Source organism: Ipomoea nil, unplaced genomic scaffold (assembly GCF_001879475.1).
Source record: "Ipomoea nil cultivar Tokyo-kokei standard unplaced genomic scaffold, Asagao_1.1 scaffold2480, whole genome shotgun sequence".
In the NCBI taxonomy this organism is placed as follows: Eukaryota; Viridiplantae; Streptophyta; class Magnoliopsida; order Solanales; family Convolvulaceae; genus Ipomoea; species Ipomoea nil.
In genome coordinates, this window is record NW_017618908.1 from 6,651,407 (window position 1) to 6,774,461 (window position 123,055).

Below are 123,055 nucleotides of genomic sequence, written 5' to 3' on the forward strand. Positions count from 1 at the left end.
AGGCGACCCGCGAGAACATCTATTGAGTTACCAAGCTAAAATGCAAGTCCTAGGAGTGCGGGATCCGGTCATGTGTCGTGCCTTCTTACCCACGCTGAAGGGGCCCGCCCAAAGGTGGCTTGTAGGTCAGTCCCCAGGGTCGATTCACAGCTTCGAGGAACTGGCAGACCGCTTCATGAGCCATTATGCCGCTAACATTAAGCCACAGAAGGATCTGACACACTTAGGCGACATCCATCAGGATGAAGGCGAGTCCTTGAAAGCCTATCTTGCTCGCTGGCAAAAGGAGATCCAGTCAATAGAAGAAGTGGAGGACCAAACAGCGCTCACCTTCTTCATTGAATCTTTGCGATCTGGACAGCTGTATCGGGACCTAAGGGACAACCGCCCGGCGACGTACGCGGAGGCTATTCAGATGGCCAACAAGAGGGCCAACACAGAGCAGGCCATGAAGCATAAACGGCTGCGCGAGGTCGGTGGGTCCGCCGGCGGAAAAAGGACGCGGGCGGAGACGAGAGAGAGGCGCTCGAATGCAGCCCGGCGACCGTATGACCGCCCCGTCGTTCACACCTATCGACCGGTTCCAAAGCGACCGGTCCACGAAGTACAGGCGGTCGCCTCGCCTCCGCCTCCGCCGATTGACGACCGTGCAGTAGACGAGGATACCGGTAAGACTTCTAAATATTGTCGCTATCACAAAACTTATACTCACAGCACGGAAGAATGCTACTATCTAAAGAAGATCATGGAGGGGATCATCCAGCAAGGGACACCGCCCCCTAACCAATGGAAGCGAAGGTCGACTAGTCGAGGAGGCGAGGGACCCGCCGCCGACGCAGAAAAAAGCCGAGGCAAGCAGCCGGCTTCCGAAGAGGACGAAACCCAATGGCGCCAGAAGCCGGTCATTAACATGATAGTCGGCGGGCCAGAAGGCGGCGATTCCGCGAACACCCAAAAAGCCTGGGCTCGGCAGCTATATGTCGGAACAGTCTATGGTCGAGAAGAGAGCTCCAAAAAGATATGCCGGGAGCCCATCGTGTTCACCGATAAGGACCTGCCAGCCGGGGAAACCCCGCATCGAGACGCGTTGGTCATCGCCATGGACATCAACGGTGTGGTCGTTCGCCGAATCCTGGTCGACACCGGGAGCAACGTCAACGTACTGTACCTGGAGACCTTTACCAAGATGGGGCTGACCCGAGAACAGCTCAGACCCGTGAACACCCCTCTCGCCGGTTTCACCGGGGACTCGGTGGAGGCGGAAGGGTCCATCACTCTTCCTGTGGAAATCGGCAGCTATCCGGACGTACAACAGTTGAGCATGAAGTTTATCGTGGTCGATCTAGCCTGCTCACACAACGCCATACTCGGCCGCCCGGGTTTAGAAGACCTCGGGGCCCTGATCTCAATCGAACATCTATGCCTGAAGTTTCGCACGCCGAACGGAATAGGAACGGTGCGTTGTGACCGCAAGGTCGCCCGCGACTGTTATCTGCAAGCATGTAGAGGAATGGGCAAGCGCGGGATGCAGGTCCATGAGATCACCGAGAGGCCCCCTAAGAAAACAGTGATACCTCGCCCAGAGCCGGCCGTCGAGCTAGAGGAAATTGAGATTGACCCAGCACAGCCGAGCAGGCGAGTGAGAATCGGAGTCAGCCTTTCGGAGAAGTTAAAGGGGGAAATCACGAAAGTGCTCCAAGAGCACCGGCTGGTTTTCGCATGGGGCCCAGAAGATATGCCTGGCGTAGATCGATCGATCATATCGCATCGACTCGCCGTAGACCCGGAGCACCGGCCGGTCGTACAAAAGAAACGATACTTGGCCAACGACCGGAGGGAGTTTGTGAAGAAAGAAGTCAGCACGCTGTTAACAGCCGGGCACGTCCGTGAGGTCAAGTACCCGGAATGGTTGGCTAACGTGGTCCTCGTGCCCAAGCCCCCGACGTGGCGAATGTGTGTAGACTACACTGATCTTAACAAAGCATGCCCAAAAGATCCGTTTCCTCTGCCCCGAATCGACCAGTTAGTCGACGAGACGGCCGGGTCGGCGCTGCTCAGTTTTATGGACGCCTTCAGAGGATACCATCAAATATTCATGCACCCGGCGGACGAGGAGAAGACCGCCTTCCTAACTCCGGACGGAGTTTATTGTTATCGAGTCATGCCATTCGGACTCAAAAATGCCGGGGCTACGTACACCCGAATGGTCGCCCGGTTGTTCCACCACCTGCTAGGAAAATCGATGGCCGCATACGTCGATGACATGCTCGTCAAGAGTCGAGAGGAGGACAAGCACGCAGAAGATTTAGCCGACTGCTTTAAAGTAATGATAAAGTACAACCTCCGATTGAACCCCAAGAAGTGTGCGTTCGCCGTCCAGGGCGGTAAGTTCTTGGGCTACATGGTCACCAAGCGAGGCATTGAGCCTAACCCAGAGAAAGTACAAGCCATCCTCGACATGCAGCCTCCTACTACTATCAAGGACCTACAACGCTTGACCGGACGACTGGCTGCTCTCAGCCGTTTTCTGAGCAAATCGGCGGATAAAACTGTGCCTTTCTTCGAAGCCATGAAGAAGAAAGAGGGATTCGCTTGGACTATCGAATGCCAACAGTCGTTCGAGGAATTAAAACAATATCTGTCGACTCCCCCAGTACTGTCTACCCCCCAGGAGGGCGAGCCCTTACTGTTGTACCTCGCCGCCTCGGCCAAAGCGGTAAGTTCGGTGTTGGTTCGAGAGGAGGACCGAGTCCAGCACCTGGTTTACTATGTAAGCCGCTCACTGAAAGCTGCTGAGACACGGTATACCGCCCTGGAAAAGATCGTGTATGCCTTGGTGGTCACCGTGCGCAAGTTGGCGCCTTACTTCCAAGCCCATACCGTCCGGGTCCTGACGGATCAGCCACTCGGGAGTGTGTTACGGAACCCCTTGTCCTCCGGCCGGCTGGTAAAGTGGGCCGTCGAGTTGACTCAATACGGGATCGAGTACCAACCCAGGCCCTCCATCAAAGGCCAAGCTTTGGCCGACTTCCTGGTCGAGTGTACCGCGAGTGAGGAGGAGAAGGAACACGCCTCGGAGAGCAATCCGGGCGAGTGGTGGGAGATGCATGCGGATGGAGCATCAAGTCGGCAGCACTGCGGAGGCGGCGTTGTGCTCATCACTCCGGAGGGATTTCGGCTGTATTACGCCCTAAGGTACCTGTTCTCTGCATCGAATAACGAGGCCGAGTACGAAGCAGTATTGAACGGCCTCCGACTCGCCAAGGATCTAGGAGTCGAACGGCTACGAGTCAAAACCGACTCTCGACTAGTAGTCGGGCAGATCTCGGGTACGTGCGAAGCTAAGAACGCGAGGATGGCGTTATACAAAGAATGTGCCACCAAGATGTTGAAGGGGTTCGAAGCTTATGAAATAGAATACATATCCCGGGCGGACAATATAGAGGCCGACATCTTGTCTAAAATCGCCCTGGAAGGGGTGCCGGACCACTTAATAAAGATTTGCCAGAAGGAGGAGCTAAGTCGGCCGAGTATCGAAGAGGCGCCGCTAGATGTCCAGCAAGTAAACATCGAAGGGTGGGATCGAGAGAAAAACCCTGAGATGTTCTGGATAGATGACATCCGGCGATTCAAGGAAACGGGCGAGTTGCCAACTGACCCAGCAGTCGCCGCGAGGGTTCGGCGGAAAGCCCCCTCCTTCCGGATCATTGACGGAGACCTATATAAACAGTCGTTCGGAGGACCCCTGTTGAAATGCCTACTTAGGCCTGAGGCCGAGAAGGTAATGGATGAAGCTCATAGAGGCATTTGCGCGGCGCACCAGGGTGCTCACACGCTCGCCCGAAAATTGGTCGTTCAAGGGTATTACTGGCCGACCATGATGCGAGACTGTGTTGAACGGATGTCCAAATGTGGCGTTTGTCAGGCATTCGCCAGGAAAGACACTCGGCCAGCCACCTTCTATACACCGGTCACCACTGCCATTCCCTTCGCCAAATGGGGAATAGACCTGTTGGGACCATTACCCGTCGCCCCGGGAGGAGTGAAGTTTTGCGTCGTGGCCATCGATTACTTCACCAAGTGGGTCGAGGCGGAACCCTTGGCTACCATCACCGAGTACCAGTGTCGACGTTTTCTGTGGAAAAAGGTGATCTGTCGCTTCGGTTTGCCCGAACACATCGTCAGCGATAACGGGCGACAGTTTGATTTCCAGGCATTCGCCGAATTCTGCCGTCGACACGGTATCAAGCATACCAAGGTGTCGGTGGCCTACCCCCAAGCAAATGGGCAAGTTGAGAATGTGAATCGAACCTTGGTCGATGGGATCCGGAAGAAACTCGAAGACGTCCGAGGAAACTGGGCGGACGAGCTTGATCGAGTCCTATGGGCCTATCGCACTACCCAGCGGCGAGCGACGGGAGAGAGTCCGTTCTCGCTCGCATACGGCTTTGAGGCCAAGGTTCCTGTCGAAGTGGTCGAACCCACCTACCGGGTTCGCACCTACTCGGACGCAACGAATGAGGAGAACCTGCAGATTGAGAAAAATTTTCTAGAAGAAAGAAGGGAAGCCGTGAGTGCGCGAATGGCTGAGTATCAGCAGGCAGTGAAAAGATACCGCGACCATAGAACTCGCCCGCGAACCTTCCAGGTTGGCGACCTAGTGCTACGGGATCGACAAGCCAGCCAGCCTACCGAAGGAGGCAAGCTCGCGGTCAAGTGGGAAGGGCCGTACCGCATCGCGGCTGTAGTTCAGGCCGGAACTTACAAATTAGAGACCATGGAAGGCAAGCTTATAGATCGTATATGGAATGCTACACATTTGAAAAGGTTTTATCAATAGCCAATGATAGGTCATGTATGAGCTCGAGGATTCCAAGAAATCTGAATAAAGTGCGTGGGTTGCAGCCAATCGTCCCAGGGACTCGGCAAGTATATATAGAAACAACGGGGCACTGACCCTAAACCGTTTCTGAGAACAGGAAAAGCCTAAAGGGTCGCCTCGACTGAGGGACTCGGCGAGAGAAAGATAGGAAACAAGGGCCCAGACCCTTAGACGTTTCCGTGAAAAAGCCAAAAGGAGTCGCCTCGACTGAGGGACTCGGCAAGTATATATAGAAACAACGGGGCACTGACCCTAAACCGTTTCTGAGAACAGGAAAAGCCTAAAGGGTCGCCTCGACTGAGGGACTTGGCGAGAGAAAGATAGGAAACAAGGGCCCAGACCCTTAGACGTTTCCGTGGAAAAGCCAAAAGGAGTCGCCTCGACTGAGGGACTCGGCAAGTATATATAGAAACAACGGGGCACTGACCCTAAACCGTTTTTGAGAACAGGAAAAGCCTAAAGGGTCGCCTCGACTGAGGGACTCGGCGAGAGAAAGATAGGAAACAAGGGCCCAGACCCTTAGACGTTTCCGTGAAAAAGCCAAAAGGAGTCGCCTCGACTGAGGGACTCGGCAAGTATATATAGAAACAACGGGGCACTGACCCTAAACCGTTTCTGAGAACAGGAAAAGCCTAAAGGGTCGCCTCGACTGAGGGACTCGGCGAGAGAAAGATAGGAAACAAGGGCCCAGACCCTTAGACGTTTCCGTGAAAAAGCCAAAAGGAGTCGCCTCGACTGAGGGACTCGGCAAGTATATATAGAAACAACGGGGCACTGACCCTAAACCGTTTCTGAGAACAGGAAAAGCCTAAAGGGTCGCCTCGACTGAGGGACTCGGCGAGAGAAAGATAGGAAACAAGGGCCCGGACCCTTAGACGTTTCCGTGGAAAAGCCAAAAGGAGTCGCCTCGACTGAGGGACTCGGCAAGTATATATAGAAACAACGGGGCACTGACCCTAAACCGTTTCTGAGAACAGGAAAAGCCTAAAGGGTCGCCTCGACTGAGGGACTCGGCGAGAGAAAGATAGGAAACAAGGGTCCAGACCCTTAGACGTTTCCGTGAAAAAGCCAAAAGGAATCGCCTCGACTGAGGGACTCGGCAAGTATATATAAAAACAACGGGGCACTGACCCTAAACCGTTTCTGAGAACAGGAAAAGCCTAAAGGGTCGCCTCGACTGAGGGACTCGGCGAGAGAAAGATAGGAAACAAGGGCCCAGACCCTTAGACGTTTCCGTGAAAAAGCCAAAAGGAGTCGCCTCGACTGAGGGACTCGGCAAGTATATATAGAAACAACGGGGCACTGACCCTAAACCGTTTCTGAGAACAGGAAAAGCCTAAAGGGTCGCCTCGACTGAGGGACTCGGCGAGAGAAAGTTAGGAAACGAGGGCTCCGACCCTTAGTCGTTTCCAAGAGAAAAAGCAGAAAGGAGTCGCCTCGACTGAGGGACTCGGCGAGAAAGAGCTGGGAGACAAGGGCCCAGACCCTTAGTCGTTTCTCGGAGGAAGCGTAAAAGAGTCGCCTCGTGACTAAACGTAAGCGTAAAAGTAAGGTTCAAAACCTTAGAAGAATGCCAATATTAAAAGAGCCCCAAAGACAAATTCCGTGAAAAGAGAAGGGAAAGCTGTTTTTTATTAAAATACGGCCGATAAGGAGGCCAGCCCTTACAAAAAGAGGGTCTATTCTAAAAAGACCCTAGGCTACAGGGGAGGGGGTGTCGACGGCGACCCCTTCAACTTGCGCCCCCGCCGATGGTCCAGCAAGGGGAACAGAGGAAGGGTCCTCCGCCTGAAGAAAGGACTCGGCGAGCTCTGGAGGCGTCGCCGCAGGAAGAGTCGCCGGGTCAGTAGGCGCAGCCGGCCCATCCGCGTCCAGCACCGGCTTGAGACCCCAGCTCTCGGGAGTGAACGCAGAGTCGCGGGCCAACAAGGTGGCGTGAATCTCCATCTGCGCCTCGCGGAAGCCGAGGCGGTAATCCCGCTCGCCCAGGTCTAGGAGGAAATCATCGCCCTCTGGGGTCGCCAGCCACTCCTTGGCCACCTCTCTCCTCCGAGCTGCCACCGCTGCCTGCACATCCGCCTCGAAGGCCGCCGACTTCTTATAATCTTCAACAGAGGTCGCGGCGATCGTGGCCACCCTGTCCCTCTCCTCCTCCCACTGACGAGTGACCCTCAGCAACTCGGCATTGTGCACCTCCACCATCTTGAGTTGCTTCGCCTGCTCTTCCCGGAGGGCTTCCTCTGTCTGGCGCAACTTGGTGGCCATAGCCCGCATATCATTTCTAAAGCCCTGGAACCGATTGCCCAGTTCCATCTGGAGGGTGAGGTCCTGCACACCAAACCATCAGTCGAACGAAAAAAAAGAGTAAACAGAGGGAAAGGCCGAATGAGTAACACTTACGCGATACGACTGCCGGAGCAAGGCCTCGATGATGAACCCGTCGCCAAGAGCATGGGTCGACTCTACATCCTTTGGCAGGAGGACATCCTTGCACCACTTGCGAATGGAGGTGTTGCCCATCCAGATTTGGGCATCCTCGTCCACCTCGTGGCACAGCCTGATCCTCTTCGGAGTCGGCCCCTCCGTGTGCTCAGCAGGCCGCTTAGAACTCGGACTCTCAGTAGAAGGAGGAGGCGGCTGCCGACTGGGCGATACCACGGGCGAAGGTGTGAGGTCAACCACGTTGTGGGAAGGTGGAGGAGTCGGTCGAACCACCGGCGATGGTTGAGAAGAGGACGCAGCGGCAGCACCAGTAGAGCGTTGCGTCAAGCGACGCCTCATCTTTTCCGCTCTATTTGCCATCTCAGGGGTCGGTGCGATTGCCTCGCCGGAGCTGGAGGAGTCGGAATCGTACGGACCTGTAAAAGAAATCCACTCACTTGTGAGTGTTCCCGTAGGAAATAAGAAGCAAGTCGAGAAAGAGATGAAAAAGACGCTACCTACGGTGGTGGCGCCCTCCGGCAGAAGGCCATGCTTGGCCATGGCCCGGACTCGGGACCAGTACTTGACGGAGTACGGCCCGAAGCCCTTCAAGAAGTCGCCGCCCTTGACAGCATCCTCCGTAAAGACGGCGCGCCGAGAGCAGGGCTTGAAGAGAGTCGCCGGCCATAGGGTCGGAAAAGTGAAGGAAGAGGAGCGAGGTCGGACGAAGAAATAAAGGGGCTTCCACTCTTTTATAGAGTCGGACAACCCCTCGAAAAGTTGTCGCCCCGGACGGGCAGCGACTTGGATGAAGCCGGGCGAGTGAGAGCCGACCTTGTTCACGGTGAAGAGGTACCGGAACAGGTCCAAATCCAGCTCGCACTGCCACCAATGGCAGAGATTGATGAAGCTGGTCAGGAGTCGGTGAGAGTTAGGCACTAACTGGCCCGGGACCAAGTTATAATGCCGAAAGAGAAGCGAAAGAAATGGGTGTGGAGGCACTCGGAAGCCGAATGCAACCGAGTGAAGGTGGATACCCACAAAACCCTCCGGCGGGTCGTGGATAGGCCGGCTCTCCGCCGCGACGACCAGGGCCGAAGGGCCAAGCAGAAAGCGAGCCATGTCCAGGTCCGCCGCTGTGGCCGACGACGGAAGGCCGGACGGTCGGACAACCGAGTCAAACTTGCCTCGCGGCCGTACCACGCCGCCCGGCAAAGCCGCCACCGTGGTCAACGGGGCTGGGCTCATCGGGGTGGCCGCCCCAGAAGAAGAAGGGTCTAAGAAGGAAGAAGAAGACACCGCCTGGAAGCCCGCCGGCATTTCCAGGTGGCGGACGACGGAAGAGGAAGAAGAGGATGACGGAGAAGTCCCCGCCGGGTTGTCAAAAGACGGCCAACGGGAGGAAGAAGAATGAGAAGAGGAAGGCATTACTTACAGATTGGAGTTGGGGCTGAGAAGACGATGAAGGAGCAGAAGCTTGGTGGGAGAATTGAAGAAGAAGAATGAAAGGAAAGGGCCTTTTAAAGAGAGAAAGAAGTCCAAAAGGCTGCCACGCGGCGCCTCCTTAGTAGAGCAATTGGAGGCGACAAGACGTCGAAGGGACGCCGCATTTAATGCCTCGATAGGCGGGGCGACGGTTCAGGCCTAGGGCTAGCCTGCAAGCGGCGCGTTTACCCTAGGCCGAGGCTGAGTGACGGTGACCCGGCCTGCCAGGGCAAAGGCCCATCAAGGCAAAAGCTATGGGGGGCCCATCAAGATCACGCTGGAAGTTTCTAGAAGTGACCCAGCTGGGCCCGGCCAAATTGAGAGGCCCGGACGAGCTTCAGGTCGCAAGGTCGGCCGACGGATTTGCCGAGTCCTTCACCCACAGGGCTTAGTCGGGCAGAGTCTACAAGTCGGTCAGGACGACCAAGAGTCGGCCAAAGGAACACGCAAAACCAAGAACCGGAAAGTAAAAACGAGATTTTATTCCATAAAGACAGGGGTACAAGGCCGAGGACTCGGCCACAAACATTACACAGAAAAGACAGGCCTAGGGCTTAACTTCCTCCTCCTCCGCGTGACGCACCGGCTGCGGACCCTCCAGGTAGTAGTGGGGGCGGAAAGGCAGGGGACTCGGCTCAGGCTCGGGCTCGGGCAGTTCATCCAGACACACGGCAGGCTTCCCATCAACGACCATCCGCAGGGGCCTCTCCAGAGCACTCGGTGACATGGCCACGCCAAAAAGTGGAGGAGCCTCCCAGTTTAGGTCCTCCTCTGGCTCCGGGTCTTCCACCATGGGCACCATCTCGTCCTCCTCCGGCTCCACGACCATCAGATCAAGCATGTCAGGAGGCACCACGATGGGATCAGAAGTGGAGTCGCCCACCAAGTGCCCTCCGCTAGCCGCCCTCTTCCGCCGGAGCTCCTCCAGCCGGCCATGCTCCTTATTACGGATGGACCAACGACGATCACCGTCCCTGAAACTCATGGCTTGAGGTTTTGAAATGTGAAATAGTGAGAAAACACAGAGCTACCAAGAGCCCTTATATAGAGCCTCGAGAGGGCGACGACCGAGGCGCAAATCACGGAGGGAATCGTAACTGACATAACTGAGCCGGATTGGATGGGCAACGCGAATCTCTGTCAGAGATTAATCCCATCCAATTAGTTCGGGAAGGGTGAGATTCGCACGCTAAACTGAAAAAGCCTGGCTCGCCCTGGGAAGCGAGATTTTACAGGTGTCAAGCGGAGGGAGGACTCGACATCGTGGCCGACCCCTCGACAATTTGGACGAGTGCGCTAAATATACCAAAAAAAGATGAAAGCTGAAGGCCGAGAATATTTTATTATAAAATAAGAAGGTGCAGGTTACAAGGAGCTTATTACAGAATAAGCAAGTGCTCCTAAAAGAACTACCCCTCTAGAGTATCCAGCCGACCCCAATCCACAAAGATCACTCACCCGGCGAGGAGGAGTCGCTTCCAAAGAACCCTCCCGATGGTCCAGGAGGGGATGGGTAAAGCGAGTCCCAGAACGCCGGCAGGAGTGGTGGCACAACCAGCTCTTCGTCGTCCGGGTACATTTCCTGATAGCGAGCAAAGTCTTCCTCGTTCATCAGCCCCGTAACCGGACCGTCCAAGTTATCCAGAGGAATAGAAAAGGTCATACGGAAGGTCAGCTGCTCTGGGACAGGCACGTCAACAACGGTCCCGCCTGGGGAAGTTACTCGAGCTGTCCCCGGAAGGGGAGAAGGGCGAGAAGTCGGAGCGACTTCACAACGAGCAGGAGTCGGCGGATGAAGAGCCATGGAGGCAGCGCCAACAGGTGATCTCTGTGGAGTCGGACGGGGAGCCTTCTTTTTAGACTCCCTCTCAGGCCGAGTCCGTTTCGAAGGCAAGGGGCGCCGGGGCGACCCAAAGTCAATCCGCTTCCCTTTCAGTGGTGAGCGACCCATGAGGAATTAGTAAGTTAAGAGAAGAACGGCCAAGGTCATTTATAGGAGCCAGGCCAGGCCGAGGAGATCAGAACGGTCCCGCGAGATCCGGGAGATAGCGAATAATCTGGGCCAATCCTGAGTCATTCAAGGCACGGATTCGGTGAGCAGGAGATGGTTACTACTTTTCCAAACCCAGGTTGGTGGACCGGGTATGGAAAAGTGAGGGACTAGTTGATGGGGTGAGAACCCCGGCCCAAGAAAAGAGGCCCAGAAAGAATGCATGGGCCGAGTCAAGGACTCGGCTTGACTCGGCCCAGGTCCAAAGAGGGAGGCCCAGCTCAGAGCCCGGAAGGACGGCCCAATGCCAAACGGGGACGAGGAGTCGGTCCAGGCCCGGCCCAGGGGAAGACTCGGTCCGGAAAGCCGTTGAGGGAGCCTTCAGAGCAGTCAAGACAAGGAGCCGTTGAGGCATTAAAAGTCGGACTCGGTCCGCCAGTTACTAGCCAGAGAGAGCCGTTGGCAGAGTCCGTAACGTCGCCCAACGGCTCGGCGCATTGAATGTAATCTTTAAGTCGGCCATCATGAGCCTTTAAGTCAGTAGAGGAGGAGCCACTATAAAGAGGGCTCCTCCACCCTTGTAAGAGGCAGATTGGAGAACCCGGAGAGGGAAATAGAAAGCACTATTGAGCATCATACTTCACTAAAGATCTAGACTTTTTGTGAAAGGTGTATCCTCCAGCTTAAGGTTGTGTTGGACCTCCTTGGGCCCGAAAATCCAAAAACCATCACTCCCCTATAACAGTAGGATCAAAAATGGAATTCACTCTTTTTTTTTTTTTGAGTCGTTCAATATTTCAATGAATAAACTATTATTTTATTCAATGTTGCAAAACACGTTAGGCGCCCCCTAGGCGGCAAGGGGGCGCCTAGCGCCGATTAATACCCAAACAGTTATACATTAAGTATATATGAATCGATGAGGCATACTAGTTTTAATGGCCATGACTTAAGAACATCTTGTGCCATTAGTCTCCTTAAATTGATACTCTATTTAAGGAATATGTTTTCAGTGAGACTTAATCTCTAACCACCATTCCTTAGAGTATATTTAGATTTTTCCATCACAATCTGGTATAATCTGTTTGTCAAAATTTTAAGTATTCCTTGCCAATGTGATTTTATTTCGGTTCATTAAAGAATAGCCATAGGATCTTTAATTTACTGAACTCTCTTAAGTTTTCAATCTTGGTTAATTAATGAATAGCTACGACATATTCAGCTACCTAAGATTATTAAGTTTTAATCACATAAAGTTTAGGCAAGAATTGATAATTGTCTAGTGATCTTATAATTTTAATTTGGTTTGGGAGTAGCCACAGCATCCTTAATCTGTTAAATTATATATTAAGCGGTTTATTTTGATCACATAAAGTTTTGGACATATCATTTGTGATTAATTCTATGTAATATGATGAAATTTAGCCCACAGGCAATTTCGGTATGTTTGTATGATTAATCAGGATGAAATACTGGACTACCGTCATAATTTAGCCCACAGGCAATTATGTATCGGAATATAGTCTAGTAGTTTTATCAGTGATGATAGAAATAAATCAATTTATTTACTTTATGGTTTTTTGTAAATAATTTCCAATTCTATCATGAAGTTTAATTTTATGATATAAACTTTAGATCATATTTCTTAATTTGCCCACAGGGATTAAGAAAAGGAACATGATTTCTTAAGTTTTATTATAATGGTTGTAGTGAATCTTATTGAATAAAACTTTAGCTTAAATGCAAGTTTTATGTCATTTGATTCTTCAACTCATTTGATAATGGTTTCATCATAAATAAAAATTTTCAGTTAGGATCTAATTGAGTAAAACTTTAGCCCACAGGCAAGTTTTATGTCACTAGATTCTTCTGGCTCTTTAGTAATTGTGAAAAATATTATCATAAGGGTTTCTTAATTGGATTTAATAGAATTAAAACTTTAGCCCATAGGCAAGTTTTATGTCAATAAATCTCTCAACCCATTAGATAATAATTTTATCACAATTCTTAGAATTTATAAATTTAGTTCAATTATAATTCTAAGTTTCATGATTTGCATTGGCAAAACATGTTTTTCAGTCACTTCCCAAAATTTAGTCACTTCTATTAATTAATCCACGAATCTTGCTCGGTTCTTCGGACTAACTGTAGTAAGTTACATGGTTTGACATACCTCTTGGATTCCAATAATGTTAAAATGTATCTTTTGAGCCAAATTCTACCTTGGTTTTGAAAAACGTATTTTGTTTTTTTTTTTAGTATGTCCAACTATGGTGGGGAAATATCTCTTCATTATTTAGTTGGACTTTAATTGGAACCAAAAATTGATTATTTAGTATGTCCAACTAATGGTGGGGAATTATGTCTTCATTTGTTAGTTGGTCAATAAATCAATTATGAGTATGTATATTATTAAGTTCATTTTATTAATTTTGCTGAAGAATGTTTTAATCAGTGGGAGTGATCATTTAGAAAAAGATCATTAAGATACTCTACTAAAGATTATGGATTTAATTATTGTATTCATACATTCTAAATTGGGTTGTATGTCAAATAATAAGTCCAAAATATTCCACAAGTATTAATCTTGTATTTGTTCATATAAATTCATAAGTTCAAATTATTGAATATTTGGTTGTGCAACATATTTATGAAAATGTTGTAACAATATTAAGGAATTTATTAGAACAAAAGCATTTAACTTGTGGTGCACTGTCATTTAATAAATCCTTCAGTGATGAATAGAGTCTTTAGTTTCTTCAAAATTAATCCTGGGCCATTTTGGTTTGTAAGGCTCAAAACAATTTTGTGAGACATATAAGTAAGACTCATTATGTTCAGTTCATTTAAAGTGGACATTGAAGTTATTTGGGAAGTTATGGTGTATGATTAAGATTCCAAATTCATGGACTTAGACCTTTGGTTTATTGTCTAAGTTATTGGAATGCTTCTGTGACTTGACTATCTTTTGGCTATTTTTGATGAGTGGGAGTGACAGACGTGTCAACTCCAAGCTCTTAGCTGTTAGAGATAGTACTTAAAGTTAACTTATAAAGAAGTCATGGAATATAGTTAGCATTATGCTAACATTAAGAGATCTCTACTTAATGAATGCTTATAAAGTTTTAGAGATCATACAGTGTACTCTTTTGTACAATTTGGATGTGTTTTCTCCTTCAGTTGTGCACATAATGTATTTTGAGAAACATCCCTTAAGGTACCGAGAATAAACATAGGGTTTGTTCATAAAGGACCTAAGTTGGAGAATTAAAATGCATGTGACCATAATGGATACTACTCTGATTAAATAGAGGACATATCACTATGATTCGTGTGTTTTGTTCTTTGGTGAAGGTTGTGCTAGTACTTGCACCAAGTGGGAGAATGTAAGATTTTTCCTAATAATATATATTATATATTATATATTAGGGCCTTAATTAAGTGGTGCAAGTTGACTAGGCTTATTAAGTGGTTTGGTTGGACTTGATAACTAGTAGTTGTTAGTCAACCAAACTCTGTGCCTAATATAATCGTGGATTGATGGGATACAGGATGATTGATGTTAGCACATTCAGTTACAGTACTCAGACTGCTCAGTAGACACCAATATACCATCTAGGGTTCAGAGTCAGGTCTGAGGCAAAACATGGCTAACGGTTAATCGGCGCCTTTTTTATTTTTTAAAAAATTTTTTATTTTATTTTATTTTTATTTTTTAATTAAAAATAAAATTAAAAATTAAAATTTTTTAAAATTTAGTAATAAAACATAAGGTTTCCATAGTTATTTCTTAGAAACTATTTACGAAAGTGGTTGTAAAAGTGTTCCAAAGATTGTTTAAACCATCTAAATACATAAAAAAAAAAAAAAACTAAAATTAAGAGCTAAAGAAGCATTTTTTTGAGAAATTAGTGGACCAAACCGCCTTCGGCGTTTGCGATGGATAGATCTCGAAAAAATACGCGATTTGAAAAAAAATTGTCCAAAACAGACAACCGAGTCAAAAGTTATGACTTCCCGAAGTTTTCACAATTTTAAAACGCCAAATAATAATAATAATAATAAAGCGCCGGTTCCGTCCTTCTTCGCGGCGGCGGCCGGACACCTAGCGCCTAGGCGCGATTTTTGCAACCCTAATTTTATTTATAAAAATACCATTACATTTTCTCTTTATAATTGTCCACATTTTATTATTCAGTATTATAAAATTTCTTTGAAATTATTAGGGTTTTGGGTTTCAATTCATTGCTATTGATAGCCCCAAAAATTTCAAAATCAAACACTTAAAAGATAAATTGATTGCCATTTTTAAAATTCAAAAGCCATAAATATAATCAGTCACTCCAAAAATCATTTCCCTTAATTACTTGTATGGTGTGAGATGCCTCCAATGAACTTTCCACCACTAAAAAAAATAAAATAAATAAATAATGATTGAAGGCCCCTACGTCCATGTGCTCTGGAATCTATACCAAAAGTTCGAAAGCGACTAACTTAGAAAACCTTTTAGTAATGGAGAAAAAAATGCTCCACTAATCCACTTAAGTATTTTCACTACGTAATCACTTCATAGTAAAGATTAAACCATGTTAATTAATGTTTATGCCAACCAATATGGTTAGTGTGGTGGTTCAACACCTCGTCCCTTAAGTATGAGGTTGGAGGTTGATTTTGACTTGAAATTTTACGTAATATAATGTATGTGCGTTAGTGTTATTATTGGACTAAAATGACTCAACTGGCCTAAAAATTAGTATCTTTCGGACTCATCTACCTTTACTTTCGTGTTAGATACTCACATTTACTCAAACACTACTCGTATTTCAAAAAAGTAATGATGTTAATTACACTTGCAGTTTTTTTTTTTTATGTAAACCACAATGTGGTCCGGGTCTTTCTCTGTCCGTTTAACGGTCCAAGTCCACTCGATTCGCTCCGAGAGGCACAGAAGCTGGCCCAGAGGGAATCGTCACTTGTGGGAATTGAACCCGGGTTATCCCGTAATTACACTTGCAGTTTAAATTAATCTCTTAATACTCACTTTTCGATTTCAATACTATTAATTGATTATTAAGTGATGAATTTGTTTTTAACGTGTGATAGGGTCGACTAAATTTACGAATAGCTCATAAATATAATTTTTTTTATCAAATACATGAAGAGAAAACAATATTTTTCTTTCAAGAAATCAAATAAATATAAATTAAAGAAAAAATGAGACAACTTTTGTTCATAAATTATGTGAAAATAGCACTTTTTGTTCCTCAATTATATCGTCATCACTTTTCATCTCTCAATTGTATAGTGACTTTTCTCACTCCTCAATTATTTATGAAGTAGATGTTTTTAACACAAACCTATACTAATAAAATTCAAGGACAAAAAAAAGTCACTTTGTAACTAATTAAGGAATCATGAAAATTGACAACATGTCTAATTGAAGGATGACGCAATTAAAAATATTATTTTCTTATAATTTAGGGACAAAATTTTCATTTTTGGAATATAATTAATTACAATATCTTTGAACAAATACTTTGACAAATTAAAGATCAGAGTTCTTTGGAAGTTCACAAATGGACATATATTATATCAAAGGTCAAAATGTCACACTGACCCTCCCTCACCCCACCAAAAAAAAAAAAAAAAAAAAAAAAAAAAAAAAAAAAAAGAACTGAAGTGTTATTATCATAGTGTGAATGAGACATTTTGATCCATGGCCGGCAAGTAAATTGTCAAAGGTCATTGAAAAGAATTGCATGATGAGAAGAGAAAATATGTATATGTATATAAAATATATCACATGCTAGCTTGTTTAACAACATCATATGATGTTACACTTTTGGTTTTGACCACACTCTCAATTGCCCCAATTTTTACCACCTTTTATGGCTTTACTTTAGGCCAAATGATTTGTTACTACTTGCTACCATCGACGAGGAGATCGAACATGCAATATCAGACAAAAGTTTCAAAGTTGTCATAAGTTTGTTAGTTGGTCAATGGTCAATGGACCACTGCATAATTAAATATATTTTCCACTGCAATAATCGCCGACAGTCATTTTCTTGGTGAGATTTGTTTAGATACAAGAGAAGAAGGAGAATAGTGGTTAAACAAATATTGGAAAAATAGCATAAGAATGACATTTTAAGTAGATATTTTGTGGTACAATTATTAGGTGGATCTATTTTTGATTTGGGTCAGGTCAAAGTGGATTTGGGTTCTTCGTAGTGAGATGAAAAGATTGATATATTGTACGCTCAAAATGAATAATGGGTGAATGATAAATTGATTATCAAAGTAGACCCATTTGAGTTGGAAAATGAAGAGGAAAGGCTTTAAAGTAGCTTTTGTCCCACATCGGTTTAGGAAGTGAGTTTGCACCACTATTTATACAAGAGCCTTTCTAAAATTTATTGAATTTCATAGCATAAGGACTCTTTCTCGTGGTTGTTCTTCCATTGCTCTAGTTTGTCGGGTTCCATTGTTTGAATAGTTTGAGTGCTCAAACTTGGAATTGTAGTACTCTTTTATCCTGGGAAAGAGTGTTTCGCTCGACTCGTACTTTGATCCTTCTCAGTTGTCGGTTCAAGTGGGATTATGTTTCAGACAATAAATCCCTTGTTGTCAGCATCATTCCATATGTGCTCGCACTAGTTTACCTTACTGGTTTAGTAAGCAGTACCTTACTGGTTTAGTAAGCAGTATTTGAGAGAAGAGACCAATTCCAAAGTTCAAACCTCGATAGCGGCAGTTCAAACCTCGATAGCGGCAGTATGAGGATTATGCTCAAAGTGAGCAGATTCTTTGTCCGCACCAGCATTTGGCCATGTTTGCTGAGTCATTGTGTCACTGTGATTTACATCCTCCCAAATGTCTTTAGGGTTAGGGATTCAACCTTTGAGAGAAGAAGAATTTGTCTCCATGTGAATAAGTTAATAGATATATAGAAGAATAAGATCAATCTTTGATCATTTGTAAATATTTGAAAGGGAGAGTACGTTACGTTCTAATTACAATAGTTTCCTTTCAACTAATTAGTTTATCTTCACCTATTAAAATAAAAATTACGATGGAAGTAGTAAATAAAAACATAATGATAATAGTATTTCCCATTTTTAATTTCTTTTTGTTATGTAATATAATTAGTTGTATATAATGTGTGATGATACGTCATCTCCATAATTTACAATTTTACATAGGTGCAAATATTTGATTAAGTGCGAATATGCGATTTAATATGAGTTGTTGATCAAATCTAGATCAACGACTTAAATCAATGAAAATTTAAAAAAAAAAAATGCGTCTCCTCAATTAAAGAAGTAAACTTCTAAAAATTGTGCACCTTAATAAGGAAAACAACGCATCTTAAGAAGGAAAATAAAGATCTTAAGAAGGAAAATAATGCACATTAGGAAAGAAAATCACACACCTAATGCTTTAAATAGACGCACCTTAAGAAGGAAAACAACGCACCTTAAGCACATAGACCACACACCTTAAGAAGGAAAACCACACACCTTTAGAAGGAAAACCACGCACCTAAAACTTTAGACCGACGCACTTTAAAAAGGAAAATCATGCACCTTAAATTTGACCTAGATGCAAAAAAAATCAAATTACCACCGCATTTTTTTTAATCTGTGTTCAATATGGACTATTGATTTTTATTAGATCAATGGTTGAGATTAAACCACATCTCCACACCGGAAGCCTATCACTGCATTTGAATTTAATTCTCTCTCTCTCTCTATATATATATATATATATATATATATATATATATATATATATAATATATATATATATATATATATATATATATATATATATATATATATGATTATTAATTAAATTCGTTTTTTAAGGTATGTCAAAACAACCAATAAATATAAAGAATTGTATCACCATGTCAAAAGTTGAACATTAAGAAGTAAATTATTCAAGAGAGGACCACATAGAATATTATGTTTAAAGTTTCAATTTGACTTCCAGATATACTTATTTGGTATACTATGCATGTAAAAAAGTTACACTTTTTGTCCCTAAGTTATAGAATAATTATAAAATTTATCTCTAATTGTTGGTCGTTTTCACTTTAAGCTACTATTGGTGTTATACTTTTCATCTTTTACTAACAAAATATTAGAGACAAAATTTACAACATTAGTATAGGTTATGAACGAAAAGTGCAAATCCAATGATATATAGTTTAGGAACAAAAAGTGAATATATACGACCAATAATTAAGGACAATTCTTACCGTTACCATATAACTTAGAGACAAAAAGTATACTTTCCCATGTAAAAATGTTGATTTGTGTTCGATAGATTGACAAATACTCCATCATAAGCTCTATCAAGTTAGATTGTGATTTGACTTATTAACTATTATGTAGTGTCAATCTGTTACCATTCTAAATGGGTGGTAATAGAATTGAACCAAAAAAAAAAAAAAAAAAAAAAAAAAAAAAAAGGAAAATGGCACTTCTTCCCCCTAAGTTATATACTTATAGCACTTTCTCCTCCTGAATTATTCAAGTGGCTGTTTTTCCCCCTGAAATGTTAAATGGACATATTTAGCCTTAAAATAAATATTTCATTTATTTTCCTTCTCCAACAAATTATGACAATAATTTGGTTCAAACCAAACAAACACTATAGCAACCAAACCGAAATATTCCAATTGCAATTTAGAATCGAAACTCGATATTTAGAGTTTATTAAAATCGTGAACCGGAACGGACGATTCATGTTCTGAACTGAAAAAATAAAATACATTTATTGTTGAATTTAGACTATTTAAAATAAAAAATAAAATTTTAAAATAAAGACGGTTCAAAATCGCGAACCAGATCCAGAACGGCCGATTCACGGTTCAAGATCCAATTTTTTTAATTCATAATTTTAATAAATTGAAATCCAAATATTAGGTTCTAGATCTGAATCATAATCGCAAACTTTTTATTCAATTGCTATAGTGTCCGGTTCAGTTTGATCTGCACCGTGGTCATCCCTACGTATACGCGATAATTTATTGGAGAAGTAAAATAAATAAAATGTTCACTTTAAGGGTAGAAATGTCAATTTAATATATCAGGGGAAAAAATCACCACTTTTAGAATAATTGAGGGAGCTAATGTGCTTACCTAAATAATTAAGGGGGAAAAATGACTATAAGTATATAACTCAGGGGGAAAAAGTGTCATTTCATGAGCATTTAAGAAGAAGAAGTTAGTTTCATTGCTACTGCTATACATAAATAAATAATTAATATAATGTTAATTATCTATAATTAAATATTCATCACTAAAATCGAAAACTCATGTTTTTGAAACATATATATATGGTCAAAAATAGTTTTATTCAAATTCATATTTTTAAACCTAAAATTATACTATGAAATTGTAAGCAAAATTTTTGCTAGTCATATTACACACATGTTTGTTAATCTATTATCACAAAATTAAACAAAACCCCTTTACTTATTTATTCATCGTTAAAATGAAAATGACAATTACTTATAACTTAGCGTGCATAAACAAGAAGACAATAAATTTAGGTATTAGTCTTTAATGCTTAAATTGTTTTATCTTTGTTAAATCACGGTGACTCACAGCATTTTATGATGGTCGATACATAAGCATACAAATGCAATACACATAATTTTATAAATTAAGTCTCGTATAATACCGAGTAATAAATAATAAATATATGATTGACAAATTTTATAACCTCCCGTGATACATGTTCCATAAGTAGTGATATTATTCTTCCAAAAGGTTGAACCCCAACCCTTAGGGTTCCCACACCCCGATCCGACAGACCATTTGGGAGAATGTAAATCATGGTAACTCAACTGAACATGAACCACCGAGATTAGACATTTACTCACTGGACACAAGGAACCCCCCTCACTTTGAGAGGTTGCTCCCATACTAATCCAAACCATGAAGCCTACAACTCTAGGAGTAGGAGAGCCCCAGGATGTCATCCATTAACAACTCAAGAACCCATTCGCCACTCAATTCTGTTCCCTGAATAGACGTGGTCAATATGATATTATTTTGATAGTCTCAGTGTATATAATTTTCTTTTTCTGGCCACAGGTTTTCTTAATCAATCAACTGCCAATTACATACGGAGACTAAACATGTTCATGACGAGTAGGATCTTAAAAGTGGCAAAGTACTCCGATCTCTTATGGGTTTGGACATTTAAAGTTGTCGTATTCTCAAGGCTCAAGTCCGAGATCTCTGTTTAAGTTGAAAGAGATCCATACACATGGGTATATAATTAATATAATATAATATATGATTAATATATATAATATAATGAAGAGATTTTTAATCCATCCTAAAAACCTAATACAAACAAACGTTGTCTGGGGGGTGGCACAAAATAAACAGAAAGTTAAGGTTGGTTACGGAGAAGGAAATGTGTAATACATACACATCGATCAAATAGATGCAATTAATTAAGATGAATAAAGAAGAAATTAAAGATGGAACATGCATGCATATGGTCACTACTAATCAATATATATAATTATAAAGTTATGTAAACAATGATGAAAAGTAAAGTTTAGAAGAATCACTCCAACAAACTATCAATCATCCCATAACTTCCGCCCACTGCCAACTCTCCAATGGATAATGCTTAATTGCACCAAATTTGTTTAACATATGATATATTTTTATTTGATTAATTTACTATGAGAATTAATTTATTTACAAATAGTTAACTAAATTAAATAGCGGCATGAAGTGTGTTTTCAATATTGGGATAGGAATCTAAAAGATATTTTAGAATTAAATATAATGAGATAGTGGACTAGTTAGAGGTTGTTGAGCGATCGGCTCGACCAATCGACTTGGCTAGCTTAGGAAGAGTTTGGTAGGGGTGCTCAATCAATTGTTGAGGGGTTGATAGACCATAGTTTAGTGGCAATCAATTGGATGGGGCATGAACGTAACAGTTATAAATGATCTGAGAAGCAAAATTGATCTAGACAAAGTCAACGACGTGAGTATTATACGATGTTACGAAGTGGGACAATTTGTTAATGAGGTGATTCCTATTATGTATGATTTGGTTTGAATTAGTTAGTTCAAATTGAATAGTTAAGGGGGAAAATCTTATTAAGAATAACTAGCTTAGTGAAATATTATTGCCAATTTCAAACAAACAAAAAATGTTTTAAAGAAAAAAAAACTTGTAATTGTAAGAAAGTAATCAAAATGTACAATTGATTACATTTAATGGGGCTATTTAATTCTGTTAACAATTCAAAATAGAAAATGAAAAAGAAGAAAAGTACAATTAAAAAGATTTATAAGTGTATAAGAAAGTAATACAATGTATAAGTTAACACAGCGAATTATGTTAACATATTTTCTGTTCTGGTTAAAATTTTATGACTTTTATATAATTTTATTTATTTATGTTACGATTTTTACATAATTTTTAATTTTTTAAAAAAAACTCCGAATGTATTTATACAAATTATTAGTAATCAGTAATATACAAATTCAAATTTTATTGGAGATAATTTTAGGAGAAAAAATAACATTATTTTAATAACAAATAACATTTTCTTTTTCTCCCAAAATGTTAAATCTCCAGCCCAAAGGACCCTCACACTCCGGCCCGACAAAATATTTAGGAGGATGTAAATCACTCTGACTCAATGACGCAGCATATATGGTCAAATACCAGTGTGCACAAGAAATTCACTTTAAGGCATAATCACTACAGGCAATTTATATCGTGCACCACGGCACACATAGCAATGTGCGCCCAGGCACAAAACGCGAGCGTTTCTTGCTGACGTCACTCCGTCCGTCTGAACAGACCAAATCCCATTATGTGTATTCAGTTAAAAGTTTATGTGTATTGTGTTATGAGTTTATGTGTATTCACTTAAGAGTTTATGTGTATTATGTTAACCAAACCTCATTATGTGTATTCAGTTAAAAGTTTATTATATTATGTTATGAGTTTATATGTATTCAATTAAGAGTTTATGTGTATTATGTTAACCAAACCCCATTATGTGTATTCAGTTAAAAGTTTGAGTATATTATGTATTATGTTAGATTATGTGTATTTTGTTATGAGTTTATGTGTACTCTATTATGAGTTTATGTGCATTTAAAACAAATGATTTTTTTTTAACAATTTAACAAAACGACGCTGTTTTGAGAGGCACGGGACGCACAATGCTACGCACGGGACGCACAATGCTATATGTATCATGGTGCACGATATAACGATTGATCACTACATTATCACCATCAAAATTCGAGCATTGGTCTCTCTCAAATACTGTTCTGCTGAACCATTAAACTAAGCTTAAGCTTGTGCGGACATAAATAGCATTTTCTATATATGAATACCGGCAACAAACATCATTTAACATTGTCCCACCAACTCTTTTGTACCTAGCAACCTCTATATATATATACATGATACTTACAATCAGATATTTAGAGAGAGATGGAGATAATGCAAAAGCTCCATTCTTTTAATCTCCATTTTCTCTTGCTATGTTTCTTACATTTCTCATTGCTAGCCCTCTCATGGCCTTCATATGAAGCCAATAACTATGAAGGCTCTTCTGAGCTTGTTAATCTTGAATACCATATGGGTCCGGTTCTTGCTTCTCCGATCAATCTCTATATAATCTGGTACGGTTCTTGGAATCCCGGCCACCAAGCCACCGTCAGAGACTTTCTCCGTTCACTCTCTCCCTCTTCAAACACCCATCACCCTTCTGTCGCTGATTGGTGGCGCACCGTCCGCCTTTACACTGACCAAACCGGAGGGAATGTCACCGCCGACATCGCCGTCGCCGGCGAGTATTTCGATTTCCGATACTCCCACGGCAAGTTTCTCAGCCGCTTGTCGATGCAGCACGTGATAAAGAACGCCGTCGCGACCGCCGGCGCGCCGCTGGATCACCGGAGCGGGCTGTACTTGGTGCTGACGTCACACGACGTTGAAGTCCAAGATTTTTGCCGGGCGGTTTGCGGGTTCCACTACTTCACGTTCACCTCCGTCGCCGGCGCCACCGTGCCGTACGCGTGGGTGGGGTACAGCGGCAGCCAGTGTGCCGGCATGTGCGCCTACCCTTTCGCTTGGCCGGAGTATTCCGGGCGGCCGCCCAACGGCGGGAGCGACCTCATGAGAGCGCCGAACGGGGACGCGGCGACGGACGGGATGATCAGCGTGTTGGCTCACGAGCTCGCCGAGATTTCGAGTAATCCGCTGGTGAATGCTTGGTACGCCGGAGATGACCCGTCGGCGCCGACGGAAATAGCTGACTTGTGCTTGGGTGTGTACGGAAGCGGCGCCGGGGGCGGCTATGTCGGAGAGGTGTATAAAGATTCTCAGGGGAATGGCTTTAACTTGCATGGAGTGAATGGAAGAAGGTTTCTTGTTCAATGGGTTTGGAACCCTATCAAGAAAAGATGTTTTGGCCCCAATGCCATGGACTAGAATATTAGTGATTTTCACCCGAACGGGTTTAATTCAATGATTCAGTAAGTAGTACTACGTCTAAAATGGACAGATCTTTTGTGCGAACCGACATTTAACCATGTCTACTGAGCCATTGATCCTCCCAAATGTTCTGTCGAGCTGAAGTGTGAAGGATCCTTAGGGCTGGAGAATCAACCTTTGGGGAGAAGAATATTGTAATTTATTCCTTCAGTAATGTAAATATTTTCCATTTTAATTTCAATCATATCTCTCTATATGGTGAACTCTTTCTTCAAAATAAAAATAATACTTTACATGACTTGTCAAAAAAAAACCTATTACAACCTCCATCCAAAGCATCACATTTCTCACAAAGCTACTTGGAACTCAAGATGCCATCACCATAGCAAAGACTTGCCAAAATCCAAGGGCAATTTCGACTGTACAGCATAATGCATTAATCAACCAGCTCGTAATGTTTCCGTTTACTAGGAATTCAGCGGAGCAAGTATAGAAGCATTCAACGAAGCCATGAACGATCGCTTACTGTGTATACTACAATTCTTCGGAGCAGTGAAGACAGTGATGATTTATAATCCGGGCTACAAGGCTGTTAGGCTCTGGAACAGTGGCTGAGGTTATGCTATTCCATAAGTGAAATGTGAGAGACTCATCAAGGATCTTTTTAAAGAGAGCATCTTGTTCAGATCTTTCACTTTCTGTAACTGGTGCAGTTAAGTATCTGGCAGAAAACGAAGATAGTGGGTAGGAGTAGACAACATTAGTTATGTTTCTTTTTACGCGTGCATAAAAACAGCAGTCACCAAAGCAGATTACTAATGAATTGATATCACAAGACCTCACTGGCATTCACAATGTGCTCATAGCCAACTAAAACATCATTTTTCAGTACAATCACAACAGTTTCAGAAAACTTTATGAAGCTTAAAAGAGTTGTGCAAGTTGAGGGTCATGCATAATAGGGTTTAATCTTAATCATGTATGAAAGAATTAAGAATTACTTAGTACTATTTAATGTCTTCCATTATGTTTCGTTGCATTTGTATAATTTGGATTGCCATAAAAATGCATGAAGGGAATCTGGAAGCAATGTTGCAAAAATCCCGCCTAGGCACTGATTAATCGGCGCCTATGCGCTAGGGCTAGCCAGCCGCCTAGCATATCACCATAATTGGTGGTCTAGGCGGCTGGCCGGCTAGGCAGCCGACTAGGCCGCCTAAGCGTCACCTAGGCACCGACTAGGTCACCTAGTCAGTCGGTTAGCTATTGTTCCTTTCTTTTTTAAATGGGCGTCGTTTTGAGTAAAATAACTCTAAATTGTTCAAACTCTAGATGTTTTTTAGGTTAATATTTAATATTTTAGTATTCACTATTAAAGTATTAAATACTCCGTAGTTTATAATTATTAAGTCTTAAAAATTAAAAAAAAAAAAAAAAAATTAAACAAATTTTTAAAAATTAAAAATAAAATAAAAAGTATATGGGCGCCTAGGCGCCCGAGGACCACCTAGCGATTTTTTTAACCATGTCTGGAAGTAATATCAATTTATAGTGACAGCAATACTATTAAAGCAGCTATGAAGAGTGAGGGGAAGAGAAGAAGAAGATTGAAGTCATACCTTAGAATATTGCCATGACTTATTGGGAAGAAAAGAGAGGATGGTTGCAATCTAAGCTCCATATTTTTGTTGGAGACATTATCATTACTTGAAAAGTTACCAGCAACTCTAATCAAAAGCTCGGCTCCATTCCACCTCAATTGTGAGTCATCATATGATGAATAGAACTCATTCAAACACTCCATTATAAAGGGACTGAAAAGATGTACAACAAAATAAATGAAAACCTGGATAAGAAGTACGGAGTAATATAAAAGGTACTGCATTTAAAATTTGCTCCTAATTTTTAATAAATCAGGTAATGGCAGTAAGCTCCAGAAAACGAGAAACTCCAAGTCTCCAACTTCTCATTACAAAGAAAGAAGAGTATCTTAATGCTAACCGATAAAATTTGTAACCATGGCAAAAAAATAACTGAGTAGTTTTCTCAAACAAGTACCTATGCTTTCTGAATGCCATCACAGCGCCACTCAAAGTGTTTCCATCCATCCCTTCATCCATGCCAACAGTATTATTAAGTGAAGAAAGTTGGTTCAACACTATGATGTCAGAGTCAAGATAGACTCCACCATACCTGTAGTGGTAAAGGAGCAAAAGAAATGCAAGACTGTTAAAGCCATGAAATGGATCTATTTTCAAAATTTTCAACTGATTATTATTCAGTTGACATAATCTGGAACAAAAATGAACAACAATGACATTTGCAGAAATAATCATTGTATGGGTTACTTTAACAATAAATTGATATTACATATTTACATGTAAAATAAGCAAAAGAAACAACAAATTAACAACTCCACCAGAAAAAAATAAAAATAAATAAATAAAAAGTGTGGTTCCTTCCTCTCTTTTTTTCCCTTGTTTAGCATGATCTTTCACCACTTCAAAAGTATTATTGAAAATGTTCAATGAAACATCTATCAAGTATTTTTCACAGTTTGCAGTTAGCTACACTTCTTATAACTTAGCCTTTTACCAATGAGAAACTGGATCCTTCAAGTTTTAATTTCTACATATCCAGAGCACAATTAATTCTAAAGCATTGCAGGATTTGTATGTTTTGAATTTTTATAAATAAGCCAGTGGAGACTTTGGATTTATGACTCACTTCTAGCACAAGAATCCAATAGTTAACCATCACAAAAATAATTAAACTGGACCACAATGGAACAAATGCACATATGGAACTGCAAAAGTTTAGCAATACTTTTGACAAGCCACAAGATGCAATTCTGGAAAAGCTTTCATGGTTGTACTTTTAATCCCTCCAATAAGTGATAATATTGTTTTACATCAACGGTGACCTTAGTTTTCTCCTTGATTCAGAACATAATCACTCTTTGGTTCTAACTTAAAATTATTATACCCATATGTATTTTGATAAGCTCCCAACACATTGCTAACAATTTACTTGGAAAAAACTTTCCTGCCTGACCCTACTGGATACATACTTTTCCTTTTCAAATTTGAGTCTTCATGGCTCTTTGATACTTAATCCTCATTTAAAACAAATGTGAGAGCATCAAAACAGAAACTAACTGTTTAGATGACTAAAATAAATGCCATGTAACTGCATATTAAGCCAAAATTGATACTGTAGAAGATAAAGATTCTTTACTTGTAGAGAGCAGCAAGCCTGATGAGCTCACTATAATGAGTAGGATAATATTTTGTCTTCTTCCACTCATGCCAGACTGAGGCAAACATATGTGTTGGTGTATCTTTCAGTAACTCATCAAGATTGGGCATAACGACAGCTACTTTAAACCTGTGAAGCAATCAATGAAAGCTGTTATCCAAAAAATTATGCCAATAGCACAACAAATACTGTAAAGCATGAAAAATTAAGTGTGTAATAAACTGAAAAACAAAATTTTGATATCTTCCCAGAAAGCAACAGATACTTTAATTAAAAATAAAATAAAATAAAACAACCAAATTGATAATGGAAGTCAGTTTCTATACCCAGGTGGATGGCGCAAATCAGTTTATATACATTGATGTTAGTAAATGGAAGTAGCACGACATACCCATCTTTCACAAAACCACTGAAGAAATTGAGCTCAATTGTCTCTGAGAACACCACCACACAAGCATCTGGATGATGGTAAAGAAGGCTCTCCAGTCCCCTCTGATGACGAACACTAAACATCCATGGCGGTGAATTCCACACCATAAAAACCCTCATATTGCATTTTCCTTTCCTGAAAAACAAATCCATAAAATTCATAAAGGACAGGTTTGGTTGTAAACCTGGAAAATAACCCCATCTCTTCCCATCAGCATATACTGGTTTATTCACCTCTCTTCTCAGCACACTATTTTTCTCCATAATTTTCACATCACTTCCCCCATTCACCTCTGTCTCCTCTGTGTTCTTATTTGCTAAAACCCCAACATTATCACCCCCAACTCTTTCAATATGTAATTGATTATTAGCATTGTCTTTTAAACTTCTCCTCTCAGCTCTAATGATTTCACTTCTCCCTTGGTTGACTTCATTATCCCTTCCCTTAATAGCAACATCACCTTTCATTTTCACTGATTCTGAGTCAGATTGAAAGGTTTTCATCCTCACATCATTCTTTTCTATAGTTTCCATGTTATGAGTACCCAGAACATTATTTTCTGCTGATGTGGATTTCTCTGAATCTGTGATCGATAGTGGCTTTTTCACCAAGAATGGAACTTTTTTAAATTCATTCATCAATCCTTTGAGCACAACCCTATCCCCTCGACTCAATCCAGTCAGACCAACCCCATCAGGATCCTGCAACATTGGATTATTATTCGGGTTCAAACTTTCCAAATTCGATCGAAACATGCGATCTTTCCTCAAGAAATCACTCTTCTTATCGAACCAGTCTCCCCAACCCTCCCTCAGTGGTGAGCCCTTCAACAACAATGCATCTTCAATGCTCCTTACTTCACTCAATTTCTTCCTCATCTTCTCATCTACTGGCAAATCGTCCGATCCAATCGCCTCCTTAGACTCATCAGTCACATACCCAAACCCTAACTTTAAGCTCGATTCAAAGTTCACGTAATCTTCCCATTCCTCAATCGACCGCTTGTTAAAGGCCCTCCTAACGACGCCGATTTTATGGTCGTAAAAGTATGTCTTCGACGAGGCTCTCGAGTTCTGATTATTCTCTTCCCCGTCTTCCTCTTCGGGCTCGGAATTTTCGTCGTCGTTGGAGTTGAGCTGGATGGCGTCATCAAACTCGTCGATGCGGTCATCAGAGGAGGAGGAGTGGAAATCGGGGTCAGCGAGGTCGTCGATAAGGGGGTTGTTGAGCGAAACGGCGTCGTACTGACTGGTGTAGGAATGCGGCTGGTGGGAGTGGAAGAAGTTGAGTCGGGTGTAGAGGAGGGAGACGGAGAGGAGGAGGAGAATGGCAGCAGCAAAGGCACAGAGTTGAGCTCCGTATCGCGGACGCCGCCGCGAGCGCAGGTTGCGGAACATGTGACGACGGCGGCGGCGGCGGCGGGGTGCCCAGGAGAATGGACTGCCGGAACTTTGAAAATGGAATTTTGCTCAGATCAGATCGTATCGATGGAGGGAAACCCGGCTTGCGCTTTATCCTTTTTTTTTTTAACTAGTAAATTATTAGTAATGCACAGATAAATTTTTTTTTTATTATATATATTGATAATAAAATTAAAAATTAAATTATAAATAATTTTAATATTTAGAAGTATATTGATTATATATATATAAGATTAGTGTAAAATTTCATTCAATTAATTAATTAAATAATATATAACTTAATTGTCTGTAATTATATTGAAAAAATTAATATTGTAATATTATTTAGGAAATTATATTATTACTAATATTAATATATATATATATATATATATATATATATATATATGAGATTACCTTCTCATATGAGATTATGAGAATTAATTAGTCATTGCCCGTGGTTGTTTCTTCTTTAAGTTTTTAATATTATTAAATATTATTTCAACTACTCTTGGTCAGATTAGTATAATTACAAGTTACAAATTTTATTTCGACTACTTTGATCATATTATTATAATTACAAGTTACAAATCTTATTTTGACTCTAATCTTATTTTGACTCTTCTACTTATTTAGTCATATTATTACAATTACAAATTACAAATCTTATTTCAACTCCTCTAGTCATATTATTACAATTACATATTACCAATCTTATGTTAACTCCTCTCGTCATATTATTACAATTACAAGTTACAAATTTTATTTCAACTCATATAACGTCTTCTTGTCATATTATTACAATTACATGTTACCAATCTTATTTCAACTCAACGTCTTCTTGTCATATTATTACAATTACATGTTACCATTTCAACTCCTGATCATCATTCTTCGAAAAGGTTGAACCCCAACCCTAAGGGCCCCCCACACCCCGGCCCAACAAAGCATTTGGGAGGATGTAAATCAGGTGACTCAACTGAGCATGAACCACAGAAGCTAGACCGGTGCTCACTGCGCACAAGGAACCCTCCTCACTTTGAGAGGTTGCTCCCACACGGCAACTAGTGAGACTCGATCCCTGGTCATTCTTCCAAAGTCACATCTATGACCAGTTGAGCTGAACTCCTGATCATCATATTATTACAGTTACAGGTTACAAATTTTATTTCAACTCCTTTATTAACACATTATGATTTTTTATTTTTTGAATGTTTTAAAGAAATTAACACATTTATGTAAAGAACAAAGAAGAAAATTCACTTTGTAGCTACATCCATGTTCCAGTTAACCAAATTTAAATATTCATGCAAAGGATGCAATCGAGAATGAGACACCTCATTGTGCCTATGAAGCATAAATGCAAAATAGAAATTGATTACTATAAACAGAAAATTGAGTAACATCACAAATTGTTGACCAGAATGTTCGACGACTGATCATTCTTGCAGCAAGTATACTACGCAAGATGATATTTCATCACAAAAATAAAAGATATTCCAATTTACATCGTTTCAAAGAGTCAAAGGGAACTGTAGTAGTATATAATGCTGATTGTGATAAGGGGGTAGCAGCAAAAAGAAGCAAAAAAATTAGGACTGACGGATGACAAAATAGTTTCCTCCGGCATGGCATTTCAATCTGCAGACCACCCTTATAGCCACAAAACCCATTTAACTTTCACTTTGACTACAACTATCATATTTTTAGTTTTAACTTCACGGTTGTGTTACCTTCTCGCTTTTTAACTTGCGACTTCTACGATGGTTCCTTACCTCATTTTCGGCACCTAGAAGCTTATCAGCACATGTAGCATTACCAACATTCCCAGCTCCAGTAGGATGGTTCCTTACCTCATTTTCGGCACTTAGAAGCTTATCAGCACATGTAGCATTACCAACATTCCCAGCTCCAGTAGGATGGTTCCTTACCTCATTTTGGCACCTAGAAGCTTATCAGCACATGTAGCATTACCAACATTGGCAACTTCAGTAGGATGGTTCCTTACCTCATTTTCGGCAAATGTAGCATTACCAACATTGGCAGCTTCAGATGTAGCACTGTCTCGAGTTCCAGAATCCAAGACACCTGTGATACATGATGGTGCTTCCTCAGGAGAAATTTCTGAATCAGCTTCCAGGGGTACACTTTGAGGTAGTTTCCCTATATCTTTAACATCAACATCTTTAATCAACAAGGCACACATTTCCCGCCTTTTGTTTCCACAAACAAGGCTCTGTTTCAAGTTAGGATCAGTGTGCTCTTGAACAGTTGAAGATATCACATTGGTTGATCCATTATCTTGAGATGATATATTACCATCCAGACCCCTACTTGATGAGTCTTGAGGATCTGAACTGTTCTTGAGCACAGAGGTAAACCTTTGTTTTTTGTTATCACCGTGCTCGTGGCAACTTGAGGGCCCAATGTCTTGATTGGCATTATGTTGACATGCTTTAACGAATTTTGCATTATCATTAAAGGCCTCATGTAAGGCATGTACATTTGAACTCTCGTGATCAACATCACTCTTCCCAAAAACTGGTCTCACCAGCTTTCTACGCTTCCCAAGCTTACATGCAGGTTCCTTAACTACTATTTCAGTTTCAGAAGGCATCTTCTCCTCAGATATCAATTCTTTTGTGGGGTTTCCGTGCTCTGGGGGTGTACCTAGTAATTCCTTAACCACAGAGCTTTCAGAAGACATCATCTCTACAGAAATCAAATGATATTTTGTGTCACAATCAGGCAAACTTTTCTTTATCTCACTCCGACGCTTAAAATCCACAGCTCGTGTCTCTTTTTGTGCATGCTGAACATTTTGTTCAATAGATTGTTGCAAATTCCTCTTCTTCTTCGGTGAAGAAATCATTGAAGAATTGTGATCCATCTCAACAACTGAAGCATGCTTTCCGTGGACAGTAATTTCACCATTGTCATGACTTTTTACCAATGGTTTGCATTTAATTTGCTTCTTGGAAAGAGAAACCTGGTTTTGATGCACGCCCGTGACTTCATCTTTTAGTGTGCACTTCTTTGAAGATAACCGACTAAAGACACTTCTTCGCTTGAACTCTTTATAATCAGAATGTGACAGCTCAGACAACCTGTTGCACATAGTTTCATCATTCACACCAAATGTTTCATAAATATCAAAGTTATTGTTGTGGTCAGTTATTGGAACTCCACCATGATGATAAAGTATTTCATCACTTTCTCGCATTGCAACACGCTCTTTGATACCCAGTGATTGACAACCTGAATCAATTGCTAGAGGGGAAAATCTAGTATATTCCCCATGAAGACTAGCTTCACCTGGCCCTGTAGCAACTGGAAAAGCCATATATGGCCTTGAAGATGGTGGAGCTCTATAAACCATGGAAGAAGTAGTATTAAGTCCTACATTCTCAGAAAACTCAGCATTTAAATCAGATTCACCAATCCCAGATTGTAAATATGACCCTTTTTTTTGCCTGTGATCAGCAGCAAAATCTGGAAGCCCGGTTGAAGATCCTAATTTTTCGTGGTATGGCATTGATATATCTTTGAGAAATACATCAAGATTTTGTTCCCCAACACTGTGACAGTCATTCTGTACTAAACTAGATTCATGATCAACTTGAGAAGATGACGAGCATCCACAATGAGAGGTAGCAAACTCGTTATCACATGGCAGAGCTCTTGTGATTGTTGCATCTTGAAAATTTGAGAAAGTGTTGTCAAATTTTGCTGCATCTGTTATTCGAGGGAGAGCAGTCTCATAAAATGACATACTGCAGCTTGCTGGAGACATTTGCTTCATCTCAGTATGTCGATTGCCCCCTATCAAGTGAGTAGGTCTATGAAAATTCTCCAAAAGAGATGCAGCATTTTCAGGATTGTTCTTCCTGTACCAGTCAGCATTAACCCATTGTTTGTCTACATTTAGACGAAAAGAGGATTGTTCATTTGAAGCAGAAGGTCCAAGATCATACTCAATAGTATTTTCATCCACTCTTCTATCCCTAGCAAGAGAATGAAAATACTCATTTCTGCTACAATGAAAGCCTGGACCCCCAAAAGTACTATGTTCGCTTTTATTCCAACCCACTGGTGATCTGGCATCACCATATAATTTGTCTGTGTCATGGGATGGATGTACAAAGTGAGTAGAAGGAATGGTGGAAACATCAACACAGTCCTTAAGATGCTTATTTTCAGTGTTATCATGAATTAATCTATGCTGAAAATTAGCATTTCTCAAAAAGTTTTCACTGTTAAAGTTACCAGAGACAGCGGGTGTATAATCTGGGTTATGGAGCTCTTCTGCACCATCATTCAGCAGAGACCTAGCATAATGTGTTGCAAGTGCAGATGGGCAATCATTTGAAAGTTTCCCATAACTTTCAGTCAATCTGATCATCCCAGAACCACATTCTCCGTTGGATTGATTTACTATCCTCTCCCTATTTGTAAACAAGCAACCACCATTTTTTCTAATGAAATGAACAGGATCAGCCATATCATTAGAAGACATAACAGAAGGACGATTTTTACAGTCATTTTTAACTGTATCATCCATTGAGAATTGGTTGCCTTCAGCTAATCTCATTCCCATAGTCAAAGGATGATCATTATTAAGGCTATTACCTGCAATATCATTCATCAATATCCTCTCATCATCATCCATTCTTCTCCTACCTGGTGAATCACTGTAGTTATTGTTCAAGTATCCCCCATCTGAAAAACTAACTCTATATTCATCCTCAATCCTATTCCGTTCAGAACAAGCATCAACATTTAGTTCATTCTCTCTATCCCAATAAATATTTGGATATGCTATTACTGCAGAAGGCTCAATGCAATTTTCATTAGGAAAACCATTACTTGCTGTAGGGATCTCATCATCAACCATATAACTATTTTCACCAACTCTTCTGTTGATATCTCTAGAAAACTGTCTAGGGGGTAACTTATTTCTTAACTTCCTTGTCCTGAACAACATCAGAAGACTGCGGACCTGCAGAAGCAGTAAGAGAGTTATAGAACAAAAGGGAAATAAATCACTAGCATTATAGTCCTTAAAAGGTCAATGTAAGAATTATCAAACCTGATCTTGAGATAGACCAAAGTTAAACTTCTTTGCGGAAAAGTAATTCTCTCTAATTGCACCACGAAATTCAGGTTCAGAAAGTGGACTGCAGTCCCAAATTGGGGTAAAACGAACCTGGATAACAGAACACAGGCATAAAGAAACTACAAATATCCTACCATTATTCTAGAAGGAAAAAACAAGGCTAAATTTCCAGATTCCATTAGGTGTTAGAATAAAATAAAATGATAAAAGAAACACTTTAAACAAGCTATACCTGTGCAGGATAACAGTCCCCTGATGAACTAAATGCATGGGGCGCAATGTTTACTGCACCATCGGAGCTAGCACGATAGACTCCAAAAAGTTCTCTCCTCTCAAATTCAAATAGGAACAAGACCATTCCACATTTAACCTGCTTCACAAAGTTAGCCTTGGACAATGGAAGGCCCATGATTTTCTTTTTAAAGCATTCTCTTTTTGTTGCAATGTTAGACATAAAAATTGCACCAAACTCTGGTACTTCTCCATGAAAACCATTCTCTTCCTCTTCAAACTCCATTCAAAATATGCTAGATCTGCCAAGTTAATCAAATACAGGCAATAAAAAACAACTTTCTATGCACACAAAAGGCAACATCAATTATCCCTTGTCCATAATAGTTCTTTCAGCAAAATTTAAAAAATTGAGGTGACTACAAGAGTATTTCTATACCAGTCCATACTCTCCAAATAAAAAAGAAAAAAAAAAAAACAAAACAAAACAAAAACAGAAATTATAGAGAACATTATAATGGAACAAAACTAATCCGTTATCATTCTTGACATATAAACGAGATAATGAAAGAAATCCAAGTTGAGTTGTATAAATTAGAACATAAACAACACATTAGAACCCCCTTATCCATCAAAACAATAGTACGCTGCATAACTTAAAATTGCAAAGTTGCATTCAGAAATCAAATAGACTAACACGCAGTACAAGGAACCATTATGTATAAGTTGTAATCAACTAATCAATAAGAACTGAAAAAGGGGGATTATTGTTTAGCTTTATTTTGCATACATTGCTTCAATACTCTCAATTAAATATGTAAAGAGCAATAACGTGCATAAACATAGACAGATACCAGTCAAAAGCAAGTCAGAAGAATTATATGAATAATGGAACAGAGAATCCGGACAATTCACAACAGTAACTAAAAATTCCATTTTACAGAAACTATACAGAAAGATGAAAACGAAGAAAAAAAATCAGCCAAACGAAAAAACAAGCATTCTTAAATAAACAAAAGATCACTGAAAACAATCATTCTTAATCAAAAAATAGGCACAACGCTAATAAAATCTGCACCTCTAAATCGCAACTGTGCCAATGCGCTTTCCGAAACCGATCGCTGCAAAACAGGACTAAGAACAGATCGCTTAGCACTGAAAGTATGATTAGTTCGATTCTATATAAATAATAAATCCTTAGATACCAAAAGCATACATCAAAAAAATAAAAGTGTTAAAATAAAAATTTCCAGAATCCGATTTCGTTCTTCATCAGCACACATAAACCAAAGGATTTCAAGAGAGAATTTGTAAGAAAGAAGGCAGTTGTATACAGATTTTTTTTTAGAGAGAGAAACGGATAATTACCGCCTGATGAGTAAGTAAGACGGCGATTGAGAGAACGCAGTAGAAGAAAGAGTTTATATCAAATATCGGATTGTAAAAAACCTAAGGAAACTAGGATTGTTCAATCAGTGAAAATATCTTTGCCATTTTAATTTTAATTTTGTTAAATATTTTAATATATTTTAATATTTTACTTTCTTTAGGAGTTTCTCCGTAATATTTTTATCTTATTCGTAACATTCGTTTTTGTTGCGGTGCCGGAAAGCGGTTTGGGTTGTTTTGGAAGATACGCGTGGCAGGGGCGATTGGATGAATCATCGAATAAAAAAAAACGTGACTATAGAAAAAGACAGTAAAAGGCATTGGGAAATTCCATATATATGTATATGAGTTTTAAAAAATATTTTTTACTATATTCTTTTCTGTTTTTTATTATATCACGGAATTGGAAAAAAAAAAAAAAAAAAAAAAAAGATAACATGTAGCACATATATTATATCCTATGTTGTTTTTGGTTAAAAAAAAATGTGGTTATTGAAAAAGACAATTGAAGGCATTGAAATTTATTATTATTATTATTATTATTATTATTATTATTATTATTATTATTATTATTATTATTATTATTATTATTATTATTATTATTATTATTATTATTATTATTACACACACAAAAATATAATCATGTGTGAGTAAAATAATTTTTTTTTGGTATTGTAATAAAAATTTATTCTTGAGAACTCGAAAATGTTATTAATACCAAAAAAGAGTTTGTGGGGAATGTTATTCCCTTGCAAATAAAATAACTCATTTTCAATAATAATCTACATCTACATCTACATCTACAATCTACATCTACAATCTATAGAATACAGTATACAATTCTAATAAGAGCCAATAATGTTAGGTCCTTAACTGGAACAAAAAAAATGTCGATCCTATTGTTTCTTAAAATGAATGGTTCATATTATACTATTGTTTCTTAAAATGAATGGTTCATATTATTTTTATTTTAGTATTTTTTATTGATTTTCCTTATTTACCCTCTATTATATTATTTTCTTCCCTTAAATAACTTAAATTCCGTTAGCATAAACTTTAGTAACGGAATATTTCGTTAAGTATTTATTATTTTAACGTACACATTAATTTCTATAAGAAAAGTCTTAGTTTCGAACCACATCCTAATTAGAGTTGGCATAATTGTTAAACATATACTACGAATATGTTAAAATATATTTAAAATATATATAATATAAAATTTAACATAAACTTTGTTGAAATAATTAGTCTAACTAAATACATAACATTCAAAGTTAAGCATCAAAGATTATAAATCAAGAACTTTAAAAATCATTTGATCAGAAAAAAAACTTAATATTCTTTTGATTATTTAGATCAGAAAAAAAAAAACTTAATATTTTAATTATACTTTTGCATTAATATTTTTTGTATGTATTTTTTTTTTAAATCAATGATTGCATTATTGTTGATGAAAAGTATATACGCCACTTTATTACTCTTATTAAACTATTAGTTATCACACGCGCTTTGCGCGATTAGACCAATGCCCAATGTATACTTTTAAGTTAATGTTTCTTAATTGATTAAAGTATTCATATAATAATGAGAGAGAGAAATGCTAAATTAATAAAAGATAAAGAAATAGTACGGTGCTTATATTTTAATAAAAGATAAAGAAATTGTAAATAGCTAAATTATAACTAACATAGGTAAAAACAAATAAACCAATAATTAAAGCTGACTATCTATTATGATCAACCACCAGAAGAAAACAATTGGATAAAAAGTACTAATTTGAGTAGAGTAAATTAATTTTTCTTAGTGCGCGTTTGTTGAGGCTCGGAATTGTCTTCATCTTTTACATCTTTAATGAAGTTGAGTTTCTTTTTTTCTGGTTGTGTCTTTATTGTATCTTATTTATTGGTGGTAGTGAATGAGAATGATTCATCCAATGATGTTATGGTATATGATACCATGTTTTTGCTTTGTTGGGTATATGATTGATTCTTCATCTTGTAACTGGTTATTGATATGTTTAATTCTTAGCTATTGACCCCGCAAAATGCATATGTAGTTAGTCATAGGTTAATTTAATGTAAAACATGAGTATTTGTGGTTGGCAGAGGAGCAGTACATATTGTTCCAATTACATAACTTGTTTGCTGGTTAAGAGTAATAGTTGTTCCACATTTCCCAAACACGAATGCAACAAGGCATCCATTTCCATCAATAATTTCCACGTCCAGTTTACACCTATTATATTTTTTTAGTTGTTACTATGCATGCAGTGAATATTTGTATTCTAAATCTAAATTCCTATTAAGACTCACTATTCTAAATATAATTTAGAATTGCATAAAGATGTGTATTCTAAAACCCTATTAAGATTTGAATATTCTAATTAGAAGTTATTGAATTCTATAACGATTTGTATTGTATTCTATTTTTGAAGTCGTATTCTATAATCCGATTAAGATTTCAATATTCTAATTATAAGTTAGAATTCTATAAAGATTTGTATGCTAAAATCCAATTAAGACTTCAATATTCTAATTATAAGTTAAGAATTCTATAATGATTTGTATGCTAAAAATCCTATTAAGACTTCAATATTCTAATTTTAAGTTAAAATTTTATAAACATTTGTATTCTGAAAACCTATTAAGACTTCAATATTCTAATTATAAGTTAGAATTCTATAAAGACTTGTATTATATTCTAAAAACTTATTAAAACTTCAATATTTTCTAATGCAATTATAATTATAATAGAAAATGCAAACTGAAGGTCAATTTACAAATAGAGTTACTATTTTTTTTTTTTTTTTATAAAAAATAGAGTTACTACCTCTTTATATAGTAGGAGCTGAAATATGTTTAAAATTCAAATTTCTTGGAGCTTACATTCACAAAGCTAAAGTGTAAAGAGTTGTAAAAGATTGGCAAGGGGGAACAAACCCTGACTTAGAAATGGTATAAATTACAACAGTTGCAGCAACACTATAGCCGACTTGATGTCTTGGCTACTGCGTACCGCTCTTCTTAGTTGAACTTGTTTCAAGCTTCCTAAAAAAATCAAGAATAAAATTAGAAGGGATATAATAAGGGAGCCTTTTGTCAACAGAACATAGCATCATATAATGTGGTGTAGAAAACTGAAGACTCAAACATCTAAACACACCTTTAGAAGATCAATGACCTTTTTGCATAAATACTTTTGCTGAATGGTTGCACCCCGTTGCTGTAATTTATCAGGGTCGACACACAGAGCGACTTTCCTGTAAACTTTCTTTACAGCTTAACCTGTCAACAACTTAATCTAGGCTTCCTAGAAATCAAGCACAAGAAATCGGTCAACGACTTAATCCATTCTTCCTAGGAAGCAAGCACAAGGAATTATAGACGAAGCCCAAGTCACCTTTCTACAACAACATCAAATATAGACAACTATATAGCTAGCTAACTTGAGTGCAAGATCCACTTGCAAAGACAACAGAAATACTACTGTTCTTACATCCACTCTGTTGCCTCCTTGTTTCTGTTGTGCACCCCCCCTCTAGGAAAGCAATATAATTAACAATATTAATAAAGATGCATCCACAGAAGATAAGGTTCAAGGCACAACATTACTTGTGGAATGAACTGGAAAAGATTATAGCCATGTGGTTTCTAAAAGCAGCTTTCACAAGATAAGATTTCAACATCTTCATCTGAGAGTTAAGTGCAAGAAAATATGAAGTGATAATGTCACAAAATTGTATAAGGGAAACAATGAAAGAATATTGCTCACTAAATGTATCAGTCACCAAACAACCACCAAAACATCATATTCATTATACTAATTACATTTTTTGCAAAGACAACATCTAATAGTATCCAAAGTGCATTAAGTTACATTGTCTGTTTGTTCTTCACTATCAAAAACTCATCCCCTCTGGCCTTTTCATTAAATAACATAGGATGAGGATAGATTAGGAATTTAATTGGATAATTGGACATTGTACAACAAGAAGAGCACAAAAGTACAATCTTTTATAACATACTATTGTACTACTTTCTCAACCTACTGAAACACAAAAAACCAATAATGCCTCAATTGAGGCTCAAAGTCATAATTTTCCAAATGAAAGACCAACCCGGGTACCATTAGACCACATAATTCTGGTATTTAAAAATAGATATAATTTCATTAGTTATATTATCTTTATTTTCTACAATTCAAATATTCATTACCTTCAAATTTATCAATTTATTATATTCACTGCATTGTCCATTGTCTTCTTTTTACATTATCTTGTAATTAAATATCAAAGTTATAATACAAAATACATTATATATATTTATTTACCAAGTATTTTATACAAATATAATAAATATTAATATTTTGTTCAATACTTTCACATGATAACCTACGACACATATCTCACAATGCATGAAACATGTAGGGAAAAACTACCACTACCAAATATCGATTAGAAAATTCAATAAATATTATCTTGCATTTATATATTTTGAATTACCGATTTAAATAAAGAAATTCAATATTTATTTACATATGCATGAACATCTCCGATATGCATGTCCATCTTGCAAGGTGGACACGGTTCCATAGCATAATTTGCCCACTTTATTGCTCTTAAACTAAATAAAGTAGTAGCTACAACAAAAAATAATACATATGCATTTAATTAATTTAGAATTAGATGTCTATAATGCATTTATTTAAAAAAAATTATTCATTATAAAAAATGTAAAAATAGATATAATTTCATTAGTTATATTATATTTATTTTATACAATTCAAAGATTCATTACCTTCAAATTTATTAATTTATTATATTCACTGCATTGTCCATTGTCTTCTTTTTACATTATCTTGTAATTAAATATCAAAGTTATAATACAAAATACATTATATATATTTATTTACCAAGTATTTTATACAAATATAATAAATATTAATATTTTGTTAAATACTTTCACATGATAACCTACGACACACATCTCACAATGTATGAAACATGTAGGGGAAAACTACCACCACCAAATATCAATTAGAAAATTCAATAAATATTATCTTGCATTTATATATTTTGAATTACCGATTTAAATAAACAAATTCAATATTTATTTACATATGCATGAACATCTCCGATATAATATTGCGTTGATATACTTTGAAATACTTATTTAAAAATAATCATTGGGCATTATCCCATTCGCGCAAAGCGCGTAAAAAAACTAGTGTTATTTATACAAATAAAAGATCAAAACAAACAATATAATAGGTACTAAAGGTAAAGTTCTTGTGTATACAAAATATCTCATTTCAAAAGTTTCAAAAATTTTGTAAAACATTTTAGGATCAGTTCTATAGTTAAAAAAAAAAAAAAATTAATAATAATAATAATAATACAAATCAGAAGTGAACCCCCCCCCCCCCCCCCCCATTTAAAATTAAGTCTAGAAATAGTCATTTTTCATGGCAAAAATAACTATTTTTTTCCAACATATAGAACATGGATAAAAAAAAGTTTGGAACATTTATGTGACCCACATATATTGAGAGCAAAATATCATGAAATTAAAGACTTGTGAACCTTGCAATTTAAGGGACTCGAGTTTGGAATAAAATTGATGATCCTTCCCTTAAGGTTAAGAGAACCATCCGTAAGGATACTTTGGGTGTCATGAGAATTAGAACATACGATAGTTCTTATGAATAGTTTTTTTTTTTTTTTTTTTTTTTTTTTTTTTTTTTTTTCATTATTCATTGACCTTGTTGAATTGGCAAACAGCGGTTAGCAAATAGCAAATTGTGTTAGCGAGTTTGACTAGTAAATTATGTTAACGGTTTATAAAAAGATGTTTGATAAAATGAGCTATTTAGATTAGCGGTTAACATGTAAAATGACCTAAAGGGTATACATATATATAATATTTAATATATATATATATATATATATATATATATATATATATATATATATATATATATATATATATATATATATATATAAAGGGCAGCCGTTATGCGACTCCCCTTTTGTAATTTTGTTTCCGATGTGGGATAAGTGGGGGATACAGCCTTGAGATCAGTTTTTTCTAACTACTATGCTCATCCGCTGCTTGCCTAGGGGATGGGCAACCTCTACAAGTTTTTTTTTTTTTAAACTATGTTAAGGGTGTTTTGGGAAAAACTCTTTTTTCCCCAAAACGACATTTGCAAACGCTGCTATATGCAGCGTTTGCAAACTTGGCGGTTTGGAGCAATCCGCTGCTCCAAACCACCATTTAAACAAACAACTTTTTCGCCGTTTTGACTTTGGTTACACATCTTCTTGATCCAAAATAAATAAATAAAAAGTAATAATGTAAAATTGTACACTTCAAAAAAAAATCTTATTTTTATTCAAAATATATCAAATATTATTTATGTTTAATATTTGAAATCAAACTTTGCCATTAAAATCAAATTCTATAAGTTAAAATGAAATAATCTGTCCAATATTAATTTCACTTATAAAAAGATATTCCACATATCACCAATTTACCACCCATGAAAAGTTGGCGCACCCTATGGTCTAGTATAATTTGTTATATTTTGGATTTTCTATGAAAAGTTGGCATACCCTAATACCCTTTGGTCTTTTTCCTTTTTCCTTTTTTCTTTTGAGAGGACCCTTTGGTCTTTTATGATGTGTTATTTTGGATTTTAGTTGTACCAAACTCAGTTCATATGGTTAACTCAGGTTAAGTATCTAACACCCTTTGGTCTTTTATAACATTTTCTTCTATAAATGGTCACAAGGATGACCCAACCAGTTTAGAATGTAAATGAGCCAAACTACTCATAAATTATTCAAACTTAATTCGACAGATGTTAAAAACTAATTCAGTTAATATCCACTCAGACTTGAGGTTCGCAAGCTTAATTTTATTTATATTTTACACCTAATATAAATTATAATATTACAAATTTAAAAAATAAAATATTAACATATTTATGTTTATATGCAATATAAAATAACTATATTCAAATTTCAAAATATAATACGGAGTAGTAAGTATATTTTTTATTAAACTTAGGTGATCACAGCTTTGCCAAACTAACCCAAGTCGCACAATCAACCCACTAATCAGATCATATGCACACATCTTTAGACCTTTTCCCCATACATCTAGTGAACTTCAAACCCCGCCGCCTTCCGCTCGAGCCAAGCTCAAATAATTAGTATTTGATCGAACTCGAGCTTCAAACTTTGACTATTCAAGTCTCATTTACACCCATACCACAATCTAGACCATGAATTAAACCAGTATAAAACACAAATGTGATTCACCATTGAGATACATTTTGTCTTGAACTTGAAGAACCTACCTTGCTATTGGCCAAAAACTACAATTATGCTCAAAAGTTCAAGAGGATAGAAACTCTAAAATCCATCAATGTGAAATGTCTATCGTCTTCTCTTATTACTGGGACCATGAAATCCACACTTCAATGGCGCTATATTGCAGCGTATTGAAATGCCAATTTCCCTTACTCCATTGCACCTAAAACAATATGTTTGAGGCAATAAGTGAATCAATTAACCACTGATATAGATATCATCTTAGTCTATTGTTTACAGTTCTTAGTCACTAGAAGTACTTCAGAAGGATATAGAGAGCAAACCTGCAAAGGGATGGCGGCATTCAGCCGTTACTGACTGGAACTGGTTGCAGAAGCTGGATGGTGATTTATGACCAATGGGGGGCGCAGGGCACGGTGGTTAGCTGCTTTCTCCTTTCGTGCCTTGTACATCTCTTCTGTTTCAACAACTACCAACCGTTTCACCTATACGGAAAAGAATAACCACAAAACAATTAAAAATTAGAGAAGCCAGATTAGAAAAAGAGAAATAGGAATAGTCCTCAATAGTTATGCTAATGAATTCACAAACCTGCTGGAGCATTCCCCTGACAGTAGGGGTGTTCCACCGCATCACTGTTCGGTTGCATTTCTGAAGACGCAATGCTTCTAAGGTTCGCCTATGGAGCCTCCTAGTGCCCGGAATACCTCTTACAAGCGTAATGTACAGATTTGGGCTCCATGCAATTGGAGCACAGGCTTTGAAAGCATTGAAAGCACTCATATCCTTCTTTACTGCTACCTGGAGTACAATTGATACCTTTTGTCAAAGCTTTACTTCAAAACCTGGATGAAAAGCCACCGATGTGAGAATCAGGCAAGGGGGCTATGATTAAAACTCACAAAAACCTGTATATACACATGAAAGAAGCAAAAGAGATATATAGACAAGCATTGCGAGATAAAAATCATCACCATCTACATTATGAATTTGTAATCCCTTTTTCTATTTCCTCTTTTCTTTAGGTGATTACAGTATAATAGAATATTCTCCCCTCCCCTCCAACCCCTTCACTTTCTTGCAACATTTTGAAAATTAATAATTTCCATGCAACATGCTGAAGCATTAAAAAGGTTGTCACTAGTTTCTGTGCACAGATAAAACTTTAGAAAGACAAAAGGATCAGCATTTGTGCATGCATACAATGATACAAACTTACAGAGGAAAAAAAAATGAGTGCATCATACATAAGAATGAAAAAGTAACAAATAAAATCGGATAGGCAACAAGTGACTACCAGTTTGATGATAGGTAAATAGTACTTGCACTAGTAAACAACCATAAATTTGAAATATTTTGAGCAAAGCAGAACTTATGTCAAAGTTATAAAATCCAGCATTACATTCCCATTCACCTCTCGAGATTATGTCCCTGACAAAATAACAATCCCATTTCCTAACAAAGTACTACAAATTGTCTTCTGAAAGTAACTTGTGGAAAACATTTTCCTTCCACTAACTTCAATTAGTGCCTTAGAGAACTTAAAAACCAGAGAATTCATGATAATTTATATTAACACTGCAATAATCCGACAACCAAAAAAAGTAGACCAAACAGAAAGAGAGGGGGGTCAACTGATTTCTGATAAATTACATATAACAGTAACATGTACCAATACTGGAATAGGGAAACGGTGAAATTCGATTGCGAAAGAATGACAGCTAAAAGTACAAAATTTAAGTAAAATTAAGAACATAAACAATAATATGTTGAAATTTGAGCTTTAGGGGTTGATTTGCAAACTTACAGAAGCTAGCGTTCACTGACCGGAGTGTCGCCGAGGGCGGCGCAGAGGCGGTGAGAGACGATGGAGAAGTGGAGAACGGAATAAGGGATTAGGGATTAGGTCTATGGTATTTTGTGTTTTGTATTGGGCTATTTGATTGGGTCAAAACATAAAATTATTTCTTTTGGCCTTTTGGTAGAAGAAGGTAAATTATGTTGTGGACTTGGGTCAAAACAGTATTGTTTTGCTTTTCTTGTCGTTTGTTTTTAAAATTTGTTTTTTTTTTTTTTTTTTTTTTTTTTATATTCATAATTTTTGAATTATATATTTATAATTTTTAAAACTGATTTCATTCACAATTTTAGATCTTAATATACAAAATTACATAACTCAATATTCACAATTGCAGATTTCTATATTCACAATTACAGAACTCTATATTCACATTTTAGAACTGAATATTCATAATTTTAAATTTCAATATACAAAATTACAAAACTCAATATTCACAATTTTTGAACTCTATATTCACAATTACATAATTCTATATTCACAAGTACAAAACTGAATATTCACTCGCTTAACTGTTTCAATAATTTAAAAAAGAAAAATCATTGGTTGCGGAAACGGTATCACTAACCACATCGTTATTTTCACACGCGCAAACTACATCATTTTGGACCAGAATCTACCTTGCAAGATGGACCCGAATCCATATCATACCTATGCCTTAAGGAATATAGTCACTCACACCAATCAAATTGACTTAATTGCCTTCTATTTAGCCCTCCTAACTATTATACTTTTTGCTTACATGATGTTTTGGAATTCATATTTATATTGAAAATATTTAATTTTACGCTTCATAACTCTATTTGTCATACAGAACTTAAAAAAAAAAAAATTATGACAAAAAAAATCTGTAGTTATTATCTGAGGGTGCAAATCAGATAAATCTCCATAATTTTTATGTAACAAAAATCATGCTTTACCTATTTGATCACCCATTTAAAATAATTACGTTTTTTGAGTTAATTGTAAACTTAGTCCTGTAATTATCATTCATTATCGATTTTAGTCGTTGACTTTATAAAATCAATAAATTATTAGCAAGAGGCACGTTTATCCAATATAAACTCTAGTATTAGGAGGTCAAGAATTTCATTTTTGATTTGGATATGAAACAGTCTTAAATTTTCAAGCCAGTTATCTACCTAAAAACAGATGTTTACAATTTAGCGTGTATCCAATTGTAAAACTCTGGATACATCCCAAAGAAATTAGCTCCACGCCTGCGCCTGCGCGTTTCCATGTTGGTATCAATTTGTCCGTTAATATAGTTACCCAATACTCTGGGCTGAAATTTGAAGCAAGGGAGAGTTTGTCGTCTACATATGTAAAGATATTTTTCAGTTTCCATTATCATCAATCTTATCCCACAAATTAAACATGGCACCACCTCTCAGAACTCAGAAGAACACACAGAAACTTAGGGTCTCGTTTCCATGGCTACTCCCGGCTCTCTCTCCCTCTTACGGTAATTAATGCCTCATCCATCTTTATTCTTTCTTATCCCCTAATTTTACTTATACTTGTAGTAGTAAACGATTCAAATTTTGGATTTTCTTCAGTGGTCCGCTTATCAAATGCCCAGTAAATTATATACTATTTGAGCCAAGAATCTACGGGAGTGGGGTGAGATGGAGGGTGAGAAGCTCCAGTGATGAGTCTAATGAGAACTGGAAAAAGGACAGTTCTTTTGTTGATAAACGAGGAAGAGTTAGACATTTTGATCGCAAAAAGGTTTCGAGGAAAAAGAGTAAGATGATATCTAATGGTTTACAATTCAGATTTTTTTTGTTAGACCATGAGGTGTCTAAGCATGTCCTAAATGTAGGCAGTAATTATGCTGTCCATGGTCCAAAACGGCAGACACTATAGTGTATCTAAACTGACATTGTCTCACGTATTGAAACTGCAGTGTATACAAAATGAAACTGAATAACAATTTCACATATTTGAGTGTATACTTTCCAACAAAATTGTAGTTATATCAAAATGATACTACATACTCAGACTAATCTCCATTTACACTGGGCCGACCCATTTACGGGGTAAAGTGCTGACCAGATGGTTTTTCCATACGAGAGGGGAATTGAACTTCCGACCTCTCGGGATGAGAGTGCACGGCCACTCGCGCCAACCAAGCTGGTTTACAATTCAGATTTATTATGATCTCTCTTACCTAATGGAGTAATGATCAATGGAAATGCAGATGGTTCTTTGAGGGGTAAAGGGTGGAAATATGGGTCTGGATTTGTTGATGGTATTTTCCCAGTGCTGAGCCCCATTGCTCAGCAAATTCTCAACTTTATGCTGCAGAAGGAAACTGACAGGGAACAAATTTGGAATTCTTTGGATAGTCTTCCCCCCACTAATCACTGTTGGGATGATATAGTTAATGTAGCAGTTCAGCTTCGAATCGATAAAAAATGGGATCCAATTATACTGGTAATCACATTTCTTAATATCTTGATATTCAATTCATGGAAATCAACATTCAAACAAGCCTTGTTTATGTTTTTTCTGACTGTATTGTCCAATCACAGCCCGATTAACTGTATTTAAAAGGTTGTGATTTGCTGCATTTTGCTTATAGATCAGATGGGTGTTTCCAGATTTGTGAATGGGTACTGAATAGGAGTTCCTTCAAGCCCGATGTGATTTGTTTCAATCTGCTGATAGATGCTTATGGGCAAAAGTCACTTTCTAGAAGGGCAGAATCTATGTACATGGAGCTTCTAGAATCTCGATGCATGCCAACTGAGGATACATACGCCCTTCTCGTAAAAGCTTATTGCAAATGTAAGCAGCTCGCGAAGGCTGAAGCTGTGTTTTCCGAGATGCGAAAGAATCGCCTTCCCCCGAGTATGTTCGTTGTCTTTCTGTTTCCATTTGTGCATATTAGACAGTTATTAGGAAGTGTATCCTCATAATTTTCAAATTTTTTTAAGGAATTCTTCTAAGGTGGCTCAGCGGATTTTGATCTTTTAGGTTGTTGCAGGTACGGTTGTATATAATGCGTATATTGATGGGCTGATGAAGGCAAGAGAACCCGAAAAGGCTGTCGAGATCTTCCAGAGGATGAAGAGGGAGAATTGTCGGCCCTCGACTGACACTTACACCATGTTGATCAATTTATATGGAAAGGTATATGTAAGAGAATTTTGTTTTCTGCTTGGGGATTTGGTAACCCGTTAGGATTAGTACAACCCGGATGAAACTGTCAGTCGTTTGTCCAGTAGATTGAATCCAACCAATTAGCTAGTCTAACTCATAGCCTTATAAACCCATATGTTTTCTCTTTTGGAATGATGCACAGGAGAATAAATCGTACATGGCCATGAAAGTGTTTGATGAAATGAGGCGTCAGAAATGTAAACCGAATATCTGCACCTACACAGCTCTAGTGAATGCTTTTGCCCGGGATGGCCTATGCGAAAAGGCCGAAGAAATCTTTGAACAGATGCAGGAAAAGGGGCTCGAGCCCGACGTCTATGCCTATAATGCCCTAATGGAAGGTTACAGGTCTTCACCCCACAAACCATCTTAACCTGTTCCCTTCTTGATATAAAAATGCCTTAAAAGCTAAGCTTTTAGTTGTGATTTCGAAGAAGACGTATTTGCTTAGAGTAATATAATGCCTTCGCTTTACAGTCGTGCAGGTTATCCTTACGGTGCTGCTGAAATTTTTTCTCTGATGCAACACATGGGTTGCGAACCAGACATTGCCTCGTATAATATCATGGTAGATGCTTATGGGAGAGCCGGTCTTTATGAGGGTAAGTAACTTAGTAAAACCTAAAATCTTAGCTACTGCCAAAGGCTTTGTGGTCGAGCAGCATAGCTGTGGCCCCTCAAATAGGTTCGAAGCCCAGTGTGGGGGCTTTGACTCTTTGTGCTGCTTCAGTATGTTGAGAAAGTATGTATGAACAGATACTACATTGTAATTATTGATTCAGATGCGCACGCTATATTTGATGAGATGAAGCGGCTAAGAATAGCTCCGACGATGAAATCCTACATGCTACTCCTATCAGCCTACTCGAGAGCCGGGAATGTTTCACAATGCGAGGATATTGTGAAGCAAATGCACATCTCGGGGATCAAACCAGACACATATGTTTTCAACACCATGCTAAACCTGTACGGGCGTCTAGGCCAGTTCGCGAAAATGGAACAAGTCTTGGCCGCGTTGGAAAGTGGACCATACGTACCCGATATCAGCACGTACAACATCCTGATCAACTCATATGCTCGGGCAGGGTTCATCGAGGACATGGAAGAGCTTTTCAGGTCACTTCCGGGTAAGAACTTGAAGCCCGATGTTGTGACGTGGACTTCTCGGCTAGGAGCTTATTCCAGGAAGAAACTGTACGACAGATGCCTCGAGATTTTCGAGGAAATGATCGATGATGGATGTTACCCGGATGACAAAACCGTTAAGGTGTTGCTGTCTTCTTGTTCGAGTGAAGAACAGATTGATCAAGTTACCACTGTTATGAGAACAATGCACAAACATCCTGCTGCCATGGAGCTGGTTTGAATAAGTGGCAGCTTCTTCCTGGACAAATGCAACTCAAACATACAGTCATTATATGAAAATTGTAGTGTTTCTAAAGAAAAAAACCAAAAATTAGGTGATTGAAAAGGATGTTATGCAATTTGACTGATTATTGATACTTTGTTAGGTGTCTGAAAAAGAATTGTGGGATCCTAGTTTATTAGGGAGTTAATGGATTTTGATTTATAACACCAACAATTGAGTCTACCTAATATACATTTTTTAATATTCACCAACTAATATTCTCCAAAGCCAGAAAGCTACAAGTTATACATAAGAGCAAATTATTCTATAGATCCAGGTCCACCTTGCAAGATGGACCTGGGTTCGAAATATACAGTTTACTACCGGCCTCTGGTCCTGGGCGTCTGTTCTCTGGGCTCATCAGTGTTTCTTGGACACCATCCATCATAGGGGTTTCGCAGACCACATTCGGTGTCATTCCGTCGCATTTCCAGTTCTTGGTGTTTTGCTCAAGAATATTTTAATCTTTCGGCAACTGTTGACATGTTTCCTCCGGTGCCATTTGAGAGAGCATTGCGGTGACAATGTCTCAATTTAATCTAGCTAGTTAATATTTGTATATTGACAATTAAATTAAATATATTATAAAACGAAAATAATTATTCTCAATATTCGTAATACAATTAAAAATATTCAAAATAATTTATTTAAATAATTAATCAAGCAATTCGCAACGAATTATTTTATTAAAGTGAAATGACGTTGGCAGGAAAATTATTCTTTTTCCTTACCAAAAATCTTATGCTTTTCTACTACATATTTTATTCATTCTAGGGATGTCAATGTGCCCCGTCCCCGTAGGGAATGTGGACGGGGAATTTTTGAAATTCCCTGGCGGGGGCCGGGATGGGGCCCGTCCCCAAATATATATATATATATATATATATATATATATATATATATATATATATTAGTTTAGGAGTGGGAATTAGATTATTAACAGTATATATTAGAGGTTTGGAGCATTCAATATATTCCATTGGAGATTATTAACTATACTGTGTATATATTGATGATTATTAACTATACTGTGTATATACTTATACAATGTACATATTGGATTAGTTGGAATATATCGAATGTTGATTACTTTGGATTGTGAATATTGAATGAATGTGTATATATTGGATTAATGGGAATATATTGAATGTTGATTAATTTGCACGGTGAATATTTATATTGAATGTCAGAATATGTATAATATGTATAATATTATAAACTCTCATAAATCAATGCCACAAATTTTTATTTATTTTTTTTAAAATTGTATCAGTTTGACACTTTGACTATGGGTTGATCAGGGATGGGGGTTCCCCGTCCCCGCCAAATTCCCCGTGGGGACGGGGACGGGGAATTTTTTCTATTCTTCGCCAGGTACGGGGACGGAATCGGGGTAGCAGGGACGGGGATGGGGAGTATACACCCCGCCCCCGCCCTCGCGCTGCCCCGTTGCCATCCCTAATTCATTCCAGTCGTTATATCATAGATGCACCGCGGTAAAAAACGGCACTGTTTCTTTAAGTAAAGAAACGGTCCATCGTTATAGTTAACGGAGTCCGCTTGTTTGGTGTATTAAACACCAACTGACACTACTGTATATCTAAACCGACACTGCAGTTATATCAAAATGATACTGTAGTTATAGTGAAATGAAACTGCAGTGTATATAAAACGAAACTGAATAACATTCACATATTTGAGTGTATATTGTACAATGAAGCTGTAATTATATCAAAATGGTCATGTAGTTGTGTTTTAATGAAACTATAGTGTATATAAAATAAAATTAAATAACATTTTAACATATTTGAGTCTATAAATATCGAATGAAACTATAGTTATATCGAAATGAAACTGTACTTGTGTTGAACTGAAACTACAGTATGTACAAAATGACACTGAAGAACAGGGTTACTTTTTGCAAAAGGGTGCGAAACAGCGGAAAACAAACACTGTTTATTTTCATTTAAAAAAAAAGACGCGCGGTGCATGATATAATTTGCCAATTCATTCATACCAAATATCTATATCTATATTAATAAAAAAAAATCAAATCAAATTAGTTGCCTAAAAAGAGGGGATTTTTATCTCAAAAATAGGAAGCAGGGGACTACAAAATCTACCGTGAGACCCTTCGCACCGAGTCACCACTGAAGAGACAAAAGGGCAACTAAGCAAGTGCAGATTGACGGCATATTCAAACATCACTCCAAACTCACCAACTTCCTGTTGATTGCTGAAAGTGAAAGGAGGGTTTGTTGGCACATCGATCCGCGAGTGGGTGAGCGGTGAGCCACCACCTTTTGTTTTTTTCTTTATATATTTTAGTTTTCCCACTTTTTTATATGATGAATTTACATTTATAATTGTCTCAATCTCTACCAGTTTTTCCCACATTCAAGACTTAACAAAGGGCGGCGTGCTTCTTTCTGTGTGTATTCGAAGCGGCGGTGTGAGTAGAGATGGCTATGCGGGTTTGGGCTTCAAGGGCTGCTTCTTACCTTAGGATCTCGGCTTTCCCCAGAGGCTTTGCTACTGGTAAAGACTCTCTTTCTCTCTGTGTTTTAGGCGGCGGGGATCAGACTTTACTTGGCTGAATCTTAGTGATGGGAATTGCTTGATCTGTTGTTTTCTTGAATAAAGATCTGATTTTTGAATATGGGTTGTGCTGATTGCTATGTCGTAGATCACTTGATAGATTAGTGGTCCATGAGGAAATGAAATCTTTCTTTGATGTGTATATTGGATTTCTCATTATGGTATGATATATTGTCTGTTAAATGTGTTGATGAAATGTGGATCATTACCCTTCCATACCTGGGATAGACTTGAATCTTTTTCTTTTTTTCTCCTGATACATATTGGTTTTTGTCTTTTAGTGTGTTGATAAAATGTGGATCATTACCCTTCCTAGGTTATTGTTTTGTGAGGGTTCCTTAATTACTAAACATGCTCTAAAGTTTCTTGAACTTTCATTGCCGATTTTCTTTGGCCAGACCACTTTTAGTTCCTACTTTTATACATGGTTGCCATTTCAAATGCCTTTGATTGTTTTATGAGTTTAGCATAAGTAGATAAGCAGAAAATGTACTTATCCAAACTGAACCTTATTGTCTTGTGAATGTTTTGAGTTTAGCATAAGTACATGTTAGTGAGTAGAAAAGCAGAAAATGTGCTTATCCAAACTGAACCTTATTATTGTCTTGTGAATGATATTTCCTATGCTAAATTTTATCAAGGAGATGTGTACATATATGGATTCTTAAAATTTTAAATGATGTATACATAAATGATGACCCAAAAGATGAAGAAATTAAATAGTCAAGAGTGTGGGGAAAGCCCTTTTGTAATATATCATTTTGTGAATATATTCATGATTGGTTTCCTTTTACTGTTTGTTGCAGTTGCCAAGGATTTGAAGTATGCAGACACCCATGAATGGGTTAAAGTTGATGGTAGTTCTGCCACTGTTGGCATCACCTATCATGCTCAGGATCATCTAGGCGATGTGGTCTTTGTTGAGTTACCGGAAGTTGGGGTTGATGTAAAACAGGGCGACAGTTTTGGCGCTGTTGAAAGTGTTAAGGCCTCCAGTGATGTCAATTCTCCTATTTCTGGCAAGGTGGTTGCAGTTAATGAGAAACTCAATGACTCCCCAGGCCTGGTATGTTTCCTAAGTTTGTAGTGTTTAAGATTCTTAAACAAAAAAGAATTTCGTCATTGTGTTTTACCCTTTTGCTAGAACTGAATAGTTTTGCTTTCAAATTGTTGCTAATTTTTTTTGTGATATTCACAAGCGAACATTTTGGACAATCATCAAAATGGCTATAGTATTATTGTGACAATAAATAGGATATATTTATTAGGAGAAACAACATATTTGGTCCCTAATTTCTCCCGGTATAGATTCGGTCCCTCAATTATTGTCTTGGTTATCTCTGAAGTGGCGGTTTTGGTCTTTTTTTCATTAATCTTTTTTTCATGAAAATTTGATTTCTTCTTCTTTTTCAATCGTTATATCGTGGACCACCACCGTGGTCCGTGGACCCTGGTCCAATGCCTAGAATTCATGTTCATAATGCACAGAATTCATGTTCATAATACACATACACATAAACACGATATAATGAATATGAATTCTGTGCATTATGAACCTGAATTTTGTGTATTATGTTACGTGTTTATGTGTACTCAGCTATATAATTCTGTGTATTATGAACATGGATTCTGTACTTTATGAAGTCAAATTCTGTATATTGGACCAGGTCCACGATATAAATTGCCCTTCTTCTTCTCCTCCTTGTATGAGTAGTCAGTTGGTAAGTGTGTAAATTGGATTTCAGGTTAACGGGAGCCCGTATGAAGATGGGTGGATCATGAAGGTGGAGGTAAGCGATGCGAAGGAACTGAGTTCCTTGATGGATGCGGAGCAGTATTCGAAGTTTTGTGAAGAAGAAGATGCAAAGCATTGAGGGAGGGTTGCTTCACAGTACAAAGCTGATGACAAGAAAAAGTTGTTAAAACTTTCTAAACTTGTGGATTCTTAAGGTTCCTATCAATGGCTGCTCAATCACCATAGGTCTTTTTAGGTTTATTGGTTTTGGTTTCTGAGTTGTCATTGGTATGGTGTTGCACAAGTGCACAACACATTGCAATCAAAATGTGCAGTACTTTGATGGTTTGATTTTTAAGTTGATAATAATCTTTCTTGAAGGGAATTTAGAACATTATTTATCTGTGTGTCACAAAGTTTCAAATTACATATGATATTACCCATAAGAAAGAAAAGACTGTTTCCAAGAGAACTTGACAACCCACATGCCACATGCCCTTTTAATATATATTTCAATTGGTTTGGTGTTCCCATTCATACTCTAAAAACCAAAGGGGTTATATTTGATTACAGATTTAAAATTATTTTAAGTTATTTTTTCCATATTGGTCTAATACAAGTGCCGCATCAAAGTTGTGTGTCAAAGTCAAAGTAAATAAATATACAGAAACTCACTCTTAACTGAATATACAGAAACTCAGTCTTAACTGAATACACAGAAACAGAAAAAACTACTGAATACACATAATGGAGTTTTGGTTGTTTGGATGGACGGAATGACGTTAGCAATTGAAATGGGCGCGTTTTGTGCCTAGGTGCACATTGCTATGTGTGCCATAGTGCACGATATAAATTGCCCCTTCAACCTGCCCCTGTGCATGAGCACGTGTCGTGCCGAACTTTTGACATGTGTTCTCCTTGTTCTTCTATAAATATCAGTGTTGCAAAAATCGCGCCTAGGCACTGTCCCGCCGCGGCGAGGAAGGCCGGAATCGGCTTAGCCGACTGAACCGGCCATTTATTATTATTATTATTTTAGTTGTAAAGTGTTAAAAGTTCGGCAACTGACTCGGTGCAGAAGGCGGTTTGGCCCTCTAATTTCTCCAATTTCTCCAAAAAATGGATGATTTTAACAATATTTTGAACGATTTTACAACCACCTACGTAAATAATTTGTAAGAAAAAACTAGAGGAACTTTATATTTTATTAGTGAATTTTATAATTTTTAGTTTAATTAAAAAAAAAAAAATAACCTAGGTGCCGGACGCTCCCTCCGCGCCTAGTATTTTGCAACATTGATAAATATGGGAATGGACTCCTGGCTCATTCTACATAATAATTACTATATGTTCAGTACAGTTTGACCCACTGTAAACCAGTAAAATTGTGTCGAGTAGTTGCTTAAATTGATATCTATGAACTCAAAATCCCTAAGCCAAAATGTGTTGAATTTGGTGGTTGCATTTCCATGGTCATAGCGATTGGAAAGTTCTCTCGCTCACTCTCCCTGTGTAGTGTCTCGTTTTCATGGCTACCGCGAGCTCTCTCTCCCTCTTACGGTAATGCCTCGCACATCTCTATTCTTTCTTCTCCTCTAATTTTACTTTGTGAATTTTACTTTACGATTCAATTTTTGGATTTTCTTCAGTGGTCCGCTGACAGTACGAGCTTTAGGTTTCGTTAGAGCGTCTAATACTCGTCTTCCCCAGTCTCTTCCGCTCTTCCATCGCGCTATTCACTACCGCAGGTTTATTCTCTTTGTTTGTTTGTAGTCCAAAGTAATTGTTCAATATGCTTTAAGCCTTGCTTTTTATTCTCCACTTTGTATTCATCTGCTGTCTTACTCGTCATTCTTGATTTCCATTCTTTAAATTTAGAATTCCATTTTGAACCAATTTCTTATCTTTTCACCATCATCATAGCAAATCATTCACATTACAATGAAATTGCATACTTATAAAAGCTTAGAAAGTTAAAATTATTTGTTTGAGATTAGACACGGCTTTACTGCATTAAAATTGCAGCATTATAAGTATGCAATTTCATTGTAATGTGAATGATCTGTTATGATGATGGTGAGTTGATACAAGATAAGGGCAACTTCTAATTCAACCAACCATTTCTTTAAGGGAAACATCTATTGGTTAGCTTCTAAATTGGTATGCTTTATGGCAGTGATTGTTGGTGGTGAAAAAGCAAAATGTCTATGAAATGGTAATAGCTGAGATGAGGATGTTATGATGGAGATGTGAACATACAAGAAAGTGCTAATAGAAATGACTTTTTCTCAGTGTTACAATAGTGGTTATCATTGTGGACAAATTAAGGTAAAACCTATAAAGATGGTTTATACATGATTAATGTAGACTGGTGGGTGCACCAGTTATAAAGAAATAGAATAGGTGATAGGTGCGGATGGGGAAGTTCATAACCTCTTTAGGTTGAAGTTATTAAGAGACAAATGTTAGGTCCCAATGTCCCATGACCATAGTAGATTTAACTCAGCTAAAGCTCAAGGGGGTTGGGTAAAACATCGAATTTTTAGTTACCACAATGTAAATGGCAAATCTCTAGTTTTAGCTCAAATTAGCTTAAGGTGTATAATATTACATGGTATCTGGTATAATATAAGATTGGGTTAAGGTCACTCAACTGGGCTATAATATACATGGGTCAAACCACACGAAAAGATTGAATCTAATCAATTAGCTATAGCTAGTCCAGCTTACGAAAGCTTGGATGCCACCAATACCACGGCTAGACAACCGGGTGAACACAAAGTGGAACAAATAGACTCTGATACCATGTTATAATCTAAGATTGGGTCAAGGTCACTCAATTGGGCTATAATACATATGGGCCAAACCACACTAAAAGATTAAATTTAATCAACTAGCTAGTCTACCCTATGAAAGCTTGGACGCAACCAATACCACAGGTAGACAACCGGGTGAACACAAATGGACCAAAGATACCATGTTATAATCTAAGTAAAAGAATTTAATTAGCTAGTTTAACCCACAACCTTATAAATCCATACTTCTAACTTATATTTTCGATGTGGAACTCTTAACAGTATCAATCCGTCTCTAAGCAATAGGCTAATCTACATGTTGTTCTTATATCGGCCAAAATGATAAAGTGGTAAAATATTGCTTGCTAGTATCCACATCCTTATAGGAGTTAAAGTTGTTAGATTTACTGTTTTAATGGTAAATTTCTCTAAATTTGACTTATATGTTTTGATTCTTCTAAGGTTAACTTTTGAAAATGTATACTCCGTATTTGATTTAAGCACTACACATCATATATTATTTATCAAGCATTATATCTTCAAATATTTGATTCTTTGTTGGCAAACAATAGAAGTTGAATTGCTTCTTCAACAATCTTACTGTCATGTTACTAGTGGGGTAGATCTTGCTATATTATTCTGCTAACTGGAATGTCATTAGTGGCCCAAAATGAAAAGAAGTTTGCAGTTTAAAGTTTCAGCATTTTACTATTTTTAGCATCTATTCTACATTCTGGTTAAAAAACATTGAGCTATGTAAGGTAGCGGTGGCCCTGCTACCATGCTAAACCTCTCCATTCCCTTCCATCTGTCTCTCTACCCCCATTTCCCCTAGAGTTTCTTGTTAAGTTTTATTGGCTCTTATTTTATTCTGTATATTCTTTTGGAAGGTTCAGCAAGATATTCTTTACCTTTGCATATTCAGGTCTTATGTAAGTGCTGCAACTGATGAAGAGGCTTCTGCCAGGCTTGCTGCAGCCACTGCTGATACTGGAGCCCCAACAATGTAGTGTTTGCTTATATATGCTGTTTAACTTTTGTTCTTGTTTCAGACCTTATTATACTTTGTGACTAAATAAAAATGGTTAGGCCCTAATTGTTAATGTTGGAAAACATTAAAGAGATCTTTGACATTGGAAATTTGCAAAATCACTATAGCAGTAAGTGGAATTCTAGCAGCATGCAATATTTAATGTTGGATTCTTTCCCTCCCTTTTTGAATTCTTTTACCCTTCTGCTGTACACTTAATATTAGAAGCAATGGAAAGATTGTATCCGTTGTCTTGATTGATCTTGATTCAAAAATTCATGAAATCTGACTTAAATTCAGATTGGTATGAATTTCTGTAGTTTACGCCTATAGAGCTTTATTCAAAAGGTCACCGGCTCATTGCTGTGAGGTGATGGTGTTGCATAGTTGCATCTATACTATCACTTTATTCTAACTTGTATTTTATTTTGTTATTTTTTTTTTTTTTTAGATTTGATAAAATAATTGCTAAGGAGATACCTTCAACCATAGTATATGAGGATGATGAGGTTCTTGCTTTTCGGGATATCAATCCACAAGCTCCTGTTCATGTTCTAATTATTCCAAAATTAAGGGATGGATTAACACAACTCAGCAAGGTCAGTTTTTTTTTTCCTCTTCTCTCTCTCTCTTCCCATCTAATTTGCTGAGAATAAAGGTTCTTCTGAGGTGCTTCCATGCTGATAGTAACAATGCTGGTTACTAAAAATAGTAAGTGATGGGGTACATTCTGAATTCTATAATTTGACAGTGTACTCCATCCTTATTATTTTTAGTATCAGGCATGGTAACTATTGTAGAAATTTCCTATAGTTATATATTTCATGAGAAAGAGAGTGATAGAATCTAATGCGAGAAAAACCCTGGATAGAAAATTTCCTAGTATTCAAGATTTTTTTCCCACCAATGAAAATATGTTACACATTGTCCGCCACTTGTAATTGTACTTTGTTGCTGACTTGCTGTCAATAATACTGGACTTCAAGATTTTGTCTTCACTCTTTTGTTGAACTTCATCCTTTTCAACTTCTTCAGTTCTTCCTATCCTCCTCCTTAGTCACTTTTATGTTAAGAGTCCAGGTTGTAAAAATAAGAGAGAAACATATGGATAAGGCCATGGTTGGACTTGCTAATTGATTGGATTCATATTTTTAGTGTGGTTTGGGGTCCATTTGTATTACAGCCCAATTGAGTTGACTTCGGCCCAATCTTAGATTATAACATTTTTACAATTGGTATTTATGAGTGCTAATACTCTTAAAACCTCCAACCTTTTAGGTTATTAAAGTTTAGAACAATTTTGGGGACTTGGGGCAAACATGATGAAATCTTGATATTATGCAGTAGAGTCAGATGTGGTGCAGTGAAGCTTGCAGCCATCTCTGATCTTATTACATGTTCGTCTTTTGCTATTATTGATGAGATTTCAGCAATCATTATTGTGTGAACCATATTTTGTATAGTGTAAAATAATGTACATTCAGTACAAAAATAATGTACTTTTAGTATATTAAAAATGTACATTATATTCAGGGGATGTACATTATTTGTGTACTGAGTGTACATTATATTATATAATGTACATTCAGTACACATAAAATGTACTTTTTGTTATGGTCTGGACCATGGTCCACACAATAATTTGCTAGATTTCAGTAGATTGAAATGATCTGGCAACAGTTTATTGTGATCAAGTCCATTCTCATTCATTACTGGTGTTGAATTTGGAAGATGGAATGGCTTGGCGGGTGGAGAATAACACCACCCGCCAGTTAGGCGGAAGCAATAATGAAGAATCAGGAAATGAGAGAATGTATATAAAACTGAAAGGTTACTAATATATTCTCTGTTAGTAATACAGAAACACAATACATATATATATATACAAATACATAACTGTAAATACCTATTAATAAACAGATACAACCCTATAGATAAACCTAACTATTTAGTTTTCAACAACTGGCTGCATTTCTATCTCATATATATGTAGGCTGAAGAAAGACACACAGAGATCTTGGGACGTCTTCTCTATGCTGCCAAAATTGTAGCAGAGAAAGAAGGAATTGTGGATGGCTTTCGAGTTGTTATTAACAATGGCCTTCAAGCGTGTAAGTCTATTCTTTTCCTATGTCATTTGAACTTTGAAGGGGGAAGCAAATTAAAATAAGAATCAATTCTCTAACCTTAACAACGAACTATTGCACTCACACATGTATGCCCATATGCATTTGGCACCCCATTCTTTAACAGTACACAGATAGGAAAGGAACTATTTCCGTGCACTCCTATGACGCAAATGGTTTCAAAAGGAAAATACTTGGTGTGCTCCCATTTTAAACTCCCAACTTGTACTCCCTCTCACATGTTCTTGATGTAGACATTTTTCTGTGGACCCACATGATGAAAATAACCAATCCTGGATTGCCACCTCAGGGAGTATAAATAAGGGAGTAGAATTTTGGGAGTTCTTTCAAAATGAGCTTTGTTCATTTGCTTCTTACAGGTCAATCTGTTTACCATCTTCACTTGCACGTACTCGGTGGGAGACAGATGAAATGGCCTCCGGGCTGATCCAGGATATATATCATCAAACTTGCACACACTCGGGTCAATCAAGTTTAGAACTTGTAAGTGTTTGAATCTGACACTAAATATACACATGTTAAACACAAAAAAAAAAAAAAAAGAGTGAACTCATATAATGATTGCTATTTTTATATATATAGAAATAATGATTGCTATTCTAGAGGGCTGATTTTCACCAAGAGCATTGGTGTATATTTGTGCCATACACAGAAGTAAACAGTTGGTATACAGTACCGGCTAGGATCAACACAGCGCTACGTGGACTATGGTTGTCAAATAAAAATATAGTAAAATTAATTAATGTTGTTATAATAAAACTAGTGTCTGTGAAAAACAAAACTAAAAAATGGAACTTATTTAATAATGTATATTGTTAAATGAAATTGTAGTATAATTAAAATGATAGTTGAGTAGTTTTCAAAAAAAAAATGATAGTTTAGTACTTTTAATTATAATTAATTAAATATAACATTTATATAATACATTATATTTATTAAATAAATATAAATATTATATAATGTGGAAATGGTATTTGTGATATAAAAGTTATTCCCAAGGGCATGGGAATAGCTAATATTAAGCCCCCCTAGGAATGACTATTCCCCTTGCAAGGTAATAGCTCATTCCTAGGCATGTTATTCCCATGACAAAATGATCCAACCAAACGATGAAATAGGTCTATTCCAAGGAATGTTATTCAATTCTTGACCTATTCCATGAACCAAACATGTCATTAGTATAATGAAACTACTGTGTATGCATAATGAAATATACAATTACATATATTGATAAATGAACTTGAAGTGTAATTAAAATAATAGTTCATCCTCATTATAATTAAATTAGCGTGTGGAAAATGTAACTAAAAAATAAAGCTTATGCAATAATGTATACTGCTTGTCAAATGAAATTGTAGGAGGTTCTATCATGGCTCATGGATCGTGGACATCGGAGTGTACGTCTCTACACGGATTGCCTAACTCTAAAGAATTACTTGTCGTCCAATAGTGGACCAGTTCGTTCTTATGTTGGCTATGCCATAGATAGTTGCAAGTCTATTATTACTTCGTTTGATTACTGCTTTATTAGCTTCGTACCTAGATCAGATAATTTAGTAGCTCATACTTTAGCATCTTCAGCTTTTGATTACGCTACTGTTATGTATTGGGATGATATCCCACCTGACACTATTTCAGCATATCTCTAATATAAACCGTTTTGGTTGTTTTAAAAAAAAAAAATGATATATTGATATTGCTATAATGAAAGTATATGAAACTAGTGTGTATGGAAAATAAAATTAAAAAACAGGGTATTATTGTAAAATGAAATTAAAGTGAAATTAAAATAGAATGATAGTAGAAGGGCAAATTATTGTATGGACCATGGTCTACACAATGTTATGTGGACTATAATAAAAAATACATTTTTAATATACTAAATATGCATTATTTTTGTAATGTACATTATATAATGTACACTCAGAACAAAAATAATGTATATCCCATATATACAATATACATTATTTTTGTATTGAATGTACATTATTTTATAATAGACAAAATATGGTCCACACAATAATGATTGACTTGATGGTCCATAGTAAAATTTGCTAAAAGTAAATGAATGTGCATATTAGATGCCATGCCCATGGTGTTTATTAATAATTAATTATTTAGTTGAAAGTTTGAAACTTATACTTGCTGCATGTATTTCAAAAACAATACGAGCTAGCAACAAATAATGTGGACAAATTAAAGTCGGATCTTTAGTGTATAATTTATATTATTGATAAGATGAGATGTCCTAGTCTCTAGTCAGGCTGCCGTCCCATGGCATGACATGCATATATGAAATTTTGATGAAAATATAAAAATATTATATTTGTTCTAATATATATATATATATATATATATATATATATATATATATATATATATATATATATATATATATATATTATTACCAGTATTACATTTGATAGTATAAGTATTATTACATTTGCAACCTACTTTGTATAGAAAGATCAAAATGTCATTGTATTTAACGATATTTTAATGATTTTGTTGAAGAGGACAAAAAATGGTCATACCACAATAATATTAGAACCAAATAAGGATGTTCTAATAATAAAAAAAAAGACTAAAAGTAGACGGTCACATATAAATCTAGAACAAAAAAAAAATGGAATTAACACCTTTTTAATAGGAAAAAAGTGTCAAACTGGTCAATAAATCCCTCAAATAGTGTAATATGATCTCCTAACTGAATAGAAAACCTTGCAAGTCTGCAACGAGATATCTTAAATGGAAAAATATTGTAATTAGGTCTTAATTTTAATTATTTAACAAGTTACCGTTGATGTTGTACTCACTAAGCTAATACATAACGTTTTAGTGCTCATGTAAATCCTAAGTGTATGTAATTTTATTTTATTTTTATTTGTTTTCATTATTTTGATTAAAAAAAAAAACTACAATACTCGTATAGTCATTCGGCTTTGAGGAACTATTTCCATTAATGTACAACCAAGTGGCTGTCCAATTCCCCTCTTAGTGACCAAGGCCGCTTAGCCCCACATTCATTTGCAAGATTTAGACCTCTTTGGGTCTAAATCTGGATAGTCATGGCTATGTTAGGGAATTAAAAAAAAATTGTATAATAGAACCTTGTTATTTTGATATAATTTGTAAATATAGAATCATTTGAATCTTTAAAATATAGATTAATATAAATTTTTTTTAATTATATTCAAATATAGTTTTCATTAAATTTAATATATATTAATTAATTGTGTTAGGGCTCACGCTTCTAGGTTAGAAGACCGGTGTGCTGATTGAATAACTATTTGACTAACAATCAAATCAATTAAAAATTTCATTTTTGGGTAAAAAAAGTTTAATTATTTTAATTAAAATAACATAACCTAAAATCCAAAAATGGCTAAGAGTTAAATTAAAATAAAAATGTAAGTTAATGAAAATTAACATTAAGTTCAATAAAATTATAAAAATCAAATACACTATGAATTACTACTCATCACTATCATAATCAACATCGTGATCATGGCAACAAGTGAAAGTTAAAAACTTCTGCATACGGCGAGAGCATTCAGGGCATCTTTCATTTTCAGGAATTTTGCTCAAGGTAATTGGATATTCAAGGGTACAACAAGAATGCTTATCCTTGGAAAGCATCTCATGGTGGTCTTTGAACGCCTGGCCAAAACTTTTGGTGGCAGCTATGTTTTCCTTCCAAATCTCGTAGTCATTCATGGCTTGCAACATTTTACTTCCATGTCCACATACAACCACTTCTGATCCTTTGCTTAACAAGGCCCATCCTTCAGTTGTTGCATTCATGCTTTCATAGGACAATAATTTTTTGAGTCCTTGCAAAATTTCATCATTGTTGTTTTCTTTAACAAGGTGATTAGTCATCTCTAAATATTGAATTCTTGACAAAAACATACTTCGAAGACGAGTCCAAAACCACCATACTCCATAAGAATCACGCAATGGGCAATGACTCATTCTTTCTTTATTAATGATTCCTCTTATCATTTTGTTTTTCCCAATGTAGGCCAACTCAAAGTTCATTTGGGTTTTGGAGGCAACTTCACCTGACTTATTAAGGAATTCTCGAATCCATTTAATGTTGTTTCCTCCATATAAGAAAATATATATTCCCTCACCAATCTGAAAAGAAAAACATATTAGCTAGCTAATTGATAAATAAATAATTACATATATATGAAAATACAAAGTTACTTGAATGTGGGCTTACCCAATCATTTATTGGTGTGCCAATTGTATAATAGAGGCGGCCAGATCGTGGTGCCAGAAGATGAAGAGTCCAAGCAGTTTCTTGTTTCCACAAACGTTTCTCCTTTTCGCTGTCATACGGAGTAGATTGTACTGTCTGATGATAAATGAAAATAAGGTAATTAATTAATGTTAGAAAAAGAAGAATATATGATAATACGGTGTAAATGAATCAAAAAGTAGAAGGTCGCAGTAGTGTACCACTTCTTGAATTATGCCTTCAACATCCTTTTTCCAAGCATTTATCTGTGAATCGATGTTACGTACCAAATCCCTTGTCATTGAGTCAATTTTAGGTCCCACATGCCGAGATTCTGAACTTGCTTCAATGCCGTAAATCCCTTGCTTCAACTCGTTTTGTATGATAAGACTTATGTTATGTGGAACGACATTTACCCCTATTGTATCTTGTTCAATATAATCGGGGGCCCAAGTGAGTATCATGTGGATGACATTTGAGTGAGCAATTCTTCCTCGTTGGTCAAGTGAAACAATTATGGGTTCCTCTCCCCATCGCATTTTAAACAACTCTTCTTTAACAAATCTTGTGAATTCTGGCCTCATCATTTCTTGTGGATCATTCAACCAAAATAACTCTTCTTGTTGCTCATACTCAGGGCTCCATGATGCATCATCCTGTGTGATTGGGATCCAAATAATATATGGTCTTGAGTTGCGGTGAAACCAAGTTAAAAAATGAATCCATTCTTTAGGGACGCCGACACCTGATGTTATTAGCAGCATCACTAATGCGTTTTTCCAATGCCTTAATGCCTAACATATAAACAGAAATATTAACATGTATATAAGAATGGAATGCAAGCCTAAGCTAATAATTCCTAACCCAATCAATTATCTTCCCTTAGCCAAAAACTCCACCCAATTGTGTATACACACCGTACCATAATAGCAATAATTAGGACATGATTGCCCGCATGGCAGTTCAGTTAGTCACCGGAGTTAAGTTTGAGAATAATGACGTGTGATCGAGTATGACAATGTGGAATAACCTATATGATTGTACTACAATTTTAAAATTTACATTACACATATTAGTTAGATGAAATAGTTCTAGTAAATCCAAATATTTTTTTTGAGAATTCTAGTAAATCCAAATATAATATAATTAATTAAACAAATCTAGTTCAATAATTTTTTAATAAAAAAAAAAAAAAAAAAAAAAAAAAAAAAAAAAAAAAAAAACAGCAGTACTGCCGTTGTAATAGTATGGAATTATATTGATCGAAATATATGGCTGTTTAGTTTCAAAACCTTACCGTATGATGCCAACGATCATGAAATATTCTCTCATGATAATTTTTGACATTAAACATTAATTTGAAAACTTCTAACTTATTAGAAGAGCCGTTATATAATGCATTTCGCAATGCTTCATAAGATTCCTCCTCCTTTTTCTTTGCTGCATATATTATATGAAAAAACAATGTATTAAGATGTGTGTGCATAATCTTCAATAAATAAATCAAGTGCGTAAATATTTGGTAACGTAGCTTTACATATAAAATCAACTAACCTAGTTCTGCAGAGAAAGTAGCCATTAAGCTGGTTATTTCCCTATGTTCATTTTGAACCCTGTAACAACAACAATAATAATAAGCTAGTAAATTATGTAATTTTGGGTGATTTTTTTTGTGAGATGGGTCGAGATAAATAAAATATAATACTTATGTTGTGATCGAAAATGTAATACTAATTAGAAATTAAAAAAATGTATAGATCAGTAATATTTATGGATTGAACAATTACTCATAAAAAAAAATTAATTATAATATTAATCATAAATAAATTAATTGATTGTAACTAATGAAAGAAAATGTAATACTTATGAAAAATTATACTCGTCTTACGGAATCACATATGAGAGTTCATGAGGCTGTCTAGTCTCATAGAGATTTGCAATGTATTTTTTTCCATGCAATGTCATGAGGCACTGTACTATCAGAAGGTATGTACTAGGTAAACTTTACCTTGTGACCCTAGTAAATTTTATCTTGTGACCCTAGTCGCATCGGTAAAGGACTATATAGAGAGATAAACTAGTACAGATTTTCCATAACTAACAGACTAAAACCAAGAATACATACTAATAGTACACTATATTGATATTAACTAATAATGAATATATCAAAACTTTAAATCTTACTTGAAGCGAGGGTCACAAGGATAGGCGGCACAGTTAACAACATTTCTGCCTATCCAATAGGCAACCATTGGCAAGGCCGAAATTACAGATTGCGGAGGGGAGTAAGATAGCCATTGTTTCAGCTCAACCACACATTTTGTCAGTTCTATGGCTGAACTAATTATGCAGCAATCCTCAATTTCTCTTTGGTTGTTATTGTCGGAGGATAATTGTGTTGGAATTGGACAATGACTACTTTGTTTCAGATGTGCCAATTTTGAGGCTAATCCTTTGCCTTTTTGCAGTAGCGGTGAAAAAAGGATGAATTCTCCATGGATTATGGAGAAAGCTGCAATCATAAGGACTAACTTATCCTCCCATGAATATGGAGACAAAATGCTGAGTACATGAATTGTGATGGAGTGTCGATTTGCAATTACTATACATTTTGAAAATTAAATGACCAAATATATAATATAGCCATCCTATCAGTCATTGCAAACATTACTATACATTTTGATCATCTATCATATATATATAGCCCCAATTGATCCCAAGAATCTAATCACACCTCGAATGAAAGTTGTTTGATATGAAGTGGAAGTTGCTTGTAACTATCGAGCTCTTCTAGTTGATTCAACTCCTCCACCCTGGCTTTTTGAGCAGTACCCTGCAGATCAATCCCCATAGTACATAAATTTTTCATTTAAAAATAAAAACCAAAGCCTTCTTCAAACAATTATATTATTATACGACATGCATATATGGATTAGTTGTATAGTACCACAATCTAATAACTACTTTTGTTCGTAGACCGGTAAAGTCAAACATAAAATATAGTTTTAAGATATCATGAAGTGATAAGTAGAATGACAAACCATCTCAAGGCTAAGAGCCTTTTCTGCCATGTTCAAAATGGCATTGCTATTAAATTCTCTGCCATCATAGTTGTGAGTGGACAAAACCTGTTCTCTGATTATACTCTCATCAACAGGTTGGCTGCTTAGTGATGTGAGCATCATTGTCGGTTGTGAAATTCTTCTCTGGGATACAAGTACACTTGTTTGTGCTGCCATATTGCATGGAGAATATGTATAATTAGCTACTTGAGGGTGGTTTGTGACAATTTATAACTAAGATTGATACATATCATCACTCACCAAAACATCACTTATATATAATAGCATTTGGAGTAGAAATGGAGGAGAAGAATCCAAATGCCTATCAGATAATCAAAAAGCTAAAAAAGCAAAATTATTCTTATCCCTCAGTGCACTCCAATCCTCCAAGAATGCATGCCCAGATCGATGCTCACTGCTAGTAAAGTGTAAAGCTAATAAGGGAGGGTGGAGCTTAGTTTGTTCCATGCATCTTTTTCCTCAGCTCCTTTACATTTGTCTTTTTTTTTTTTTTTTTTTTTTTTTTTTTTTTTTTTTTTTTTTTTTTTTTTGTAACCAAGGTAACTTGTAGATACTATTTGAGGGTGAGTGTATTATACACTCAATTTTAGAGCATGCAAGACGGCAACACCGCGCCAATTTTTAGATCGAGGACCTAATTAATATTTATTTTTGACCTAGTTAATTAATTTAAATCGGAAGTGAATTGAAGTAGGAACTATGATTTTTTTGCATTCACCTGGTGTTACACCCTTCATACTTATTTGAAGTAAAAATCGTATATTTTATGGTATTGGTTTTAAATATTGCGCTTATACTTTTGGTAGGGCCTCGTTTATTTATAAGAATGTGGCCACAAAAAATCAAAAAATCGGCCCTAAGTGTATATTGAGTAATGCTTTGTAATCGTAATTGACAATGTATTACAAGGATTCAAGGAGGTAAACCAATCTAAGTTGTCCAAAGCTGACTGACTCAAACCAATTAAGAATATCAATGGACGGCTCCTGTTGGAGTTGAACTTATAACCTTTAGTTACTAAGTCAATAGTTTTACCAAGTGTGGCTGCCCCACATTTGTCTGTCTTTGTTGCTTCTGTCCAATACACGGCAAAACATAGAGTTGTGAACATAATTATGAACATATAGTTCTATAATTATGAATATAGAGATTCGATAATTGTGAATATGAAGTTAAAAAATTATGAATATATAGCTTTATAATTATGAATATATTTTTCTGAAACGAAATATAGAACAATAATTATGAATATATTTTTCTGAAACGAAATATAGAACAATAATTATGAATATATAACTTTATAATTATGAACATATAGTTCAGTAATTATAAATATAGAATCGTGTCTGGCATAACGATTGCCAGTACACCTAGTGAGAGACACGCAACTTCAGTTCGGACCATTCTTCTTCTTTTAGACTTTAAAGATTCTAATATCATATTTAAGCCTGTCTGAAGTGCATGTGCAATTTCGTATATACTGACAAGTGCCTAATCTGCGGAAAATTTCTCTAAATTTGACTTATGTTTTGATTCTTCTATGGTTAACTTTTGAAAATGTATATTCTATATAAGCACTACAAATCATATATTATTTATCAAGCATTATATCTTCAAATATTGATTCTTTAATTTGTTGGCAAACAATAGAAGTTGATGAATTGCTTCTTCAACAATCTTACTGTCATGTTACTAGTGGGGTAGATCTTGCTATATTATTCTGCTAACTGGAATGTCATTAGTGACCCAAAATGAAGACAAGTTTGCAGTTTAAAGAACATTGAGCTATTTAAAGTAGCGCGGTGGACCTGCTACCATGCTAAACCTGTCCATTCCCTTCCATCTGTCTCTATAACCCCATTTCCCCTACAGCATGTTTGGTTCACGGAATGAATTTTGAGGTAATAGGAATGCTATTCCATAATGAATGGAATAGACAAGGAATAGAATAGGAATTGTATTCTATTGTTTGGTTCAAGGAATAGACTTTAGGAATTATGTATTACAGTGTTTGGTTGATTTAAGGAATAGAAATGAAATATGTTTTAAAAGACATAAATACCCTTATAAAAATATGTGATGGTGGCGATGGTGGTGGTGGCGGCGGTGGTGGTGGTGGCGATGGTGGTAATGGTGGTGGCGGTGGTGGTGATGGTGGTGGCGGCGGCGGTGGTGCTGGGGTGGTAGTGGTGGTTGTGGCGGTGGCAGTGGTGGGGGTGGCGGTGGTGGTGGCGACGGTGACGGTTGTGGCAGTGGTGGTGGTAGTGGCAACGGTGGTGGTGGCAGTGGTGGCAGTGGTGGCGGTGGTGGTGGCGGTGGTGGTGATGGTGGCGGCGGCGGTGGTGGTGGTGCTGGGGTGGTAGTGGTGGCGGTGGCAGTGGTGGGGGTGGTGGTGGAGACGGTAACGGTTGTGTGAGTGGTGTTGGGGGCGGCGACAGTTGTGGCGGGGGTGGTGGTGGCGGTGGTGCTGCTGGGTGGCAGTTCTGGTGGTGGTGGTGGTGGCGGCGGCAGCGATGGTGGCGGTGGTGGTGATAGTGTTGGTGGCGATGGCAGTGGTGGGGGTGGCGATGGTGGTGGCGACGATGACGGTTGTGGCAGTGGTGGTGGGGCGGCGACAGTTGTGGTGGCGGCGGCGGCGGTGGCGATGGTGGTGGTGGGGGCGGCGGTGGTGGGGGCGGCGACGGTTGTGGCAGTGGTGGTGGTGGCGACGGCGACGATGGTGGTGGTGGCGGTGGCGACGGCGGTGGTGGCAGTGGTGATGGTGGTGGCGACGACGGTGGTGAAATAGGATAAATTTATATATAGGAACAAAAATTAGGTTAAAGAAAGGGGTAAAAAAGGAAATAGATTCTAAAGTCTATTTCTGAGCGTTCAGTAATAGGCTAATACCAAGGGGGCCCTTAGTAATAGCTATTACCTTATTTGAGGTAATAGGCTATTACCGGGAATATTATTCCTGGTAATAGAAATGGTTACCAAACAACGGAATAGGCCTATTACTGGGAATGCTATGCCATTCCCGGCCTATTCCCTTCCATCTGTCTCTCTACCCCATTTCCCCTATAGCGCGTTTGGTTCACGGAATGAATTTTGAGGGAATAGGGATGCTATTCCACATGGAATGGAATAGGTAAGTAATAGAATATGAATTGTATTATGTTGTTTGGTTGGCTGAAGGAATAGACTTTAGTAATTGTATTCTAGTGTTTGGTTGGTTAAAGGAATAGAAATGGAATAGGTTTTAAAGACATAAATACCCTTATACAAAATAATAATAATAATAAAAAATATGATTATGATATACTGAATGTTATATATATATATATATATATATATATATATATATATATATATATATATATGTTTATTTATTAATTTATTTATTTATATTTATATTTATATTTATATACATGTATATGCATGTGTGTGTGAGAGAGAGAATAACAATAACAATAACAATAACAATAACAATAACAATAACAATAACAATAATAATAATAATAATAATAATAATAATAATAATAATAATAATAATAATAATAATAATAATAATAATAATAATAATAATTATTATTATTATTATTATTATTATTATTATTATTATACAAAAACATATTTATTTTTATATTTATTTTCTCACTTATCCCACATCGGTTGGAGAAGTAAGGAATGGAGCCTTGAGGCTCCTATAAAAGGAGCCTCAAGGCTCCATAATTTCAATTGCAATGCTCATCCGCTAGGCAAGCTTGCAATGCCCATCCGCTAGGCATGCAGATGAGCAGACTACTTAATTTATGAGATAAGGCTCCATAATTAAGGAGTCTTATACAGTTAATTTATTTTTATTTACACACACACACACACACACACACACACACACACACACACACACACACATATATATATATATATATATATATATATATATATATAGATGGATAAAAATTATAATTAATTAAATATATACATTTATATAATACATTATATTTATTAAATAAATATAAATATTATATAATGTCCAAAGGGTATTTTTGGTATCTGTGATATAAAAGCTATTCCCAAGGGCATGGGAATAGCTAATACCAAGGCCCCCCCTAGGAATGGCTATTCCCCTTGCGAAGGTAATAGCTCATTCCTAGGCATGCTATTCCCATGACAAAATGATCCAACCAAACGATGGAATAGGTCTATTCCAAGGAATGTTATTCCATTCCTGACCTATTCCATGAACCAAACATGCCACTAGAGTTTCTTGTTAAGGTTTTTAACTAATGTGGAAAGATAAATTTTGGTGTTGGGCACTCCCTGCAAATAAAAGATTTTGTCAATTTTTTTTTTTTTAAGCCAACAGTGAGATGCAATTGCGTTTCACCGACCAATCAACGGGCGCATGTGTTATATGTGGCCACTGGAGTGTTTCAGACCTCTTTGTTTTATTTTTTATTTTTTATTTTTCTTCATTACAATGAACTGGTCGTTACAAGTAAAATATAATGCAACGGTCAGTTCTTGTTGTTTATTTTTTTAATTTAATTTAATATACATTATTATTAAATTTATTATTTTTATTTATTAAATTCATAATTATCAATTAAATTAAAATTTCATAATTATCAATCCTATTTGATCAATTTTATAATTACAATTATAATTTTTAGAATGATGATAAATAAATAATTAATTAAAATATAGGATAGTAAAATAGTGGGTCTAAAAAAAATTGAGAAAAAATCTCAAATTATTGTGAAGAAAGATTTTTGTGATTGAGTGAGATAGTAAATGATGAGGTTGATGTTAGAGCTCACAAAAAATTGAGAAAAAAAAAATCTCAACTATTGAGGAAGTCCTTAATAATCAATGCTGCTTAGCCGCATTCATTTGCAAGATTTAGACCTCTTTGAGGTTCAAATCTTAATAGTCGTGGCTATGCGTGTTGGGAATTTAAAAATTTGTATAATATAACTTTGTTATTATGATATATATAATATATAATATGTGAATATAGAATTATTTGAATCTTTAAAATATAGATTAATATAAATAATTTTAATTTGTTAATTATTCAAATATAATTTTCATTAAATTTAATATATATTACTCCGTACTACTTAATTAATTGTGCTAGGGCTCATGTCTCTAGGTTAGAAAATCGGTGTCAGGCCGATTGAATAACTGTTTGACTAACAATCAAATATCAATAAAAAAAAATTATTTTTGGGTAAAAAAAAGTCATAGCATAAAATCCAAAAATGGCTAAAAGTTAAATAAAAATAAAAATGTAAGTTAATGAAAATTAACATTGAGTTCAATAAAATTATAAAAATCAAATACACAATGAAGAGACTCATAGTTATCATCATACAACATCATGATCATGACAACAAGTAAAAGTTAAAAACTTCTGCATACGGCGAGAGCATTCGGGACATCTTTCATTTTCAGGAATTTTGCTCAAGGTAATTGGATATTCAAGGGTACAACAAGAATGCTTATCCTTGGAAAGCATCTCATGGTGGTCTTTGAATGCCTGGCCAAAACTTTTGGTGGCATCTATGTTTTCCTTCCAAATCTCGTAGTCATTCATGGCTTGCAACATTTTACTTCCATGTCCACATACAACCACTTCTGATCCTTTGCTTAACAAGGCCCATCCTTCAGTTGTTGCATTCATGCTTTCATAGGACAATAATTTTTTGAGTCCTTGCAAAATTTCATCATTGTTGTTTTCTTTAACAAGGTGATTAGTCATCTCTAAATATTGAATTCTTGACAAAAACATACTTCGAAGACGAGTCCAAAACCACCATACTCCATAAGAATCACGCAATGGGCAATGACTCATTCTTTCTTTATTAATGATTCCTCTTATCATTTTGTTTTTCCCAATGTAGGCCAACTCAAAGTTCATTTGGATTTTGGAGGCAACTTCACGTGACTTACTAAGAAATTCTCGAATCCATTTAATGTTGTTTCCTCCATATAAGAAAATATATTTTTCCTCACGAATCTGAAAATTAAAGAAAAACATATTAGCTAATTGATAAATAAATAATTATATATATATATATATATATATATATATATATATATATATATATATATATATATATATATATATGAAAATACAAAGTTACTTGAATGTGGGGTTACCCAATCATTTTTTGGTTTGCCAATTCTAGAATAGTAGTCAGGTGCCAGTAGATGAAGAGTCCAAGCAGTTTGTTGTTGCCACAAAAGTTTCTCCTTTTCGCGGTCATACGGAGTAGATTGTGCTGTCTGATGATAAATGAAAATAAGGTAATTAATTAATGTTATAAAATGCTTATAATACGGTATAAATTAAATGAATCAAAAAGTAGAAGGTCGTAGTAGTGTACCACTTCTTCAATTATGCCTTCAACATTCTTTTTCCAAGCATTTATCTGTGAATCAATGTTATGTACCAAATCCCTTGTAATTGAGTCAATTTTAGGTCCCACATGCCGGGATTCCGAACTTGCTTCAATGCCGTAAATTCCTTGCTTCAACTCGTTTTGTATGATAAGACTTATGTTATCTGGTACGACATTTATCCCTATTATATCTTTTTCAATATAATATGCGTCCCAGGTGAGCATCATGTGGATGACATTTGAGTGGACAATCCTTCCACGTTGGTCAAGTGAAACAATTATGGGTTCCTCTCCCCATCTCATTTTAAACAACTCTTCCTTAACAAATTTTGTGAATTGTGGCCTCATCATTTTTTGTGGATCATTCAACCAAGGGAAGTCTATCTTGTTTCTTAATTGATGGCATTGTTGCTCATACTCAGTGCTCCATGATGCATCATCCTGTGTGATTGGGATCCAAATAATATATGCTCTTGAGCTGTAGTGAAAGCAATTTAAAAAATGAATCCATTCTTTAGGGACGCCAACACCTGATGTTATTAGCAGCATCACTAATGCGTGTTTCCAATTCCTTAATGACTGTTTCCAATGCCTTATTGCCTAACATATAAACAGAAATATTAACATGTATATAAGAATGGAATGCAAGCCTAATAATTCTTAACCCAATTGTGTATACACACCGTACCAACTACCATAATAGCAATAATTAGGATATGATTGCCCGCATGGCAGTTCAGTTAATCACAGGAGTGAAGTTTGAGAATAATGACTAGGGATCGAGTCTCACTGACAATAATGTGGAAATAACCTCTTAAAGTGAGAGGGACTCCTATATGATTGTATTACAATTTTAAAATTTACATTACATATATTAGTTAGATGAAATAGCTCTTGTAAATCCAAATATTTTTTTTGAGAATTCTAGTAAATCCAAATATAATATAATTAATTAAACAAATCTAGTTCAATAATATTTTAATAAAAAAAAAAAAACAGCAGTACTGCCGTAGTAATAGTATGGAATTATATTGAGAGAAATATATGGTTGTTTAGATTCAAAACCTTACCCTAAAACTCCGATTAAGAAATATTGTCTCATCATCATCATTTTTGACATTAAACATTAATTTGAAAACTTCTAACTTATTAGAAGAGCCGTGATATAATGCATTTCGCAATGCTTCATAAGATTCCTCCTCCTTTTTCTTTGCTGCATATATTCATATGAAAAAACAATGTATTAATATGTGTGTATATAATCTTCAATAAATAAATCAAATGCGTAAGTATTTGGCAACCGCGTTATATATAAAATCAACTAACCTAGTTCTGCAGAGAAAATAGCCATAAAGGTGGTTATTTCCCTATGTTCATTTTGAACCCTGTAACAACAACAACAATAATAATAATAAGCTAGTACATTATGTAATTTTGGGTGATTTTTTGTGAGATGGGTCGAGATAGAAAATATAATACTTATGCTGTGAAAATTTAATACTAATTAGAAATTAAAAATATGTATAGATCAGTAATATTTATGGATTGAACAGTTACTTATAAGAAAAATTAATTATAATATTAATCATAAATAAATTAATTGATTGTAACTAGACCTGGCAATTCGTGTATACGGGTTCGTTAACGGGTCGACACGATAACGACACGTTAAGATTAACGGGTTTAAATTTTTAACACGAACACGAACACGATTTGTCAACGGGTTAAACGGGTTGACACGATAGACACGTTTTGTTAATAGGTTTCGGGTCGTGTCAACACGATATGACACGAAACTCGTTTAAACCCGCTAAAACTATTAATATATTTTAAAAAAAAAAAAACTAAAATTTAAATTTAAGTTATATAAAAAAAGAAATAAAACCTACCATTCAATCCATCAAACAAACTAAACAAAATATTCAATTTATATAACATTCATAAAATGATAAAATAACATACAAAAATCATAATTAAAGAAGTCCATGCTAGTTTTTAGAATAAAATTGAACACAATAAAAATTCAAATTTCATATTGTTGAACATCAATAATTGGTATATGATCTTGGCCTAATGTAGTAAATTCATCATTAGTCATGTTCATGATATCTTTTGTAATCTCATTCATAAAAATGGTTCTTAGCGGGTTATAAACAGGTTTGTGTAAACGGGTTGACACGATAATATTAACGGGTTAAACGGGTTCTTAATAGGTTTAACGGGTTGACCCGTTAAGACACGAAACATAACGGGTTCTTAACGGGTTAACCTGTTAACGACCCGGGACACGTTAATGCTAAACACTAACCCGTTATTTTCGTGTCCGGTTTCGTATCGTGTTAACGGGTCGTGTCCATAATTGCCAGGTCTAATTGTAACTAATGAAAGAAAATGTAATACTTGTGAAAAATTAGACTCGTCTTACGGAATCACATATGAGAGTTCATGATCATAGAGATTTGCCATGTAATTTTTTCCATGCAATGTCACGAGGCATTGTACTATCAGAAGGTATGTACTACGTAAACCTTACCTTTTGACCCTAGTAAATCTTATTTTGTGACCCTAGTCGCATCGGTAAAGGACTATATAGAGAGATAAACTAGTACAGATTTTTCGTAACTAACCGACACAAACCAAGAATAGGTACTAATAGTACACTATATTGATATTAACTGAACTAATAATGAATATATCAAAACATTAAATCTTACTTGAAGCGAGTGCCACAGGGATAGGCGGCACAGTTAACAATATTTCTGCCTATCCAATAGGCAACCATTGGCAAGGCCGAAATTACAGATTGCGGAGGGGAGTAAGATAGGCATTGTTTGAGCTGAAGCACACATTTGGTCAGTTCTATGGCTGAACTAATTATGCAGCAATCCTCAATTGGACAATGACTACTTTGTTTAAGATGTGCCAACTTCCAGGCTAATCCTTTGCCTTTTTGCAGTAGTCGTGAAAAAAGGATGAATTCTCCATGGATTATGGAGAAAGCTGCAATCATAAGGACTAACTTATCCTCCCATGAATATGGAGACAAAATGCTCAGTACATGAATTGTGGTGGAGTGTCGATTTGCAATTGCACCGGAAGCTATCTGAAAATATAATATAGCCATCCTATCAGTCATTGCAAACATTTTACTATACATTTTGATCATCTATCATATATATATATAGCTCCAATCGATCCCAAGAATCTAATCACACCTCGAATGAAAGTTGTTTGATATGAAGTGGAAGTTGCTTGTAACTATCGAGCTCTTCTAGTTCATCATTCAACTCCTCCACCATGGCTTTTTGAGCAGTACCCTGCAGATCCCCATACATGCATGCATGCATTAGTTGTATAGTAACACAATCTAACTATTTTTGGTCGTAGGTAAAGTCAAACATAAAGTAGTTTTAAGATATCATGAAGTAATAAGTAGAATGACAAACCATCTCAAGGCTGAGAGTCTTTTCTGCCATGTTTAAAATGGCGTTGGTGTTAAATTCTCTACCATCATAGTTGTGAGTCCACAAAACCTGTTCCCTGATTACACTCTCATCAACAGGTTGGCTGCTTAGTGATGTGAGCATCATTGTCGGTTGTGAAATTCTTCTCTGGGATACAAGTACACTTGTTTGGGCTGCCATATTGAATGGAGAATATGTATAAGCTACTTGAGGGTGGTTTCTGACAATTTATAACTAAGATTGATACATATATCATCAGTCACCAAAACATCACTTATATATAATAGCATTTGGAGTAGAAATGGAGGAGAAGAATCAAAATGCCTATCAGATAATCAAAAAGCTAAAAAAGCAAAATTATTCTTATCCTTCAGTGCACTCCAATCCTCCAAGAATGCATGCCCAGATCGATGCTCACTGCTAGTAAAGCTAAGCTTAGCTTGTTATTCCATTCATCTTTTTCCTCAGCTCCTTTACATTTGTCTGTCCTTTTTTTTGAGTAACTAGAGAAACTTGTAGATATTATCTGAGTGTACAGTGCGTGTATATTGAATAATGCTTTGTAATCTTAAACCACAAAATTTTTCATAATTGAGTGACTCAAATCAATTAAAAAAGGTGAATAGACAACTCCCAATAAAATTAAACTTATAACCATTAGTTACCAAGTCAATAGTTGCATCAACTGTGGCTGCCCCACATTTGTTCCGTCTTTGTTGCTTCTGTCCAGTACACATAGTGAGACACGCAACTTCAATTCAGACCATTCTTCTTCTTTTAGACTCTACGCATTCTAATATCATCTTTAAGCCTGTCTGAAGTGCTTGTGCAATTTCGTATATATTGACAAATGCCTAATCTGTAGAAAAGATTTCCCACCAAATTAAGTTTTATATATTTTTATTTCTTTCTGATCTCATAATTAAAAAAATAGTGTTAATTATATTTTTGGTCCTAAATTTATAAGTGGCAATTCACTTTTAGTCTTTTTTTTTTAAACATTCACTTTTAATCCTAGTATTATTATGGCATCACTATTTTTAAAAATTATTATGGCATCACCATTTTTAGTCCTTCATCAACAAAACAATTTAAATGTCGTCAATTACAAGAGCATTTCAGTCTTCAATTTTGATTTTTTTTTTCAAAAAATAAACATAAAAAATATAACGGGTCAACCTACTTTGTATAAAAACAATCGAAATGTTCTTGTATTTAATGACACTTTGATACTCTGTTCTAACAAAATACTTTTTGGCAGAAGTGTCAAATATGTCATCTATTAGTTAAATTTGTTCGATTAACTTTTTTTGCAAGTTGATAACATGTTGCCTATTTAATTATTAAAAAATATACAATATATATATATATATATATATATATATATATATATATATATATATATATACATATATAACATGTTGCTAACTGATCTGGAAAATGTCGCCGGAAAAAGCCTCACGCGTGGAGCCGCGTGGCATCGGAGGTCAGCCTGTGAGGTCAATCTGTTTACCATCTCCACTTGCACGTACTCAGTGGGAGACAGATGAAATGGCCTCCAGGCTGATCGAGGTTATATATGATCAAACTTTGGCATCGGGCCGGGAAAAATGTTAGTAGTTTGATTAATTTGCTTTTCATTTATTCAGTATTTCTTAGTCCATCTACGAACTAGATAAAATATATCAATGGATTATTCAACTTTACAATAACCTACTTCGAAATCAAAATGTGGATATAAATAAATGTCTAAATCTTATTATGCAAATATCAATTATATATGGAGACTTTAGACACAATGTTATGTGGACCATAACAAAAACTACATTTTTAATATACTAAATCTATATTTTTTTTTACTGAATGTACATTATACAATATAATGTACACTCAGTACGAAAATAATGTACATCCTCTGAATACAATATACATTATTCTTGTACTGAATGTATATTATTTCACAGTATACAAAATATGTTCCACACAATAATGATTGCATATTCACTAGTCATGTTGTCGTCCCATGGCATGGCATGCATATATCAACTTTGACGAAAAAAGTAATATGTATACATTAAATATAAAAATATTATATTTGTTTTAAATAATATTATATTTTTTTATAAGTAATCAACATTTTATTTTTAGATGATTTCGTATTATATTTTTTAGAGTTAATTATCAAAATGGTCCCTTAACTATAGTGAAATTACTAATTTGGTCCTTGACTATTTTTTTTAACCAATTAAGTCCCTTAACTTAAAAAATTTTAACCAATTTGGTTCTCCGTTAGTTTGACCGTTAGTCAACGGTTAACTTAGGACCAAATTGGTAATTTCTCTATAGTCAAGGGACTATTTTGGTAATTAACTTTAGGGTGGGCAATTCGGTTTAGTTTTCTCGAATCGAACCGAACCAAAGTAATATACCGAACAACCGAACGATATTGAATTCTTGTATACCGAACGGTTCGATAAAAAATCCGATCCAATCTGAATTGTTCGATAAAAAATTGAACTGAACCGAATACAATTTGATTTTTTTAAAAATATAATAATAATAATAATAATAATAATAAATAAATAAATAAATAAATAAAAAGTAAATCCAAGTCCCTTACTGCTTGCTCTGTCGTTCAGCTCATATTTTCACGGGTATCTCTCGTAAATATTTTATTTGATTTCTTTATGGTTTGTTATCAAAAGTTATATATTATGTGTTATGATGTTTACATAGTCCATATCTAAAGTCTAATATAAGAATTCAATATCGTTCGGTTGTTTGGTATATTACTTCGGTTCGGTTCGGTACGGTTCGATTCGAGAAAACTAAACCGAATTGTTCACCCCTAAATTAATTACCAAAATGGTCCCTTGACTATAGCAAAATTACCAATTTGGTCCCAAGTTAACCGTTGACTAACGGTCAAACTAACAGAGGACCAAATTGGTTAAATTTTTTAAAGTTGAGGGACTTAATTGGTTAAAAAAATAGTCAAGGACCAAATTGGTAATTTCACTATAGTCAAGGGACCATTTTGGTAATTAACTCTATTTTTTATTACAAAGAAAGGGGGACACCCACATATACTATTTACGCCTTCACCAAGGCTCAAATCTAAGACATCTCACATAAAGAGCCAACCAGATGCCAGTGGACTACAATCAACTTGGTTCGTATTATATTTGATAGTATAAGTATTACATTTGCATATTAAAAAAATAAACATAAAAAATATAATAGGTCAACCTACTTTGTATAAAAAGATCAAAATGTCCTTGGCATTTTACCGATTTTGTTGAGAGGACAAAAAATGGTCATATTACAATAATACTAGGACTAATTAAGGGTGTTCTAATAAAAAAAAAAAAAAAAAACTAAAAGTGGACTGTCAGATATAAATCTAGAACAAAAAATAAAATTAACTCTTTTTTTTTTTATAAGAAAAAAAATATCAAGTTGGTCAATAAATTCCTCAAATAGTGCCATTTGGTCTCCAACTGAATAGAAAATCCTCAACCAGATATCTTAAATGACAAAATATTGAAATTAGGTCTTAATTTTAATTATTCAACAAGTTACTATTGATGTAGTACTCACTATGCTAATACATAACGTTTTAGTGCTCATGTGGATCCTAAGTGTATGTAATGTTATTTCATTTTCATTTGTTTTTAATAGAGAAAATTTCAATTTTGGTCACTCGACTATAGGGGCTTTGTTAATTTTAGCACCTAACTTTTAAAATTATCAATTTAGTACCTTGAGTATGTAATTTTTGTCAATTTTGGTCACTCAGGCCAAATTGCCGGCCAAATTTGGCTGAAAAATTTTAATCCAACATTTAGTCTAAAATTTTAGGGGCAAAATAGTCTTTTTTATCCTTTCTCCTAATTCCCACCTGCGGGCAAATTGTCGCGCAGCGCCGACGAGGTCGTACGAGTGGGCCTTGTTGGGCGGGTGGAAGCCGAGGATGGTGGTTTCCGATGTGGTTAACAGGACGCGGCTCCCTGGGTTGTTCTCAGCTATGTCTTTGGCGACCTAGAGGTCGGTGATGCCGCCTTAGCAGTCGAGAAAGTAGAGCATTACACGATTGACGTCACTTTTCAGGCCAAGTTCGGCAGCCAAGTAGAGATCGCCGCCGGGCAGCCAAATTTCGCTCTAGGAAATGTAGACGCTCTTCTTCGTCTTGTTGCAGCAGGAGGGAATTAAGAGAAAGGATAGAAAAGACCATTTTGACCCTAAAATTTTAGACTAAATGTTAGATTACGTTTTTTCGGCCAAATTTGGCCAGCAATTTGACCAGAATGACCAAAATTGACAAAAATTACATACTCAAAGTACTAAATTGACAATTTTAAAAAGAGCAAATACCAATTTTGGTCCTACGAGTATTAGTAAAATGACAGTTTTATTCCACATGTTTAATTCCTACCAATTTACATCCACGACTATTGTTTTAGTACTAATTTTCATCCACAGCTAATTTTTTAGTGTCAAAATTCATCACACCGGTCACTCATCCGTTTCAGATATGCCGAAATATGAAATTATTAAGGATATTTTTGTCTTTTTCAAATTAAGATCTCAATTTGAGCATGAATAAAGGAATTTAAGCTGTAAGATCGATCTCAATTCACAGTTCTCCTCCTCAAATTAAGGTAGGATGAAGAGGAGAACTGCGAATTGAGATTGATCTTAGGACTTAAATCTCATTATTCATGCTCAAATTGGGATGTTATGTTGAAAAAGGATGAAAATACCCTTAAAATTTTTAAATTTTGGCATGTCTTAAACGAATGAGTGACCAACGTGATGAATTTTGACACTAAAATAATAGCCGGGGACAAAAATTGGTACTAAAACAATAGTCATGGATAAAAATTGGTAGGAATTAAACATGTGGACCAAAACTGTCATTTTACTAATACTCGTGGGATCAAAATTGGTATTTGCTCTTTTAAAAATTAGTTGCTGAAATTAACAAAGACCCTATAGTCGTGTAACCAAAATTGAAATTTTCTCTTTTTAATATTTTGATTAAAAAAAGAACTACAATACTCATAGTCTCATATAGTCATTTGGCTTTAAGGAACTATTTCCATTAATGTACAACCAAGTGGTTGTCCAATTCCCCTCGATCTTCAATGATTTTTAAAATCGTAAAAATCTCATTCTAAGGTATTTAAGGTTTTTAGCTAATGTGGAAAGATAAATTTTGGTGTTGAGCACTCCTTGCAAATATAAGATTTTGTCAATATTTTTTTTTTTAAGCCAGCAATGAAATGCAATTGCATTTCACTGACCAACCAATGGGCACTTGCGTTACACGCGGGCACTGGGACGTTTCAGACCTCTTTGTTTTATTATTTTTTTTTTATTTTTTTCATTTTAATGAACTGGTCGTTACAAGCAAAATGCAACTGTAAGTTCTTTTGTTTATTTTTTAATTTAATTTAACATACATTATTATTAAATTTATTATTTTTATTTATTAAATTCATAATTATCAATTAAATTAAATTTTCATAATTATCAATAATATTATTAATAAATTTATAATTATCAATCCTATTTGATCAATTTTATAATTACAATTACAATTATAATTTTTAGAATGGTGATAAATAAATAATTAATTAAAATATAAGATAGTAAAATAGTGAATTCATAAAAAAAATTGAGAAAAAATCTCAAACTAATGTGGAGAAAGGTTTTTGTGATTTAGTGAGATAGTAGATGATGAGGTTGATGTTGGGGTTCACAAAAAAATTGAGAAAAAAAATCGCAACTATTGATGATGCCCTTAGTGATCAAGGCTGCTTAGCCGCATTCATTTGCAAGATTTAGACCTCAAAATCAAATCTTAATAGTCATGGCTATGCGTGTTGGGAATTAAAAAAATTGTATAATATAACTTTGTTATTATTATTATTATTATTATTATTATTATTATTATTATGACCAGGACTATGTGGTCTAATGGTATCCGGGTTGGACTTTCATTTGGAAGATTGTGAGTTCGAGCCTCAGTGGAGGCGTTATTGGCTCTTTGTGTTTCAGTAGGTTGAGAAGGTATATGAACAGATACTACAATGTAATAGAGCTAGTAGCATTCAAAAAAAAAACTTTGTTATTATGATATATATAATTTGTGAATATAGAATTATTTGAATCTTTAAAATATAGATTAATATAAATAATTTTAATTTGTAAATTATTCAAATAAAATTTTCATTAAATTTAATATATATTACTCCCTACTACTTAATTAATTGTGCTAGGGACCAGTGTCAGGCCGATTGAATAACTGTTTGACTAACAATCAAATATCAATAAAAAAAATTATTTTTGGGTAAAAAAAGTTTAATTATTTTAATTAAAATAATAACGTAGCATAAAATCAAAAAATGGCTAAAAGTTAAATTAAAATAAAAATGTAAGTTAATGAAAATTAACATTGAGTTCAATAAAATTATAAAAATCAAATACACAATGAAGAGACTCATAGCTATCATCATACAATATCATGATCATGACAACAAGTGAAAGTTAAAAACTTCTGCATACCGCGAGAGCATTCAGGACATCTTTCATTTTCAGAAATTTTGCTCAAGGTAATTGGATATTCAAGGGTACAACAAGAATGCTTATCCTTGGAAAGCATCTCATGGTGGTCTTTGAATGCCTGGCCAAAACTTTTAGTGGTCTTTGAATGCCTGGCCAAAACTTTTGGTGGCATCTATGTTTTCCTTCCAAATCTCGTAGTCATTCATGGCTTGCAACATTTTCCTTCCATGTCCACATACAACCACTTCTGATCCTTTGCATAACAAGGCCCATCCTTCCATTGTTGCATTCTTGCTTTCATAAGACAATAATCTTTTGAGTCCTTGCAAAATTTCATCATTGTTGTTTTCTTTGACAAGGTGATTAGTCATTTCTAAATATTGAATTCTTGACAAAAACATACTTCGAAGACGGGCCCAAAACCACCATACTCCAAAAGAATCATCCAATGCGCAATGACTCATTCTTTCTTTATTAATGATTGCGCTTATCATTTTGTTTTTTCCAATGTAGGCCAGCTCAAAGTTCATTTGGGTTTTGGAGGCAACTTCACGTACCTTGAAAATGAATTCTCGAATCCATTTAATTATGTTTCCTCCATATAAGAAAATATATTTTTCCTCATGAATCTGAAAAGAAAAACATATTAGCTAATTGATAAATAAATAATTAAATATATATATATATATGAAAATACAAAGTTACTTGGATGTGGGGTTACCCAATCATTTATTGGTGTGCCAATTTTATAATAGAGGCGGCCAGATTGTGGTGCCAGAAGATGAAGAGTCCAAGCAGTTTGTTGTTGCCACAGAAGTTTTTCCTTTTCGCTGTCATACGGAGTAGATTGTGCTATCTGATGATGAATGAAAAATAAGGTAATTAATTAATGTTATAAAATGCTTATATTGCTAGCTGCAATCTTGAAAGAAAAAGAACAATGATAATACGGTATAAATTAAATGAATCAAAAAGTAGAAGGTCGTAGTAGTGTACCACTTCTTCAATTATGCCTTCAACATCCTTTTTCCAAGCATTTATCTGTGAGTCGATGTTACGTACCAAATCCCTTGTCATTGAGTCAATTTTAGGTCCCACATGCCGGGATTCCGAACTTGCTTCAACGCCGTAAATCCCTTGCTTCAACTCGTTTTGTATGATAAGACTTATGTTATGTGGAACGACATTTATTCCTATTGTATCTTGTTGAATATAATCGGGGGCCCAGGTGAGCATCATGTGGATGACATTTGAGTGAGCAATTCTTCCACGTCGGTCAAGTGAAACAATTATGGGTTTCTCTCCCCATCTCATTTTAAACAACTCTTCCTTAACAAATCTTGTGCATTCTGGCCTCATCATTTTTTGTGGATCATTCAACCAAAAGAAGTTTATCTTGTTTCTTAATTGATCACATTGTTGCTCATACTCAGTGCTCCATGATGCATCATCCTGTGTGATTGGGATCCAAATAATATTTGCTCTTGAGTTGAGGTAAAACCAATTTAAAAAATGAATCCATTCTTTAGGGACGCCAACACCTGATGTTATTAGTAGCATCACTAATCTCTTTTCCCAAGCCCTTAATGCCTAACATATAAACAGAAATATTAACATGTATATAAGAATGTAATGCAAGCTAGCCTAATAATTCTTAACCCAATCAATTATATATCTTCCCTTAGCCAAAAACTCCACCCAATTGTGTATACACCGTACCATAATAGCAATAATTAGGACTTGATTGCCCGCATGACAGTTCAGTTAATCACAGGAGTGAAGTTTGAGAATAATGACTAGGGATCGAGTCTCACTAATGACAATAATATGGAATTAACCTCTTAAAGTGAGAGGGACTCCTATATGATTGTACTACAATTTTAAAATTTACATTACATATATTAGGAATAATTTTTGAATAAAAAAAAAAAAAAAAAAAAAAAAAAAAAAAAACAGCAGTACTGCCGTAGTATTAGTATGAAATTATATTGATCGAAATATATGGCTGTTTAGATTCAAAACCTTACCTTTCGACGCCAACGACGAAGAAATATTCTCTCATTATCATCTTTGATATTAAACATTAATTTGAAAACTTGTAAGTTATTAGAAGAGCCGTGATATAATGCATTTCGCAATGCTCCATAAGATTCCTCCTCCTTTTTCTTTGCTGCATATATTCATATGAAAAAACAATGTATTAATATGTGTGTGTATATAATCTTCAATAAATAAATCAAATGCGTAAATATTTGGCAACGACTTTATATATAAAATGAACTAACCTAGTTCTGCAGAGAAAATAGCCATTAAGGTGGTTATTTCCCTATGTTCATTTTGAACCCTGTAACAACAACAACAACAACAACAACAACAACAACAACAATAATAATAATAATAATAATAATAATAATAATAAGCTAGTAAATTATGTAATTTTGGGTGATTTTTTGTGAGATGGGTCGAGATAAAAAAAAAATAATACTTATGTTGTGAAAAATTAATATTAATTAGAAATTAAAAGAATGTATAGATCAGTAATATTTATGGATTGAAAAGTTACTTATAAGAAAAATTAATTATAATATTAATCATAAATAAATTAATTGATTGTAACTAATGAAAGAAAATGTAATACTTATGAAAAATTAGACTCGTCTTACGAAATCACATATGACAGTTCATGAGACCGTCTAGTCTCATAGAGATTTGCCATGTAATTTTTTCCATGCAATGTCATGAGGCACTTATGTACTAGGTAAACTTCACTTTGTGACCTTAATAAATCGAGCAAATACCAATTTTAGTTTCACGCGTATTAGCAAAATGACAATTTTAGTCCACATGTTTAATTCCTATCAATTTTCATCCACGACTATTGTTTTAGTACCAGTTTTCATCCACGACTATTGTTTTAGTGTCAAAATTCATCACGTCGGTCACTCATTCGTTTAAGACATGTCAAAATCTAAAATTTTTAAGAGTATTTTCATCATATCCAGCAAGGTCCAAGTGTTAAGCCCTCCCGGGGCCTGGTCGTCACGCCTAGGGAAGTCGCCGTGGGTGATCTTCAGCACCGCAACCGGCTCGGGGAAGTCTCCCCGAGCAGTCGTCGGAGCGCTACGCCCCGACCTATCTCCTTCTTCACGCGATCGCCTTGCTGAGAATCTCCGAGACCCGGCCCCAGCGTCAATCTCTGCCCCCGTTGCGTCCACCTCCGGGCGGAAGTTGGTTTTTCTGAACAGCGAATCCGTCCGGCGACAAATGAGCAACCTCAGCCGGGCCGACGCGAAGGAAATCAACGCCCTCACGGGCGGGAAGGTCGTCATCAACGTCGACCGGGCGCTTGGTAACATCGCCGATCGGACCACGGGGAGGTGGCTCGGGCTTCACTTTGACTCTCTGAGGGCCCCGTTGACCTTCCCGTTCAGCCCGTTCCTGCTTATGTTCCTCAAGCACTACGGGGTTCTCCCCGGGCAGATCACCCCAAACGCCCATCGCATCATTGCGTGCTTCCCGCAGGTCTGCGCTCGGCACGGTCTCGACTGCACGATGGAGCTGTTCGACTACATCTATTCGGTACGGCCGCTGGCTCCTCGGTATGGGTCCGGGTTCCTCCAAACTCAATCGCACGGGCACCGGTGCAAGATACTCGGCCTACCGGACAACAACCGCGGGTGGAAGAAAATGTTGTTCTCCGTCAAGTACGTCTGGGACCTGCCGGTCCCGCGGGAATGGCCTAGCCATTACCTGGAACAGGTTACCCCGGACGAGACCCCCGAGCTTGCCGATGCTGCCGTAAAAATCTCGTCCGAGTTCTACGATTACCACACCTACAAGACTCCCGAGGCGTTTAATGCGGCCCGCCTCGAGCCCCCCCGGTACGATCTTCCGGGAAAGTACGAGCCTAGGCGGATTCAGATCACCATTGCCCGGCCGCCTCCTCCTCCTTCGGCCATGCCTGGAGGTTTCGCATTTATTTGCGCACGTTTCTTTTGCCCGGTCTCAATCGGCCGATCATCTAACCTTCTGCCTTTCTTTTCCAGATATGGGTTTCGACAAGGCTTTCATCGCCGCTCCAGCACCTGCGACCGGGCCCCGGCCTAAAATTGCGCTTGGGGGCAAAAAGAATGTTGCGGTCGGTCCCTCTTCGGCAGATTCGGCGGTCCCCACCGGTCTTCCCCTCGGCGTCACCTCGACCCATCCTGTCGACTCCGAGCCGGACTTGCAAGTCATCCGGACCAGCACCCGGAAGGGGAAGGAGAGGGAGATGGACGACGATGCGGAGGACGTTCATCTTCTGAAGCGTAGCAGGCGGGCCAGCCCTTCCGCCGAGACCCCGGTCATTAATGTCCTGCTGAGCGGGGAGCATCCCGCGGCCAAGCTTAACCGACTGATCGACATTATCCCGGCCGGGGATGACGGGAAGGGGCAGACGTTAAATGAGATCGGGGAGCAGGGAGCGGCCGACGTCGTGCAGGTATGAGCCTCAATTCCCCCTTCATTTTCTCCCGCCGGCCGTTCACCAGAGCTTACGATCCTTTCCATTGCAGATGACTCGCACCCTGGTGACTCTGTTCCGTCGGGCAAAAGCGACGGAAGATGCCGAGGCCATCCAGAAGGCCGCCGAACGCCACGAGAAGGAGGCCAAGGAGGCGCGCCGAAAATTACGATCTGCCAACGATTGGCTGGCCAAGGCGGAGAACCGGGCGACGGAAGCCCAGAAACTGCTGGACAACCCGGAGGGGCTTGCTGCACGGGTATGTCGCGACCGGGCCGAAGGCGAGGCTTTATTCCGCCACTTTCTGAAGAACCCGGTCGGCGAAGAGCTGGCTTGGACCCTGGCCAAGTGGGCCTTCAGCTCTGGCCAACGCCGGGCCCAAAAGGAGGACCGGGACGCTCTGGCCCAATCGCTCGAGGATGACGACCTGGCCCTGGTCTTAGGAGTTCTGCCCGCCGAGGTGCCCGATCCCGGCCCCGAGCCGTTTGACAGTCCCCCGATCGCCGGTCAGCCTCCTTCCAACGAGCCGTACTCACAGGCTCCTCCTGAAGCCTAGACTTCTAGAGCGGGAGCCCGGCCCCGCATTTGTGCCGGGCCAACTGACTTTTGACGGCGGTTTGCCTTCCAGGGAGCCCGACCCCTTTGTGTCGGGCCAACAACAACTTTTTTAAACTGCTTTTTTGGCTAAGCGCCTGTTGTCTCTAGTATTTCATTTATCCCTAGTGCTTACCACCAACTTAACGAGGCCGGGACGGATCCGGTCTCGCTGTTAAGCGTCGATGGCCACTTTCGAGTGTACCACCAACTCGACGAGACCGGGACGGATCCGGGCTCGCGGCCAAGCGTCGATGGCCACTTTCAAGTGTACCACCAACTCGACGAGACCGGGACGGATCCGGTCTCGCTGTCAAACGTCGACGGCCACTTTTGAGTGAGCCGCCAACTCCACGAGACCGGAACGGATCCGGGCTCGCGGCCAAGCGTCGATGGCCACTTTCAAGTGTACCACCAACTCGACGAGACCGGGACGGATCCGGTCTCGCTGTCAAACGTCGACGGCCACTTTTGAGTGAGCCGCCAACTCCACGAGACCGGAACGGATCCGGGCTCGCGGCCAAGCGTCGATGGCCACTTTCAAGTGTACCACCAACTCGACGAGACCGGGACGGATCCGGTCTCGCTGTCAAACGTCGACGGCCACTTTTGAGTGAGCCGCCAACTCCATGAGACCGGAACGGATCCGGGCTCGCGGCCAAGCGTCGATGGCCACTTTCAAGTGTACCACCAACTCGACGAGACCGGGCCGAATCCGGGCTCGCGGCCAAGCGTCGATGGCCACTTTCAAGTGTACCACCAACTCGACAAGACCGGGACGGATCGGACCCGGGCTTTGCCTACCCTCGTAGGGCTTGATGGCCTAACGACCTTGCCGGGACGGACCCGGGCTTCGCCTACCCTCGTAGGGCTTGATGGCCTAACGACCTTGCCGGGACGGACCCGGTCTTCGCCTACCCTCGTAGGGCTTGATGGCCTAACGACCTTGCCGGGACGGACCCGGGCTTCGCCTACCCTCGTAGGGCTTGATGGCCTAACGACCTTGCCGGGACGGACCCGGGCTTCGCCTACCCTCGTAGGGCTTGATGGCCTAACGACCTTGCCGGGGCGGACCCGGGCTTCGCCCACCCTCGTAGGGCTTGATGGCCTAACGACCTTGCCGGGACGGACCCGGGCTTCGCCTACCCTCGTAGGGCTTGATGGCCTAACGACCTTGCTGGGACGGACCCGGGCTTCGCCTACCCTCGTAGGGCTTGATGGCCTAACGACCTTGCCGGGACGGACCCGGGCTTCGCCAACCCTCGTAGGGCTTGATGGCCTAACGACCTTGCCGGGACGGACCCGGGCTTCGCCCACCCTCGTAGGGCTTGATGGCCTAACGACCTTGCCGGGACGGACCCGGGCTTTATGGACACTTTTGTTGGGCGTCAGTCGACACGTAGTTCTCAAAATATAAGTAAAACACTTCATTTCATGGAAAAGGTATCCTTCCGGTACAACGTTATCCGGCTAGGACGAGATTACATGATCTAAGGGAAAACATTACATGGCTTAGGGGAAACATGGGAGGGTCGGGAATTTGGCTAATGATGAAAGAGCGTGAGGTTCTCTGAATTCCACACTCTGTCCACGGATTTCCCGGTCGTCGTCTGCAGCTTGTAGGTTCCCGGGCGAATGACCGCCGACACCACGTAAGGGCCTTCCCAGCTTTGGGACAGCTTCCCCCCCTCCATCGGGCGACTGGCTTCTCGCTTCCTTAGGACGAAATCGCCCACTTGGAAGTATCTCGGACGGACTCGGGCATCGTGGTACGCCTTTGCTTTCTTTTGGTATTCGATTATCCTTTTTGCGACCTGTTCCCGCCTCTCGTCGACGGTGTCTAGCTCCACTGCCATCATCTCATCATTGTTATCCGGGTCGAACTCTTTCTCTCGGGCGGTCGGTATCCAGGCTTCGACCGGTAACCTGGCCTCCGCGCCGTAGACCAGGGCGAAGGGGGTCTCTTTCGTTGCTTCACGGGGGGTCGTCCTGTAAGCCCAGAGTATGTATGGCAGCTCGTCCGCCCAACTTCGACCCGCTGAGTACAGCTTCTTCTTAAGGCCTTCTAGGATAGTCCGGTTAGCGTTCTCGACTTGACCGTTACCTTGAGGGTAGGCGACGGATGACTTTACTGCCTTTGTTCCAACCGTCGCGAGGAAGTTTGTGAAGTAACTTCCCTCGAACTGCTTTCCGTTGTCTGTGACCAGCTGCACGGGAACCCCGAAACGGGAGATCACATTGCGCCATAGGAACCTGGCGCACTGCTGCGATGTGATGGTCGCCAGGGGTTCTGCCTCGACCCATTTCGAGAAGTAGTCAATCGCTACAATGATGAACCTTTTCCTACCGGCCACCCGGGTGAACGGGCCGACTATGTCGACGCCCCACCTGGCGAACGGGATGGCCGTGCTGACGGGTTGGTAAAAGGTGGCCGGGCGACCTGGAACTTTGGCGAAGACTTGGCACGCCTCGCACTCCCGGGCCACCCTCTTGCAATCGAGTTGTATTGATGGCCAGTAGTACCCTATGATCATAATCCTTCTTGCCAAAGCCTTGCCGCCCTGGTGCGCCGAGCAAATCCCCGAGTGGAGCTCGGTCATTACTAGATCGGCCTCGAATCCATTGAGGCACCTCATCAGCGGGCCGCCGTATGATCGCCGGTACAGACGGCCGTCCACCACCTGGAAGCGGGGCGCTCTCAGCTTAACCTTTCTGGCTCTTTCTGTGTCGTCGGGGAGTCGGCTGTCGGTTAAGTATCACATTAGGTCTGTGATCCAATCTTCGTCCGTCGGGGCTATCGGGGCGACTTCCAGGGCGTCAATGGCGGCATGGGTCATTTCTTCAATACGGGCTATTCTGGAAATGTGCTCGAGGGCTTCTTGAGCGAGCTTGGATAGGACGTCTGCGTCCACATTATCCGCCCGGGGGACGTGCTCGACCGTGTGGCCTTCGAACTCTGCAAGGATCGCCAACGCCTGGTTCCTATACTGCACCAGCCGGTCTCCGTTTGCTTCGAAGTTTCCTAAAACTTGCCCGACCACCAAAGCGGAGTCCGTTCTAGCCCGGACGTACTGTGCCCCGAGCTTCTTGACGTATCGGAGGCCGGCGATGAATGCTTCGTATTCAGCCTCGTTGTTGGTGGGGGAGAAAGAAAAGATCAGGGCGTGGTACAACTTGAACCCCTCTGGGCTAGTGATGACTACACCTCCGCCCGCTCCTCTTTTGTTACTCGAGCCGTCGGTTGCCAGTTCCCACCACGCGTCGTCCGGGCCCGGCTGTATCATCGTGCTAGCTTCCCTGGCCGTACATTCCACTACGAAGTCTGCTAGCGCCTGGCCTTTGATCGCCGGTCGGGGTTTGTATTCTAGGGCGAACTGCGTTAGCATTAGGGCCCACTTGACTAGTCGGCCGGATGAGCTGGAGCTCCGGAGGACAGACCCGATGGGTTGGTCGGTGAGTACTCGGACTGTTCGGCCTTGAAAGTACGGGGTGAGCTTTTTGGCAGCCATGTACAGTGCAAACACGACCTTTTCCAACCTGGAGTACCTCGTTTCCGCCCCGTTCAGGGCGTGGCTGACATAATACACTGGTCTCTGGATGTTGTTTTCGTCAGTTCGGCAAAGGACCGCGCTGACCGCTCTGTCGGACGCCCCCAAGTAGACGTCCAAGTCTTCACCGGGCTCTGGTTTCGACAGCACGACAGGGGACATGAGATACTCCTTCAGCTGCTCGAACGCGTTCTGGCATTCTTGATCCCACTTGAAGGCGCTTATCTTCCTCAACGTTTTGAAGAAGGGCAACGCCCGCTCAGCGAGTTTAGAGAGGAAACGGCTGAGCGCGGCCAGTCTCCCGGTCAGCTGCTGTACCTCCCGGACTGTAGCGGGGGGTTGCATGTCCAATATCGCCTTGACCTTGGCCGGATTCGGTTCGATGCCCCTTTTTGTCATCATGAAGCCTAAGAACTTCCAGGTCTGAACCGCGAACGTGCATTTGGCCGGGTTGAGCCTCATCCGATGGTGACGCAGGATTTCAAAATAAGACCGGAGGTCGCCGGCGTGGTCTTCCCGGCCGAGACTCTTGACGAGCATGTCATCTATGTAGGCCTCCATGGTCTTGCCGAGCAGGTCTTCGAACAGCATGTTGATCATCCTCTGGTAGGTAGCCCCGGCATTGCGCAGGCCGAAGGGCATCACCTTGTAGCAATACAGGCCGTCCGGTGTGACGAAGGATGTTTTCGCCTCGTCTTCTTCCGCCATCATGATCTGGTGGTAACCTTTAAAGGCGTCCAAGAAACTCATAAGTTCAGATCCCGCGGTCTCGTCGACCATCTGGTGGATGCTTGGCAGGGGGTAAGGGTCAAGCGGGCACGCCCGGTTGAGGTCTGTGTAGTCGATGCACATGCGCCACGCCGGCGGTTTAGGAACTAGAACCACGTTGGCTACCCAGTCCGGGTAGGAGACTCCCCTGATATGCCCGATTGAATTCAGCGTTTTGACCTCCTGCCGGACGAAATCTCTTCTGTCGATGGATAGATGTCGCTGCTTCTGTTTGACCGGCCGTACGGCGGGGTCCACAGTCAAGCGGTGGCATATTGTGGACCGGGATATTCCGGGCATGTCTTGTGGTCCCCAGGCAAAGACGTCCGCGTACTCCCTCAGGACCTCTATGATTGAGCTTCTCAGGTCTGCCGGTAGGGCTGCGCCTATACGGACGGTCCTCTCGGGAAACTGGTCTAACAACTGGATTTCTTCAACTTCCTCCGCTGGCTCGGGCTGCTCCCTAGCCGGGGGCCTGTTCTCGCGTGCTATGGCATTAACTCTGGATTAACCACCTTCACTCCTTTGGACCGCCCTAACGTAGCACTTCCGGGCTGACCGGATGTCACCTCTCAGCACGCCGACCCCGGCCGGCGTTTGGAACTTCATACACAGGTGTGGCATTGAGATGATCGCTCCGATTTGCGCAATTCCCGGTCGGCCCAAGATCACGTTGTGGACGCATGTGAGGTTTACCACGATGAATTCCATGTCTGCTTTTGACACCCTGGGGTAGGTTCCTACCTCGACAGGCAATCGGATCATACCTTCCGGTTCGATAGTGGCCCCCGTGAAGCCAGATAACTGGGTGCGGACCGGGGTCAGCTTCTTCTCGTCAAGCTTCAACTTCTTGAAAACGTCTAAGTACAGGACGTTCACGCTACTGCCGGTGTCTACCATCACTCTTTGAACATCCACGCCGCTTATGTCGAGCGTGACAATCAGGGCTTCGGTCCCATGGTCAGTATTCCGGGGTAGGTAATCGTCCGTGAAGGCGATGGGTTCGGCTTTTGATCGCTTATCCGGTCGAGCTTCGTCCACTAGTCCGACGTGTAGGCTTTGGCTCCACCTATGCCGCTCCTCTGTACTGTCCCCGCCCTCAGGGCCGCCGAAAATCACGTGTATCACCTGCTTGGAGCCACTGGGGCGGGATTCTCCTTCGGGGTCCTGGTCCTTGTCCTTCTTGTCCCGGCCGGATCGTTTGAAGAACTTCTTCCATCTCTTCCCCTTGTCCTTCTTCTAGGTAAACTGGGTCAGCTCACCCTCCTTCAGGAGGTCTTCGATCACCTCCTTCAGGACCCGACACTCGTCCGTGGTGTGCCCCCGGTTACGGTGGTATGCGCAAAACTTAGAGGTGTCCCGGCCGTCACGCCCGGGCTCGGGTAGCTGGATCAGATTGCAACCTTGGGCATAATCGAGGACCTCCGTTACCGGGCGGGTGAGCCTGGACAGATCCCGGGGGGCTTGTTGACGGTCTCCGCGCTTCTGGTCGGGGCGAGTGTCTCGCCCGGTGGATCCCGTCTCTTGGCGTCGCTTCGCGGAATTTGCCTCCATTGCGTTCGCGTAGTCGGTGACTCTGCGAATGGCTTCGTCGTACGATTGTGGCGGGTGGACTATGAAGTCCTGATACAGGGTCCCCGCTCGGAGGGAGTAGTGTAGGACGTTGATGGCTGTCCTGTCGTCCATTGGCTCGACTTCGCCGATGGCATTCTTCCATTTGACCAGGAAATCGGTTAACGATTCTCCTTCTAGCTGCTTGGCGGCTTCAAGGTGCGTGAAGTGCTTCCGAACGGTCCGGGACGTTGCGAAGCGTCGGATGAATTTGGTCGATAAGTCGGCAAAGCATGTTATGGAGCCTGGTTCAAGGGACTTGAACCAGTCGGCCGCTCTTCCCGAGAGCGTTGAAAAGAACGCACGGCAGATGACAGCGTCGGACACGCCCAGCATTATCATGTTTCCGTAGAAGGAGTTGACGTGCTCTTCTGGGTCTGTTTTCCCGAATAATCCTTCGCCCCCGGGACCCGGAGGTCGATCGGGTACTGCTGTTGCATGATCTCACTGGAGAACGGCGTTCGCAATAGCGCGGTGTCGAGACTCGGGATTTGTGCCGTTTGTTCCTGCTTCCAGCGGTTGAACTCCTGTCGGACCTGCTCCATGACCTCACGCGGGACGCCGGCCGTCGGATTCAGTTGGGTGTCGCGACGGTGGTGACTCCGGGAAGAGCTTACTTCGTCCGAGTCCGCGCCGCGGCTGGATGCCGACCTGTCGAGGGACGCCCTTCTTCCGCCCGGTCGATTCCGCCTGGGGGAACCCGTCGGCTGCAGCCTGTCGAAGGCACTCATACGGGGAGCATGTTCTGCTGAACGGTCGATTGAACCGAGGCGTGAACGGGCCGGGCGACGGGGCTGCGGTGCCTCGGGAGGGGCGTCTGGCGGTCCCCGCGACGATTGTGCCCCGTCGTGCTCACTCACCCCCGGGCCGAAGGTAGGGGGAACGATCCGGTAGTTGTGGACTGGGCTGTACATTTGCGGAGGGTATACCCCGGGCATCTGCGGCTGTGGATACGCCTGGGGGTAAAAACGCGGTGCGTTGGCCCACCAGTGGTACGCCGGGTCCATAATCTCCGGGAAGACTCCCGGGGCTTGGTACGTAGCTTTCATCGGGATATCCCTGTAAGCGGCTTCCGCTGGTCCCATGCTGACCGGCTCCGGAGGCTGGAATGCTCCTTCTGGCGGCTGGTTCAGGTCCATCCGGGCATTCAGATGGGCCCGTAGGTCAGGCTGGGTGTCGTCGGCGTCTCCGCCGGCGTTGAGGAAATCCATGAAGGGATACATGCGAGGAGGATCGGTAGTAACGCACGGATTTTGTACCGGTCCCCACGGACGGCGCCAAAATGATGTGGATAAAATAACTGTGTATTGATACGTATAGGTTACAATAGAGTTACAGACAGACCGATCGTATGCGATGACCGGGATCCTCTCTAATCTAGTGAGTAGCCTAATCCAAAAAGTCCCTCTCTCTAGCATTTAATGCAGTATTTATAAGGGTCCTAGGGAGCTGCGCCCGGTCCTCCGGCATGTCGGCCACGTGGCGCGCATGCACCGGGTGGAGGGGAGGCAGGCATGCGACCGTACACGTGGTGCGAGGCTTCTGCTGCTGTCAGGCTCATATCCAGGGCGGCTATACATCCCGGTTACCGGTCGAGAGCTCAGGGGCCTTCCGGAGGCGCCCCTGTTAGGGGACCGGTCGGGCAAACGGGCTAGTGCCCGTTTGCGTGCACGACCGGGCAGGACGGCCGGGTCAGAAGGGCGACCCGTATGGCCGGTGTATATTCCCCATCAGAACACATGCTTTAATTTGGTATTAGAACTATGTCAAAGGTCATGAGTTTGAATCTGGGTGTAATCGGCACGATGTATTCCTTCTTTTTCCATCCCCTTAAGAACTCTTCATCATTCCATGTCTCGGGATATGATGGATATGATCGAGGTAGGGTTGCCGGTTCTTTGTGCATAATGATGTTCACGCAGTTTCAATGCTTCTTTCATTTCCAAGAGACCATTAATGTGCAATCCAACTATCAGCTTAAGATTTTAGTTGAGATGAAGCACAAGATCCAACTATCAGTTTAAGTTTTTAGTTGAGATGGAGGACATGATCCAACTATCAGCTTAAGCTTTTAGTTGAGATGAAACACATGCTTCAATTTACTTTGTATAAAAACGATCGAAATGCCCTTGTATTTAATGATATTTCCATGATTTTTTTGACGGAGGACCAAAAATCTTCATACCACAATAATACTAGGACCAAATGAGGATGTTCTGATAACAAAAAACTAAAAATGGACTATCACCTATAAATTTAGGACATAAAATGAAATTAAACTCATTAAAAATAATAATAATGGCATAGTATATTGTTGGGAAAATGCAAGTTGTTGGTTTTAGTGACTCGTGTATGGTAGTCACTTGGAAGGCCAACTAACATAACCGATTGATTCCAAGATAGATAAATAATGAAGAGAAAAAAAAAATAAGAAAGACACAGTAATTTTAACGTGGAAATGGAAAAGTAAAAAATAGGAGCCTTTTTAGGCGGTGCCAAGCCAGATATTCAGTATCTTTAATTTTGTTGGTAGAATAGTATAAAAATGAACAAAGGAGATTAACTTTTCGCAACCATTCTAAAAAGAAGGGTGGTGTATTCTGAAAAAAAAAACTCGCTAAATAAGAACCTGCGACCATTGCTAACTAAATCGATCGCAATCTAAAAAAAAACGCGAGTAGTTTTCGCCACCATTGTTGAAACTGAATATTAAAATAATAATATACTTTCCGCGGTTGTTCCTCTTGGAACCGTCACGGAAAGTTAATTAAAAACCTAGGGATCCCGATCATCTACATTGCTCTCTTTCTTCACGCGCTCTTCGTCTCTCCAAAGCTTTGCTTAGTTCTGGACGACAACATCGAACTTGTTGAACTTCGTTTGCCCTCCGGCGATGACCTCCCTCCTCACAACCACACCACAAAAGGGCTCCCCAAGCACCTCCTCCGCTCTCTCTTCCAAGCCTTCGAGGCCACCGCTTAGTCACTTTTCAACTTCTTCAGTTCTTCCTATCCTCCTCAGCCACTTTTATGTTAAAGAGTCCACATTGTAAAAATAAGAGAGAAACATATGGATAAGGCTATGGATTGGACTAGCTAATTGATTGTATTCATTTTTTTTAGTGTGGTTTAGAGTCCATTTGTATTACAGCTCAATTGAGTTGACTTTGACCCAATCTTAGATTCTAACATTTTACAATTGTATTTATAAGTGCTAATACTCTTAAAATCTCCAACCTTTTAGGTGATTAAAGTTTAGAGGTCAATCTGTTCACAAAATGAGCTTTGTTCATCTGCTTGTTACAGGTCAATCTGTTTATTACCATCTTCACTTGCATGTACTCAGTGGGAGATAGATGAAATGGCCTCCGGGCTGATCCAGGATATATATCATCAAACTTCAATTTGGCATCGCCAAAAATGTTAGTACTTTCATTAATTTGCTTTTCATTTATTCAGTATTTCTTAGTCAGTTAATCCATCTACGAACTAGATAAAATATATCAATGGATTATTCAACTTTACAATAAACTACATCAAAATCAAAATGTCGATATAAATAAATGTCTAAATCTTATGCAAATATCAATTATATATGGAGATGTTAAGACCTTAAATCAAATTTTACATTTTTATACATAGTAAGTTTTTTTTTTTTTTTTTTTGGGTGAGGAAAGACCCGTACTCTACGGGAGAAGAAACACTAGAGACTACCACACTCTTGTAGAGCTTGCACCGTAGGCGTCAGCTTCCAGCAGATGATTAAGACTAGGCGGTGGGAGTTCAAGCCACGTTGTCCCCCAACTCGCAGCCTGGCCCAGATTCGCCAGGTGATCCGCGCACTTATGGCCTTCGCGCAACGTGTGCCTAAATATCACTTTTTCCATATTCGAAGCCAAATGTTTGCAATCTTTATAAATGGAAGAGGAGCATTCTTCAACGATCTTGTCCCCGTCCATGGCGGCCACCACAGCTTCAGAATCCAATTCAAGAATGGCCCTTCTAAAACCCCTGTCCTTTGCCAGCCGTAGACCCTCCCTTAGGCTCCACAGCTCCGCGGCAAAGCTATTATACATAGTAAGTTTAATATATAATATATTTATAATATTATGTACAATTTTTATCAAAATATATTTAGATATCCTTTAAAATACCCCTGTAAAAAAAAGCCTTAAGAATTATTTTCGCAATTAATGAGCCTTGAGTCAAGTTTGAAACTTGTAAGTGTTTGAATTTGACTTGAACTTATTGCACCTTATTTAAGGTAAATTATATTGTGGACCTTGGTTCGCGTTGCAGGTAAGTCACTGATACAAGTTTATTTTAATATATTATAAATTTATTTTTAGATAATATATTAAAATTGGACTCCAGTTACACTAAATAAATATACACATGTTAAACAAAAAAAAAAGAAAAAAAAAAGGAGTGAACTCTTATAATGATTGCTATTCTAGAGGGCTGATTTTCACCAAGAGCATTAGTGTACAATCGTTACTAATTTGACTTCATAATTTATATAATTCAGCACATATAAACATGATATAATAAACATGAATTCTGTACATTAAGAATATGAATTCTGTACATTAAGAATATGAATTCTGTATATTATGTGTCTTCATTATATTGTGTTTATTTATATGTATAGTATGAACATAAATTATGTACATTATGAACATGAATTCTGTACATTATAAAGTCAAATTATGTGTATTGGACCAGAGTCCACAATACACAGAAGTAAACAGTTGGTATACAATACGGGCTATGATTGACACAATGCTATGTGAACCATGATCGTCAAATAAAAATATAGTAAAATTAATTAGTGTTGTTCTAATAAAACTAGTGTGTGCGAAAAACAAAATTAAAAAATAGAACTCATTTAATAATGTATATTGTTAAATGAACCTATAGTATAATTGAAATAAAAAATGAAATTAACACTTTTTTTAATAAGAAAATGTTAGGAACCTTGTATTAGGATTTTGATGATACCAATGTAATGTAGAAAAGTAGACCCCTAACTTTTAGCTTTTCTATTCGCTGCTTTCGTCCTAGACGAGAGTTGCCATAACTCCTCTGTAATTCGTGTTAAGCTAGACAAACACACGAAAATGAGTTATGATTAGATGTTAGGGTCTCCAAGACGAAAGAAGACACAAGGCATGATGAACAACAACGAAAGTTAAAGCAGGAGTTGTCAACTATCACGAAAGGACAGTTCTGTTAAAGACGAATCTCACCAAGCATTACTTCTCTTCGACAACGAGAAGAATGTTCTACCTGTCTGATTTGACAACATCCTAGGACTATAAGGACCTCATCTTATGGGACACACTTATCAAGAAACATTAAATGAAGATGTACCATCTCCTAGAGCTAAATGACAAAACCCTAATGCTTTCCATACCTTCAACGGCTACATGGTACAACCTCATTAATGGTGCATTTAATGCATGAAGCTCCCCGGTCCTTGTCCAATGGTTAAAAGGTTCGAAAATTTCATCTCCCTCCAACGGATGAATTTTCATCACCTATATAAACCCACCTTCATCAATTAAGAAGGTGCTGGTTCATTCTCACTCGACTTACTTACTTGCAAAAGCTCTTGAATGCTCTTAACTTCCCAAAAGCTTTTGTGAACCAGTATTGAGGTGTTAAGTTACTTGAAGAAGGTCTTTGATCATTTTCTTACACCTCAAAAGAAGTCTTGCAATCTGTTCGAAGCAATCATCTCTCAGCCAAGACTTCATCGTTGGAGAAATCAAGAAATCATTTTCTACCAACCTCAACTCAGAAGAAGAAGTTGATAGAGGCGGAGTAAACTTGAGAAGTTGAAAAACCTACGAAGGCTGTCCGGCTTAGTGATCAAGGAAGTCTTTGTGTAATTGTACTAAGAAGTGATAGTGCAATCCTTCCATAAGTTGTGGAAGAAGAGTGTGGAGTAGGCAACGTTGGCCGAACCACTATAAAATCTCGTGTTCCTTCTATCTCTTTACTTACGCTTTTTACTTCTGCACTCATATCATCTTTTATCACCCTTACCAAAAGCTTTCCTAATTTCACAAACTCGTGCAAAGTATTTAAAACGAATATAACTTTTCCGCTGCGCCAAAACACCGAAAGGTGACGTTTAGGGCTTTTCACGAAAAGAGTCTATTCACCCCCCCCCCCCCCCTATAGACTCTAGTCACTCTCTATCGGGACCAACAAGTGGTATCAGAGCCAATACCTTGTTCGGTAAAGGCTTTGCATTTACTGCCTGGTAGATCCCCTATCAAAATCTCTTGAAAATCTTGCATATTTTCTTTGCACTCTTTTTTTTATCTAAAAATGGAAAAGGAACATACAAATCGCTCTAAGCAACTTGCCTTTAGTCTTGCTAAATTCGATGACTGGAAGTTAAGAATGCAGGCTCTCCAATGCTCTATTCATGATGAAATGTGGGACGTCATAACAACCGGACCAATTACGGTCATGATGGCGAATGCACAAGCAGCCGCACAGGGAGCAGGAGCTGCACAGATGATACCAAAGCCGAAAGACCAGTATACCACGGACGAAAGAACAAGGGCAAATCTGGATAATGTAGCAAGGAATATTCTCTACAACTCTCTGGATGATTCCTTGTTTCCCAGAGTCCGAAAGTGCCAGAATGCCATGGAAGTGTGGAATGTCCTAATGAGTTTGGGAGAAGGAGACGAGCAAGAAAAAGGACAACAAACTGACAATGGCCATGAAGAAATTTGAAGATTTCAAAATGCTGCCAAATGAAACAATCATGGAGATGGAACTCAGATTCACCAGACTTATGGGCGATCTGTCAGATCTCGGGAAAGAGCTAACTGAAAAGGAAATGAATATGAAGATTCTTCGTGGATTACCAAAATCATGGGAAATGAAGGTTATTGCGATGAGGGATAGTCGAGACATGAAAACAACAAGCACAGCCAAAATTTTCAGTGATTTCAAAGCATATGAGTTCGAACATGAACCGAAAGATGCCGAAGAATCAGAAACGAGAAACATTGCTCTCGTGGCAAATCAATCAGCATCAACATCCAACAGGTCGAAATCTAACTCTTGTGTTTTTTTATCTGATGAACAATATGCACTATTTGTCAAGAAAATGAAGAGGTTCATGAGAAAGAACAACTTTCAAGATCCACAACGATCGGGCCACCGAAAGAAGCCGGAAAATTCCTCTCAAACCTCAAAAACCGAAAACATGGACTCACAACTATTGTGCTATAACTGCCGAAAGCCAGGACACTTCAAGGCGAACTGTCCTCATCCAATTGTGAGCAAGCATCAAGATAACAACACTACCACAAGTCCCTCAAAAGAGACTGGAGAAAGATATAAAAGAAACAACAAGCCCGAATCATCAAACTCCAGAAATGAAGGAAGAAGGAAGGCAATGGTAGTGAACGAAACTTCTGACACAGTTGCAACCGAAAGTAGCTCCTCAAGTTCAAGCTCAGAAGACGAAAACACTGATGAGGAGAAAGGACTGCTCTGCCTATTTAGTCAAGAATCAGACGAACTGTGCCTCATGGCAGGCGAAGATGAGGTAAACTCTCATTCATCTTCTTGTTATTCAGCTGAGTCAAGTTCTGTGGGAAGTCAAACCTCCAATGAATCTGTTACCGAAATGATGAGGAGGTTCAAGGTGATAAATAGCACTTACTCCAAACTCAAAGAGGAGAACTCTCGGCTCATGATTAGCTATAATGAACTAAAGCAAGTTCGTATTGAGAACAATATGCTAGTCATTGCTAAGGAGCAACTTGAGAAAAATGTTCTCGCTCTAAAGGAGCAATGCACAGCAAAAGAGAAGAGAGAGCAAGAACTGCTTGAAGTCTTGGATAAATTCAATAATTCATCCAATCTAATGGATAGAATGGTGAATGAATCCAGACTGCCCGGGGAAAGAACCGGAATTGGTTTTAACCCCAGCTCCTCTTCACAAGTTGAATTGAACAAATCCACGAATGCATATTCACACGAAAGCTTCGAGGCTGCATTTGTTCAAGGACCCACCCAGGTGTCTGAGCCTATGATGGTAATTAACAATGTCGAAACACCACAAACAACAAGCCAACCGAAAGGAACGGCTGTACAACGTGTTGTGGAATCTGGAAAAGAGAAAACTGTTAAAGGCAACCCTAGACAAGTTTATGTCAGAAGGAATGGACCAAATGGCAATAGACAAGATCTAAACCATAAAAGAGGTCAGCCTAACAGGAATACTCGATCCAAGAAAAAGACGAATGTTAACCAGAGGCAATACCGTCCGAAAGTCACACGAAAGAATCCCATTCAAGGAAAGTCAAAGAACGAACAAATCAGACAACCCGAAAGATCCTTCAAAAGATCTGGGTATGGCAATGGATGGACTGGGCCATCAGAAGAAGATTGGTTTGATTACCCAGAGCCTCTCCCTAGAGCAGTATTTGAAAAGGTTCATCTGCGTAAACAAACTAATCATCTCAAGCATTATGAGAATCCTCCTCAGGAATATCTTCGCAAAAGATATAATGCTAAAGTCTTTGCCAGCATTCATTATGATTATCGTACATCTAATGGATACAAAGGACCAAGGATGAGTTGTGGATACTCTAGGTTGATGTGGGTTCCAAAATTGACTGCTAACCCTCAAGGACCCGAAACTAAATGGGTACCTAAAAGCACATAATCTTTGATGCAGGAAAAACAGGTCATATGGTATGTTGATAGTGGATGCTCAAGACATATGACTGGTGATAAAACAATGTTGAGCAACTTTATAGAAGTGGATGGACCTAAAGTTATTTTCGGAGGAGAAAACAGTGGCAAGACTCGTGGAAAAGGGGACATCATCAAAAAGGGAATAACAATACAAGATGTCTCTTATGTTGAAGGACTGAAGTTCAATCTCTTAAGCACAAGTCAATTCTGTGACAAAGGATACCATGTAAATTTCTCCAAAGACGAATGCAAAATCGTGAACACGAAGGATGGCAAGACAGCCTTGACGGGTCAACGAAAGAAGAATATGTATGTAATATCCTTAAATTCTTCTAATGCTAATGTTTGTCTTGTGGCCAAAAGCAATGCAGATCTCAATCAAGAATGGCACAACAAACTAAGTCATCCGAACCTGAAGACTATAAACAAGCTCGCTAAAAGAAATCTCGTGAGAGGTCTACCCGAAGTATCGTACACGAAAGATAAAATCTGTGAAGCATGTCAAAAAGGAAAGCAACTCAAGTCATCATTTAAGTCAAAAGATGTGGATGTAAACTCTCGATCTCTAAGTCTTTTACATATGGATCTCTTTGGACCAGTAGATCCAGCAAGTTTAAGTGGAAGAAAGTATACTCTTGTTATAGTAGACGACTACACAAGATATACATGGGTGCTTTTCTTGAAGAAGAAAAACGAAACAGAAACAGCTCTTCCAAATCTTTTGAGACAACTTCAAACAGAAAAGGAGACCAAAATAATTCGAATAAGATCTGATCAGGGAACGGAATTTGTCAATAAGGTTATAAAGGAATTCTGTGCGCAAAATGGTATCTTCCATCAACTTTCGGCAGCACGAACTCCTTAACAAAACGGAGTGGCCGAAAGGAGAAACATAACCTTGAAAGAAGCTGCACGAACGATGATCTCGCACTCAGTTCTACCAAAGAGATTTTGGGCCGAAGCCATAAACACGGCATGCTATACACAAAATAGATCCTTGATCAACAAATCTCACAACAAGACACCATATGAGCTATGGAAAGGTAAAACTCCTAGTATCGGTTATTTTCATGTTTTTGGTTGCAGGTGCTTCATACACAACAATGGAAAAAATCATCTAAGAGCTTTTGACGAAAGAGCTGATGAAGGACTATTCATGGGATATTCCTCAGTAAGCAAAGCATTCAGAGTTCTAAACAAACGAACAATGGTAATTGAGGAATCCATTCATGTCAAATTTGATGAACAATCTGAGAAGAATCCATCTGGATGTAAACCATCAATCAATTCAAGTAAAGCCCTCAGCAACCTGTTGATGAAGACATCTCAGACGAAGAAGATATACTTTCGTCTTACACGAAATATCAGCTAAAGAATTCAGAACCCGAACCTGCGTCTCAAGAGAAGGTTGCATCTCAACAGATTGATCCTACAAATACCACAACATCTGAACCAATGATATACATTGATCTACCATATATTCCTGAAATGGATGCTTAAAATCAACAAGATGCATTTGAACCAGACCTTCGATGGTTAAAAGATCATCCATCAAATCAGGTTATTGGTAATGTCCAAGAAGGTGTGAGAACAAGAGCCTCTTTGCAAGAAAGTATGATGGCATGCTTCTTGTCACAAATGGAACCAAAAACCATAGAAGAAGCTCTAAGTGACCCTGACTGGGTAATAGCCATGCAAGAAGAGCTTCATCAGTTTGAACGAAATGAGGTTTGGGAACTCGTACCGAGACCATCTCTTCAGAACGTCATTGGAACTAAATGGGTATTTAGAAACAAGATGAGTGAAGACGGGCTCATTGTTAGGAACAAAGCTCGTCTTGTTGCTAAGGGGTATTGCCAAGAAGAAGGAATTGATTTTGATGAAACCTTCGCCCCTGTAGCTAGACTGGAGGCTATACGCATATTCCTAGCTTTTGCAGCCTATAAGAATTTCAAAGTTTATCAAATGGATGTCAAGAGTGCTTTTTTAAATGGACTTCTTGAAGAAGAAGTGTATGTTGAACAACCACCTGGTTTTGCAATTGATAATGAGCTTGAAAAAGTCTATCATCTCAAAAAGGCTCTTTATGGCTTAAAGCAAGCCCCACGAGCCTGGTATGACACTCTTTCATACTTTCTTATCAACTGTGGCTTCACGAAAGGAGTGGTTGATAAAACACTCTTTCGTATAAAAGATAATGATCATATTCTACTAGTCCAAATCTACGTTGATGACATTATTTTCGGGAGCACGAATCCAAATTTGTGTGAAAAGTTCTCCAATCTTATGAAGGGTAAATTTGAGATGAGTATGATGGGAGAACTAAACTATTTTCTGGGATTGCAAGTCAAACAATGCCCAGATGGAATATTCATTAATCAAGCCAAATATACCAAGGATCTAATCCGGAAATTTGGCATTGATGGAAAAAGTTCGGTCAAAATTCCTATGAGCACATCCCTTAGAATGGATGTTGATAATGAAGGAAAAGATGTTGATCAGAAAAACTTTCGAGGCATTATTGGTTCTCTATTATACCTAACAGCAAGCAGACCTGACATTTCGTTTGCTGTTGGTGTATGTGCTCGATTTCAAGCCAAGCCGAAAGAAAGTCACCTAAGTGCAACTAAGAAGATATTAAGATATCTTAAGGGAACGCAAAGTGTCGGACTCTGGTATCCGAAAGAAGGATCATTTGATCTTATTGGATACTCAGATGCAGACTTCGCAAGATGTCGTATTGATCGAAAGAGTACCTCAGGAACCTGCCAGTTCCTAGGAGGAAGAATTGTGTCTTGGTTTAGCAAGAAGCAACACTCTATTGCTACAAGTACGGCTGAAGCCGAATACATAGCAGCCGGAAGCTGTTGTGCTCAAATCCTATGGATGAGACATCAATTGAGGGATTATGGCATAAATGCACGAGAAGTGAGCATTAAATGTGACAACACGAGTGCAATCGCCATTACACATAATCCTGTCTTACACTCTCGGACTAAGCATATTGACATCAAATATCACTTCATTCGTGATCATGTCGAGAAGAAAGACATATCTCTTGAGTATGTTAATACTGATGATCAACTTGCAGATATACTCACAAAACCCTTGAGTGAAGCAAGATTCTCCTCTCTAAGGCATGAACTCGGAATGATTGAAATGACATAAAGCCAAGAGAATCAAATCTGCAAAGATTCTTGCTCTCGATATTCAAAAAGATCTGATCCATCTTCACACGCAAGGATCTTTATAAATGAGGTACACAACGTGATTAAGATTTCATATCTAACAAAATTTCTAGTGTTTGTTTTTGCTTGTGCAGATATGAGTACAGGAAGCGAAAGAACAATCACTGAGGCACAAGGAGGGAAAAGCGAAATTCTCAATGAACCACTTGTAACCGAGCAAGAGTTCAATCAATTTCTTGAATATTCACAACACATACAGAGTCTCCTTCGTGACACAACCGAAAATGAGTCAAGAGAGTCATTTCACTCTGTTGGCAACCCTATAGGGTATGTCAAGGAAGACAGTGTGTTGGAACAAAGTGGCAGTATTAACTCCTCACCCTCAAGCACTCCAACTAAGACAGCATCTCCTCTCAAGTCCACCGCAAGCAGCAAGAAAAAGAAGGCCTAAATAACCTTGTTAGGCCACGTCACAGGAAATCTCATCACTCAAATTTAATCTGGTAAAAAAGGGGCCATAATTTATTATGAGCTATCTGACTATTAAGTTCATTGAAGTTGGAGCAATGCTTAATAAAGAGTCGCTTTAACAGTCAAAGTCTTGCCTGGAATTGATAACTCCTTGATTATATTTATGAGCATTAATTGCTACGTTGAAAAATATGTGTAACAGACACATGAACTTTATGGATCTCCTGCTATAAAAGGAGGTGAATTCTTCACATCATCTCCATCTCTCTTCCTCACCATGGCTCCAAAGAAACCTTTCACTAGAGGTGACTCTCACAAACTCAGAGAGATTGCTAGACATATCCGGGAGGAACAAGGTGATCTTTATCCTGGTAACAGTCTCCAAGCACCAATGGAAATTCTCTCTGATTCCGACTCATCTCTTCAATATGATGAGATGGCTGGTTTTATTGTTGAAAGTGAAGAAAGGATTTCAAAAGATCCTATTCAAGTCATCCCTGAGGATCCTAGCAAGTTCCGTGATCGAGACTATATGGAGTTTCTGAAACAAGAGCGTGAGAAAGAGGCATATGACAAGGAGGAAGAACCTGAGTCCTCATCTGGATCCAACTACCCACGTACCGGAAAATGGTACAAGCAGATGTGGGGAAATCTGAAAAAGGCGAAAGATGAGTCGTCTGGAGTCAAGAAGAACGAGAGAAAGAAGAACTGATCCCTTGGACTCTGTATCTCATCTTATGTATTATCTTCTCTCGGCTTTATGAATAATAAAACTTTGTTGGCTCTGTTTTTCTTTAAAGATATTAAACGAGACTTTACTTGTCTCAGTTGTCCTATGCTTAAAATCTCGAATCAAGGGCAGCCTTCTTAGAAATGAATATATTCCTAAGGCGTGCCTTGGTCAAGTCATTCGGACACATCTTTTGAGAGATCCAAATCTCTATTTAATGGACCTTCTCACGTAACAATGGAATCACTCTACACATTCTTCAAGCTCATGGATAAAGGGAAGGAAATAGCCCTCACATCCGAGAGCTTATCTGTGCCTAAAAAAATGTCTCACCCTGATCTCGGAAACTCAGTTGAGAAAGGTTCACCCTCTGGGAAGGAACCAGACATCTCAGAGTTCTACTCTCTTGTTCAACTCACACCACTTTTAAAGCACGAAGAAAGGTATCGTGCACTGTACGCTTTTGCTAAAGCCAAAGTCTTGGCTGAACTGGATGACATGGAGAGACGAGGTCTCTCTAGAGAAACATTCGGAGCAGATCACGAGACACTCATCGCTGAAGTGTTTGCTCATGAGATCCGAAAGAAGGAGTACTTTGAGTATGCACGAAAGAAGAAGGGTAGCAATGAGTAAAAGGCAATCTTGCCTCCTAATGCACGAGAGATCGTAATCGTTGATGTCACGTTTTGTTCTGTGTAATAATTCTCTCGGGAAGAGCATCTTTGTGGTTGTAAAAAGAATTTGTTTGACTTTATTTGTCTCACAAATCTTATGATATGAAAATCTTATCTATCTTCGGGTTTGGAATCGTGCTTAAAATGCTTCATTTTTCAGCTTTTAATCCCAACTGCTTAGATGGATCTTAATGGGATCATGTGGCCGAGAAAAATGGTCCACTATCCCACTCTGTCTGACACAGGACGTGACGTGCATTTAATGCACCCATAAGCACTCAAGTGCTTTTCTCTCTCCTCATTAAATGGTGGAATGATCGTTTTTGATCTGCACACGATCTTATCACTCCCCCACGATGATCAGTTACCATATTGGAGAAGAGGAACCGGTAGTATCTTTGAAATTCAAATAATCCATCTCTAAATGGGTTACCCATAACCGGTTACCCGGAGTCCTATAAAACCCTACTTAAACCTTTCTCTCATTTTACCTTACCTTTTTCACCTTTTTCTCTCATCCTCCATACTTCTTTATCTCTCAAATCCTTAACAATGGCGGAACATTCACAAGCTTCACCCACTGATAAAGGACAAGAAACACCATCCATCCTGGAGATCCCAAGCTTTCCAACTGAAAACTTGAGGTTCATCGATTCCAGAGTACCGTTTATCGTCGGAGGTAGCATGTGGGATGCGCATGGCTTTCTTGAATACATATTGGATAGAAGATTTGGCGAAAACATCATTCGACTCCTTACAGAAACAGGGTTGTATAATTTCATCACACATCTTTACACTATATGGCACCCTATTGACGTAACTCAGTTCTATATGAATGCTTCCATATCTTCTGATTATCTGACCATTACTTCCAGAGTCAATAATCATCATGTGGTCCTTACCTCGGAAGACATTCGATCTACATACGGGTTTCCACAGAGAGATGAAACCTACAAGTCTGATTTTATTTATTATCATCTCGATCCAGAGGATTTATATGATTCTATCAAGAACAATCAAGCCCCCTCCAAGACAGAAATCACATGGCCGTTAAAGAAGAAGTGGTTCCGGCTAGACTATGAGTTCACCGTTGATATCTTCAACAAAATTGTTTATCACAAGACCTCGGGCACTGATGATGTGACGAAGGAGAAATTAAAAATGCTGCATGCATTTCTGAATGAGCTCAAAGTTGACTAGTCCAAGATCATCTTCAACAATCTCGCCAACACCATCACCTATCACAGGAAGAGTCCAGGAGACATTGCAAAGAAGTTAGGGTATGGTTTTGTGATAAGTCATCTTCTTATCACTAAAGGAGTCTTAATGCGCCCTGGAATTCGGCCAGGACCGAAAGCATGTCATATGAAGCAGAAACCATCAGGGTATGACAAGCAGAAGGCATTGGAGTTAGGGATTCCTATTGAGCAGGTTAAAACCAAGAGAAAGTCGAGAACTCCTAGGGTTTCAGAGGATGATCAACCCAAGACGAAACGACAAAAGCAAGAAAGACACTCCTCTCGGAGTCAGGCAAAGAAGGCAGAAGCTACTCCACCTGTTCCAATTCATCCAAAATCTCCTCAAGAGAAGAAAGATCCTACTCCACCGCCAGAAACAATCGTTGTAAAGGATTCATCCGAAGAAGACAATCTGGTTCTCTCTAGAATCATCAAAAAGGGTCACTTTCGGTCTCCTGTCAACCCTAAACCTTCCCCGGAGAAACTTTCTACACCGAAAGTAGCAGACATGAAAGAAGCACCTCCACAGGGGGAAGAAGTTCTAAACGAAGCTCTTTTTGAGGGGGAAGCTCAACCGAAAGTTGTTCTTCCTGAAACTCTTTATGCTGATCAAAATCCAGAAACCGATCTCGTTTCGTCTCAAGTCCTACATCCACAAGAACCTATTTTGGCAGAGCAACTTCTTCGTGAGTTGACACAAGAACCTGCTGATGTAGAAATGGAGGCCAGATGCTTAAATCTTCCACAAGAACCTGGTTCGCCAGAAAAGACGAAAGAAGCGTCTACTATATTTGTTGATGAGATTTCTCTACCACAAGAACCTACCAATGCAGAGCAGGTTAATCTGACACAAGAACCTGTGTTGGTAGAAGAGACAGCTGTTGTACCAGTCGCAACTCCCGTTATCCCGAATCTTTCTGTTCCAGCTCCCAAAACACCAACACCAGATCAAATTCTCCGAGCATCGATTGAAAGCGATTATCAACGAGTTCTGCAGTGGCAAAAGTGGTGCACTGCTCCTCTAAGGACTTTTGTTGAAACCTTTGAGGCTATGCAAGACGAAGAAGACTTTGCTCTGAAATGGGTTGGCACAGATGATGTTTACAAAGCTCTGCGTCTTGAAGAAATCAATCGAGTATTCTCATACAAGATGACAAATCGCACTCTCGGGAGAGACAAAGCTCCAATCTGCATTGAACTTAACAAGCCACCATTGGATCCAGCCGTGGAAGAAGAAATGAAGCAACTTCGATATGCCATGCTGCTATCAAAGATCAAGACGACGTTAGAAAAGGAACATCAAAATGATCCTAACTGCAATGTTAGTGGCACGAAAGATGAGCTTGGACGAGAAATTGAAGAAGACGAAAGTGATGAGAATGAAGAAGAAGATGAAGATGATAATGATGATGATGTTGACGATGCCGATGACGAGCATGATGACAATGATGATCAGCTGGGCAATGCAAATGTTCAGGAAACCGATCCCGAAGACAGTGATCCAATTTTGATCGGTCCTGATTATGATACTTTTCCACAAAGATCTCCCTTAAGGAAACTACCTTCTGACAGTGATGACCCGAATGAAGCTTCAAATGAACATCCCGAAGATTTGTCTCGTGCTATAGTTCCACATGTCCAACCCATGGACGAGACTCCGATCAAGCAAGAGAACGAAATTGTGCGTGAGGGCAAACTGGAAGCCTCACCAATTCTTCTCAGCTCGGCAAGTGGTGGAAAAAGGGAAGCACCACATCAAGATGAACAAATGGACACAACACCAACAAACATTGAAGAAGAGTCTACTGCAGAGTCTCCACGAACTATCATGAACCTCATGAGAGAAACTGTCCATTCAGCCGAAACCATTCATTTGCAATATCTTGCTTTACGGCAAAAGGACACGAAAGTTTTGGATGATTTATGCAAAAAGGTAGATCTTTTGATGGCTGCCCAATCTCAACCTCAACCTCCACCTCAGGAACAGCCTCAACCGTCTCAACAAGCTCAATCTGATCACAAGTTTCTTGAGCGAATAGCTAAGAGACTTCATGAACTGGACACCACTATGAACAAAGTTGCACGACAACAACACGAGCTCAAACACTCTCATTTTGGCCTTAAAGAGCGTGTCGACCTAGCATGCACCAAGATTGATACTTATCAAGACAATGCATACCAACTGGGAGAATATGCTCTTCAAATTCTCGGGTATGCCCAAGATATCTTGGTTGCAATCAATAAGGCTTCCTCTGTTCATCCTACCACCCGTGCTGATGATGCCAAAAAGGGGGAAAAGAGAAATGACGACAAGGATAAAGATGATGATCATCCAAGAGATCCGAGAGATAACACGAAAGATCAGTCTCCAGAAGCAAGACACTCGCCTTCTCAGACACCAAGAGACTCTAGCCGAACAAACACAAACCCATCCCATCCTCCTTCAAGGTCTCGTGGTTACCATTCCTCGAAGTCAAGATACCGTGGTCGATACCAATCCAAATCAATTAAGCCTCGCCAATCTTTCGGTTCTGAAGCCAAGTACATCTTCACGGGTTTGTCCAAGAGAGAACAGACGAATCTAAGGCAGAGACTCATGAAGAACAACAAAGTAACTATGGATGGCATAGGAAACTTTGTGGACTTTTTTCCATACGAAGAAGGCAGTGGTAAACGTTTTGAGGGTTGCAATGTTCCTATCTGGCTTAAAACAAGGGATAACCATACAAGGCAAGATCACATTAGCACCCAAAACGAAAGGATCAAAAGAGAAAACAGAGAGCTGTGGAAGAAACATGATGAAGAAATTAAAAGAAGAGAGGATGAAGCAATGGAAAGAGAAAGGATCAGGAATCTCATTGAAGATCTTTCTAGTGTAACCAAAGACTCTCCACAGAATGTTATTCACAATGCAGCTTTCAAAGTACACAAAGAGTCAGGAAAGAGATATCAAGAAGGCATGAATTCATTCGAGCTAATTTCGTGGTGGAAGGCTGGAATAGTTGAAGGAAGAAACATTCGTGAAGCCTATAACAATTACACAAGCCTGAACATCAAAGGAGAACATGAAGAGCTTGTCAGGACAAATCCAATTAAAGTTTTCAAGAAAAAGATCAATGAGGGAATAGATCTTAAAAGGATGCTCAAGCAACAAAAACAAAAGGACGACAAAGAACTTAAGGAAGCTGCTCAACAGAAGTCAAAGCTCTTAGAAATGTAAGATATCCTTTATTCTGTTGTTTTCATCATAAAGTTTTTGTAATCTTCTATCTTATATGTGAAACTCTCATTGTTACACATCTCGTGTCACTTGTCTGAGTTATTTGTCTTTGTCTTATTTGTTAAATGCTTTTATCCTAGAAAGGACTTGTACACTCTCAAGTAAGGCTGCTTTTATAATAGAAATAATCTTTATGGAATCCTTTTCAGTCTTACAAGAAGTGTATAGGTTTTGGCATCATCAAAAAGGGGGAAATTGTTAGGAACCTTGTATTAGGATTTTGATGATACCAATGTAATGTAGAAAAGTAGACCCCTAACTTTTAGCTTTTCTATTCGCTGCTTTCGTCCTAGACGAGAGTTGCCATAACTCCTCTGTAATTCGTGTTAAGCTAGACAAACACACGAAAATGAGTTATGATTAGATGTTAGGGTCTCCAAGACGAAAGAAGACACAAGGCATGATGAACAACAACGAAAGTTAAAGCAGGAGTTGTCAACTATCATGAAAGGACAGTTCTGTTAAAGACGAATCACACCAAGCATTACTTCTCTTCGACAATGAGAAGAATGTTCTACCTGTCTGATTTGACAACATCCTAGGACTATAAGGACCTCATCTTATGGGACACACTTATCAAGAAGCATTAAATGAAGATGTACTATCTCCTGGAGCTAAGGGACAAAACCCTAATGCTTTCCATACCTTCAACGGCTACATGGTACAACCTCATTAATGGAGCATTTAATGCATGAAGCTCCCCGGTCCTTGTCCAATGGTTAAAAGGTTCGAAAATTTCATCTCCCTCCAACGGATGAATTTTCATCACCTATATAAACCCACCTTCATCAACTAAGAAGGTGCTGGTTCATTCTCACTCGACTTACTTACTTGCAAAAGCTCTTGAACGCTCTTAACTTCCCAAAAGCTTTTGTGAACCAGTATTGAGGTGTTAAGTTACTTGAAGAAGGTCTTTGATCATTTTCTTACACCTCAAAAGAAGTCTTGCAATCTGTTCGAAGCAATCATCTCTTAGCCAAGACTTCATCGTTGGAGAAATCAAGAAATCATTTTCTACCAACCTCAACTCAGAAGAAGAAGTTGATAGAGGCGGAGTAAACTTGAGAAGTTGAAAAACCTACGAAGGCTATCCGGCTTAGTGATCAAGGAAGTCTTTGTGTAATTGTACTAAGAAGTGATAATGCAATCCTTCCAAAAGTTCTGGAAGAAGAGTGGAGTAGGCAACGTTGGCCGAACCACTGTAAAATCTCGTGTTCCTTCTATCTCTTTACTTACGCATTTTACTTCTCCACTCATATCATCTTTTATCACCCTTACTGAAAGCTTTCCTAATTTCACAAACTCGTGCAAAGTATTTAAAACGAATCTAACTTTTCCGCTGCGCCAAAACACCGAAAGGTGACGTTTAGGGCTTTTCACGAAAAGAGTCTATTCACCCCCCCCCCCCCCCCCCCCCCCCCTCTAGACTCTCGTTACTCTCTATCGGGACCAACAGAAAAAAAGTGTCAAAGATCAATAATTCCCTTTAATAGTGTAATTTGGTTTGCTAACTAAATAGAAAACCGTGGACTGAAATATCTTAATTAAATGGCAAAATATTGTAATTAGGTCTTAATTTTTAATTATTCAACAAGTTACTGTTGATGTACGTAGTAGTCACTAAGCTAATACATAACGTAACCTTATATATATATATAGAATCCAAAAATGGCTAAAAGTTAAATTAAAATAAAAATGTAAGTTGATGAAAATTAACATTGAGTTCAATAAATTTATAAAAATCAAATACACCATGAAGTACTACTCATCGCTATCATAATCAACATCGGGATCATGGCAACAAGTGAAAGTTAAAAACTTTTGCATACGGCGAGAGCATTCAGGACATCTTTCATTTTCAGGAATTTTGCTCAAGCTAATTGGATATTCAAGGGTACAACAAGAATGCTTATCCTTGGAAAGAATCTCATGGTGGTCTTTGAATGCCTGGCCAAAACTTTTGGTGGCATCTATGTTTTCCTTCCAAATCTCGTAGTCATTTATGGCTTGCAACATTTTACTTCCATGTCCACATACAACCACTTCTGATCCTTTGCTTAATAACACCCATCCTTCAATTGTTGCATTCTTGTTTTCATTGGACAATAATTTTTTGAGTCCTTGCAAAATTTCATCATTGTTGTATTCTTTGACAAGGTGATTAGTCATCTCTAAATATTGAATTCTTGACAAAAACATACTTCGAAGACGGGCCCAAAACCACCATACTCCAAAAGAATCATCCAATGCGCAATAACTCATTCTTTCTTTATTAATGATTCCTCTTATCATTTTGTTTTTCCCAATGTAGGCCAACTCAAAGTTCATTTGGGTTTTGGAGGCAACTTCACGTACCTTGAAAATGAATTCTCGAATCCATTTAATGTTGTTTCCTCCATATAAGAAAATATATTTTTCCTCATGAATCTGAAAATTAAAGAAAAACATATTAACTAATTGTTAAATAAATAATTATATATGAAAATACAAAGTTACTTGAATGTGGGGTTACCCAATCATTTATTTGTGGTGCCAGAAGATGAAGAGTCCAAGCAGTTTGTTGTTGCCACAAAAGTTTCTCCTTTTCGCTGTCATACGGTGTAGATTGTGATGTCTGATGATAAATGGAAATAAGGTAATTAATTAATGTTATAAAGTGCTTATATTGCTAGCTGCAATCTTGAAAGAAAAAGAACAATATATGATAATACGGTATAAATGAATCAAAAAGTAGAACGTAGTAGTGTACCACTTCTTCAATTATGCCTTTAACTTCCATTTTCCAAGCATTTATCTGTGAATCGATGTTACGTACCAAATCGCTTGTGATTGAGTCTATTTTAGGTCCCACATGCCAGGATTCCGAGCTTGCTTCAATACCGTAAATCCCTTGCTTCAACTCGTTTTGTATGATAAGACTTATGTTATGTGGAACGACCTTTACCTGTATTGTATTTTGTTCAATATTATCGGAGGTCCAGGTGAGCATCATGTGGATGACATTTGAGTGAGCAATTCTTCCTCGTTGATCAAGTGAAACAATTATGAGTTCCTCTCCACATCTCATTTTAAACAACTCTTCCTTAACAAATCTTGTGAATTGTGGCCTCATCATTTCTTGTGGATCATTCAACCAATGGAACCACATCTTGTTTCTTAATTTATGACATTGTTGCTAATACTCAGTGCTCCATGATGCATCATCCTGTGTGATTGGGATCCAAATAATTAATGGTCTTGACTTGATGTCAAACCAATTTAAAAAATGAATCCATTCTTTAGGGACGCCAACACCTGATGTTATTAGCAGCATCACTAATTTGTTTTCCCAAGCCCTTAATGCCTAACATATAAACAGAAATATTAACATGTATATAAGAATGGAATGCAAGCCTAATAATTCCTAACCCAATCAATTATCTTCCCTTAGTCAAAGACTTGACCCAGTTGTGTATGCAATCTTTAATAACTAAATATGTAAAGTTGGTAAATTCTATAAAAATCAACTAAAAAGTTAAATTTTAAATCTCAACCATAAATATTATACATCAAGTAGTAAAAAGTGAACCATTTGAACCAAATAAAATAAAAAAAATAGTAATAAAACTCTAAAATCGAAACACTAATTGCAATGTGGTTTTGCATTTTCGCAAGTGCAAACTTTTAATACGGAGTACTAAATATGCAAAATGTTAACACTAAATGTGCAAACCTAGAAAAGTTTAAAAATTGCAGAATTTTTTTTTTTTTTTTTAAATAAAGAGCTAATTCATTAATCATGAGTTGAAAAATGGCAGATTTTAGTGTTCATGTTTGCATAGTAAAGTTGGTGATAATTACAAAATTACCCCTAATATTTTTTTTTAAATATGATCTGGTACGCCCAATTTTTACAGATGTAAGATTGTGATTAGTTCTTAATTTTCTCCTAAAAACTTGTTCTCTCTCTCTCTCTCTCTCACACACACACACACACACACACACACACACACACACACACACACACACACACACACACACACACATATATATATATATATATATATATATATATATATATATATATATAGGGAAGGGATTAGGTGCGGGAAGGGCTTACCGTGCGGTTAATTGTGCGAGTGGACGCACATTAAGCATTAAACTGACGCACTTTAACTACACAACACGCATATTAAACACACAAACAAAACACCTTATATAAGAACACAAACACACGCACATTAAGTACAAAACTCACGCACACAAAATTCAGTACACACTCACGCACATTAAGCCCCAGACTCACGCACATTAATCACCCGCACAACCGCACGATAGACACTTACTCACACTGGAACTTAATTATATATATATATATATATATATATATATATATATATATATATATATATATATGATTGTACTACGTTTTAAATTTTACATTACATATATTAGTTAGATGAAATAGTTCCACTAAATCCAAATATAATATAATTAATTAAACAAATCTAGTTCAATAATTTTTTCTTTCTAAAGAAAAAACAGCAGTACTGCCGTAGTAATAGTATGGAATTATATTGATCGAAATATATGGCTGTTTAGATTCAAAACCTTACCGAGTCACAAAATATTATCTTATCATTATCTTTGACATTAAACATTAATTTAAAAACTTCTAAATTATTAGAAGAGCCGTGAAATAATGCATTTCGCAATGCTTCATAAGATTCCTCCTCCTTTTTCTTTGCTGCATATATTCATATGAAAGAACAATGTATTAATATGTGTGTGTATAATCTTCAATAAATAAATCAAATGCCTAAATATTTGGCAACGGCTTTATATATAAAATCAACTAACCTAGTTCTGCAGTGAAAGTAGCCATTAAGGTGGTTATTTTCCTATGTTCATTTTGAATCCTGTAACAACAACAACAACAACAATAATAATAAGCTAGTAAATTATGTAATTTTGGGTGATTTTTTGTGAGATGGGTCGTGATAGAAAATATAATACTTATGCTTTGAAAATGTAATACTAATTAGAAATTTAAAAAATGTATAGATCAGTAATATTTATGGATTGAACAGTTACTTATAAAAAAATTAATTATAATATTAATCATAAATAAATTAATTGATTGTAACTAATGAAAGAAAATGTAATATTTATGAAAAATTAGACTCGTCTTACGGAATCACATATGCGAGTTCATGATCATAGAGATTTGCCATGCAATTTTTTCCATGCAATGTCATGAGGCACTGTACTATCAGAAGGTATGTACTAGGTAAATCTTACCTTGTGACCTTAGTAAATCTTATCTTGTGACCCTAGTCGCATCGGTAAAGGACTATATAGAGAGATAAACTAGTACAGATTTTCCGTAATTAACCGACTGAAACCAAGAGTACGTACTAATAGTACACTATATTGATATTAACTAATAATGAATATATCAAAAAATTAAATCTTACTTGAAGCGAGGGTCACAGGGATAGGCGGCACAGTTAATAACATTTCTGCCTATCCAATAGGCAACCATTGGCAAGGCCGAAATTACAGATTGCGGAGGGGAGTAAGATAGCCATTGTTTGAGCTCAACCACACATTTGGTCAGTTCTATGGCTGAACTTATGCTATCCTCAAATTCTCTTTGGTTGTTATTGTGGGAGGATAATGGTGTTGTAATTGGACAATGACTACTTTGTTTCAGATGTGTCAACTTCCAGGTTAATCCTTTGCCTTTTCGCAGTAGTCGTGAAATAAGGATGAATTCTCCATGGATTATGGAGAAAGCTGCAATCATAAGGACTAACTTATCCTCCCATGAATATGGAGACAAAATGCTCAGTACATGAATTGTGGTGGAGTGTCGATTTGCAATTGCACCGGAAGCTATCTGGAAACTAAATGACCAAAAATATAATAGAGCCATCCTATCAGTCATTGCAAACATTACTATACATTTTAATCATGTATCATAGAGTGAATTCCATTTTTGGTCCTACTGTTATAGGGGCGTTTTCAATTTTAATTCACCTTAATTTTTTTTGCCACTTTATAACCACTATTATTGAATGTGTTCCACTTTTAGTCCCACCGTTAGTATTTCCATCAAGAGGCCGTGTAATCTAGGGGTATTTTGACATTTCTTCTTATCCAAGACTATGTTTGACTAAAGAAATGAGAACATTAAACCTAAAACCTTAGAAACCTCGCCGGCCCATGTTGGAACGAACGAAACGATGTAGCTTTGGCTTCACATTCTCGTTGTTCGAAGAGCTATCTTCGAATATCGGAGGAGCAGGACGAAGCGCCTGGATTAAAAGAGAAGAGACAAACATAAAAAGACCAAAATACCCTTTGATTATACGGCCTCTTGACGAAAATATTAACGGTGGACTAAAAGTGGAACACATTCAATAACAATCGTTATAAAGTGGCAAAAAAAATTAAAGTGGACTGAAATTGAAAATGCCCCTATAACAATATGACCAAAAATGGAATTCACTCTCTATCATATATATATAGCTCCAATCGATCCCAAGAATCTAATCACACCTCGAATGAAAGTTGTTTGATATGAAGTGGAAGTTGCTTGTAATTATCGAGCTCTTCTAGTTCATTCAACTCCTCCACCATGGCTTTTTGAGCAGTACCCTGCAGATCAGATCCCCATAGTACATAAATTTTTCATTTAAAAATAAAAACCAAAGCCTTCTTCAAACAATTACTCCCTCCGTCCCGAATTGGATGTCTCATTTACTTTTTGCACGCTTTTTAATGAATTAAAGTAAATGTTATGCACTTTCCAATTATGCCCCTCACTTTTTCACTTTTGGAAATAAAAACAATAAAGAAAGCAAAAGCTAGAAGGGTAATTTGAAAAAAGTAGAATGATGGTGATGTTCAATTTTGGAAAGTGGACAACATTTTGGGACAGACTAAAAAGGAAAGTAAGACACATAAAATGGGACAGAGGGAGTATATTATTATACGACATACATATATGGATTAGTTGTAAAGTACCACAATAGCCTGGTAAAGTCAAACATAAAATAGTTTTAAGATATCAGGAAGTGATAAGTAGAATGACAAACCATCTCAAGGCTGAGAGCCTTTTCTGCCATGTTCAAAATAGCGTTGGTGTTAAATTCTTTGCCATCATAGTTGTGAGTGGACAAAACCTGTTCCCTGATTATACTCTCATCAACAGGTTGGCTGCTTAGTGATGTGAGCATCATTGTCGGTTGTGAAATTCTTCTCTGGGATACAAGTACACTTGTTTGGGCTGCCATATTGAATGGAGAATATGTATAATTAGCTACTTGAGGGTGGTTTCTGACAATTTATAACTAAGATTGATACATATCATCATCAGTCACCAAAACATCACTTATATATAATAGCATTTGGAGTAGAGATGGAGGAGAAGAATCAAAATGCCTATCAGATAATCAAAAAGCTAAAGAAAGCAAAATTATTCTTATCCCTCAATGCACTCCAATCCTCCAAGAATGCATGCCCAGATCGATGCTCACTGCTAGTAAAGCTAAGCTTAGCTTGTTATTCCATTCATCTTTTTCCTCAGCTCCTTTACATTTGTTTGTCCTTTTTTTTAGTAACTAGAGAAACTTGTAGATATTATCTGAGGGTACAGTGCGTGTATATTGAATAATGCTTTGTAATCTTAGACAACAAACAACCACAAGGAGGTAAATCAGTCTAAATTTTCCATAATTGAGTGACTCAAATCAATTAAAAAGGCGAATAGACAGCTCCCGATAAAATTAAACTTATAACCATTAGTTACCAAGTCAATAGTTACATCAACTGTGGCTGCCCCACATTTGTTCCGTCTTTGTTGCTTCTGTCCAGTACACATAGTGAGACACGCAACTTCAATTCAGACCATTCTTTCTTCTTTTAGACTCTACGCATTCTAATATCATCTTTACGCCTGTGAAGTGCATGTGCAATTTCGTATATATTGACAAATGCCTAATCTGTAGAAAAGATTTCCCACCAAATTAAGTTTTATATATTTTTATTTTTTTCTGATCTCATAATTACAAAAATAGTGTTAATTACATTTTTTTGTCCTAGATTTATAGGTGACAGTCCACTTTTAGTCATTTTTTTGAAAAAAATATCCACTTTTAATCTTAGTATTATTATGGCATTACCATTTTTAGTCCTTCATCAACAAAACAATTTAAATTTCGTCAAATACAAGAGCATTTTAGTGTTCAATTTTGATTTTTTTTTTCAAAAAATAAACATAAAAATATAACGGGTGAATCTGCTTTGTATAAAAACGATAGAAATGTCTTTGTATTTAATGACATTTCAATGATTTTTTTGACGGAGGACCAAAAATCTTCATGCCACAATAATACTAGGACCAAATAGGGATGTTCTGATAAAAAAGAACTAAAAATAAACTATCACCTATAAATTTAGGACAAAAATGAAATTAAACTCATTAAAAATAATAATAATGGCATATTATATTGTTGGGAAAATGCAAGTTGTTGGTTTTAGTTACAGGTCAATCTGTTTATTACCATCTTCACTTGCATGTACTCAGTGGGAGATAGATGAAATGGCCTCCGGGCTGATCCAGGATATATATCATCAAACTTCAATTTGGCATCGCCAAAAATGTTAGTACTTTCATTAATTTGCTTTTCATTTATTCAGTATTTCTTAGTTAGTCCATCTACGAACTAGATAAAATATATCAATGGATTATTCAACTTTACAATAAACTACATCAAAATCAAAATGTCGATATAAATAAATGTCTAAATCTTATGCAAATATCAATTATATATGGAGATGTTAAGACCTTAAATCAAATTTTACATTTTTATACATAGAACCAGGGCTCAATCTCAGAATATGAATGCTGGTCAGGAGCAGATTCAACCTCAAAAATATGCTAAGAGAGGCAAAAAGGCCTCTCCCAAAAAGAAAAGATGAAAGTTTTATGTTGGAATGTGAGGGGAGTTGCCTCCCAAGGCTCCCTTCACAGAATAAGGAACTTGGTGAGAACTTTTAAACCAGGGATAGTCTGCTTAATAGAGCCTTTTAAAGAGTTATCTGAGATTGGCCACTGGGCAGTTATGCTTGGTTTTGAAAACAGATTTTGTGGGTCTGATAAGACTTGGGTATTCTGGGACAGAGGAGTGACATTGATCTCTGTAGAAATAGGAGACCAGCTGATAAATTTGGAAGCCACAGTGCCTGAAATTGGAAACTTTAACATATCATTCATATATGCAAAATGTGATAGAAGTATCAGGTTGAATTTGTGGGAACAGATAGAGAGCATGGCAGAGGGTCCTATGAAGGATCAGAAATGGAGTCTCATAGGGGACTTTAATTGTATCTTGAAAAGTGAAGAAAAGAGAGGGGGCCAGCCTTATAGTATGTGGAAGAGTAGAGATTTTCAGAATTGTGTTGATTCTACAAGGCTGAGGGAAGTGGTGTTCTATGGTAATCCATTTACATGGTGGAATGGTAGGAGGGGTGAACAAGCAGTGTGGGAAAGATTGGATAAGGGATTTGTGAATGAGAATTGGGAAGGAAGCTTGAAAACACACATACATCATTATGCAAAGTTAACTTCAGATCACTCCCCTTTAATAATGAGTGTAGAGCCCCAAGTCAGGATGAGTAGAAGGCCTTTTTCCTTTTTGAACTCTTGGGGAGAGCATGAACAGTTCCTAGGGATAGTGAGGGAAGCATGGCAGGAGAGAGTCAATGGAAATGAAATGTATACATTTATTACT

The 123,055-nt window shown here is 38.3% G+C and overlaps 9 protein-coding genes and 2 long non-coding RNA genes across 19 annotated transcripts; 4 read left to right on the forward strand and 7 right to left on the reverse strand.

Annotated features, from left to right (window-relative positions):
* Positions 1–23,214: 23,214 nt before the first annotated feature.
* On the forward strand, positions 23,215–24,533 carry LOC109153072 (protein EXORDIUM-like 7). The gene is made up of 2 exons (XM_019300825.1): positions 23,215–24,287; positions 24,499–24,533. The coding sequence occupies exon 1, from the start codon at positions 23,280–23,282 to the stop codon at positions 24,279–24,281; it is 1,002 nt and encodes a 333-aa protein (XP_019156370.1). The 5' UTR covers positions 23,215–23,279; the 3' UTR covers positions 24,282–24,287; positions 24,499–24,533.
* LOC109153071 (uncharacterized protein At4g19900) lies at positions 24,531–29,490 on the reverse strand. The gene is made up of 5 exons (XM_019300824.1): positions 27,934–29,490; positions 27,522–27,671; positions 26,343–26,477; positions 25,904–26,098; positions 24,531–25,005 (listed from the first exon to the last, which is right to left on the reverse strand). The coding sequence occupies exons 1-5, from the start codon at positions 29,367–29,369 to the stop codon at positions 24,819–24,821; spliced, it is 2,103 nt and encodes a 700-aa protein (XP_019156369.1). The 5' UTR covers positions 29,370–29,490; the 3' UTR covers positions 24,531–24,818.
* A 1,238-nt stretch (positions 29,491–30,728) lies between these two features.
* On the reverse strand, positions 30,729–36,175 carry LOC109153070. 5 transcript variants are annotated; one of them, XM_019300822.1, is made up of 6 exons: positions 36,088–36,175; positions 35,798–35,853; positions 34,721–35,021; positions 34,462–34,578; positions 31,317–34,371; positions 30,729–31,161 (listed from the first exon to the last, which is right to left on the reverse strand). In XM_019300822.1, the coding sequence occupies exons 3-6, from the start codon at positions 35,003–35,005 to the stop codon at positions 31,091–31,093; spliced, it is 3,528 nt and encodes a 1,175-aa protein (XP_019156367.1). In that variant the 5' UTR covers positions 35,006–35,021; positions 35,798–35,853; positions 36,088–36,175; the 3' UTR covers positions 30,729–31,090. The 5 variants fall into 5 exon arrangements, 3 of the variants coding, with proteins under 3 accessions (XP_019156367.1, XP_019156368.1, XP_019156366.1); XM_019300823.1 differs by having other exon boundaries at positions 35,798–35,840; positions 36,088–36,163; XR_002049460.1 differs by having other exon boundaries at positions 31,113–31,161; positions 31,240–31,336; positions 31,397–34,371; positions 35,798–36,172.
* A 2,750-nt stretch (positions 36,176–38,925) lies between these two features.
* LOC109152881 lies at positions 38,926–39,379 on the reverse strand. Its single transcript, XR_002049431.1, has 2 exons — positions 39,271–39,379; positions 38,926–39,155 (listed from the first exon to the last, which is right to left on the reverse strand). It is a non-coding gene; the product is annotated as an uncharacterized LOC109152881 (long non-coding RNA).
* A 3,933-nt stretch (positions 39,380–43,312) lies between these two features.
* LOC109152648 lies at positions 43,313–45,359 on the reverse strand. The gene is made up of 4 exons (XR_002049404.1): positions 45,252–45,359; positions 44,036–44,289; positions 43,768–43,929; positions 43,313–43,646 (listed from the first exon to the last, which is right to left on the reverse strand). It is a non-coding gene; the product is annotated as an uncharacterized LOC109152648 (long non-coding RNA).
* A 1,187-nt stretch (positions 45,360–46,546) lies between these two features.
* Positions 46,547–50,086, forward strand: LOC109152652 (pentatricopeptide repeat-containing protein At2g35130). Its single transcript, XM_019300295.1, has 8 exons — positions 46,547–46,767; positions 46,862–47,049; positions 47,506–47,741; positions 47,909–48,158; positions 48,295–48,440; positions 48,613–48,818; positions 48,948–49,072; positions 49,253–50,086. Exons 1-8 carry the CDS (start codon positions 46,736–46,738, stop codon positions 49,834–49,836), a joined length of 1,767 nt encoding a protein of 588 aa, XP_019155840.1. The 5' UTR covers positions 46,547–46,735; the 3' UTR covers positions 49,837–50,086.
* Positions 50,087–52,064: 1,978 nt separating this feature from the next.
* On the forward strand, positions 52,065–54,616 carry LOC109152634 (glycine cleavage system H protein 2, mitochondrial). Of its 3 annotated transcripts, XM_019300274.1 has the most exons (5): positions 52,065–52,166; positions 52,264–52,416; positions 53,283–53,542; positions 54,222–54,353; positions 54,392–54,616. In XM_019300274.1, the coding sequence occupies exons 2-4, from the start codon at positions 52,341–52,343 to the stop codon at positions 54,348–54,350; spliced, it is 465 nt and encodes a 154-aa protein (XP_019155819.1). In that variant the 5' UTR covers positions 52,065–52,166; positions 52,264–52,340; the 3' UTR covers positions 54,351–54,353; positions 54,392–54,616. The 3 variants fall into 3 exon arrangements, with proteins under 3 accessions (XP_019155819.1, XP_019155817.1, XP_019155818.1); XM_019300272.1 differs by having other exon boundaries at positions 52,066–52,166; positions 54,222–54,612; XM_019300273.1 differs by having other exon boundaries at positions 52,081–52,160; positions 52,262–52,416; positions 54,222–54,612.
* Positions 54,617–55,609: 993 nt separating this feature from the next.
* On the forward strand, positions 55,610–79,080 carry LOC109153219 (14 kDa zinc-binding protein). Of its 3 annotated transcripts, none has more exons than XR_002049472.1 (7): positions 55,610–55,771; positions 55,861–55,959; positions 57,932–58,012; positions 58,488–58,635; positions 60,030–60,147; positions 60,543–60,666; positions 61,542–61,821. XR_002049472.1 is itself a non-coding variant. In XM_019301058.1 (7 exons), exons 1-6 carry the CDS (start codon positions 55,740–55,742, stop codon positions 60,608–60,610), a joined length of 546 nt encoding a protein of 181 aa, XP_019156603.1. In that variant the 5' UTR covers positions 55,610–55,739; the 3' UTR covers positions 60,611–60,624; positions 78,942–79,080. The 3 variants fall into 3 exon arrangements, 2 of the variants coding, with proteins under 2 accessions (XP_019156603.1, XP_019156601.1); XM_019301058.1 differs by lacking the exon at positions 61,542–61,821 and adding an exon at positions 78,942–79,080 and having other exon boundaries at positions 60,543–60,624; XM_019301056.1 differs by lacking the exon at positions 61,542–61,821 and adding an exon at positions 78,942–79,077 and having other exon boundaries at positions 60,543–60,627.
* Positions 67,061–67,823, reverse strand: LOC109153220. The gene is made up of 2 exons (XM_019301059.1): positions 67,471–67,823; positions 67,061–67,262 (listed from the first exon to the last, which is right to left on the reverse strand). The coding sequence occupies exons 1-2, from the start codon at positions 67,666–67,668 to the stop codon at positions 67,158–67,160; spliced, it is 303 nt and encodes a 100-aa protein (XP_019156604.1). The 5' UTR covers positions 67,669–67,823; the 3' UTR covers positions 67,061–67,157.
* On the reverse strand, positions 72,834–121,132 carry LOC109153217. Its single transcript, XM_019301054.1, has 8 exons — positions 120,359–121,132; positions 77,120–77,221; positions 76,619–77,007; positions 75,231–75,289; positions 74,975–75,117; positions 73,890–74,504; positions 73,663–73,788; positions 72,834–73,519 (listed from the first exon to the last, which is right to left on the reverse strand). The coding sequence occupies exons 1-8, from the start codon at positions 120,554–120,556 to the stop codon at positions 72,869–72,871; spliced, it is 2,283 nt and encodes a 760-aa protein (XP_019156599.1). The 5' UTR covers positions 120,557–121,132; the 3' UTR covers positions 72,834–72,868.
* On the reverse strand, positions 114,967–116,455 carry LOC109153218 (protein SIEVE ELEMENT OCCLUSION B-like). The gene is made up of 3 exons (XM_019301055.1): positions 116,026–116,455; positions 115,789–115,890; positions 114,967–115,703 (listed from the first exon to the last, which is right to left on the reverse strand). Exons 1-3 carry the CDS (start codon positions 116,422–116,424, stop codon positions 115,038–115,040), a joined length of 1,167 nt encoding a protein of 388 aa, XP_019156600.1. The 5' UTR covers positions 116,425–116,455; the 3' UTR covers positions 114,967–115,037.
* Positions 121,133–123,055: the final 1,923 nt, after the last annotated feature.

Coding starts and splice junctions, on each gene's coding strand:
- LOC109153072 (XM_019300825.1), top strand. CDS start 23,280: ATGGAGATAATGCAAAAGCTCCATTCTTTTAATCTCCATTTTCTCTTG.
- LOC109153071 (XM_019300824.1), bottom strand. CDS start 29,369: ATGTTCCGCAACCTGCGCTCGCGGCGGCGTCCGCGATACGGAGCTCAA. Junction 26,099..26,342: donor ATGGCATTCAGAAAGCATAG/GTACTTGTTTGA, acceptor ACATCTTTTCAG/TCCCTTTATAATGGAGTGTT. Junction 25,006..25,903: donor AGTCATGGCAATATTCTAAG/GTATGACTTCAA, acceptor GTTTTCTGCCAG/ATACTTAACTGCACCAGTTA.
- LOC109153070 (XM_019300822.1), bottom strand. CDS start 35,005: ATGGAGTTTGAAGAGGAAGAGAATGGTTTTCATGGAGAAGTACCAGAG. Junction 34,372..34,461: donor TTGGTCTATCTCAAGATCAG/GTTTGATAATTC, acceptor CTGCTTCTGCAG/GTCCGCAGTCTTCTGATGTT. Junction 31,162..31,316: donor ATGTGCTGATAAGCTTCTAG/GTGCCAAAATGA, acceptor ATAAGCTTCTAG/GTGCCGAAAATGAGGTAAGG.
- LOC109152652 (XM_019300295.1), top strand. CDS start 46,736: ATGGCTACTCCCGGCTCTCTCTCCCTCTTACG. Junction 46,768..46,861: donor GGCTCTCTCTCCCTCTTACG/GTAATTAATGCC, acceptor GATTTTCTTCAG/TGGTCCGCTTATCAAATGCC. Junction 49,073..49,252: donor GAGAGCCGGTCTTTATGAGG/GTAAGTAACTTA, acceptor TTATTGATTCAG/ATGCGCACGCTATATTTGAT.
- LOC109152634 (XM_019300274.1), top strand. CDS start 52,341: ATGGCTATGCGGGTTTGGGCTTCAAGGGCTGCTTCTTACCTTAGGATC. Junction 52,417..53,282: donor CCCCAGAGGCTTTGCTACTG/GTAAAGACTCTC, acceptor TGTTTGTTGCAG/TTGCCAAGGATTTGAAGTAT. Junction 53,543..54,221: donor TCAATGACTCCCCAGGCCTG/GTATGTTTCCTA, acceptor ATTGGATTTCAG/GTTAACGGGAGCCCGTATGA.
- LOC109153219 (XM_019301058.1), top strand. CDS start 55,740: ATGGCTACCGCGAGCTCTCTCTCCCTCTTACG. Junction 55,960..57,931: donor CGCGCTATTCACTACCGCAG/GTTTATTCTCTT, acceptor TTGCATATTCAG/GTCTTATGTAAGTGCTGCAA. Junction 58,013..58,487: donor GATACTGGAGCCCCAACAAT/GTAGTGTTTGCT, acceptor TTTTTTTTTTAG/ATTTGATAAAATAATTGCTA.
- LOC109153220 (XM_019301059.1), bottom strand. CDS start 67,668: ATGGCAGCACAAACAAGTGTACTTGTATCCCAGAGAAGAATTTCACAA. Junction 67,263..67,470: donor AGGCTCTTAGCCTTGAGATG/GTTTGTCATTCT, acceptor ATTGATCTGCAG/GGTACTGCTCAAAAAGCCAG.
- LOC109153218 (XM_019301055.1), bottom strand. CDS start 116,424: ATGTGGTTCCATTGGTTGAATGATCCACAAGAAATGATGAGGCCACAA. Junction 115,891..116,025: donor AAGGCATAATTGAAGAAGTG/GTACACTACTAC, acceptor ATTTATCATCAG/ACATCACAATCTACACCGTA. Junction 115,704..115,788: donor CACCACAAATAAATGATTGG/GTAACCCCACAT, acceptor TTTAATTTTCAG/ATTCATGAGGAAAAATATAT.
- LOC109153217 (XM_019301054.1), bottom strand. CDS start 120,556: ATGGCAGCCCAAACAAGTGTACTTGTATCCCAGAGAAGAATTTCACAA. Junction 75,118..75,230: donor TATTTTCTCTGCAGAACTAG/GTTAGTTGATTT, acceptor GAATATATGCAG/CAAAGAAAAAGGAGGAGGAA. Junction 73,520..73,662: donor GCAAACCAAAAAATGATTGG/GTAACCCCACAT, acceptor TTTAATTTTCAG/ATTCGTGAGGAAAAATATAT.